General features: G+C 32.3%; 7 protein-coding genes across 7 annotated transcripts; 3 read left to right on the forward strand and 4 right to left on the reverse strand.

The window, feature by feature from the left end:
* Window positions 1-16,473: 16,473 nt before the first annotated feature.
* On the forward strand, window positions 16,474-16,806 carry LOTGIDRAFT_106384 (hypothetical protein; the record flags this gene model as incomplete). Its single annotated transcript, XM_009061770.1, has 1 exon — window positions 16,474-16,806. A coding segment is annotated over one exon (333 nt), but the record flags the coding sequence as incomplete, so codon positions are not given.
* Window positions 16,807-29,630: 12,824 nt separating this feature from the next.
* LOTGIDRAFT_228922 (hypothetical protein) lies at window positions 29,631-31,318 on the reverse strand. The gene is made up of 4 exons (XM_009061771.1): window positions 31,200-31,318; window positions 31,023-31,075; window positions 30,439-30,499; window positions 29,631-30,003 (listed from the first exon to the last, which is right to left on the reverse strand). The coding sequence occupies exons 2-4, from the start codon at window positions 31,069-31,071 to the stop codon at window positions 29,796-29,798; spliced, it is 318 nt and encodes a 105-aa protein (XP_009060019.1). The 5' UTR covers window positions 31,072-31,075; window positions 31,200-31,318; the 3' UTR covers window positions 29,631-29,795.
* A 3,602-nt stretch (window positions 31,319-34,920) lies between these two features.
* LOTGIDRAFT_106573 (hypothetical protein) lies at window positions 34,921-73,974 on the forward strand (the record flags this gene model as incomplete). The annotated part of the gene is made up of 17 exons (XM_009061772.1): window positions 34,921-34,985; window positions 35,312-35,406; window positions 38,621-38,680; window positions 51,318-51,372; window positions 51,928-51,993; window positions 53,226-53,298; window positions 59,823-59,925; window positions 60,041-60,124; window positions 60,490-60,584; window positions 60,805-60,927; window positions 61,872-61,955; window positions 62,828-62,870; window positions 68,301-68,381; window positions 70,581-70,656; window positions 70,875-70,969; window positions 73,557-73,671; window positions 73,854-73,974. The coding sequence occupies 17 exons, from the start codon at window positions 34,921-34,923 to the stop codon at window positions 73,972-73,974; spliced, it is 1,434 nt and encodes a 477-aa protein (XP_009060020.1).
* Window positions 73,975-77,271: 3,297 nt separating this feature from the next.
* Window positions 77,272-79,243, reverse strand: LOTGIDRAFT_154039 (hypothetical protein; the record flags this gene model as incomplete). Its single annotated transcript, XM_009061773.1, has 2 exons — window positions 77,272-77,799; window positions 79,220-79,243. The coding sequence occupies 2 exons, from the start codon at window positions 79,241-79,243 to the stop codon at window positions 77,272-77,274; spliced, it is 552 nt and encodes a 183-aa protein (XP_009060021.1).
* A 1,140-nt stretch (window positions 79,244-80,383) lies between these two features.
* LOTGIDRAFT_106739 (hypothetical protein) lies at window positions 80,384-86,327 on the reverse strand (the record flags this gene model as incomplete). Its single annotated transcript, XM_009061774.1, has 9 exons — window positions 80,384-80,539; window positions 80,890-81,071; window positions 81,642-81,868; window positions 82,067-82,282; window positions 82,501-82,669; window positions 83,027-83,187; window positions 84,500-84,603; window positions 84,838-85,033; window positions 86,185-86,327. The coding sequence occupies 9 exons, from the start codon at window positions 86,325-86,327 to the stop codon at window positions 80,384-80,386; spliced, it is 1,554 nt and encodes a 517-aa protein (XP_009060022.1).
* Window positions 86,328-87,999: 1,672 nt separating this feature from the next.
* On the forward strand, window positions 88,000-90,452 carry LOTGIDRAFT_154041 (hypothetical protein; the record flags this gene model as incomplete). The annotated part of the gene is made up of 3 exons (XM_009061775.1): window positions 88,000-88,032; window positions 89,335-89,647; window positions 89,923-90,452. 3 exons carry the CDS (start codon window positions 88,000-88,002, stop codon window positions 90,450-90,452), a joined length of 876 nt encoding a protein of 291 aa, XP_009060023.1.
* Window positions 90,453-135,196: 44,744 nt separating this feature from the next.
* On the reverse strand, window positions 135,197-138,717 carry LOTGIDRAFT_228923 (hypothetical protein; the record flags this gene model as incomplete). Its single annotated transcript, XM_009061776.1, has 2 exons — window positions 135,197-138,195; window positions 138,232-138,717. The coding sequence occupies 2 exons, from the start codon at window positions 138,715-138,717 to the stop codon at window positions 136,966-136,968; spliced, it is 1,716 nt and encodes a 571-aa protein (XP_009060024.1). The 3' UTR covers window positions 135,197-136,965.
* Between the last annotated feature and the right edge of the window lie 5,462 nt (window positions 138,718-144,179).

Consider the following 144,179-nt stretch of genomic DNA (forward strand, 5'->3'; position numbering starts at 1 on the left):
TGGAAATCCACTAAAACTGAGCGTTTTATAACTTTTATGAAGTTATTATGTGATGAAGCATAAAAGAACCCAGACGACACCTTTTCCGAGTTACAAAGGTATTTTATTCTATGAGCTTTCTTCGTCGTCGAAACAACTTTATCAGGTAAAATGATTTGGAAAATATCGACAAAACTGCAGACATTGAAGCATCATAGGGCTTGGTTACCAACAACAATGCTCTATACATTTCCTACTGCATGCATGAACATTTAATTTACCAATCAATGTTTATGATAATCAATATATGAAAAGCAAAGGAACAGTTTCCAATAATAGTGAGAATAAAACATTAGATAATGAGAAACAGAATTATAGTCACTATTGAGTATTTCACATATTTCGCGATTAGTGACGTCATCAAACACTTTGTTTTAGTGGAATTTCAGAAACCACAGATTGAAAATTGGAATGGTGCAAATTGATTCTATCGGTGTCCCGATACACATGAAAAGTTTAGAAAACCTCTTCACAATCCCTTTAATACATGAACAATAATATAATATAAAATCACAAAAATATACCAAGTCGTGTGAAATGCCAAAAGATCAATAGTATTTTCAAAACTCGAAATTTCTGGGGTTAAAATATAGAAAATTCGTAATTTCTGTATAAAATACAAGTTTTATGAACATTGCATAAAACGGTTAAGTCTAGGGCGTGCACGAGGTAGTTGGGAGTCTACAAGATACTTACCCCCAAGTGTATAAACAAAAGATGATTGTCGGTTATTCAAAAAGCTAGAGCTAAAATGACAACCATGTTATTTTTTTTTATCTAATTTCAGACCAGAAATGAAGAAAGGTTCCCAGGATTTCCTGGTTGTTAATTCCATTTTCTTAATGAAGTATTTTGTTCCATCCTAGGCCCGTATATTTTGGAGATGCAAACCCCTACCCCGAATTTAAATCGAAGTCCGTATAAAGAGCTAAAAAATATGCAATCTTTCGTAAAAAAAATTGTCAGTTTTTGTCTCTTCCGTTTGCCAGTAGCAATATCCTTACCTCCTGCAAACCCAATGTATAAGTCTAGGTGTAAAGTCAGCATATCATCTTGACGACCTTAAAAGACGTGATAACTGTAACAGATCAGAATTAAGCTAATGAACAATAAAAATTCCTACTTAATTCCCACTTCTCTCACTAATTTCAATCAAGGTCACTTTGACAATTTCTTGATGTCATTTTAAAATAAGCTCGTTTCCATGACTTTGAAATAGGGAGATATTATACTAAACCATGGAACATGCCTACACATTGCTGTTGGAGCTAAAGAACATTAATTAGAAAGCAGATTGTGTGTCGGTTCTACCTACGCAACTAAACTAATTAGGTAAAATATAATATGAAAAAAAAAAACTCGGGCAGGTGGAATTAAAGAAGAGTTTGTAGTAAAAAAAAAAGAATTTCACATAAGAAAACAAGTTTTTTTAATGATAATCTTAAAGCAAGCTGGTGTACCAAAGATGTAGCTCAAAACATCAATCTTATTAACTTCATGGTTTTTACAAACAGTCGCGGCAGTCAGTATACAGGGAGGGTATTTACTCCCTAGAAAAGTGATTTGCATTGTGGAAAGTATAGGCGTTTTTGATAGGGTGTGAAATATCTTCAATTCCAGACACCGAAAACAAATACATGATATCCACATTATTAACTATGCATACAATCTGAAAGTTATGCTGAATTAATAAAGCCAGTGTTATAGTAAAATGTTACACATCAGCGATTTTGACCCTCGATCCAAAACAGGAAATTTCAAAACGACATGCCTGAGAAGAATAATATTCAAACTTTTTCCGGTATATTGTTGTTGAAATAATATGGAATGAACAGGAAGTTCAAGGAAAAAATACAAAGGAAATTGAGATAAAGCACTGGAAAAGTTGACGAGTTACATTATAGTCGGTTCACTGTGTATCATAAGTGATAGTAGACTCACATATTGTTAAAATTTTTAAGTCAAATTAAGAGATAACTATTGGTATTGTGGTAGGCTATTAATGGAACTTGAGTCGGAACAGAAGGGGTGCTGATTAAAAAGGAAGTTGTTTTACTGTAATAACTTCATCAGGCTATCATAGATCACTAGTTAAGACTGAAATAACCGACATCTGAAACTTTATCAATTTCTTCATGACATGAAAATTATTCTGTCAAAGGTACACATGAACTTTAGAGCCTCAATTTTGACGGTTCTCTGTAAAGACACTGCAGTTTGTGGTCGTGGCTTTTTGAGTTTTTAGTTATGTTTGGCAAAAATGTGTATCGCATTCTTGATGAATCCTAAAAACTGAAAATAAATAAAGTGCTAACGATCCGAAGCGCAAAACAAAACCCGAAATCCATAAGAACATGTTGGCGAAACATTGGTAGCAGCCAATGAACTTTTACATGAGAAAGTATATCATTAATCAGTAAGTATTTCGAATATTGCAAACATTGACTAGATATACAAGGATAAAATATGGTTTCTGTACGCGTTAGATCTTTAAAATTAGACTTGAATTGCGAACTTCGAAAAAAATCCCGGGAGATTTTAATTAGACACTTTACTCTCGAGTCTGAAAAAATTATATGTCTTTAAGTTCAATGTCTGCGAGGACTTGTTTACATATATTTATTGAAACAGAACAAATGCTATACTTGACCAAACGTCTAAATGTCTGAAACAACACATTTATAAAGACATTTCAGATCTTACACAGGAAGGAAGGTAAAGCTTAATGGTTTCTTTTGTTCTCGCACGCATAATTATATACAAACACTGGATGCGTATACCTTAAATATAATCCTGTACTTGAAGAATGCGTGACATTTTATCCAGCTTTCCACTTAAAATGCCGACAAGTCGTTAATTTAATGAGGGGCAAATGTTCATCTGTGTTATATTTCCTTTTCAGTAAGAACTTCATTTTGTACTAGAACGGTAGCTAATTAAAATGCACAAGTTTTTACAAAGATTTCTTGTTCTTATTCAAAGATGTAATATCAACACAATATTATTGTCCACGTGAAAAGGTGTGCGTTCCAATCCCTGAATGATACTGATCCTGCATAATCGAGTGGTTCCAGTGAGAAAGTCACAGTGAGAAAGTGCGTAAACGACTGTCACCTTCAAAGCGTATTGACAGATCAGACCACGATGACAATGCTTGTCAAATAATTTGACGTTTTTCAACTGGAAAAAGAAACTGTGATGCTTCATTTAGAATCTTGTTGCTGTACTGATTAATACTATATAGCTTTGGTGGCGACTATCTGATAGCTTAAATCACGTTTGATTGTCCACTGTGTTGAACATCTGTGACCAACTATTATAAAAGGTTGAACTGATTTTGTGTTGTCTACGACATAATTTATCTTATCTTATAATTTAACTTGTCATCTACCAAAGAGCATGAACTACTTTGAGCGAGGGGGTTCAACTATTTGAATAGGCAGTTCAAACACGACATACAACAGATTTGGAAAATTCCCACAAGCTGAAGTAGAGATAACTAAAATAATTCTCTACACTTCATTAACGACATTTGAACAGCGAAAAACCCCACTCAAGTTCATGGAGTGTTCACTGTGCAGCTGTGACCGAATGTAAAGTGAACAACAGTGTAACGGAAAATGGTGGTTCCTCTTAAAGTACATGTCCATTCTAGTTTGACATTTGAAATTAATTACAAGACAAGAGTAATTAGCTTTACTTCATTTGTGTCTGTTCCTGACATAGTCTACATTTGATTAACCACTTCAAACAGCTTTTTATATTCCTTGACGACGGTTGAACCCAACATAGCATGTGTAGACCATCGACGATGGAAAACAATGCCTTAATATTTTTTTCCAGTTTGTTCACTGATAGTAACTCTTCTATTATCATTATACCATTGTGTCTAATCTTTTTCTGCTGGTTATCTGCACTTATTTCCTACTGAAAAGGTCTTGAAATGACTTGATCAGTATTAAGATTTTATCTCTTCTGTAATAGACCTAATATGACAATTTTTCTTGAATTGGTCAAAGATTAAATGTTAAATTTTAAATTCTAAACTACAAAAAGGTATCGTTGTAGTTCAAGCATTTGACACTAATATTACGTCAGAATGAAATATAATATTAAAATTTTTGAATACGTAATAATATCTTTTTTTCTTGCTTTGAAAAGAGGCGATAACAATTGTTTCTAAACCCAAAACATGTAAAAAAAAATCGGCGAAATATACAAATACTGATAATACAAACACATCATGGTAATTATTCTCTAAGATACGGACTATTCGCAACCAATCTACTCCCAACGGTTATCTGTCATAGTGACAACAGACAACTTTGACCATGTGACCAAGTTTCCCTTGATTGAAAGCTTGGACAGTGACAACTGGGTATTAAAATGTGATTTGACGAGTGGGACGTAATTATAATAGTACTATTTCATGTTGTCTAACAATTTCTGACAAAATTTGTTTGCCAGACGCATAAAAATTTATAATTACTTCATTCATATATATTTATATGTAAGCAATTTGATTAAGCCTTCTGTCTGTTCTGTATCTAAAAGTATTTGTCCATGTTTTATTAAACTAAAACTTTCATGTTCGTAAGAATATCCAGTTTATAAATAAATAATAAATATAATTTTGGACTGAAATCGGGTCTGTTCCAGGTATATAAAATATATTTCGTTTATACGAGGAAATCATTCTCGGAACATCATGTAAAATTTATGACAGGATCATTTAGTCTGGGGACGTTAACTTGTCACCTACCATCACTACGTGATTGGATATCAAAACACAAACATTGTCTGGTATTTATCTACATTAACATCAACAGAAATTAAACGCTCTCGCGAAGAGAAAAGCACTTAATTTCACAGACATACTCTTGCTTTAAGGCAATGATCAGAAACAAGATCCACATTCAAGGAAGACATGATGAGTCATCTTGATTTGTCTTGAGGTGATTTCAGATCAGGTATTCGGATTCATGTTACCGTGACAGTAAAAACGCCTAATAGGTTCAGTGTTCTTATATGGAATCTCTTTACATAACCTTTATTAAGTTTATAAAAAGTTTGAACTCTTTGAATAGTAGTGGGCACATCTGTCCAAGATCATCGACCTCTTCAAGTATCGGTTATTATCGGCTAATGCTTGGCTCTAAAATGGCTAATATATGTTCAGTTAGATAGGGTTAGAGGTAAGATAATTGCTATTTTGATTCCCAAAGAAAAGGTAATTATGTTTCATCCGTTATGATCACAAAGTAATTTTCCAAAATGCATATAGTCACGGGGGCGTATCTATGTGGTGCCGAGGTGGCTGCCCGTGGCCAGGATAATAAGGCTTACTTTTTACGCGTCTGAAGGGGTTAGGGGTATAGCCCAACAAATACAGCCTTCCTAGACTGGGGAATAGGGGACAGACTGACTCAATAGGAAGACAACTAATGAGGTTGAATTCAAATTTTGGCCGCTCTGTGGTTATAGTCGCAAGAAAAAATGAATTGATTTTGTGCATTCTGACACATATTTTGGAAAAAAAGTTAGACATTTAGATTTGTTGAATAAACAAATACCCCAACTGGCGCCGCCAATAAACAAATACCCCCATTGCATATAGCTGACTAAATGACATTGACTGAAAACGGATTTGACAAATGCATAAAGTAAGTTGATGGATGGGTTCCTTAATAAGAATATCTTCCTATAAGAAAATTAATTTTTATTTTTGGCGACTATGTACTTCTCGATTTTATTGTTTTTCCTTAATAATTATTTTCTCCAACTGACCGCATTATGATTGTCCGTCCAGGCGAGCAAGGGCATGTCACTTACTATAGAAGACCAATATTGGCTAGATTAATCCATATATAAATCTATAAAGATTAATAAACCATAACTCGATCTTGGCAACGTTAGTGGACTCATTCAATATCACTGGAATTGAGCAAGTTAAATAACCATTATAGTCTGCAAGGGTGACACTCGGATGTTTATGAGCAGAAAGTAATGACCACTCAGAGTCTGTGTACAATACCACTATTTGTCTAGCCAAGTTTCAAGGTGAAGCTCGACACCTTATCAGGAACTTAAAACCTCATAGAATGTACGCCGTGCTTCTGTGATGACCACAAGGTATCACAAGCCTTCTCACTGGGTCGCGACAGCTTCGCATGATCGGGAAAAATTTAAATGTTTGCATTGCAATTTGTGATCCATTCACGACGTTTTGTCGCCAAAAGTGCACGCATAAGGTCGTCAAATATTTGTCGGTATCTCGGCTGACCCTTTGCGACAATATTTATCTATTAACCCTTCGCCGTTATATCGGCGTCGTGACGGCGAAGTATTGCCTCGGCGACATGATAGAGATCATATTTTTGTCGCTGATATAATGGAACTGTGATTGCGCAGTCGTGCATCTTTAATACTATATGTTTATGTTTGTTTGTAAATGCTTATGTACCTTTGTATATGACAATAAAACAACATCCACCCAAACACACCAGTGGTTCGATGCCGCAAAGTTATAGCTCACTGAGTCTTGGACGATTTGTGACCTTTGTAAGTCTGTGATTAAGACGGTCTACAGGCTCATGACACAGTGCCAGGGAGAAAGAAATAAAATGAGCCTCACACATGCAACTCGAGTTTAAATACTCCATCCCCTGAAAGTCGACCAATCTTGGTCTTAATCAGCAGATCCATCGCATATTATCAGCGAACATCGCAAAACTGTCTCCTATTATGAAGCGGACCTGTGCAGAATCATCTCCGTTGCAAATTCGAATGGAACTGCTTCACTCTTTCTACAATTTTGTCGCTATCCATCTCAAGGCATCGCAAAACTCCAGATTTCCCCATCGCAGACCATCACAGTGGGACTGTGACTTTATCTAGTGAGTAATTGAAAAATATGATCAAATTGGTTATGTTGCCTAGAATTATAATAGTAAATTATATAGTATAATTGCAGCATAACGGGATTCCTTTGAAGAAAAAGCAGATTTTATGTATGATGTTTTACAACCTTATTTTCCTCACCGGATCGAGCAACCAGGTTGAAAGATCTAAAGTAAATCTCGACCTATAATGGGATATAATTCTGTAACTCTAGAGCGTTTAAAAGGAAGTGTGAACAGGCGGATCGACGGACGTGGCTTTTGACAATTCACATATATAGTCTATAAAAATAAAAGAAAAAATTGGGTCAAAAAAAATAACTCTACTTTCTATATCATTAAAATTTGTCCAAAACCATATTAAGTTTTAAGATAGGAAAATGCTCGATAAACGAAAGAGACCTAAATTAAATCATAAATTTTACTATTAAATCCTTTTAACAGCTTACAAAATTAATGGGTTATTAAAAGGGGGAAAACTTGTCGATTAAAACAATAGTGAAACAATGCCATTAAGGCCACTTCCGCAATGGATTCTCTATTCGCACTTATATACTTCCGAACCTTACAGTAGTGTATATTTATATGCCTTTACAATAACTTGCTAAAACATTGATATTTCTGAAAATAAGATCACACACAGTTTGTGGACCAAGATCAGTACTAAAATTTTTAGACCACTGAAAAACTGCATGTGCTAATCCATACGGTTGTTATGTAAGAACTGTTCTTTTTCCGAAAGATTGTTCAGAGAATTGTTCCTTACAATCCGGAACATTGTGAAGAAACTGTTCCATACCCGGAAAATTGTTCGGAGAACTGTTACCTATCCGGAACATTGTCTAGAGAATTGTTCCTTATCCGGAACATTATCCTGAGAATTGTTCCTTATCCGGATGATTGTTCAAAGGTCTATTCCTTACCCGGAACATTATTTAGAGAACAGATCCTTAACCAGAACATTGTTCAGACAACTGTTCCTTACCCGAAACAATGTTCAGAGAACCGTTCCTTAGTGTTTGGTTTGGGTATCCACTTGCAAAACCTATAAGTATAGAGTACGTATGGTATAAATTATTGTTTCAATAAGTGAGAGTATGGCTATTTTTGACAAGTCAAGCAAAACTGATTAATAGATATTAGAGAACCTGTGGCATGTTAATAAGTGCCAGTTAATGATTAATATCATTACTATTTACCTTTTACCCCAGGCAACTTCTGGAATTGAAAGGGGAGTCATTGGCAGTCTGGCTACCAGACTAATTTCAAATTTTTGCTCATATTTTATAGCCGAGACTATTACCAGCAGCTACACGGACCTGATTGGGTATTTTGCTTACAATTTTTGATGAAAATGACCTCTGTAGTATAAAAAGCTAGTGTAAACAGTAGTAATACAAACTGATTGTATGTTACCTTACCATTTTATACATTTTTTATACTGATATTTGTCGTGTAACTATGTATTATCGAAATCGTGCATGAAAATCATTTACCTTTCTTAAACGGGGAAACAGATTGACCTTGTAACTGCAGAATCTTGTAGCCATCGGATTTTGAAAACTGATTGCAACCGGTCGACCGGAGAGCAACACACGATTACCTATCGTTGTTTTCAGACTTAGATGTTCCACTTTCTACCAAAAATGGACTGAGTCGTGTACTGGCGGCGTGTGAACCTTGGAAAGTCAGGTTTTTAGTAGTTTTTTCAAATCAGTGTGCATGTCCAAGGATTCGATGATACTATAATATGCAATTCGATTTCACCAGTCGACCTGAGCCCACTTATAAGGTACTTAGCATGTAAATGCCACTCAATGACAAATGCTGACATTTTTACCGAAGAACTTAAAGAACTGTCTTGCATAAGTAGGCTTTAACCCTCGCTTGATACAAGAAGTTGCATGCAAATTCCACAATATTAATCCTTGAGAATAGGATCTTAGACCAATTTTTGTTATATTTCTGTAGAATAAAAATTGTTTTCTGAATATATGTAGTATCTAAGTATTATTTTAATAGATCACGTAAGCTTCTTAAAATGGTTCTTAAAATAGATATAACTATGTAATTATTTGCTTTTAAAGCTGTGAACCAGCAAAATTGTACATAAAGAAAATCATGCAGAGAAAAGTCTTTAATCCGATCTAATCAAATTTGTTTGCTCTGAAGCGTGTGAAAATTCCTTTATTGTAGGTTTTCCGGTGTCTCTCTCGTTTAGATTTAACTAAAAGTCACTTACCGTTATATAAATTACTAAGTAAGGTTATCGGAATACAGGCTACAGCTACTAACAATCCAGACACGGCTAAATTCATAAGAAAATAATTGATCTTTGTCACAAAACGTTTTCTTAAAGTTTGAATAATCACCAGTATATTTCCAATCAGAGCACTTAAAAATATAGCAGAATATGCCACAGAATAAATACCTATAAGATAACTAGGCTGCTTAATTACAGGTATATCGTAATCATAGTAAGATTCATTCCAATAATCTATATCATAATCATCTTCATACTCATTAGAATATGTTATGTTTGTCATTCTAGATTTATTATTCAACTGAATTCCTTAATTCACACAATACATTCCAATACGGCAATCGACGAAATATACACTAACTACCCCACGTAATTTTTCTAAAACTGATTACCTCGTCTTTGAAATGGAACAAGTAATCATTCACGATTCTCCAATAACATATTCTATTTTAGTGAAACAAAAGATAGATTAATTAATACCGATCGGTAGCGACGGAAATTAGTTCCTAATATTCCACTTCGAAAAGTCTTGTCGATTAGTTCTTCAATATCTTAGAAACTTGTTGATTGACCCTTTCGGTTATAATATCAACTTATATCTACATCCATCGATCGCACATTCATTCAAATTTACCACTGGTTTTCCAGATAATACTCACAAAACACCTTTTGAAAGAAAGCTAGTTCCGTTCAGACCCATATGATGATCACAACACGTTTCCTAAGACATTAATTGAAGTAATCGTGAAGAGCGTATAGAATGTCTGCGGCATTCTAAATGTATTTAAACAATTAATTGTAAGAAATAAGCTGAATTGTACTGACTCGGTTGTTGGTTCTTTATATCTCTACACAACATCAATAGCACTGATTCCACTTTCAATAAAAAAAGATACTGACAAATTTTGATTCATATCAGAACAAGTATTTCTATGGGCAGTGCACATTAAAAAACACTAGTTTGTTATTTATTAATCGATATCTAACAATTTCAAAGAAAACCAGTTATTCCTCATTTAATTGACAACATTCAGTATTTTTTCATCACTCACTTTGAATTATTAGCCTAACGGTTTGATTTTTCTCTTTAAACTTGCACATCAACTGTCGATCTCGTAAATAGTACATGATCTACGTTTTAATCCATGCTGAACGTTCCACGATAATTTCAACTTGTCTTGTGTACCAGACAATCAAGAAGTGTTATTCATTTAAACTAGACATTATTAAGATGAACCAGTTTAAAATTATATACGATATAGACTGTAATCGGTAGTGTGAACATTGTTGCTTTCGTAACCTATAATTGAGAAAGCTTATATAGCTTGTTAGTTTATTTCTTATGATGTGGAAAGGTTCGATTCTTCGAACCCTCTAACCTTCACATCAGAGCTCAAATCCGCCAAAAAAGAGAAATACTTTTAAAATTGGATTATTGATTAGATTATTCCTTAAGTCTCCGGGGCTATTAAAACTGCCTGTTCACTGAAACAATAAATTACGATAAAGTTGCACGATGCATTTTTTAGTCCAAAATCACTATATTATCTTGTAATATCAAAGTGTTTACCTCTCGATAGCGCTGAACATGTCAAGATCAACAATTATTTTTCTGTCCAGCGACTAACTGGATATGAAACTTCCGTCCATAAATGACCACATGATGACCATTGGTTGGAATCGATACATCTTTTCACTGGTGGTATTTATATCTTTCAATTAGATAGGTTTATTGGCAGGTCCACGGGCAGTTTTTGGTTTTACTTTACCTAGAGAATGTCCAATTAAAATAAGACAATTCTTTATTGACAGGTCAATTAACCAGGATGACCATTCTGTCAACAAAACACCAATTACTCAAAGATAAAAACCTTTTATGGAAGATTGGTTTGGGAGCAAATGATAACGCCTCCAATTAAGACATCACAAAATCTGATGATTGGAAATGGAACAAATTGCGATTGTAGTTTAAGCCTCTAGACATGGAATAAAAGCCGTTAATATATATACTTAATGTTCTCCTCGATAAATTAAGTTGAATTATAAATATCGCCATTGGTCATCCTTAGAATGGTTATTTTCAGTAGTTACCATAGTAAATGCTATACTCTCTTTCGATATGCTATATTAAAGCTACAATTGCTCAACTTGTACGGAAATTTCAATCTCAATTTACACAAACGTGTAAGGTATGCTCAGTCATCCAGAAGACCTGATGCCACTCTGCATCTGAGTTTATCAACATGACATTCATTTTGGAGTTGACATAGATAATAATGTTTATTTGATAAATTTATTGCACACCAATAAGCTAATGATTGTGCTGGTGGTAGACATGATCTTTCAGTTAGCTTTAAGCTCGAGTCCAAAAACTATATTGAATTTGAGCTTAACTATATGCACACCTTAGGCCGATGACTCTACTGCTGGACAAGATTGTCTCCGAGTTCATTCTCCAAGCTTTAAGTTGAGTTCTAAAACTTCATTGAATCTGACCTCGAGGTATTCTGGGGAATGGCGGAAGCAATTACGATCCTAATTACCTAATTACTTAACCATCGTTATGTTACAATTATTAATATCAGAAATTGAATTAGAATTCAACATTATTAATATCATCTTTATAATAGTTATGCTTTAGACAATTAACCATCAATTAGTTGTGACAATGGGGAATAAGAAACTACTTAAATTGACGAGAAGGAAATGGTGGAGTTGCTGAAATAACACAAGCTCCGGTATGTTTTGCAAAGAGTATATCAAATTAATAAACTTGCTTATAATTTTTCATCAGTTGGCAAATCGTTCAACAGATCTATATTACATTGTCTACGGTAAGACAACATAAACGTGTCTAAGGTCTAGAAAAGTAAGACGTTAAACTCATCAGTTTCTTATCACAGTTTATTTAATGCTCTTTATTTGAACATAGATTATAAAAAAAAGTTCTCTAATAACAATGTCCAGACATAAAGTATAATTTTGAAAGAATTGTAATATTCAACACGTAAAATGAGATTATATCCGTCTGAACATAATCTTATTAAAGATTTTTTAGAAATTATTAAAAATGCATCAGTGCGATGAATATATTTCTGTTAGGAGATGGGATTAACCCTATCCACCTGGTTTAAGAGAGACAATATATAAGTACAAATTTCAGACCACGTGTGGCAAAACTAGCCATACTTCTTAAACAATATATTTTCTGACCAGAAATGTACCATACTTCTGCATAAAACCTTATGGCTTAAACCAACCATATTTCTTGAAAAGTAAAACTTTCAGACTATGTGTGTCTTAAACCAACAATACTTCTGGCAAAGTACAAATATCAGACTAAGATACATAATACAATAATGAACATTTTTCAAAAGTTTCACTTCACGAGCTCATGAGCTAACATCATAGGAGGGGGCTTCCACCAAGGAAACTGTCTCGCACTGATACACGAGACAATGACGAACAATCTACGAAATGTACCGCTGGGTTAGCTAAAATATTAATCTAACTCAACTTTCTTGTAGTTTGCGGACACTGTCAAGCACAGGAAATAGCTGTGACTTACTGATCAATGCCACTAGTTATTGGGCAAGAACCTTTATTGGAACCTATCTCTCTTCACCCACCAGCGCATGCCCAGTAGGTGTCATTTCCTTTGAAGGGAATGTCAATAGTGAATACATTTAAGGATTCAACATTTTGGTTGAACTAAGATCAATAACTAAGGTCAATAAATGGTGGTCTTGTCTCGGAATTGGGTGTTTGGTTTCACCAATGCAGGTTTCAGCAAATGAAAACAAAAATATGACAACCCTACTAATCACGTACAAAAGTCGCGATGAACCAAATGAATAGTTTGTTATCCTTAAAATCTTATTTTCCAAGATTATCATAATAAGATGTTAACCTTAGACAGAAACCTTCAGCCTCGGGCATGTAGCCTACTTTATTTATCAATTAGAATTCATTAACCTTGTTGTTATGAGGTTAACCAATCGTGGATGTAGTAAATTTCATATACCAACAAGATGTTACGGTGGTTTTTCAGAGAAAACAATTAACATATGTAGAATTACGATATTGAAGAGGAAAAGAGGCCCATCAGATTCTCAAGTAAAAAAGGTCTTAGATGCCAGATCGTATAAAATCCAAGCTAGAAGTGGACATCAAGATATGTAAGTTTTCAGGCAAAAGACGACAAACCAGCAGTATCTTGTGCATTCTACAGATTTTTTTTTGTAACTTCTTGAATAAGATGAATACAACTCAATTGTCGAGTTTATAATGTTCGCTTTGTTGACACTTTTTTATACGCCCACATTAAATGTCCGTCCGTCCGTCCTTCACATTTCTTGTAGGCACGATAGAGACTACAGTTTTTATCCGATCTTCGTGAAACTTGGTTTGCATGTATGTATTGATGAGATCTCAGCCAAGTTCAAAATTGGTAATAATCAAATGAATTGATTCAGAGTTATTGCCCTTGACTTCGTAAAACCTTGTCAAATTTGGCTTGTAGGCACGATGGAGACTACAGATTTTATCTGATCTTGATGAAACTATATATTCATATAATATATTAATGAGATCTCATTCAAGTTAGAAATTGGTTATATTCGGATGATGAACAGTTTCAGAGTTATTGCCCTTGTGTGTACAGCGATGAGACATTTGAATTTGATGATAACTTGATGAACTATTTCAGGTTTTTGCCTTGACTTATAGATGATTTTAAGATTATTTGAAAATTCATTTTTTAGCCACGAAAGATTTTGTTATCATTTCTGACAGCTGATAGTGGGCGTATGTTAGCTTGCCTAGCAAGCTATCTTTACAATCTTGTTAAAAGTTAAAATGTTTGTAGAATTGACAGTGATGATACAATGAAGACATTACCTCCGGTATGTTTAGTTTGTTTGCCTTCCATTTTTCAATTAACCTACATTTATTTCTTCAGTTTCTAGAGTTATCAAAATGAAGATTTGATAAAATTATTTATTGTTCAGACTGAGAAGAGAAGCATAAATCTAAAATGAATTCCCTGAAGCCGAGATCAGATTGAAAGTTTATTCGTGTACATAAAAATTTAATGATCTCATATTGATGAGGCGTCTCATACATTCTGTCATAAAATAGTGAAAACGACTGGGAATTCAGACAAGAACAAGAGATAACTATAGAATATATCTTCCAGACTTATTTTAAGTTGAATGCATGCCTTCTTTACACTTTAAATAATGGAGGACATAATCTTCTTTGATGACCATAGAGCAAACAATTTGAGCATTATAAAAGTTAGATAAATTGTTGTTGATTTTGGAGAGAAATAGGCTGTAAAACCTGAATAAGGAGACTGCTGTGAATGTCTGATAAGATTTTATAATCGGATAACCTCTTGCTGTAATTGGAAGGGAAATATTCCTAACAACTGCTTTCATGTAATCTATATCATGTTGTTTGTGATAGGAATTCAAGGTTTCCTTACTAACTTCTGGCTCGCCACCTGTTATTAAATATAAACGGACAGGTTCCTATTCGTTTGACGAATCGTTTCTTTGTCTCAGAAACGAGAATAGTTTCCACAGCTCACCGTCGAAATTTCAGGCTTCATATCCACGTGTGTCATCGTGAATAATCCGCGTTTGAAGTTAAAATGACGACTTAAGAATCCACCATATATAGAAAAAACATATTCTATAGAAATAGAAACTTCAAGTTTGAAGCGGTTATGCGATTTTGGTGCAGTTCTGGTAATTCTGAAGACTTTTTACATATATTCAAGACGAAAATCAACCCCTGAAAATAGCGAAATATGGCCGTGAGGTGACCATTTGGGGTACACGGGAGCGAGCTAGGGCTTAATTGTGATGGCATATCGAATATATGTTGGCTGCTTAATAAAAGCCGGTCGCTTGAGCAGGATTCAATGTGGACATGAAATGGGTTATAAGGCATTGCTCAAGGAACTTAATTTTATCATCCGCCAAACACTTGAAACACGTCAACCTTCACCGATCTGATATATCATTTTATTAGTTTTATGGTCATCAATTACTTCTTTTCGATATATATTCATATTTTTCCTTTTTATGAATTCATTAACCTTTTTACTCCCATCAGAATCATTATTATTTGTTGAGATTGCAAAACAAGAATCAGAAAAACGAAGATAGATGACACCTTTTTGAAATTCAAAGTTGTTGCTCTCGTGTGCTTGAAGGTAAAGTAGGTCTAATTTTTATCTAGTAGGTCAGTTAATAATAAACAGGACATTGTGCCTTATGCACGATTAAGAGTAAGCTTGAGCTGCTGTACTGGCAAAATGTCCCTGATTGCACACTAGTTGGAGTCTTCGTTGACTCATTCATGCTCATGGACCTGTACAATGTTTTTAAGTACACGATGTTAAACTATATTATAGTTTAGTAAATAGTTGAAGGTTGGAATTTACATTCTACAATAACAAAAAATTCTCACTGATAAAATAGTGCTAAATAATCAATTATAGAACGATATAGTTATATTAAAACAGAACCTGAAAAAAAACTTGTTGATACTCAGAGTTTCACGCTATGCGATCATTAGACATATAGATTCTGTATTTTAACATGCGTTTGCAAGTCTATATTAAAGTAAAAAAATATGTATTATTAAGATAATTAATCTTATTGTATATACATATTGTTATAATGTCTAATCACCATCGTCATTTCCCTTAGGTTAGAAAAGATAGCGATGAAGAAAAGACATCAAAAAATTCTGCCTAAATCTAAAAGGATTCTTTTTCAAATATGCTTAAATTGCATGAATACCTCTACATTCAAGGACTTAAGGACCAAGTTATAATTTATACAGGTTTCCTGTGCCATTGAAAACAAAAAACGACTTGCAGCATTATTGGTATTACGTATATCCTATAATAGGATTAATGGGCATGGGTTTTGTTGTTAAATCTTGTACATTAAGATATGTCAGGTCACAGAATTTTCTATTCAGATGGGAAAATGTTATTTTAATAAGTTATCTGAAACCACATTCGTCAGTCGTGTTGACAGATTACAATTTCATGTGTATTGTAAAAATTATACATTTTAGAAACCATAAACACATTAAGACTTCAAATATATTAGATTTGAAATATCCAATGCCAGTATAATATGGCTTAAGGCGATACTTGGACTTCCCCACTTCCGTCCAAAAATATCCAATGATTTTAAGATCTAAGATAAACGGAAGCATATTAGGGCCATTCATTTATTTTTTTTTTTTTTGAATTTTCAAGTTAGTATGTTGAATTTTCAAGTTAGTACGTTGAATTTTCAAGTTAGTATGTTGAATTTTCAAGTTAGCAACTCGAATTTTCAAATTAGTTACTTGAATTTTCAAGTTAGTATCTTGAATTTTCAAGTTAGTACGTTGAATTTTCAAGTTAGTATGTTGAATTTTCAAGTTAGCAACTCGAATTTTCAAATTAGTTACTTGAATTTTCAAGTTAGTATCTTGAATTTTCAAGCTAGTATGTTGAATTTTCAAGTTAGTATGTTGAATTTTCAAGTTAGTATGTTGAATTTTCAAGTTCGTATGTTGAATTTAGTAACTTGAATTTTCCAGTTAGTATGTTGAATTTTCAAGTTAGTAACTTGAATTTTCAAGTTAGTATCTTGAATTTTCTGCCCATTAAGTTACTAACTTGAAAATTCAACGTACTAACTTGAAAATTCAAAATACTAACTTGAAAAGTCGTTGAATTTTCAAGTTACTAACATAAAAATTCAAGTTACTAACTTGAAAATTCAAGATAATAACTTGAAAATTCAACATACTAACTTGAAAATTCAACATACTAACTTGAAAATTCAAAAAAAAAACATGAATGGCCCTTATACGCTTCCGTAAAGATAAGATGAGAATACATGACCAGATATATACATACATATACACCTACTGGCAGCAAAAAATTTATTTATTTATTACGAACTTCTACAGATTGTCGATATTCAATTACCCCAAATTTCATCTAATAAAAATTGCATTCTAATACGTCTATGATAAACGATCTAGTATATAAAAGCACATCATCACACTGTCAAGCTATTACGAACTTGGTACATTACATTGACATAGGCCACCTTGTTTTAATTTCGAAAGTTTGTGAAAGCAGCGATATCATTGGAATATATCCTATATTACAGAACACGGCCAATCATAACCTTCGATAACAAGCGCAGCCAAATTGTTTAAACCTTTCTGTCGAGGGCACTGATTGGCTGTATTCGGTAGCGTACTATCTAATCAAATCGATGCATTTACAAACCTCTGTGATACAAGAAAGGCGGCTTATGCTGTCACGGTATGAGACGCAGTTCGTAATGGCTTGATCTAGAGAAGATGCGAGTCCCTAACTTTTGTTTTCTAGACTCTTTAATACAGATCTTAATCAAATTAATTTGTATTATATTGTGAGGAATCTCGGTTCATAAACGTTAAAAAAAGGACAGTACTTGTTATTTTTCCTTTTATCTCATTCAAAAACTATTTCAATTCATTTCATTTCAGAATTTAAAATACTTGTTGGCTCTCATTCAGCATTCAAGTTTTTTTTGAAATATTTGAAGTGGGCGAAAAAAGCCATTGGTTCGTTAGAATACAAACCACATGGTAAGAATGAAACTTTTTGCTATTACAGAATTCAGCTTTTGGGATTTAATACATCAAATTTGTGAACAGAAAATCGTACAAACTGTCAATCTACTTGTAAATTATACATTTTATTGGATTCTAATAACTGCAATAGAATCAAATACAAACATAAACATCAAAGTAACGTCACAGTAAAAAAAATGGTTTTGTTTTCTATCATACAACCAGGAACATTTATTGACATGTAAAATCTTAAAATGTATAACGTTTAAATTTTCAATATTACAATTTCAAGATTAAACTGTATGAAGAGAGCCGATTCAGATGAAAGAAAACTCACTAAAGTTACAACCTCTATTTTATGAATAAACCAAAACGATCCAAACCGCAAAACGAAACCCGATATCCAAACAGCAAAACATTGATAGCAGCTTATGAACTTTTCACATAAGGAAGCATATCAATGATAAGTGACTAAGTAAGTCACAATGAAAAGTGGTAGCAGGTGTCTAGAAGAGAAAGCATGCCCTGCCTGACGCCACAGGCGACTTTTTTCAAGTGTCCCAATACACTTATTCACAATCATATTTACGCGTGTGTTCAAAATTACAAAAATAAACTTATAAGTGCGTTGATTGGCTGGTTTAAAAATCATTTGACACCCAATATTATATAGCTCAAGTGATATATAATAGTTTCGGTTGGAGATGTGCAACTAATGTAGTATGTCTAAGAGAAATTAAGCCATTTTGTATTGGTGTCTTAACTTAGAATGTAGCTATCATAGTTACTATCGACCATATTGAAAACTGATCAACATCTATTCATACTTGAAACCTGATTAATCGTTCCATAGACCACGAAGACTTCAGCGTTTCATTACGTCGATCAGCTTACAATACATATGAATAAATTGTCAGATCTTAAAATGGCAAAACAACGGTTTGGTATGACCCTTGGGAGACACACCTATATAATATACTTTAAATAGCGTCGAAGCAGCCATGATAATGCAAGCTCCTCTCCATCTCAATCCGGGCGTATATAAGACTCGGGGCTGAAGATGCTATTGAAATTGTTTTAGACATCTAAATTTATCTTGCGGAAGGGCATTTGCATGTTAAACGTTGTCGAAGTTAAAACGAAGCACTGGTTTTGTCACTGTTTAGACCATAGATTTTTACATAACGGCCGAAACTTTTAAATTAGTAGAAATAATCAGTGAAATCAACATTACAGAATCATCTAACGAAGAAATATCTTCCTACTTGACTATTCTCTTAAATTCAATTATTCCCATCAGTAGTATGAAAATATGTGATCTGTAATATTAGCGATACGTATTTTACCGCACTATTAACTTCCAGTTCAGTAAACGAATATTTTAGAATCACTGTTAAATCTCTGAGGAAGTAATATATTTAAAAAGCCTTGAAATGCTATTAAAATCTCATTATTTTTACCTTATTTCAGGCTTTTCAAAGAATGTACCGATTCTGAAAGAGTTTTAGGTTTATATCTAAAAATCTTGAAGGAGGATTGAATGTCACGACATGGCTATCTCGTTTGGAATATCTAATTTGGAATATTTGCCCGTAACGACTGGATTAAATCTTTAAAACACGTTATTTACAATGGATTTCTCTATAGACCAGCGAAGCCTAATGATTCATGTCAGAACTGACGACTTTCTCTCTAGAAATTGCTTTGATAGAAAACACAAAGTAAAATTTGAAAGTCGATTAGGGTTTGAAAGCAGTTTATGTGTGAGTGTAAGCTTGTAGAGAAAGTATAACAACTATGCTAATTGACATGTGCAGAAACGTGTAGATTACAAATTAAAATATCTGGAACTATCTCAATCGAAAGACAAGAAACTGTGAGAAACAGGGGAACCTGTCATACATAATGTGTCCAATTTACTTCCATATTTTGAAATATTCATATCATATAGACGTCATGAAGGGTCTGAAATAAAGCTAATGGTGTAAAAACATATTTCAAAATGATTTTCATATAAAACAACCCATGATTGCCGACATTAATGGAAGCCGAAATGGATTTCACAATATAAACAAAAACCCCCATTTTGTTGCACACAGGGAGACAGATTTAGACACAATTCTTCTTATTTTTATTAAGCTGGCACGCACTCCGTCTATTAAATTGAATAATTTCACGAATCTAAATTTTACCTCCAAAACCTTCAACAGAAATCTAGAAATTCTATTAACATGAGTTTTTCCAAAACCCAATTTAGACGATTGTCCTTCGCGTGAGAAGTATTCCTGGAGACATATCTAATCTTATTCTTGCGGGTTTTATTTAAAACGACGCGTTCTTAGGCATGTACTTTGAAGCTTTAACATAGCTGATACCGTCATCGCACGAATTGGTTTTTTTTATTTAATGGGAAAAAAACAAGGCATGACTACCCGAGCCACAGATGGGATCAACTACAAATATCTTTAAAACACGAGAATAAGTAATATTTTGTGTGGATGGAAAACACGCGAGATACTGGTCGAAGAAATAGGTGATTTGCTGACATCAACGTGACATTCTAAAAGTCTGAAAACAAATTATGTGACATCTTCAAGCTGTTAAGCTATTACGAATTGCGTCTTATACCTCGACAGCAATACTCTCCTTTCTTGTATAACAAAGTTTCTAAATGCAGCCAATCAGAGTCCTCGACAGAAAGACCGTATACAATTTGACTGCTCCTGTAATTGGTAATTAACTTTATTCGATCGAGTGCAATCCAATCATATTGCAGTCAAGGTATTAGACAATGACATTGTGGAGAAAACTTATATGAAGACGTGTACTTTACAGATGAGAATCAATGAGTTCAATAAAAGAAGACTTAGTAAATACAATATGTCAGGCCTAAATAAGGAAATTGATATATGGCTCGATTACAAAACACGTGTACATGTAATTAGATTCTGTTCGGCAATTTCCTTGTATACTTTTATTATTTCTTACTCTGAAATGTTTAGCGGAATTTCTGCATTTGACAATGTGCATGTAGGCCATGATGCACTTGAAACATAATATGAAAATTATTATAAGAATTTAAGTTACTTAGTCGCGCGATGTCATTTAAATTTTTGGTTAGATTATTAACAATTCTGGTGGCAATACAGCGAAACCGGTTCTGGTGGATTAGTTGACGTCACGGACCCTGGGTAAATGTTAGATCATTTAATGTAACTGGCTACATGTCCTTTTATTATATCAAATATATATTTAATGTTGCTTGTTGTCACCGCCATATAACCACTGTACGGAAATGATTGATCCGAAATTCAATATCATAAAGATTGTCTTTAGTTCGTTAAATCCTCTGATAATATTTTTGTAATATCTTCTTAATATATTTTTTTTTTCAAGATTAGCATCGTTAAGGATTCTTCAGGGTTAAAACAAAGTTTATTGGCATCTGGTCCTATATACCCGGTAAATATAAGCCTTACAACATTGATTCAATCCTTCAAGAAACTACGAATAATCCTTGGATTACAATCATAGTTCACGTACATTGGGCATGGTCATGCAGTATACATGCCATTTTGGAAGGACATCGGTGGTAGCACTACCCTATGTCGATTACCAACTATCGATGGATCATTCACGTGCCCAGCTTGTAGCACATCGGTTTTCCGTTTCATACGACAGAACAGTTCCTCTAACAATTAATAATTTTTAAAAATTGCTCTCAAATGTTCACTTTGATCATAAAACACTATTTATGTCGGCAAATAAAATGTGTGAAATTACTCATCATGAAATGTAACTAACTGACGAACTTAATCACATAGTTATGTTTTATGAATAAAAATAATACGCATTAGAATTCATCTGAATAGAAGCAGAAGACTTTCCAGTTTTTCACATGAATTTGAATAACTTGATTAATGAATACTGATTGAATTGACAGAAACTGGAAGTTGATAATTTGAACAGTATTCAATCTCTATTTCAATTCCAACATAACAACTTTGTTTCTTTGATTTATTCAAACTACACAGAAATAAACTTTTTAGCGAAGATGCAGACACATTAATAAAATGGGAATTTTTTTAGTTTTGAAACCATTATCAGCTAGGGAGTGAAAGAAACATCCTGTGACAGACATTTAGTGTGGGAAGTTAAACCACGTTTCAATTGATACTTCCCTTTCTACTTCATTCCTACGAATGCTTCGAAATGTCAGCGAACCCTTTAAACATCACGACATATTCTTTACAAATGTCAATAGCAAATCAAGAAGTTAGTTCATCTGCCTGATTAATTTCAGCAATCAGATTGTTATTTGTTTGTTTTTTGGGGTTTTTTTTTTTTATCATACTTTACAATCAAGATAAGGGCATCACACAAAAACACCCAACATGTTGACATAGATTGTAATAGCATCTTTATTTGTGTGTTGATTCGATCTGGAGCAGAGATAATATGTTTTAAACCAGATGATGGATGACGGAGAGATTGACAGTATAGCTTGTAAATATACGAGTTAATTTCAAAAGTGTTAATTTTATTATTTGTATTATTATTATTATTATTATTATTATTATTATTGATATAATTATGGTCATTTCATACAATCTAATTAGGTTTTACAATTTATACATAAACTTCACAGAAAACATAGTATACAATCATATCACGTAGCATTGTTCAAAAAAAGGGTTTGATGGTATTAGATCATCTTGATATCATTAATACTCTAATAATGCCCTTGTACTTTAGCAACGATTGAATCCATTTCATAGAAAGTTTATCTCCCCTGTCTGTTATTATCAACATCATTCCATCTTTTAAAGGATATCAGTAACACTTCAACTTTGAAGACTGCCATAAAAAAAATCAGTCCATACAACATAATGCAATTAACTTGAAGAAACCAGGAAATGATTTTAAATATTTTATAAGTTTGATATTAACTCTATTGTTCGGCAGACGTACAATATAATTACACACAAATATTCTGTCACAAGGAATTACGTTTTTGATATCTTTTCAAAATATGTGTCATATCAAGGATTTTGTGAAAAAGCCAAATTTTTGTTAAAAACAGGAAATGTGTAAATCTTTGGTTAGTAATTTACTCTTAAAGAATAACAACAGACAATTATTTTTAAAAAAAAAACAAACTAAAAAACCCTGTATTAAACATTTCAAAACTTTCATGAAAATCTATCCGAGTATCAATTTAAACATCCTTTGTGCCTGCTTTAGAAAATCTAGCGCGCAGACCAAAATTTGGTTAATCTAAAAAAATAGTCGTCAGCTTAGAAAATGACGTCTATATTGAACAGACAAGAAAAAAAAGTTGCATTTAACATTTTAAAGACTTTGTCAAAACTTTCAAGGAAATGCATCACTCGGTTTCCCTTATCAATTTAAAAATCTTTTGTGCCCACTTAAGAAAATCTAGCGGGCAGACCAATATCATACATCATCAGTTGAAGCCTAGGTCAATGACGTCTAAATTGAAGAGCCAGGAGTGTCGTTTTCACATCGATATCACTTTTATTCCGTAATGAAATTGTTTTCTTGGGGAAAGAAGCGGATGACTTTACCAATATAAGCTCTATTTATTATTAGGCTCGGATGCAGATAAAAGCCACATCAAAAGTGGTGATTGGACAACAAGGTGGTCAAAACCAACCAATTACAAAAGAAGGAATTTAACGGGAAATATTTTCTCTTTCCAATTTCAATTCTAATGTTTAGCAATATTGTTTCATTTTTAACGCTTATTTTTCCTTTTTTTAAACGATGGAAAACAACACATCGTCTACAAGCATTGACGGCTCATATCATTCACGTCATGCTGATCAGGTATGGCTCAATGGCACACGTGTCATCAATTTTGTTAGAAAATTGCGAATCCATTAAGAGCTTAGATGATATTAATTTCAGAGACCATTGGTTATTTGTTCGATTGTGTCCGAATATGGAACATAATCTGAATTATGATTTTCAATTTCAATAATTGCTATAAATGTACATTGAAAAGGCTCCGATATGAGGCTAAGTCTCAGATAACATCAAATGACTTTCACAACATAAATGTAATTGTCATAAAACTTAAAAACATGTACTTACGTATTGCGTACAATTAGTTCATGAACCAAATATCTATGCAAGACATTTCCAAACAATCGACATATCATATGTCTACGCGATTCTATACATCACAATGGGCAACATAATCAAAACGTTGAAAATTAAAAAATGCACCAAAGTTAACACACAATATCAAATGGTTCACAACTTTTTCTTCGGCATTACGAAGGGCAATACCATGTCCTTATATAAGAAAATAAAACCCTATGTCAGCTATCACTGCTTATAAGGTCCCTAATACATGAAAAGGGTCTCAACTCTCTTACATCCACGGGCCCCCACTTATCAAGTTGAGCCACTATCGATAATTTGGGTGGTTGCTCAGATCAGATTCAATTTTGAAATTTGAAACAACTGACGACAACTGGTTGCAACTGCGTTTTACAGTCGTCCATCGACCCAGTTGAGCATTGTTACTGGTATAATTTAAAAGATGCCCTCCGTTCCGCGTTCAGTGACCAAAGCAGTCAAATTCACCGACCTGTGAGGCACTAAAATTTCCGTTACCCACAGGATTTCCAAAGGCTTCTTCAGTGATACAATATATACCTAAATTTATTTAGAAGTTTATGAACTACCCTTGAAGATTAGTGGAGAAATGTAATTCAATTTTCATGACATTTTAACTAAATATCTCAATTCGTCGACTTTCAGAAAAGTATCCAACCTCCACAAAAGTGTTACATAACCATATTTGTTTAAAAAGGAAATTCAGAGTATTGACCAAAATAGCACAATTATATCGTATATTTTTTTTTATTTGAAGTGCCTGCTCAGAATACAAATGAGGATGAATTGTCGCTACTTGGGGAATATTGGTTATATAAGCAAACAATGCTATGTTTCCGGAATAAAATAATAGATAATAACATTTCCGGTGAAAAAATTCTTTTATGCGTCGGTTTATCATATGTGTTTTTTTTAATCGTGCTCTATTGATGCTATCATGTATTTCCTCCGAGATTAATAGACTAGGTAATTATTTTACGATTGAGAGGGGACTGGGGGTGCTCAAGTTAACTGGCGATTCACAACATCTTACCAGATATGTGGCATATCGACAAATAAACTGCCTACGGTAAACTTCTGCAATAGTTATTGAAAAATGGATCACCAAAGAACTTCATGCATTTGAATGTCAATAAAACGTAACGTGATCAAGGTAATAAAATCAATTACTGATTGTTTATTTGTTTGTTTTTGCCTGATACCTGATACGTCTTTTCATTGTGAAATACCTACTCACTCCTGTGGAAAGTTCATTAGCTGCGACCAATGTTTTGCCATTATGTTATTTAGGATTTCAGGTTTCGTTTTGTGGTTCGGATCGTTAATACTTGGTTTATTGATAATAGCAAATGAGGAAAGATTCACATCATCCTACTAATTCTGCTAAAGAACAAGCTATTAATTGCAATAATTTCATGGATGCAGATTCGAACCGCTCGGGTCGATGGATATTTCCAATTTTGTAAGAACATGGAATATATGCAACTCTCAGTAAAATTCCCGTAGTGCGATCAGATCGACTTACTGCAGCATAGAAAATACAGTCTTCACTGTAGCCTTGTTGTATGTTGTAAAAAGTTGCCTGGACTGGAGACAAAGATGTCACCGCTAATGCAATTACCTCCTGGGGTCGTAATGGAACAAAAGGGTATAGTAGCATTTGCTATACTCTAGAATTATTTGGACAGGTCTATTGTTACCTATAAGTACTTACTATAAGATTAACATCTTGGGTATGGTTAATTGAGTACTTGGTAACAATAGAAAATAGACTAGTGTATCCAGATGTCGGCCCAAATTTGGAGGGAAATTCAAATTATTTTCTTTGTTCAGAGCGACACCTATCGGAGGATATATATAGGGCGAAAACATATTTTGGGGAACTCTGGATTTGGCAAGGAAGGAGGAAGGACATAGGATTCATTCGTTAGCAAGGGTTAGGATCACGTCGTGCTAAGAGGAAGAAGATCTCGGGTGGATTCTTCAGATTTAGTGTAGACCTCTTGTTAGTTAATTAAATATAGTGTAAATATAACTTTGTTAATATCTTAGCTGTTATCTCACGACAAACAACTCACGACAAACAAGCAGTATCAACCTAGGTATATTTTTCTTGAAACTGTCACACAAATAATTTCTGATTTCATTTAATGTAAAAATTCCTTTTTCCCTGTGGAAAGTAAACCTCATAGATCAAAGGGGCCTGAAAGCAGAACATAAAACTCTTTGTGTTACGGAGTATAAAATTTCTTTATTGAATTACATATTAATTCCCATTCGACTGCATCCTTGAACAATAATTCAAGAATTAACTGGATATGAAAAATCTTTAGAATTCAATGCAAATAAATAGGAGTGATAGTAATGGTTGGAATGTGGTCATTTAGTACGACATTAACAAAAATAGCTTGATCTATGTACGTCAGTGCAAACAGTAATAGCATGTTGTTGCTCGGCGCAGGCGGACAACAAAATAACTACTTCCATGTCATGTCACAAAATGGTATTAAATGACATTATTATACCTATTTAGAATCACATTAAATGCCAGATCTTGATATATCAATACTTTTTTAAACCGTGAACGCATTTTAGAATTAGAATATTGCCAATATCCTCATGAATTTGTCGAAGAGGGGCAAAGAGTTTCCACCTATTTTTAAAATTACATAGGTCTAATTAAAACGTCTTTTCTAGTTATCAGTGATGTGTGTTGCAATATCCTACTTTACTTAGATATAAGGCAAATGAAAAAACTGATGTCACACCAAATCGATTACCAGTTGCGAATGGTGGAGAATACATAAAAGTGGTCATAAGTTCTGAACGCAACCTACAACACAGTTGCATGATAGCTTTTGAAACTAAATTGACAGCTACGCTTATTCTTGTTAGCAACTGGTGATCGCTATGGTGCGAGGGCCACTTTAGATCTGAAAGAGATTGTGAAGAGGTTTTCTTTATTTTTTATAAGTAACGTGGACACTGATGGCATCAATTTAGACCATTCAAATTTTCAATCAGAGGCCTGTGCATGATTCCTGGTATTTCCGAATTTGTAGACGTCCGAGATCAATACGAGTAGAGGCTCAGAATGTAGGCAAATTAATTGTACTTTAATTGTTGATTTAATAATGTACTTTCTACATACATAAATCATAGTTGACATAAAAGTGTTTTGTCACCTTTAGAAGTTATACCATCAGTAATATAATCTAATAGTTTGCTTTAAGCTACATTTCATATAACGCAATTCCATTACAAATCTTTTAACTTATTGTAAATCTTTCTCAGATTTTTGTTATAAATTAATATGCGCCGTAGGGGTTGGTTAATAGATAAGATAAATAGGTAGGATGTGTCTTTCAATAACGGTTGGAAAAAATATGAAAAATGATAAAAACCTTTCTTTTGCAACCTTGAGAAACTTGAAAACAAATCACGATGTCCTTAAGTCGAATTGCAAATATTTTTTAAATATTTAAATCGAAGTTCTATCGTCTTAATGCAAAAATTATTTCACAGGGAAATTATAAACCAAAGATTTTTTCGCTTATTTTAAGGAAATGGCCACTGACGTTCCTACGACACACTGGCCCGGGTTAAAATGTAGAGACTAAAAACATTTCCCACTTTCCCGCAGAATAAGAGAACACTTAGATTTTCATCCATCATTTTCCCATGTTCTATTTTCCAGCTCATTTATTTGTTGATCGCGTATAGCAACGAATCCGAATAGCATGCTGTTAGCTCCAGTTGACATAAGCCCCATAGCTTTTTGAGGGGGGGGGGGGGGGCTCGTTGTTTTAATACTGTTATTATTTTATGATGCTCAACTTACTAGTTTTTGTCTGAGTTAAAAGTTACATGACAAGTAGATAGAATTACTGTTGTTTGGTGTATCGGTGTTTATTGGTTTGGTTACTTCCCTTCAGTCGAACAAACTGTTACAAATAAGCATATTTTAACCACTTTGTTCCTTTTAAAGTGCCAAAACGAAAGGTTTCCGGTTGTCTCGAGATCTGTGTCATTTTATTGTCGGTTTATTGCCGGATTCATTTGAAATAGACCAATCTCTCACGAACTAAAACCATCGAATTATCGCTGCTCACACGCATCATGGAGTTAAAAATTTTGATGTTCTCTATCAAAATTTACATGATCAAGCAGTACAAACAAAATTTGCTTGAACAGGGTACAGAAAAATGGCCAACAGCTTATTTTAATGCTTAACTTAACTCAAGCAATGACATCTTCTTAGTAGAAAGCTGCTATTACTCGAAAGCTGCCACAAGCGACGATAACTCTTCATATCATTTTTGCCGATTTCTCAGCACATTTTCACATAATAAGCCGAGCAATAATTCAGTAATATGTGAATGTACTATGTACCAGAAGATCAAAAATGGATCAGTGTTTTTTAAAAATAACCGAATTCTTTGTAATAACTCGCGGAAGTATGTAAATGAAAAGTCTATATTTATCTGTAAATTTGTCAGAGACTTCTCGTGATGGCTAATTGCTGGTACACCCAAGGTAGATGTATCCCGCGTTGAAATCCAGGGATCTATACGAAAATATGTCACAGGCCGGTTATTATCTGCGAAATTATTATCAAAATTGATGACATAAAATTAGTTTGCATAGATTATACATAATTCCAATCAAATTACCACTGATAACACCTAAACATTAAGTCGGTCTCTCGAATAATACAAAGTTAGTTAAATGTAGGAATCGTTTAGACAACCCTGTGCGTTTTAGAATTACCAACATTTAATTGCAAGCAATATCCGACATAAAAGGAAATCATCTTTAATTGTACCTTCAGAAGCTGTAAAGAGATCGATTATAGAAAGTACATGCCATTAATCAACACTTGAGTATGAAATACTTAAACCTGTTTGAAATTATACTGCACATACAATGATTGGAAAGCACTTCCAAATTTCCGTGAGTTCTGTACAATTACTAGAAATAAAACTGTTCTTGTTAATCACCTCTTGATTGATTATAAATCACCGCTGATGATAGAAAGTTTTGTCTGGTACAAAATACTTGGTGGAATAATCGCTTGTAATCTGATTATAGCTTCAGATTCAACTAGCAGACCATACTTTCTCTACTTTATAAATAGAGCTCAACGTTGTCTTGTACCAGCACAGATTGACGTAAACAAGAAAACCAGTTTTATAGGACAGGGTTATCTACGGATTAGTGATAAACCTTGTGCATGTGCCTGAACCCTAAACTGTCCACCAAACTTAGAACCCGTTTCTTGATTACATAGCGAAATTCAGAAATAAGCATTGTTATTGACACTAACCATCCAAGAATGACCAGACAACGAAACTATGTATGAAAACAAGTGATGACCGAATAAGGAAGTTTGGAAAACGATTTTGAATTGTTAAAGCAAAGCTCTTTGGACGAAAAACCGAGATTTAGTTCACTATCTATTGGTTAAACTGGATTACAGAAAGCCACTCTTCGTTATAACATCTTCATGTTGTGAAAACAAAAAAATGTTTATTTTTTTAGATAAAACAAACTCTTAATATACGTGTATTATTATTTCACTTTTGAGATTTTCGAGACACCATTTGCTCATTTATAAATATACAGATCATGAAAATACCTCTTATCTATTTTTATTAATACATTATCTTTTTACATCTAGTTTAATATCAATTTACAATTTTCTAAAATAAATTGGTATTTGTTTTTCTTTTTCTTTGATCGTCTATCGTCTCATAGATTTGTTATTATTAGGACGGACTCAACTCATAAAGAGGTATAGTTTATAGGCCTTGCCATCTTTGTCTCCTGGGTGACTTTGGAGTGACTAATTCAGCAAGTTCAATACGATTTGAATCATACCGTCTCTGCCACATTACATACTCATGTATCCAGTCTTCCTTGATCTTAACAGCATTTTGAAATTGCAAAACAGCTTTTCTGCGTTTTGCTATAAACTCACCCGTAAGATCTTGAAGGTGCTCGATAAAACTGAAAAGGAAAGTTAATTTTGATTTGCCTTCCCAAAGAGTAATTCACCTTTTTTGGCTAAGATCTACACTTCTGTTCAATATTTGATTGTATTCACGATTCTTTGTCTGGATGAGATTGATAACTTGTAAAAACAAACGACACTACGTGTAACACACACGAACGAAGTTCACAACTATTTTGAATCTTTTCCTCGACTTAATAAATCGAATTTTTCAAAAGGCTATATTTCAACAATTTCTTCAAAGCACATTTTGAACCCATTTCTAATCCTCTAATGTGATTTAAAGGGTTTTTTTTTAATATTATAACCCTTATAGAAATTCGACTTATTAAGTCAAATTAGTGATTCCAAATGGTTGTAAACTATATTCGTGTGTGTTATTTCCATGTAAGAACCATACGTAGTTTCGTAAGCTAGTAAATCATGAGTACCTTCTTATGTGATCTTGCGAACGTTTTTCTTCCTCTGTTACTAGCTCATTTATATTTCCCCCTGGAATTGAAAAACACATTCCGATTCATGTATATCCAAATTCCTACTTGATTGTGGCATTTCAAATTCTAAAATCCTACATAACTTTAGTTTAAATGCAATCCAAGAAAACTCTTTATCAATTTTTGTAGATTTTAAAATTGCAGCAAAAAATGTGCAAAATTTTGTTTTTAAGTTTTAAGTGGCACCTCCACTGGTTTCAGCTAGACAGACTTTTCAGGTAGGTTTTTGCCTTTGATGCAGATCGGAGGGACAGATTTAATTGAGAGAAATTTAATGAATTGAATACGTTTAAGAATATTTTTCGACAGCAAGAAATTGAAAAGAATTCGGATGACAAATATTTTAACGTTCAAAAATACAATACAAAACGAGACATCTAGATCAAAATTGTAATCAAATTAGGTAATATCACTGTTCTTGTGATGATGTCTGTTTTCAACCGTCCATTCAGGAGCAGTAGTAATTATCTGGAAACTTTTATCTGTAGGGTTTCAAGTAACAACGAACCAGGATTGCTTACCTGTGAGTGTATTTTGTGGTTCAGGCGAATCCTTCTGATTATCTTCCATATTGCTGAAAACAAACATGCTGAACTTATTATTACTTGATTGATAATCGTCTTCAAAAGCCTAATTCAAGAGGAAAAAGCAAATTGCTTTCCTACTTATATGTAAAATACTTCATTTACGAAACTTACCTTCAAAAGAAATAATTACTGGACTGTTTTTTGTTGTTGTTTCACTTAAGAAGAAAAGGTAGTTATCAAATAATATAACAGAACAACGTTATAATATCACAATGATCATTATGACGTCATAATCGACAGTGAGAATTATAACAATATTATTATGACTGTGTTAGTTTAAGAATATTTTCTTTATGACGTCATAATCGACATAATGACAATATTATTATGTGTTAGATAAAGAATATTTTCTTTATAAAAGTATAATTTAAATGTCAGAATCTAACTGACTAATTACTAGACAAATTACGATTCAATAAGTCAATGCAACACAAGCTGCGTGCTGATGACTGATATCCTGGATAAGGATGTTCTTACTGATTAGATCTAGTAGTTATCTGAGCTGGCGGGGTTTGCGACTACCCAGCTGATCACTTTTATCTATATTGTTCGCTCATGCATGTAGATATTAGTAGCGTTTCTATGGGGCCTCCACTGGTCAGAACAGAAGCCGAACCGGTTTGCCATCCCAACACATACACACTTTCAAATTTTTTATCACTTGTACATAATGAAATGATTGCAATTATGTCCCCCTGCTCAATCCCCTCACTAGAAGTGTGGTCAGTTGTATCATCATTTTCTGGACATATTGTAGAGCATCAGAATAAAGACGTTTGTGAATAAACATGCCTTTGTTTTGAGAAATTGGTGCTTGATGACTTAATCTACTTAATTGGAAACTATGAAAGACATAAGAATGCTCGCCACTGACAAGAGAAACTAGCTGAGCTGCTGCCTTAAGAGGTTTGGAGCTGAGCTGTTTCCCCCAATGTGCTCTGAATTTTTAGTGAGATTTCTGCCTCGAGAGACTTGAAGAACTATCTTGTTTTATATTTTCTGCCTAAAGAAGTTAGAAATTCACCATGTGTGGGCGTTTAAGCTGCCAGCTGAGATAGAAAATAGCTAACTAATAGAAACGCAGGCAGCTCATCCAGTTCCCCTCGACTGCAACGGGCTTTAAGTCACAATTACCGCGCAAGCGCGAAGAAATGAGGCCTCATCAACTCTTTCAACGTTCCTAGATGGATAACCAGCGCATGTGTATCATTGACCCCGAGCTTTTAAATTCAAACAGAAACTGTCTACATGTCTCTGAATATTTCGATTCCGTCATGTCGGATATAATTAGTCACATAAGATCTTCAGACCCCTTCCAATTTATATATTATACATACGTATAGTCTTTTAACCAAAGTAATCTTCCTCGTATAATTATTATAGTAGGCTACTAGTACTTTGGTCTTCTGAGGACTATCAGATTGTCATAGAACTATATGTCACTAATTAATTGGGACTAAATAGCCTTGGGATCAATCGTCTTCAGACTAATTGTCGTTGGGTTCAATTGACTTGTATCATCTGACGGGGCATATTGACTTGAGCTGAGTGTCATGTCTTCAGATATACGATGTGATATAAACCAGAAAACTATTAGGCTACGTTCTCTGGGCAAGACGACCAGCGTTTCACGTGAAACGCATTAACTAAATTGAACTTGGTTATAAAATAATTATTCTTTGTCGATCGATACTTGTGGTATTATTTGAGGTCTACTCTATATATTGAAAATGTAATCACACAGTCGTCTGGATAGATCTATTAGAGCTTCCATTGTGAATATACAGATACACAGAAATCAGTCACATCACATTCCTGCTATTTTCATCGTGGTTTTTCTATTTACTTAACCAAACAGTTAACTAGTAGTTTGAGGAGTTAAACATTGAAAATGGGGTTTCTGCTCTGTTGTGTTCTATTTTTGCAGACACATTAATGGAACTACATAAGCCTACATGAACAATTTATTATTGTATCCAACGTGTAGACACGCTAGCTTGAAGGGATGGAATATCACGAAACGTTAGGGAAGTGGTTGTCCAGCAAATCGAATTCAACAAAGTAACATATGTTTTGTATTAAAAGACACACCCTAATTAGACTTAATTATATGCAAATTAAGGTTCCTGGAAACTAATCAACTACATACCGCAGAGGGTCCTAAAGCATTTTCCTGAAGGAAATAAGTTTTTTTTTTCACTTCTTGGTGAGGGAGTGGTATCATGAGACAACCCTTTTATTGGTATCACTGTCATGAAATAAATACATATGTGTAAGTCACTTGTATGAGCTTCTGCTCCACTTAAATTGTCCCATATCAAATCAGTATAACTGGAAGACTTATAATTTGTAACACCAAATTATTTAACCTTTCTTTAACATTTTCTTTGGCCTGTATCAAAGTGGGGAAACTTCCAAGATTCTAGCTCAATCTAGCTCTTGATCTAACTCATCTCGATGCATGTAGGTATAAAGATCTATCGTGCTTGTTTTTCAGGCTGCTTTGAAACTGCTTGGATTAAAATGTTGATATTTTTGTATAATATATTTTAAAAGCATTTTGAAAACTTACTGCAATCGTTAATTTTCTTTAGCTTTGTGGTTAAGCTGACGCAGTGTAGTCTCTAGATGACGCTTCGTCTTCAAACGACACCCGCTCGTCAATTTTCGTCCGACTAGCAACTATCCATTCTACCTCGTTTATTCCTGTTTACTAAGTCTAGTTTATATCTTTGCAAACTAGAAACGCCATGTGTTCGATTTCCTCTTAGTATTTGACTCAATATAAATCAACTTGAAATAAATAGATAAACCATAGGTATAATATTTAATGGAGGTAATGTACAGTCAAAGATTAGTAGCCACAGCACGAATTATTTCCTTCCTAATTGGGATGCCCATCTTCATTATTCTGTTAAAGAATAGATCAAATATGCATCAAACTCTAGTCTTTTGCATCTACAGCATTCAGATGTTCCTTTAGTTTTATGTCCCAAAAAGAAGCTGACTGCTTACAACGGTGAGATCCAATTGTTTTGGGTTTTTTGTGAAGAGTTTTAGTCGTTGGTGGTTGATTAATCTGATTCTCCCAGAAGCCAACAGTTGCTTTCGGATGTGACTTGCAAATTTAATAAAAAAAAAAATTGGCAACGATAAATCAACAAGGGTAGTATTATGAAAATACCTATCTCAGCTTTGGTCCATTTATTTCTTGTATTTGCCAATGATATCGTGATGTCGACCATAGAGTTTTATTTTCAATTTGGAGAATAAACAACCTGTTAAGCAAATTTATAAGTTGATGATCACTTTTAGCGGAAAAGGCTAGGTCGACTAGAGCCCTCATTAGATGGGAACTGGCTAAATTTTACTGTCAAGCCTTAAATCAACATTTGATACAGTGCGAAACACAGCACCTCATAATCCACGCCTTTATCATCTAATGCAGGTGATATCTCATATTGAAACATTGTTCAACACGCGATATTTTATACATTCCTCTATAAGTAAAATTATGTATAACAATTGTAGAAATTGAGGTCGATAATTTCACTGTTAGAATTGTTCGTTTCTAACATTTACATTAGGCTTCTTTGGCAAACAAAAATCTTGATAATATATTTGTGTTGACCGCTTTTCAAAAACAGTTTAAACATGCTAGGACATTAAAATAGGAATTTTATTTATAAGTTTATGCGCTGTTTATAGCAGTTGTGTTCGAGTAATGCATTTAGTTACCGTCTGCTATCGGAAAAGTAATAGCAGCTAGTCTCGCAAAGGAAGGTCAAAAACGAGAAAGCTCGAGACTAATGTTGGTAATTTAGCATTCATCATGGCGGGCCAAACGTCGAGGGTAATGTTCAACGATATATATGAATTAAAAGAAGAGTTAGGAAAGTATGTTGTGTATATTTACATTATTATGCACTATTTATATCTAGAGATATATTTCCTAGAAGTTCTTATGATTTGAGTAAAGTATATTGGCAATTTATAGAATGTGAGCTCGAACAAGCCAGACAGTTGTCCGTCTCGGTTATATTGTCTTGCATGGGATATATAATTTTCTGTTTGCTTGATGCATTTGATATCTTGGGCTATTTCGATATCTATTTAGAGAATTACCTCAAACTATTTCACAGAGTGATTTATTCCTTGTACTGATTTGTTGGCCATGTAAACCTGCACTATGGAATATCAATTGTTGTATATCTTATTTCCAGGGGTGCATTTTCAATTGTCAGAAGATGTGTTCAGAAATCTACAGGCTTGGAATTTGCTGCAAAAATAATAAATACTAAGAAATTATCTGCAAGAGGTATGTTATTTTGAAGTAAATGTTATTGATAATCTAACTGGGAATATTAAATGAATTGAATAATGTCTGTTTTACTGTAATGGATGATGTTCGAAATGTATGAAAAGGATAAATATATAATGACATAGCATTGCTATCCTTTATCCAAGATCAGATTGATATTGCATTTTACCGCTTTGAAATTTTGTAATCTGATATTATGTTATAATATAGATCGTATAATATCTCTGTAACATCTTGGATTGACATGGAAATACAAATATCAGTGGGGAAAATGATCTGACTGAATTGTTGGCCATCACAGACTGGAAAGGAATCATCAGATTATTTTAACTCTGCATCAGGAATTTGGTCTAAGCAGCATTGAAATTTTTAACCCAGATTCGACTTGTTAATAATGGAATAAGTGCCTAGCCTGGTCAGGTCTGATTGGAAAATCAAAATGGTTCATAGTTCAATTGTATGAGGTGTTCTTAAATATATAGCGTTAATGTTTAATCATTAGAACATAGTAAATATCAATATGTAAAACAATGCATCTTTTTCTTAGATGTTTTGAATTGTGTTTCTGTGTAATATTTGTTGTTTACAGGTTTATATTTTATTCAAAACATGTTGCCATTCAATCCATAATTACAGGAAAAGAATTGGTTTTGGTCAAAAAATCTATAATGAAAATAAATTCAGAGTTCACATCTGAGTAATGAGAAAGTTGAGTTGGTGATATTTGTTAGGTTTGAAGTATGCTATTGAGTTCATCACATGATCTTACATTTTAGATATTTTTACACAGTCCTATACAAAAATAAAAATCGTTTGTTACTGGCAAGGGTTAAAAAACAACAAAAATAAGTTTAGCAATGAAAAACCCACATTCTTTAAAGACTGAGGAAGAAAATTTCAATATGAATCATTAACTTAGAATGAAGTTGAAAGTATTGTCTAGGGTTATCTTTGAGCAGAGACATTTGTTGCATATTTTACATTTCTACTTCCACTAATACTAGTACTAGTGCTCAAGAATATCTTATCTCCACTATTACTTATAAATTATTGGATTTGTGAATTTGAATTTTCAATGACAGATGGATATGTTGTCAAATCTATGGATCAGATATATTAAATTATTTATAATTTTAGTACTATGAGATAGAAAGCTGTTGATTAATCAGAGTATTTTAATTGTCCAAGTGTTGATGTTCAATGATGTGTTATATTCATGCCTCATTGATTTCAAGAATAATCACATTGGTATATAGTGTTCTTGACATTGTACTTTTAAAGGGGCAGTTGCACTATTATTTTTTTACCAATCGTACCTTAGTCTTAGAAACAGGAATCAGTAATAGTACTCACAGCTCACCTAATTTGAACATTCAAATCAATGTTTCCAGAATTATCTTCGTTTGAAAGTTAAAAAGACAAGTTATGTTTTCTTTAGACACTGCTTATATAAAAAAAATCATCAATAGAATTAGAAAAAGAAATTCCTAGATTGAGATATTTTCGGAGGAATTCTGTTATTTTCGTACATTTCTAGTACTGTTGATGACTATTTTCATATATTCAAGACTCAAATCAAGCCTCCAAATTTGCACATCTGTCCCTTTAACAGAATTGTTTTGCTTGTATGGATTTTTTTTTTTACTAAGCTTGAATAAAGACTTGATAAATTGGCCTGATCTGAAAATCTCATTTATTAGGATTGCACTCTTTTTCATGTGAATTTCAGTGAACTTGACTTCAAAAAAAGTTAATTAAACGAACTTGTAAACTAATTTTTCTTTTTAATGTTACTCAGTTTCCAAGCAAGTTGCTGCTTTGTATGTGCAATCTCTAAAACCTGGTGGCATGATATTTTGTCTTTTAACTTGGTCTTCAATTTTGAGTCTGGTAAGTGTATTTGTTTGACAGCATTACCAGAGGTGTTCATTGAACATTCCACATCTGTTTGTATGTCTAAACTTAAAAAAGGAGGCAACAAACAGTTTTGCCAAAATTTCTTTCAATGCAGAATACATGGCATTTCTGTTCTTCATTGACCCAATCTTTAGCATTTTTTTTTGAAAAAATGGTTGGTTATACTATTATATTTCCCGGTGATTGTTCAGTACCAGTAATATTAGTGTGTCATCCAGGAAAACAATCATTGTATGAATCATAATTAGCTTGTAGTTGAAAGACAGTCATATAGTATATTTACTAGTGAGCTTCACAAACGTCAATATTGGGGTTAAATAGGGTCGGAACTGGAATGATGCTTTAAGGAGAACCACTGACCTAAATAATTCCAATTTGTATTTATCATATATCCAACTGTCAATTACACTCAGAGCTTAGAGTTTTGTCAATGGATATTGTCAGATAAAGTGTGATGTCTGAGGCTTCTTAATAATCAGGTACAATCCTGATACAGCTTTAAAGTAACATGTTGAAGATTGGCTTAGTATTGATTGAAATTCAGTGTTCGTGGTACTGGGTGTTATGTTAATGTATAATGCTATATAAATATGTTGAGCGGTTATGGAAGTCACCATTTCTGAATTAGCCAATTAATACCAATTATTTTCCTATTAACTTGGCTACCAATGAAAACATAATCAATTACTCCTTGAGACAGGAAATTTGTTCATATTTAGCTCTCCAAATCTTGGCATTTGTTAGGGTCAACTTTGTAATCCATTGTGCACATTGTTAATTATTTTTTCTGATGTATCTTTCTACAATGGAGCAAGGAGAATGCTTTTTTGTTTCTCTTCCTTTTATCTGGTTTGAATTTTGCTTTAAATTAACTTATGTTGAATATGAGAATGGAATGGTTTTCGTTCAACATTTTATACAGTGAAACATGTTAAAGTTGTCATAGGGCTTGTACTCCATTGATTGACATTCTAGTCCCTTTTTAAATAATCTGCAAATAGCCTGTTAATATTTCAGTTGGGTTAGTTGGGTCGAATAAACTTGAATGAACACCTGATGCAAACATTTCAATGATTCATTGAAGAAGATTGTAAGGTCCTTATTTTACAGAATGTTACTTTTTGTGAAGAAAACAAATGTCATTAAGACCACACACCCAAATCTTCAAAATTTGTGCCAAGGACAATCATATCTCCATTTTGTCAATGAATTAATGATGTTTTTCACATCAAAGTTAGCCAAGAGGCTTCTTACTTGTATACCCTGATTTAATAAAGCTTTTCTTTAATTCCAGATCAACAGAAATTAGAAAGAGAAGCAAGGATATGTAGGCTATTAAAACATCCAAATATAGGTAAGTTTAATGTTTTATTGGTTCACTTCAAATTAGGGCCCACACATATAAATCACAATTACCAGCACTTAGCACATGCACGTAACAAGTTAAAAAATTGACCAATGTGTTAAGTATGTGCTTGTGATTAAAGAAATTTGTCACCTTGTTCTAAGATACCACCTGTCACCTTCAGATGCTGATTTAATTAATATGACTCTATATTGCAAAAGTAGAATTCAGTTCTAACTTCCTGACCTAGGCCTGTGCCTTTCATGTGAGTTTTTTAACACTTGTAAGTATCATTATGTTCAAGAAGAATTGAAGTTTGTTTTAAATGTTCTTCTAAACAAGCAGCTCAAATCTATCTGCTTATACTGATTAAAGTAATATGTCATTTTGTAATTAAACACCATTTTTATCTGATCTTCTATATATAATGCCATTTCCAGATATTTAAATGCCTTTAAACCAATACAACTTCAAAGAATTTCAAACATTTTTAAATGTAGTGAAAAAAAAGTTGACTCTTCTCCTATTTCATGAACTTATTATTGAAACCTTGAGTGGGCTGTGTTCTTTTATGTCTTAATTGCAACTCTACCCCAAGGACTGTAGGTGGCTATACATGAATAGTATCATCTTTTTTTCTAATCTGTGTTTTCTAAAAGCCAGGCTTGATTATTTATGTTGATTAAAAGCAGAATGGCTATAAGACTTATTCCAAATATTAGTAATAGTAGGAATCAATTAAGATTTTCCCAGAATTGAGCCCTAGATCTTTGGACTACATTGATTAATTGAGCTAGTATAACTCAGAAGGTTAGGTGCCCACTCACTGATTTGGATCTGAGTTAGTCAGTTATCAAAAATTATGGTACACAGTCACCATGTTAATCTTTTCTGTGCTGTAGGCCATTGGAATTGAAATGAATGGAGTTTTATGTCTAATGGACTTAGACAGGAAATGCTTTGCAGTTAGCAATGGGGGACATTTTTGGAGGACATCAAGATTAGCCTACTCTTATGAATTTCCAACTGTCGAGGGATTTTTAACGTGTACAGCTTGTGGCAGACGGGACATAGGTATGTGGTCCCAACTGCCACTATGAGCTGCATCACTGACAGGGGAAGATGGGGTTGAAAAATCAGAAGGTATAATATTGACATATACCAGAACTATAGACCTTCAAGTTAGCGTGTAGGCGACGAACTCAGAGCCACCACCGCTTCCATAGGGGCCATTAGAGCTGATGGGGTTGAAAGCATAGGATTTATAACTTAATACTACATAATTCAGGTATGCATTCATTTGCATGTTGAACCATATTTAAACATAGATAAAAAACCATTGGCTAGGTTTGGGTATTGTGAGTGATAAAGTAGAGCAATATAATACGAGGTTTAGGGTTATTTAGTTGACACTATATATAATTGGTATTTGATAACAGTATTTTATATATCAACTATCACCAATAGACCTCATGTCAGTATTATTTATTGAAACATTTGTCAATTACTGTCACTGTAATCTCAACCTGTCTCTGTCCCAGGTTTAACACCAGTCCAAAACCATTACCAAGAATTTATAAAGGTCATGTCTATTTGTTAAAGTCATGGTGTTTCCAGAAGTCCATCTCAGTGGATTAGATTTGAAAGATCTGTAATCTGTAGTATTCTAGTCATGCTGAAATTGGTATTTTTTGTTGTTTACTATCTGTATTTTCATTTGTCTCCATTCTATTAAAATAATATCCATGTTGGAAACTTTCCATTTGGATGTAATCCATATAAGACACTTCCATTTGGATTTAATACTTTTATTTGTATTATATCAATGTAAGACACTTCGATTAGGATTATAACCATTTAATACATTTCCATTAGGATTAGATTATATCTGTGAGACATTTCAATTTCAAGTATGAATGATGTCAATTATTCTTCTTAACTTTTTTATTAGACAAATATGTGATACATAAGTGTGCAATCTTAAATCCCAGTAGTAAAAGCAAATCTAAGATTTTGAGAAAATAACGGTTTGATTTCTTATCTTGAGAAAAGGGAAGATATTCTTATTATTTTGAGGAAAGAGCTAAATTACTACATCCCAATGTCACCATGATTTGCTTGGCATATTTTAATATGAATAGATAGTAAGATTAAGAAGATATTGTCATTTAATGATAAAAAGATGGTAAATGAGTGATTAGCATGTTAAATAGCAGGCAGAGATCAAATGAAGGTGAAAAAATCGGGGGATTGAATTCCTAGTCATTTGACATTTTTAAATTCTAATGGAAATATCAGTATTTCTTTGAGCTAGATATAGAAAGGTAATATTGTCGTCAGGTTCAAGCCAGATTATTACTTGACAGTGATAGATAGCTGTGAAGAAGGAGAAAGTTGGACTGTCAATCGAGGCTTTCTTTGAGACGATTTGATAGTAACTGAAATTAGAATAGGTTAAGAATAGAATGTTGATGGAATCTTAGAATTTGATTGCTAACATAAAACTCTAATGCTTTTCTTCAACTTGTTAAGATCAATACTTTTATTCCAGCACTGAGCTATATATCTCTTTTAATAGAAATTATCTAGGGTTATATTCACAGTTGCTCATTCTACTTCTCTTACTATGGTTATGGTAACACTAACAGGAATTTACTCTTAGAGTGTCGAACTGAAGAGAAAACAATCGTGATATTAAGCTTTAGAAAACATTTTTGGTAATGGAAATATATTAGATAGTCAGAAAAAGTCATAGATTTCAGTGATTTTACTTTGGTTGTAGTTGAGTCTTACATATTGAATTATTTTGTCGCTCTTCCCTAAAAAAATGTAGAACACATATTATTAGTTATAATGAAGATGGTATATGAGTATATTGTTTTACTTCCTTATTCTTCTTGACCATAGTACTGTAGTATTTGATACCTTTTTGTAGTTCTATTATATGATTTGTTAGTTTATATTTGGTACAAATGGTTTTGATCATAACCTATACATATTTCTATCTTGCCATAATTTCCAAATGTATAAAAATTTATTATAATTATGGTAGACGATTCTAATTATTGGAAGTCAAAATTATATTAATCCTGAGTTAGTGGTGCTACATAGTACTTTAATAAGTACCGTTACTGACAACTTATAAAAATGTGGAACATGTGTGAAGTTGCAACTCGTTTATATATTTGAGTTTTTCTCTATTCCTGTGGGCGACTTCATAATACTATAGATCTGACAGCACTTTTAGATTCCCTCTACAGCATACTGTATTTGACCCAATGTCACATGAACATCATCATTTTTAATTAAATGCATTTGACTCCATGTGGTAAATCTCGCATCAGACCATTGTCCATTAAGATATTAAACTATTGTTTGTTTCATAATATTTAGAAAATGTAGAACATATCAACCTAATTTGTTGACTGTAAAGAAATGGAAATAAGTTTGTCTGGCCTCACTTTATAGAGATTATAACAGATCAACTGGTAGAAATATCTGTTAAAATATATGTTTATTAGAGATATTTAGTTAGATGCTTTGACACTCTAATTGATTTTTCTAGCCATGTATAATATTCTTGTGGAAAAATCTTTGACTCCAAGCTGTTTGTAAAATCAATATTAGGGTAGAGCTAGAGTGAAATCAGACAAGATTATACAGGAAGTTTTTTTCCTCTTAGATATGGAGTGTATTTGGCAAGCACTGTTTAATCTAATACATGTTTCCCTTTATCATCTTACAGAGCTTCTCATGGACAATTATTGAGCTAATTTTAGTATTGCTAAAGCAATCTCAACATCAATTAATTTCATTTCCATCTATTTCATGAAAATTCTCTCAATTTTTTTTATGAAAATAAAAGATTTATCTTACTTTACATTATAATATTTTTTAGACAAGTGAATCAATCATTTAAATTCCACTTGAGAAGAGAGCTGTCTTTAAATCAATAGCTCATACTTACAGATCTTATTCTGGCTTAATGTGTGATTGCACTTTTTACACTACTCATGATAAGGTCGACATAATGTCTTTGACCATGTCATCTTTCCAAAACTGGCTTGTAAATGGGGTAGAGGCTACTGTTTTTATCTGGTTTGAATAAAATTTGGTATGAGATGAGATTGATCTACACTAGCTTTTGATGAATGACTTATTGGCCTTGACCGCATAAGATTACATCAGAATTGATGTTTTGATCAGATTTTGACAAAATTTAATATTAGATCTTGAATGATTTCACTATCATGTTCTTTTATCTATCATAATGGGTTTGTGAACACAGCAGAGACTTCAGTTTTGATCAGATTGTGTACATAACGAAACATGGTATGCCTTTATGTATATGATGAGATTGTGGATGAGTGTGATATACATGACTTTTGGATTAACGGTTTTTGGGTTATTGCCCTTGGCTTTTGTTTAACTCTTGATGAAACTTGGTTTGGGAACAACCAGTTATTACACTGGCAGTTATGCATCATGTAATATATACATATGCCAGGTCCTTGAGTCTAGAATCTAACTTGTCTTTTTCTCTTGACTATATGTAAATGAATACCAATAGAAAAATTTGTTAGACAAGAAAAGAGAAATATAATATCATTATTATAATATTATGTTATTTCCCATTGTGTTTTCTGTATATTCACTGTTAGCCTAGTCTAGTTTGAAATATATTAGTCGTATAACTACTATTATTATATATCCATTTTCTTTCTAACATAACAATATATTCATCTTATGATACTACATATTTGTCCAATAACTGTTGACAGGTAATGAATGATAGATTATGATACATGTAAACAAGAGTTATCTGCAATTTAGATAATATTCCCCTCATCAGGACACTTGGCTTAGAAGTGAGGGGTTGAACATCAGCAATGCTACATATTTTATGGACCACCCCACATAAGATAAATTTTCAATGAAAAAAAAAGACAACCCAACAAAAATTGTAAGTTCAGTATGATAATTAATTGTAATCCAATTATGTATAGAATTAAAATTATACTTCACAATTAAAAAAAAATATCAAATTGATCAAAGTAAGACTGTTCATATGTATATTTTGTATGATATAAACACATATCTTTGCATACCTATAGTTATATTTATTGTGCCAGACATCATTCCCTTAATACTGCCTTGGTTTTTACTATGGATTAAAAATAGTAAACCAGTTTATGAGTATGTTAATGTTTCTGTGCTCTGGTTTATGAGGTCTATTTGAGATTGCCTGTTACTGTTTATCTGATAACACAGTTATGCAGTGTTGTATTATACATGTCAAATAAATTAATATAATACATTGGCTACCTGATACCGTTCATATCAGCCTACATCAGCCTACGTATTCGGTCACAGATGTCATCTTTACATATATTGCTACTGGTGTTTTAATTGATTTTTTATTTTCGATACAATGATTTGAAATCTATTTAATAATGTTGTTATTGTTTAAAATAATTGAAAGTCAAAATACTGTATTTTAATCTTTGCGAACAATGGATCTAGTGATGCACTTTATAGATATGCTCTTTTAATGACCTTTTCGTAATCTTCATCCATTTCTTTTGATAAAAATGCTTTAGAAACCAATAGTGGTGCCTTTGATGATAACTAACAAATTAATCTATGTATGTAGATGTTAATGTTATACTTGCAATTTTTTTTGTCAAGGATGAGCATTGTTTTTATTCCAGAAATATACATTGGGAATCATATCTTAGATTGTGTTTTGAAAATCTTCATGGAACAAAATACCTCATAAAGACAATGGTATAGGCTGTTACAGCAAACATAGCCTCATATACCTGAACAATTTAAACTAATAACATTCCACAAAACGGTTATGTGCTTTTATTTCCTGTATACTGTATCTACATAGATAAATATATCACAGCTTTCATTAGCCTAGATCAGAGCTAACTATCTGTCAATAATTCTCTTCTCAGATGTGTAACTGGTATTGACATTTTGAAAATAGATAAGATAAAAATATTTACAGTTTAAACAATTGTATTAAGATGAGAAATAAGAAATATAAAAAAGCTAAGTTGATCTGATTGAGTTGATGTGAATGTCAGTAGAGAGAAAGATAAAGTAATATGATTGTTTGAGAATGTAGTCTCTCAGGTATTAGAATGAGATTTATTAATCTATTGGAATGATATTAAAAATGTATGTGAGAATAATGGCTGATATATCAACTATTTAATTACACATACACACTGATTATTGATCAAAATAACACCATTTTACCCTAATCAATATTAATATCTCCTTTATTCTTCATATAACTATTACATTCTCTCTGACTCTGCCTAGTTCTACTCTTTATCTTCTACACGTATCTTAACTACTTATAGTAATTCTCATACCTTTTACATAATTACTTTTTCACAATAGTCATTGGTATTTTGACTTAGGGTGAATTATTTTCTGAAGTATGTCGAAACTCAATGTTCATTATGTGGTTAATATTGAAGTAAACACTAACATTCAAAATTATAGTCATCATTTGTGGTTTATTTGTTGGTTTGAAGAATTACTAGCACAGTTAGGTTCCTGTTATAATGTTCTTGTAATACTTGTGGGTGGTTATCAAAAGAAGAATCCCATGTAATGGTAAGAAATTTGGTCACCAAAGACTGGTTTGTAGGAAGGATCTCAGCTATGGTTGTTTCTTTTGTTGCTGCTGTTTATGTTTACAAGAATAGACTATATTGAATATGTTTATTTGGTAGATCAAGATCTCTGGAATGATAACATTGTACAATATAAGGGAATAGGTGATCACCAAAAAAACCAATAACGATTGTGTGACTTGTCATTAAAGAAGTTTTAGCCTTGAAACATGTCAATCTTTTCAAATTACACAGCAATTGTTGGCATATTTCAAAGCCAATGTGTAGAACCCAGGGGTATAAATCTCCATTTTCTTTCATACTGGAGTTTGTTTACAGATTAGTTAGCAGATGAGATAAGGGTGAAATTTGAAATACATGTTACAAGCCTGTGATATCTTATTTTCAAACCATTCATATTGATAGTAGAATGTCTATATAAATATTATTAGATACCAACAGTATTATAGTCTTCTTCTTATTCTATTATTTACTATACAATATACTAACTACTATTGTCTGTATACCAGTATACTAGTACTTATTTATTTATTCACTCTTACCTCTTAGTAATCTCCAAATTTTTCTTACACATCTGTGTATACAGAAATCATTGAGAACCATATAGTTCTGAGTAGCAAAGATGACAAGAACGCTGAATTAAGCTTTACTTTGAATATCACTGTTCCAAAAATCAAAAGGCCTAGGGGTCAACTGATTGGAAACTCAGGGACTGTTAGCCGAGGTTCAGTATATAACAGGCTGTGTATGTGCTAACATCAATCTCACAGCACTATAAAACTCTTGCAGATTTATCATATATTACCTGGCCTTGTTGCTTTTTAAAGCTAAAACTCAAAGCTTACTTTCAAATATAAACCACTGAATAATCACTATAAACATGATTGAATGCTTACAGCCATATGATATGGTTGAAAGCTCTAATGTCATTTTATTTAAAAGCATTAGTTTTAATGATTCAGGTCCATCCATTAAGCAAAAAAATTAGTAGAATTTTTTAATATCTATCTTTAATATCTACTGTCACTATCTGAGTGATAAGTCTAATAAAAACATTATTGTATTTTACCTTTATAATATCTCAAATGCTGACTGTGTATAATTTGAAGAGAGGAATTTTGCCATATGTCATTTTAAATTTGCTAAAAAAATTGTTTTTAGAAAATGTAGAGATGCAGGGCAAACTTTTTTTTCAATCTACTACAACTATCTGAATAAAATTTTGTTTATGTACATGGTTCCACATTTGTACCTTTCAGTCTCTTAAACATTTCTTACCTCATACCTGTTTAAAAAAAGAGTTTTTGATTCCCTGAAATTTTTAGAACAAAATACAAAGAATTAAATATCAATATGTGACACACTGTTAAATATGGTTAAAGACAAGTGGTAAATTGATCAAAAATGTATTTTTTAAGTGATAGATTTGATAGATGACATATAAAGTTCTTGTAAAATTAAACTTGTTGAATTTCACAGTTAACTCAGTTGAAATACTATGTGTATTCACATATTGAAAATTATGCTGTCAAGGAATACAAATAGTTTGAGAAAGATTATGGATTATGATTTATCATGATTTGTACTTCATTGAGAAGTGTCCATAATCTTAGGACTGAATTAATTTTTATCAATTATTAGATAAAACTTTTAGCCGTTGGGCTTCATTTTAAGAAATATGATCAGAATAAATTTTTTTCCTGTACTTCCGAACATTGACAATTGCAGAAATCAATGGTTTTACCAATATTTGGAGACAGAAAAAATGAAACATCCAAAGCTGCCTTTTGGTGAAAATATTTTCAGATCATTGAATGAATTATCTTCAGTTTGATGGTCATGTCATTCATGTAATGGACAAATAGTATCACATGACACATTCAGACAGATGAATTTTAAAGAAGAGTTTGCTGATTCATTAGACCTTTCTTAATGCATTAAGGAGTAAAACTTCAATTAATCTGTCCATTATATCTCCTCACTAATCATCAAGGGATAGTAAGAGCTGTAATTAGTGGGTTGATTGTAAAGAAAATGTCCAGTGACTATTCTGAGTTAACAAATCATTCAGTTTAACTAAGATAATACATCAGTGCTGTCTTCAGCTTAGTTGAAGTAGTTAGTAAAATATATCCAAGTGTTACCAAGCCCAAGGCCTTAAATGGCTATATTGATAGACTGTCAGATTTCAGACAGACATTGAATGGATGAGTCTGAAAGTTCTATAAAGTTTTAGAGAGCATTAATTATAATATTCCGCTTGACTTTACCATGATGAGTATCTGTAACAAATAGATTGTGTTTACTTACGATATAATACTAGTGTATGTAATCAGTTGGTATGTGATATCTTAAAAAGAAAACTCTTAAGTCCACCAATCTGATCAATACCAACTAAATCAAGATATTTAAAGAAGAAATAAGATAGTAATTCATTGATGTGAGACTGGCTGTAGATTCAAACGATTTGCTTCAAGTCTATTTAATGAGATCAATATCCTATATAGGAAATGTATCCTGTTTTTTGTCAAATGATTGCAGGAATGTAGAAGATATTTCTGGTATCAAATCTTACCGATATAGATCGGATAATCAAAGGCTATTGTTGTCTTTAGAATACATTCGACAAACAAGACTTAATATAAATGAAGAAAAGTTTTACCTCCCACTTTTCTGAATCTGGAAGAAATAAGGAAACGGGCAATCGCGACTCAATGGACATAGGACAGTAGCATAAGTCTATTCTTTATCATTTCCTTTCATATTTTCAAGTAACCTTTAATGTACAGACTATTGCACATTATGCCATAGTTTATTGTAACATTAGATGTTTTGAATATAGTACATTAGTTATGTATTAAACATCTATCAACCCTTATTGATTTACAATGTCATAAACATGCATTTATCGATGCAAATCATATTGTCATGCATGTTTGTAGTAAATATGGTTGTAGAACTTGGTAATGCCTTAGTTGTTTGTTTTGTGGAAAATTCTTTTCATTTAAATCAATCTTGATCAAACCATGGACATCTGAAACAGCCTTTGTAAAAGAAAAATATTAATTCAAGCAATTTATTGTTGTATTTAATGTGACTCAAGATGCAACACTCCTTTGATATTTCCTTTACCTAATGTTTGTTTTCTGTAGGTATATCTGCCTTTACCTTGACAAATAAAACAATTAAGACCTATCAAGTCAATGGTCAATTAACTTAGTTGAAATCTCTTTATTCTTGTTGTCATGATTTACTTATAACCTAGACTCAAAAAATGAAATGAATAGAGTTTTACTTTTTACTCTTCTGCACCCAATTGGGATAATGCAAATAGGCCATGTAGTGTGCAATGAGGGAAATTTTGGCATTAGCTTACTATGTTTTGATTTCTTACTGTCAAAAGAGTTTAACGTGCACAGCCTGTAGCACACAGGACTAATATGAACTTAAAGATAAGTTAATAAAATATTCATTGGTGAAACTATTAACACGATGCAGTTTACTGAATAATTTCATTATGATATTCCATAACAATAGTATGGTTCCATAAGCTTTATACTAGATATTCTAAGCATTATTATAAATGGTATAATGTGGGTCAAAAAACATATTTCAAAGTTTTTGCATTCATTTATATTTTGAAAAGAACACAATAACTTGAGTTCTATGTCTCAGTTTTCTGACATTTTCTTCCCCATGATTAATGACTATGACATCAATTTAACAAAACAAAGAGAAAGTGATTTTTTATATTTTCCTTCAAATTTTATCCTGTGTGTCTGTAAATTGAAAACCTAGAATCAAAGAAAGAAAATATGATACATTGATCTATGGAACTTGATACTTGTCTTCTGTTTTAAGATGATAAAGATTCCAGTCAAACTGTAGATGTTGTATCTCCAGAGATCCATTAATCTAGAGTTTTATTGATATTGGTACCACGGAAACCATGGTTGTTCCAGGAATAATTCAGATGTAAATCAAGACAATCTAACTTCATCAGTGATCAGTAATTTCAACACGATTCTTAATAGTTATTACCATTGTATGAACATCAGTAGATCTGCTGCTACTGCTGGTATTTTTCTTGTAAACTGATCACTCTGTTACCAGAACCTCTTGATTGATTACCAAACCACTGTTTTTATCAACTCTTCTTGTTTATGGACCACTGGGAATTTTAAATGTTGAGACATCAAACTTTATATTTGTCTTGTGTCTTAGTATTTATGTTTGAGAAGAAAAAGAAATGAATTGATTTTCAATCCAAGTATAAACTTACCCTAAAAAGAAATTAGATAATGGAATTGTCTGAATCAAGTCAGAGATCTTTATCAGATGTCAACATGACTTGACTTCTTGCACTTTTAGCAATTTCTGGTTTCTTTTGACCATACCACTTCCACATCTACATGTCCCAATATAGTCCTTGGAGTTACACAATTATTGAAATACTTCCGTCAATGGTATAATTCTAACAGTTTCAAACTCATATACCTATGAATATACTTTCTAGGTATAAACTATGAAATTTGGTCACAAAACACAGTTTTGACCAGGAGCCTTATTGACAAAACTTAACAAAGATGAAATCCATATTTCAAGAAATGCTATTACAATGGATTCGATAATAATTTGAGCTTAGAAAATATGATATTATAACACTAAAAATATAATACTTAACTATAACTGCAAGGAATAAGAGAAGATTATGTTAAAATTTGTCCTTAAAACTTATTAGGTTTAATCGATTAGTTTGTAAAATATTATTTGTATTTATATTACATGTCTTAAGAGCCTGATAGTTTTGCATCAGTGTTAGAAATTGAGTCTGTCACGTGTCAGTGTTATTTTAAGAGTGCTAATTTATTGTGACAAGAAATGATAATAACCAGACTAAAATAGAAGCAATGTTAATCTAAATTTATCATCATTTGGTTAGAAATAGACTGATTGAAATCTAAATATAAACAGTGGTTATAAATAACTCCTTAAATAATTTATATTTAAAATAACCAAGTTAGTTCAGATTCTAGTTATAATAAACAACTCACATTTATTGAGCTTTCTTTTATTTATATAAAGTCACTGTCCTTATTTGCTATATTGACTAATTTGATATGTTTCCACTCAAGGTTACTTTTAGGAGTTAAATCCACAAATGGTGCATTATTTTAAAAACATTTTAATCTTTGATAATGTCAGAGAAGGGAGTAGTGTTGGCAACTAATGAGCAGACCATGCTAGGGTTGGTTTACAGTATCCAGAAACCCTTGCAGAAAAAAGTTTGATTATTACCATTTTGCAAGGAATAAAAGTAGAAATAGTGTGATTGCTCGCATTGAGAAAGTTTTCAATTGGGTTATATTTATAATAACAGATTTATCTGATTTTAATGAAATTGACTTGATCATTTATATTGATGAGATCTTGGATAAGTTCAGATTTGACAACGTTCAATGAACGGTTTTTCAGTTATTGCCCTTGGCTTAGGAAATACCTGTCGAAATTTATTTTTGTGAAAACAATAGAGAATACAGTTTTCAGCCTATTTAAATCAAATCTTTTACAATGAGATCTGGGTCAAGTTTGAATTTGACGGTTTTTCAATGAATGGAATTTGAGTTATTGCCTTTGACTTAGTAAAAATGCATGAAAATGTGTTTGCAGTTTATGTCAAAGAAATTTTGTGTGTTTAATTAAATAAACAATATCTTGTACAGATTTTTGGTATGATTTGATACAGATTGGCGACTGCCATTGATATACTGAAAATTCTTCAGGGAAGTGGGCGTATCTTGCTAGACAACCACTTGTTCAATATTTTAGAACTGTTCTTTTGCTACTAAATAGATGCAGAAATGGCAAAATTGACACTTAATGATCAGAAGTTGAAGAATTTTTCGTTTTTTTATGAAAAAATAGATTAAATAATATTTATTATTTATGTTGCTTGTGTGCTTAAAGTGTATTATGTTTATATTTTACAGTTAGATTACATGATAATATACAAGATGAAGGTTTCCATTATCTAGTGTTTGATCTGTAAGTATATTTATATCATGGTATATTTTCTCTATTGATTTGATCATAACTTCACATCAAGTGCAACCTTGATGTGCTTTTAGTTAGAAGTTCAATTGCTAAATTCTCATACCTGAAGTAGTGATTAGGGCATAGTGACCCTTATGATCAAACTCATTGATATTGGCAACTCAGCAGTACAAAGCTGTCTCGAATATTAATGTTTATTTAGCTTTATTCTGTTTAGAGTGATTTCAAATTGTATGCGGACAAAACTTTAAGCTCATGTTACAGACCAATACGGAAAATTAAGAAAATGTTAATGTAATAATAACTTTTCAGAGAAGAGATTCAAGTTGGAAAGTTTCAGGAACAACTTGATGGTTTTGGTCTTTGGTGTTAACCCATTTTTAGAATGCCATATTGTTATTTTTTTTAATGAACATATTTTTTTGACATATTTGAATACACACAAATCTTTTCTGCTTGGTGTCTTAATTTTGCCTGTGGTTCAAGTCAAAAAAGGGTTGTTCTTTATAAATGATATTACAATGTTGTAAACTTGTTATATTGTAGAGTCACTGGGGGTGAATTATTTGAAGATATTGTAGCTAGAGAATTTTATAGTGAAGCAGATGCCAGGTAAGACTTGTAAATCTTAAGATCTAGTCATTTTAGACTGAAATATTCTCTCTTTATTTATTACAGACTGGTATTTGAAGTCAATTATTTTCAATTACATATTATTTTTAGATTAAAAGATTCACTTCAATTTCCAGCTAGACAAATGATGTATGCGAAATCAATGATCTAATTCGTGTTGTTTTTATATATAAGACTACAGTCAGAAGAAAGATATTATAAAGAATTTGTAATTGTAGAAGGATTATTGATTGAGTTCAACTCTGCCTTATATTCCAGTAATAATACAATTTATTTCAACTTATCAGCTGTAAACGGATACTTCATATTTTTTACCTAGTTCTATACATTATATCAAGAAATGTGAACATGTTAGAGTGCTCTTCCTAGATATTTTACAAATAATGTCAAACATTCATTATCTCCATATAGCCCCCAGATAGATTTCAATACAAAAAAGCCACCATTATTCCACATGATTTGCTTGGAAATTATTTCTTCTGGAGAACTTATTGTCAAAAATGTCTCATTAATTTACGGTTTTGGTAGGTAAAGAAAAAACTGGACTTAACTCTGAATTTGTAAAATATCATTTTTGAAGTTCCATAGGAAGTAATGTCTTTCGGCCGTGCAATTCCTGTACATGTGCTTAGCGCTAATATATTTTTTTTCAAAAATGATCATAGTCGTTACATAGATAGAAAACAAATCGCTGAAAATAAGCCCCCAAAATCCTCTTGTTGAGCGACAGCTCTAAAAATGTTTGTACAATGGCGATTTCATTGCATTATTTCTGTCATACAATCTTTTAGCTTCAAAATAACCCAGTTATATGATTTAGTGGCTATATGTCTAAAACATCAACCTTGGCCAGTGCTTTATATAAAGGTCTTCGTAACATTTCATTCATAATACAAGCATTACATTTAAAAGCTTTACACTGTACACCTAATTTTAAATTATCTTCTAGTTCTGCACCAAATTGAACTATAAATCCTCTTTATCTTATCTTGCCAGGTAACTACTGCAATATATAGATTTCAGAAAATTGATTTAAACCATTAAAAATTTATCACAAGAACCCAAATAACTTCTTTTTTTTTTATCAGATTTTGAAATCAAGATTTTAATTTCAGACCAGATTGTTGGACAAACTAACGTTAAAACTTTTCACTTTCAGAGTAGAATTAAATTTTACCCCATTATTCCCTTACACTAATTGCCCATTTCAGTCACTGTATACAACAAATATTAGAAGGGGTAAATCATTGCCATCAAAATGTTGTCATACACAGAGATTTAAAGGTGGGTTCTTGGATGCTAAAATGTTTTTAGCTCAGTGGCTCAAGTTGCTCTGATTTCTAACTCCTATTAACATTATTTCTGTCTGCCTTCCTGTTATATATATATAGTATAATTGATTTTATTTATTGTGAAAATCACTTCACAAGTCATATATAGAATTTTCATGTATATTTTAGTCTAGAATTCAGTCTTGACATCAGAATTTCTGATTATAGAAGGTTCTAGATAAATAATCAACAACATTAGGAGGACAGAAGTAATTGTTTCTTAAAACAGAACTAAGCTGCATGTTGTTTTGTTATGTTCATGTATTTTCTTGCCTTGTCCTCTTTAAATAGTTTGTATTTAAAAATTGTGACACGCTTCTTATATACAGCTGGATATTTCATAGAAATTGTCACATTGAGAACAAAAATTGTAATTTCATTTGTAAATGTGACTTAACAAACTGCTAACATTGATTAGAAGATAAAAACTTCTCAGGAAAATCTACCATGATATTATTCTCTATCTTAAATAGTCAACACATACTTTAAAGGGACTTGTGAACGAAATACATGTTATATTAACACTGCAAATCATTACTAATATTATACTTAACTAAACAAAATGCAGCTTAAAATTGAGATAGAAATCACAGCATTGTTATGAGAGCAGCATCCTTCTAATTCCTAGCTCAGCATACTAGTGCACGATAATCAGGCGCAATATCATTATGGGCTCTTGTTTTGTTGTTGAGTTGTGTAGCCTACAATCAGCTTTGCTCATGTGCAGTTCTATCTGTTACTTTTCAGTCATTGCATGCAGCAAATATTAGAGAGTGTTAGTTATTGTCATCAACATGGTATTGTTCATAGAGATCTTAAGGTAAGAAGATGTAACCTTCAGGTCACTCGATTGGTGACCTCTGAACCCTCTGGATTTATTGAACCAACAGAATGCTCAAAATAGTTCAGAGTTCAAAACGTGTTCTATTTGTGCCCAAAAAATAGCAGGTGCAGACAGAAATCAAAAAGGAAAAAGATGGGAAAATTTTGAATGTGACATATTAGCTTTCATACTATTTGTTTGGGGCCAGAATTGGACAAACAGACGGAATCTGTTCAGAATTATCCAATCGAGTGCCAACCTTGTAGTTTGTGATAACATTCTAGCTTTATGCCTCTGCCATTCCACTGAATCGAATTCCCTGATTTTACATGATTCTCTTTAATGTGGGATGTATGACAATACTTGCAATACTTCTAAAATAGCAGACAGTCATTCTAGAAAATTGTGTGTCAGTTGATTTTGATAGTAGAATAATAATTAAGACTTATATAAAGGCTACCTTTTTATTTTAGAATATAGGTTAGATTTTAGGTTTATAGGTACATGTATGTAAAATAAGAACATATATTTTTAATTTTTAATTAGCTTATAATTAAGATTTTAATTTGTGATGCATAATTATTATTATAGGTAATAACATTATGATTGCATGTTATATTAGTATTATTGATTAATCCCAGCTATAATCAATTGTTAGCTTAGTGAAGACTTACAATTTCGAAATTAATATTGTAAATTGCTGTATCATCCCAGTAAACAGTAACTCATTGTTATCTAATGAAAATGCAGCTTATATTTTTAGTGCAAGTCGTTTGCTATGTGTCTTTGACATAACTTGCCTTCAACTTACATTCAGTTTTTATTGTGATAGGGGTTAAAAGCAGACTTGCAGAATCCACAGCACCTAATAGCTTGTGTACGAACTATTCTTATATTGTCTGAGTGTGCTGAAAAAGTTTATTTTAACCTGGACAGAAATTATAACCAAAATGTGTCTAACAATGCTTACATTTCCATATTTTAACTGGTATTGCTCAGTAGTGTAGGTAAACCTACTTTATATATGAAGTATATTTTTTTGAAACTGGTAGTTAGAGTTTACAGCAATTTCACCTGGTTTTCCTTTGTTTGTTATGCAAGTCTCTTTGAATAGGATAACATACTGAAGTCCTATATGGACAATATAACTCCATCTCTCCAACAAGTGCAGAAAATTGGAATATGGAGTATATCATATTCTCTTAACTTTTCTACATGCATGAACCTTGGAATCATTATTTGAATAAGTGGAGCAAAAAATATATCTGTAAAAGCTTGTGACTTGAATTAAGACAATAATTGAAGACTGACTATGCACTTACTATATTATGAACATGAATATTTCAGCAAATGGTTGTAGTTACTGCATCATATGGTTGTCATAGCAAGGGTTAGGGGTGCAATAATTAATGCCTGTACCTACATGAGTTCATGATATTCACATGACAAAAGTCAAAACCATTATGATTAACTAGGGTTCCTGGAGTTTAATTTGGTTTTATTATTTTTGAAAGTGCAGAGTGTGCTTGTGAGATTCTGAAATTTGACATTCAAGATTCAAGATAGTTCAATAGATTATTGTTTGCACGTGTAATTTTTGGGCTTTCAACAGTTTCAGATCAAGTATTTCAATTCAATATCATTGTTCAATCTTAAAGAAGACACATTTTAGTTCTTGTTTTAATGGATGACTTTAATCAGTTTGTATTAAATGATATACAAACTGTTGTTCAAATTCTATATACAGAAATCAGGAAAGAAAGTATAACTATCTAGTAGAAGAGACAAGTTGTACTCTATATTATATATCTCATGTAATATTTATATTATAAGAATACATGGTGACAGTAGTAGTATATTATTGATTTTGTCCTCTACTGGCTGACCATACCACCAGGTCAACATCTGCTAATAATAACACTCTTTATGTCACCAGCTCCATTTATTTTTCAACGTTAAGGACAATTGATTTTGCTTTTGTCAGATACTACTCAAGAAAGCTGGACTTGTGTACAATCAATAAGTTGAAAAAGACAGCTGAGTAGTAGTAGGCTACATTAAAAATTAATGACGTCGTTCTTTCATGACATACATTTCTTGATTTGAAAGTCAATTCTTCATCAGTCCATTATCAGTCTCATCAGTCGTGTCAAACACATTGATAGTTGTGATTTTTCACCATCAGTCAAAAGATTAAATCTGTATTGTGTTTTATATCAGTGTATAGTAGCTCTTCCTGGAAGTGGTGATGTTATGCTAGGGGCAGACAGGCATAGTTTTTAGCCGGTTTTTTTTTTCACTTCCAATCATAAGATAGGCATCTTAGAAAATTTTTGAGAGCGTAAGAGGGCAAATATTTGCATTGATTATTTTGATCAGTAGGCCTACAAAATGTCAGATGCTCGTGTGGCCCCTACTTTTAGTGTATATTATTGTACTGATAATAATTGATGTTGCTTGAGAACTGTTACAGGCTAAGGTTCTCCACACTAATTCAATGAGCTATTATAAGTATTGACGTTTATCTTGATTGTTTTGTCTTATTTGAATATAAATTAATATTTAATACAGAATTGAGAATGTGCTGAAAATATTGCTGTACGAAACAGTGTTGTCTTCTCTCTTTCATAATTCTGATGTGACCAATATGACCAGGAATACACTTGGGTCTGCTATTAAATCATCAACTAATAGCTACCAAGTCAAGATTGTAGACCAGAAGACATGTTACTTGTGAGAATTTTGCGATCAATGATACAAGAATTACCAACATTGAAAGTAATCGGTTTAGATCTTCTTCTCCTAGATTGTCTAGACAAGACCTGTTCAAATGTGATTTGAGCATGCTTCATTAATTAAGTATAGGTTAAACTCATATAGATGTGTGACAAGAATCTTTGATATCCATTTCAAATCTTTCTAAGTCATTTTGAGAAATAAACCAGAGAAAGAAAACATTATTTACATCCTTCATTCAAGTTCTCACATTAAATAGCAGTAAATTATTTCTTAATTCTTGGGAAACGTCAGCAGAAGGAGGAAGAAAATGTCACTCTTAGCTATGTGAAGAAAACATGTTTGAAAGGAAGTGTCCATTGATATAGTGCTTTCCATTTAAAGAAAAAAACAGGCTTTGATTGGCACCTCTCAATTGAGCATCACAAGTCTAGTGACTTGTCTGGAAAACTCAGAATTTCAGAAAAACTTTCAATGGTAATAAAATGCAGATCTAGATGATTCGTTATGTGTATTTTCTGCAGGAAAAGTATTTATCTTTGAGAAGACAAAATTCTTCTTTAAATCTTATAGTAAGAATTTATGTAGAATTTTACATTGAGAAATACCATACTTATGACCAATTTTATGGTAAGAGTTTTTATAAAACGGGACCCATGTTTGTAGTCTAGCTCTATATTGTAAATAGAGTGATGTAATTAGTTAAGTAAAGCTAAGAATATTAGTACTAACTAAAGACTCAAGAATACCCTAGGCCTGTCTAGGTTATAGCGAACAGAATGTTGAACATAGATAGAAGATAATACACTGATACATGTCTTTACACTATCATTCATTAACAACGGGGAAAAAACAAGTTTACATTCATTAGGGTCTATATTGATTATTGGAAATCTCTGTTTGTTCTTCTAAATACACTCTAATAAATCATGAATGGTGCTTTATAAACAATTGTATTCAAAAAGAAACTCTTATAGTTCACATCTCATTCCTCTGCCATAACAACAAACATATCTTTATCTAATTCTTAATGGCAAATATAATAACTATTGTATGGTTGTACCATTAAAAGATATTATTCAGTAATTGGTATTGTATGGTATCTCGTGAATGGAATGAATTTAGTCTGATTCTCCCAAGGTTGAAGATAATAATGTTGATATATTTTGATTGATCGACTAGTACAGCACAAGACATAACTCAAGAATCGTGTATGAGTAAGAGCAGCCTCTTTTTTTTAAGTTAAAATTTCATTGAACTATTTCAATCAAGTGAACCATGGTCATCTCTGTATTGATAAAGAAATTATGCTATGTCACTGCAAACAATTATACCTTGTATTGGTCTTATTCCTGTGTATTGTTAAAACAACAATTCTGCAATGGTCAAGTAACGCAAATCTATATCAAATAATTTTGTTTTATTGCATGAAATGCTGCTTGAAGGTTAAAAGGGGGGCCAGTTTCAAACTGTACTGATTTTTATGAGTGTGAGTTTTATCAATGAAAAAGTCATTATTGTTTTGTAAATGAAATGATATAGTATATAAATTTCATTAAGATATGAGATATGATGATTAATATCAGTAGAATCAAATTTCATTGCTAATTGTTTGTTGAAAAAATAATTCATATCATTGTGTGACTACCAGCTCTTCTTACTGTAGTGTAGGAGTACTTCTGTTACACCTGATTTGACTCTGCTGATTTTTAGTGAAATTGTTCTGATTTTACAGATTATTTACATATTTAAGCACTGTATTATTTGTTCAGAAGCTTAGATCTGCTGAAATTGCTATTTAGTTGTTTTTTGCAGTTATTATAGGCTTAAAGGGATTGTAATGAGGTTTTCTAAATTGTTTTATGTGTGTCAGGGACACGCATCAAATTGGCACCATTCCATTTTCAATCAGATATCTGTAGTTCCTGCAATTCCAATGAAACTACGGTAAGTAGATTATGATGTCACTAATCTTACAATATGCTTTATATTTCGGGATTAGTGAGATCATCAAACACTTAGTTTTAGTGGAATTGCAGGAACCAGAGATGTTTGATTAAAGATCAGAATGATGCAAATTGATGCTAATAATGTCCCCGGTATACACCTCTTTATTATCCGTTTGATCTTGTATTATGTCGTATGACAAATCTTACTCTTAAGCCAGTATTGAAGTTTTGGTATTCAGGAATATGTAAACTAATACAGTGTCATAAAATTTAACATTCAGTGAACTTTACTTGTAAACTCAGATAAGAGTTAAATATAAACTTTAATTTTATGACATTTGGCATGTTTACATCTGATATTGCGCTAATCACCTTCCAAGTCGAAAATAAAAGTTGCAATTACACTTGTAATAAATGTAAAAGAAGTTGTCAGTATGTGTTAAGGGGGAAACAGTATGATTGTTGATAATTGATTGACTGGATTTATGAAGTATTGATGTTTGAAAAAGTCAACAAATTTGTTAAAACTGCTGCCAACTATATAGACCATAATAATCAAAATAGTATACAATTGATTAAAGCTAATTTCTAAGTTTGTTTATGTTAATGAAAATATATTTGATGCGATTAAGTAAAGTAAGCAATATCACCGAATAGGAATGGCTTTCTTATTTCTCAAAAAGGTATATTTCAATTCCCATGCATTTAAAATTTGGAAACTTTGGAAAATTCCTTTTAATTTAGAAGTCTAATCATTAGATATCTTGTATCAATAACATCAATTATTATGACTCTCATCATCAATTATTATGATAATAACTTGACACAACTGTCTTTATTTTCAATGAAATTCAAGATCTAATATCAAGGAAATATACAATATGATATTGATAATTTGTTTTTTAAAATTCAAGATAATTTCTACAGAATTTAGAAATATTTTTATTAAAATTAGTTTTTTATTTACAGCCAGAGAATCTATTATTAGCTAGTAAGGCTAAGGGTGCTGCTGTTAAACTTGCTGACTTTGGTTTAGCTATTGAAGTACAAGGAGATCAACATGCATGGTTTGGTAAGTTTTTGCTTGCACAAATTTTCATGATATATTTCACAATAATGATAATATTTCAAGTACAAGAAATTGATAAATATGTCTATTATACTATGAATTCTGATTTATTTTTCAGGCTTTGCTGGTACACCAGGTTATTTATCACCTGAAGTTATTAGAAAAGATCCCTATGGTAAACCTGTAGATATTTGGGCTTGTGGTAGGTACCGAATAATTGAAGGGACATAACTTGTGTAGTAATGATTTTATATCAGTTTTAACAGAAAGGTCATTAACTTTCCTTTGCTCATAATTCAGGAGGTCTTTCACATTTTTAATGCCTGAACACATTTACACACAGTTTTTTAAGATTTCCATGACTGAACATTCAATTATGTAAATTTAGATATAACAATTGGTCATGGATATATTAAAAATATAAAAAAACATTATTGACTATGAGAAAAGAATTACCAACATTCATTTGAAATATTTATGATTGATATGATTTAATATTGCTATAGTATTCATCTCTTGCTATATAATTTATGTGATTGTTAATGATAATATTGTTCTATATTTCAGGTGTTATATTGTATATTCTACTAGTAGGATATCCACCTTTCTGGGATGAAGATCAACACAGACTCTACGCTCAGATCAAATCAGGGGCTTATGATGTAAGTTTTGCATATAATATGATATTAAATTGTTGCCAGCTTTGATTGTTCTTCCAAGTACTTTTCAAATTTAGCATATAATAAGGATTTTGTTTAGGGCTGACAGCATTAACTGAGCTCAGATACAAGAGGAGTAACTTAATCTTACAAACCTTCACAAACTATTTCCACAATAGAATATTTATTGAATTGAAAATTATAATCCAGTATTTTATTTCAGTATCCTTCCCCAGAATGGGATACAGTCACACCAGAAGCTAAAAATCTCATCAATAGTATGCTCACAGTTAATCCTGCAAAACGAATTAATGCATCAGAAGCACTTAAACATCCGTGGATTTGTGTAAGTGTGAAATTGATTCATTTTCTTTTCTACAATAGTTATTTAGGAATACTATTTCTTAAAATGAACATAAAAGAAATTCTCAAACTTTCCAATAAAATTATTTCAATAATTTTCAATTATTACTATTATTGGCCAAGTTTGAGAATCCAAATTTTATGTTCATTTAAAGAGGTAGTATACCTTTAACAACTATTTGAATTTGAGAAGTACACCGGTTTCATGCAAAAGATTTAAAACCTTGTCTTTTGATAAGTATATTGGAAGGAAATGATCAGTTGTGTCTTCTTCATATTAACTTCTTGGCCAAATATTGTGACCTCTTCAGTCAGATTAGTTTGCAATGCAAAATTTTTTATTAGGAACAGAACAGAATCTAAATGCAAGAAACTCATATTAAAGAGGTGGTCTAAACTTATATGTATCGGGGACTCCAATTGGCACCATTCCAATTTGAAATTGGAATGATACATTAGAAACCATAAATGGCCCTGATACATATAGAATGTTTAGAAAATCTCTTTACAATCCCTTTCATACTGTGTTTTTTTTGTATAATTGAAATTTATAATCTAATATTTTGTTATTTACATTCTGTCAGAAAAGATCAGAAAATTGAAAAAATTCATAAAAACAAACTAAATGATATTGCGTGTCACATACTCCATGCAGACTATTTGAAGTATCAAATAGAATTAAATGATGTCAGATTAAAGATGAAATAAGATTGTTTTTAATCTGAAATTGTTTATCTCAATACAGATATAAAATACGTAAAATAGTATTCTGTGTCTATGAATTGTAAATTATAACTTTATGTATCCAGTACATATTACTGGCTTTATATTACAGGTTATTAATCTTATGTTTGAAATCTCGGTCTTTGTGTTGTGTACAAGACCCTTGTTTTGAACTGAACAATGTTTCAATTGTTTATGTTACAGCAGCGTGAAAGAGTTGCTGCTGCAGTACACCGCCAAGAAACAGTTGATTGTTTGAAGAAGTTTAATGCCAGACGAAAACTTAAGGTGAGTTTTAAAATTAATTAGTATTAGATAGAAGAATAATGAAGACCGTTTGAAGGTCTAAATTTAGTTCACAGTCATAGACTAGTTCCATTGACTGAAATCATTTTGAATCTCAATCCAATGAACCAATGAAACCCTCTGGTAAATGAGATAGGGCTCTTTCTAGGGACATCAATATAAATGTTCATGGTTAACTGTGAAAGAGCTTGAAGATGATAGAAATTAATAACTAATGCCAAATTATAGAACACTCAAATAGATATAAATGTTACACAATGGAAATTGACATTTACAGCTGATATATTCAATATAATTTTTGTTTGTTTGAACATGATAAATGTACAGTACTTAAGATTAGATTATAAATTTATTGATAACAATGTGAAACAATGACATATTGTTACCAGTTATAACCTTCAAATTTCACATAGGTAAGGATACAATTATCATTGATACTACATGTTTCATTGTTTTATTCATAAAAATATCATTTTCTACAAGTTTTTAAGTACTAAAACTTAGTAATTAGAAGTATGCTGTATGAGTGTAATTCTAACTTATAATATAATATATTTTAATACAATGGTTTGTTATCAAATAAAAAGCTGTTTTCAGATAAAATGATGTGTTAATGCACAGTGATAATGAATATGTACATTACCAAGTACATGTAATTGATAATATAATCCAATTGGGTAACTCTCTGATCAAGAGCTTCCACTCTACAAATGAAATTAAATTGAATCTAAGTATAAGCTTTAACATCATCTACGTCACATGTTTTCTTTGGCCATGGTGATGTAGCTCTTGACAGTCAATGGTGGAAATATTTTGAATTTTGTTTAATGATACATTTTGTTTAATTTTTTCAGGGTGCCATATTAACCACCATGTTGGCAACTAGGAATTTTTCAAGTAAGTAGAATGTTTTGTTCTATTTTTCCCTGTATATCCATAACTGTTAAAACATGTGATTACATTAAAAGCCATTATCACTAACAAAAATTATTATTTGACTTATTATTGCCATGGTTACTGATGCTCAAACAAAACACACTCAAATTTTATTGAAGATTTTATTAAACACAGTTCTAGTAGTTTTGATTAAATAATGGAGTTATATAATTACACTAACCTAGTTCACTAGGTTGATCAACCTGAAATCTTAAAATTGAGTGATGATGGCTTGCTAAAAACCATTAAAAAAGAGATAACTTTTCTAAATTCCTAATATTTGTTGTATTCCCATCAGAATATACATTGTATATTTTTACCATGATTGTGATCATGATGTACAATAAGAATCATGCCTGTTTCATTATCATCATGCTGAGTGTGTTTTTGTGGCTTGGGGTTATTCTAATTAAGTGTGTGATACCTTGATCTTTTTTTGTCCAAGTTTAAGCTTAGAATATTATTATGTATTGTTCCCAATTGGCATGATTTTTTGATTCATTGAAATGTTACTAGTTGCTATTGATATACTGATTAGATTGTGTATTTCTATTAAAAGATATAATGGATATTGAAATAAGGAATTAGTTGTCTACGTGGGATATACCCCTTAAGATAGAGAGCTAATTACACGTCTATCATTAAGGATTGCTTACATTTGTTAAATTACTTGAATTCTTAATTTGAAAGAGAAATTGTATTGAAATATGAATGATTAAATCAAAACAATGAAATATTGCAAGGTTCCCTTTTAATGTTTTAAATTCGGTTGGATATTAATATGTTGATATTCGTTGATATGTTTTTTATTTTTAAATACAATAATTAGAATTATATGCCTGATAAAAGGTTTTAATGTCATTTGAAATAATGACAGTGAAAAATATGATGTGAATTGATTATAGATATAAATTCCAATTTCACTTTTTTAACTAAACCAGGATAAAAATATATAATCAGAGCTGACATATATCATTTGTATATTGTGTTTTTTGTTTTATCTTTTTGTAAGCTCTTCAATGTTTTTCGTTTATTTCTATTATTTCATGTATATGCACTTGGCAGCTATTTTTTTTTTTTATCATTCTGAACCCTTTCATTATGTGGCAAAATCATATTCCTCCTTTCAAGATTTTATTTTCATGGTTTCCTTTTGAGAAAAATACCTAATGTAGTATTGCAAAAATTAGTGAACTTTTTATTTCCCCAGACACACACAAGTTTCCAAAAATCAACTTAAATTTATCTTTTGGATAAAAAAGGATTTGGCATACTTGATCACAATTTCTGACAGTGGCCTCCCAAGACTGGGGGTACAAATAAGGGCTGGCAGACTTAATGGAGGGACAATGGGGAGACTGAATACAAAATGTGGAGGCGTCATGGTTTCAAGCCTCTCGTGGAGTGTCTAAGAGGGTTCCCCTGAGAAAATTTCGTAAAAATTGAATTGATTTGGTGAATTTGGGGCAAAAACGTATAAAAATCAAATTTTAAAAAAAGTAGGGGTACAATAATCGGTGCAAACTATTTTTCTGTACCTCTCTATCCCCACTAGAGCAGCAACTGATTCTAGACAAATATTGGAATAGTATACTAAGATTTGGGGTCACCATAGTCTATGTCAAAAACATTAAACTGCTCGTGTTAAAGTTCTCAAGATGTCAACAAATTGAACTTGATTACAAAAAAAAAAAAAATAATGTTAATTCTTCTAATTTTATTTTAATTTAAACTTCTCCTTTCATTTGTATCTCACTATTTCCTAGCACGTCAACTGTAGTCAATTTGTTTACATGTTTATGTTGTTTCTCTTTTGTGCCCTCTGTGTGCTGTAGTCAACAAAGGTAAGAGTGTCATCTTTCACTGTTTATTTATTTATCTTTATAAATTGTTTATTATCTCTTGCATGTTTTTGAACTTCTTTTAAACTAACAGCCTGATTAATATTTTTTTGAATAAATTTTTTATAAAGTTTCTATTTTGAAATAGATATAGATTTTTCTATTTTGATCTTCTATTTGATTATTGAAAATTAATATTTTCTATTCCCAGAATAGAGAATACATCTTCCTTAAATCTATTCATTCATGAGATAATATCATATCATATTTGTAGAAATTCTATGTTATACATAAAATAGATTTATTTGCTGTTAAAATAGATTCATTTGCTGGTGCCTAAAGTGATGATATTTTTCATAAAAATCCCTCAATTTAACAATATGAATTTCTTGATTATTATAATTTAAGAGCTCAAAGAATGCAGCTGACATGATTATGATATACATGAGATATATCTTATATTGTATATAGATATAAAGAAGATGTAACTTTACCATGTAATAAAATGTAAAACATGTAGATTGATATAAATGTAGATAATTTTGAAATTTTCTCTTTAAGATATTTTTAAATAGTAGAAGTGCTTGCTTTTTTTACAAGTCAATGTGCATTTTATGCATGACAAAATAATTTTCAAATTTAATTGGTAAACAAATGAAATTTAACTGGTAATTCTGCTGCTTTTGTTCAGGTCCAGGCTCACCAGCAGGTGGAAATGGGATGCAATCAGTGGCAGGTACAGGATGCAAGTTATTGGGCTTTGGTTGAAGGGTGCCTACCTTATAACATCCCATGTAGTAATAGTTATTGAGGGATATGTGTTACTGCTTTAGAATATATTCGCTTACAGACAATGTTTATGATTTATGTAAAGTGATACTTTAAAAGTGCACAGTCGTCTTATAATTACTTGTAGTTTCTTAAAATTATTCATTACTTAACAAAACTAAATGACCAGAAGGTCATTTTTATACGCCCACATGTAAGATAGGAGTATATTGTAATTACCCCGTTGGTCGGTCCGTCCGTCCGTTCACATTTGGCTCGTGCTCACTCTACAGGCTACAGTTCTTTATGGATTCTTTTGATTTTTATTTTGTATGTCAATGTTGTTATGAAGATGATTCCTATTGATTTTCGTGATGATCGGATAATTTTTCAACGAAATATCGTGTCTGATTTGACGTTTTTCTCTATTAGCTATATTGTGCAACTCGTGCTCACTCTACAGGCTACAATTTTTTACAGATTCTTTTGATTTTTATTTTGTGTGTCAATGTCATTATGAAGATGATCCCTATTGATTTTCGTGATGATCGGATAATATTTCACCGAAATATCGTGTCTGACTTGACGTTTCACTCTATTAGCTATATTGTGCAACCCTGTAGTCACTAAAGACTGTTTAATCATTTCTGACAGCTGCCAGTGGGCGTATGTTACCTTGCCTGGCAAGCTATCTTTGGTTATTGAATATAATTTGATATGATCTGTTCCATTTGGTTACTGGAAATGAGAACTGACTTTAGTTTAACATTTCTGAAGGAATAAAAAGAAGACTGTGACCTTTTAATATGAAGGATACTTTAAGATACAATTGCTTTCATTTCTCTCTTGGTAATCTTTATCTATATAAACCCATTATAATGTGGAACTATATTGTCATCATACTGTCCGTCAGGTCACATGTTTTTATCTCTCAACATGTCATTGCTCTAGATCTCACTAAAATAAGCTGTGAGCATGACATGGTCTAAATTATTTTAAACATACTGGAAAGAATCAGAATTGTTTGGTATTTGATATGTAAATATTTTGAAGAATTCTTCTGCTGTGTGGGTGTAGAATATTGGGCAGTCAATGTCTATCTATATTTACCAGTGATAATAATATCTATTTTACATAAAGTATAACTTATAACTTGAATGTGACTCTGAAACATTATTTCTCATCTGTAAGAAAATATGTAAAATATAACTGAACGTGTATTCTGAAGTGGGTTTTTGTAAGGTATAGATAGTTGTTCAGTTCTTAGGTTCCTTTTTTTATGGTAGCTTTCTGTGTTTCTCAAATCCTTGTGATGGTGTGTGAAATTTTATAATTTTGTAGTTATATGGAGACAGCATTATGTTCATTTTTTGGTTTGGAATTTATAAATTGTTTTGACTCCCACCAAATTTGATTAGAGTTTGTTAATGAAAATAGATAGGAATGGTCTAGTGTGTGTTGTGTTGATTAGTTTTATTGTTATGATGGTGTACATGATATAATTAGAAGTTTTTTGCCATTTCCGTGTGTGTTTTATGATTATTGTTATTTGATTTGATTTTACAATTATGAAATGCAATATGCACTTGACAATTTTTGCAGTTTTTGGTTGTTCTACTGTGTTTTACTTGATGAGATAGGTTGCCTTGATAAATTTTACAGTTATATTTAACTGTGAATTACTGTGATGCACTTGATCAATTTTGCCTTCCATGCTATTCTTGTGTGTTTTGTTTGATGATAATTGGTAACCTTAATAAATTTGATAGTTATTTATGTATAGGCTAGTATGTAGATATATCTAGATAAATAGTTATTTGGTCAAGGATATGAAATGATTTGTGCTGAAAATAAATCTTGTGTATAGTTTTGATAATAATTTTTCAATGATAATTGGATGTGATGAATTCTGTGTGATAGTTATGATACTAGTTTATATTTATGATGTTACAGTGGGTTTAATCTTGTGTTATTATGTGATGCAATTTTGAGTGTAGTTTAGGTTTAAATTTTATGTCTTGTGAGGTCTTTTAGTTAGTATAATTTGATCAGATTTAATGATAGGTCCAATTGCTTTGATATAGTTGAGAAGGTTTACTGATATTTCAATATTTCAACTCTGGCATATATTACTAATTAATTTAAAAAACAATACTAAAGTATTTATTATTTTTTTCCTATACTCTATGCATAAAGCTATGCTTATATATATAGAGAGCACTATATGTATATATTCACTGCTAAGTTATGATAATAATGACGACTAGTGTCAGATACTGATAATAGCACTCACTGATGTGATATTGATTGGTGCACAAATAATAGTACTATTCCTATTACTATTCATTAGTATTAATTCTAAACACCTTTACCGGAAATTCTATTATCTCTGCTATTCTCTTGACTTGGACATGGTCAAAATATGCTGCCAAAAGAAAATCGAATGGATTATAAAGTGTTAACTACTAAGCAAAATGCAAATATTAGACCTATTTTACATGTGTATTACAATAAAAAGGGTAAATATTTTTCTATTGTAATTGTGTTCATTATGGACTTATAATTTTTATGAAATTTATATAAAAATCATAGATTATGTTGGGTAAATATCATGTATAATGCTTTCTTTCAGATTTGTGATTGTGAACTTAATTTTATGTTATTAAAGTTTTGAAAGTTGTTACACTTGTTTTAGCTTTTATCCTGTTAAGTAAGTTAGATGTATTTTTTCTTGACTATTTGAACAGTTTTTGATTTATTTAAATTGTTTAATGATTTGTAGGTCGAAGTTTAAATGTTAAAAAGAATGATGCTATAAAGGAATCTACAGATAGCAGTACTATAGAAGATGAGGATAGTAAAAGTAAGTACAATTAGTATTAATACTTAGGATCTGAAATCAATACTTTATGAAGTGACTTACAAACAGGAAATTAGTCGAAGGCAGAATTAGTTCAATAATTATTGTACAGATGTCTCAAGTATTAAACAAAGCATCCAAATCTAACACCTATTTCCATATATTGTTTACAAAATGCTAATAAGGGATTCAAAAATATTTTGTATTCATATGAATATAAAAAGACAGGCTCATTTCATGCTATTCCCTAACTGGGTATATCAACTAGACATGCCTTTAGGAGGGTCCACATAGCTTATAATGTTATTTGGTATTTTTAATTTCATTAGTAGCTATTTTGAATAAACCAGAAACCGATTGTGAGTATTGAGTTCAAGTGTGACGTCAAAAACAAACTCTCCCCCATTGTTCACATCACATTAGTTAAACTAACATCACTTGTTCTTCAAATATACTAACATCTCTATCTCAATCCATGTACCATGTTTTCTAAGGTGTTAACCATTGTATTGTTTGATTCTGAGTGTTCTATACAAAATAGCTACTGTCTTGTAATATTCAGTCCTGCTAGATGTTACCTACTGTTTCATGGTATTCAAGTAGCTTCTCAGTGCTAGATGTTTTAAAGCTTTTTGTCCAAAAAAAATTGAAAATTTGAACAATGTCATTTATTATGGCCATAATTGTTTGACTATTGAACACAAGTCATGGAAAATGGAAAACTTCCTTGATAATAACAGGTGCTTCCAAAAACTATACAAAGCAATAGAGTGACCGTGACCCTTGTTTCAACATACTGTTAATTGGTTTGGTTTTTAAAATAGTAATATAGTCATCTTCATTCAACTGAAGTTGGGTTTGCAGTTTAGAATTTCTTATTGCTTTAATAAGGGAACAATGGAAAATAAGCATCTAGTTTTGTTGTGGTATTTTGGGATTACTAATAGTACTATTGATTGGTATTGACCATACACTTAAGGAATATCTTCACGACGTTGTAAGCTATTTATCATTAGTCTTAACTTGTAAAGTCAATGAGAAGAAAAATAGGTTATTAAGATTATACCTGTTATAATCTGTGTAGATTGACTGATCTCTAAATTTATCTCCTGTCTTGACCTTGACAAGATACAGCTGATTTCTTATGGACATTGTAAACAAATCTGTCATTTATCCTGAAAAACTTGTGGTACTGGTACCATTGATAGAGACACATGTAGGCATATCTGTACGTAGGATTTCCTGATAAATTGAATTAGAATGTAGGCCTACTGCATCAACAATGAGCCAAAATTGAAGTTATTGATATTTGACACATACCTTAATAAATGTAGTTGTATTGACATTTGACACACTCACTTCAAACAATGTGATGTGTACTGACATTTGATACCCTCTAAAAAAATGTAGGTGTACTTAAGAAATGTAACACACACTTTAATAAATATAGTTGTACTGAAATTAGACACACCTCATAGTTAATGTAGTTGTACTGACATTTGACACACACACCTTCAAAAATGTAGTTTTACTGATTATATATAAACCTTCATAACTAATTTAGTTGTATTGACATTGACACACATCTTCATAAATTTAGTTGTATACACACTTTGATAACGGTAGTTGTACCGACATTTGACACACAACTATATACATGTAGTAGTGCCCACACTTGTCACACAACTTGACGAGTCTGGTTGTACTGACATTTGTCTCGCACATTCATAAAAGGAGTTGTTTACATGTGGCAGTTAAATCCAAATTTCAATAGCAACTTGATTGTATGAATTTCTTATTATATTATCAAAACAACTCTCATCCATTTGTGTACTTTTTTGAGCAGGCATCAGTTCTTTAAATGCTGTGTTATACAATTAGTTACACCAACTAGTTTTAGTTAAAAGCATTAGCCTACATCAAGTTAGTTGTACTTGTATCCAGATTTTGGATTTTGTGCAAGACTTGACTCAAGAGCATGTAATATCTTTTGCTTTACTTGCTCTTGAAGTTTCTCAAAATTCTGTTGAAATCATTCCATGGTAACAAAGTCATTTTTGTGCCATATATTAGCAGTGCAGTGACTTTTCATTGATTTTTTTCTACCACTTACAATACCACCACCAACAATTTCTCAATTGCATAAAATATAATGCAAAGAAGAGTATCTCTGTATCGCTAAATGTCTATTTGTATTACCAGGTCGAAAGCAAGAAGTGATTAAACTAACAGAACAGTTATTACAAGCTATAACTAGTGGAGATTTTGATACTTACACGTAAGTTATTAAGAATTGAAATTTGTGTTATAACATAAAGCAAGAATATTTTGTTCAAATATATAAGGCTTATTAGTAGCCTTCTTAAGCGATCATAGAAGCCTCCCTATCCATTTCTGTTATGATTAAAATATTGAAAAAAATGAGTTATTTTGTATTGAAAATTTTGTCCTGTGACTGACTCTGACTCATTGCATTGATCTATTGATTTATTTTAGGAAATTGATAGATCCTAATTTGACCAGTTTTGAACCAGAAGCTCTAGGAAATCTTATAGTTGGTATGGACTTCCATAAATTTTATTTTGATCATGGTGAGTGTTCCTAAAATATTTTCTATTAAAAGAAAAATTTTTGTATTTTTTTTTTTTTTTTTATTATAAGACTTTTATATCCACAATTCCATTAATGTGACCTTAATCTTTTTTCTTTACTGCATCTATTTTGGCAAATATTGAAAGTCAAACATGGAGTAGGCCTAGTTGTCTTGTGTTACTTAATTAATTCAATCTAATATCTACTGGTAGTTAGTAATTTAAAGGACTGTCAGTCATTTGAAATATATATTGGCATATTTGTATCCTATACTAATAATAAGCATTGTTCTTAGATTATATTCTCTTGTATAACGGGAATATTTTATATTATTGTTTTAAACAAACTTAGACTAGATGAAATTTTATTACTTATTTATACTCCAGTCAACTTTCAGATACTTTGTACATGTTCTTAAACCCATTGGCAAACACTATTGAATCTTAATTTATCAAAAGCCAAGGCTGTTTCAGGATCTGTAGCATATATCACATTCCCCAAACCTCACATTAATAAGATATCATACTCAATTCATACTTTCTCATATCTTCACATCGTATTGGTGCATAATTTTGTCACACTTTCTTTACTTCAACTTGTCTTTTGGTCCATCTATCCATAAGGTTCTTGTATACCAGCATTGTCAAAGCTTATCATAGGGATTGTATAGAGGTTGTCTAAATATTTTGTAGAACAGGGCACTGATAGCACCAATTTACAATATTCCAATTTTTTGTAAGATGTCTGTAGTTCTTGCGATTAGTGACATCATCAAACACTTAGTTTTAGGAATTGCAGGAACCATAGATGTCTGATTGAAAATTGGCATGGATTCTTATTGATGCTATCTGTGTCCACATACAAAATTTAGAAAGCCTCTTTACAATCCATTTAACTGCCATGTGAGTGTATTCCTTGCTATGTCTTGCAATCATTTATTAATATCCCTTAAGCTTGCCCTATTCTGACTATCTTTATCTTTATAAGCATACTTTGTAATCATCTAATGTTCAGCATTGTGCTTGATTCTTTTTTCCTTATGCTTAAAGTATTTGTAATGGAAAACCGTTCTCAGACACTTTTGTGTTGATTTAGGTTGATTATTCCTTATTTTCTCATAATTTTTCTTTATTTCATTTTCTTTCCTGATTTCTGTATAGATTACTAATAGTTGTGTGCTATTAATTTGTGTTTGTGTAGTTCATTAATATTTTTATTGAATAGAACAAGACTAAATGGTTCACCTTGTTTTATCCCTTGTAGATGATGTATTCATATTAACCAGCATATTATCATACCATTGCATTATTCATATTAGAATTATAATAAGATTGTTAACAAAACAAACTTGCTTTTTCCCTTTGCTAGGAGCTTGTACTGCTGGAGTGGCTCAGTACCTCCCGAAGAGTGACAACACTTTCTCTCGTCATGCTACGGGTATAACTTTAAACTATTTATAACCCTGTCTGTACAGTGTAGATACCAGATATACTTAGATCATGTTTTAAATGTAGTGTCTGAGAACAATGTTTCCTCTTTTGTTTATTGTGTTTACAATGTGCATTTTGTTCTTCTTCTGTATTAGTACCACTCTGCATGTTAAGATGTATTGAAATATATAATAGCATGATCTGTATAAATTTACACATTTTTTTCTAACCACATGTATATACTAGCTCTTAGTGATGAGATAAATCATGACATGAATTTAACAAAAAAATATGTACATACACAAACAAGTTACAAATACAAGTTTGCATCTTTTGATGTAATTGACATTGAACATGATAGAGATTGCATAAAGCACCTAAATTGGCATGTGGCTGCAGTTTAAGTCCAGTTGTGATTGGCTATAATTATTTTCAGCATTGGCCAGAAGGGAAATCCTAGCATCTTCTATGAAAGCTTTTTAAACTATTGAACACATATATAACTTTTTATTTAGTCCAATACACTCAATCGCTAACTTTTCTTTCAGCTAACTCTTCTTTCATTGTTAATCAGTATCACTTGATGTTTCTGTGGCTAATTAAATGTTTACCTATAAATGTTATGAATGTTGTTAATTTACTGTAATTGTGGAAAGATTAAGCAATTGGATATATTTATTTGTTTGTTTAAAGTACCAACAGTGGTAGCATTTTTACATTACTCTCACAGGAATTATAATTCTATTCCACATGCTGCAAAACCAGAGGGATTTTAAACATTAACAGCTTGTTGAGCATAGCTTTGGTTTATTATCAATAGAAAGAAATTCATCCACCCTTCCCAAATAGAACAGAGAAGTGAAGAAAATTGTTAATATTTGGTTAAATGAGGGAATCATCTTATTATAAGCTTATATACTATATTAAAGTGCATTTTCAGCCAGTCAATTATAATTGACAAAACATTTCAAGTTTTAGTGTAAAAGTGGTAGGATTTAAATATGTAATATCTATATTAATGAAGAATGATGTTTATTCATTATTCCATATTATAAAATATAGTTTTGCTTTTATTCATATGCCAGATTCTGTGTGAAGTAGCCAGTTTGGATGGAAATCTTTCAGATATTTAATAAATAATGGTTTTTATTTTCAGTCTTGTCAAAAAATAATAAGGCTGTGAACACAAGCATCATAAGTCCTCATGTACATTTACTAGGTGAAGATTCTGCATGTATTGCTTATGTTAGACTTACACAATACATTGACAGGTAGGTGCCAAATTTAGCCTGAAAGTGTAGTTATTTTGTTTGACATAAAAGCAATATGTCAGTTGTATGGATTTGTTTTCAGTGTTAATACACAGCTCAGTTTTAATTCAAGTTTTTGAAATTTAATAAGTTTTCTAATTTTCTGAATGAATTTTAATAACATAAGTATTTGTATTTCCTAGAAATGGCCTTCCTGTCACAATGCAATCAGAAGAGACAAGAGTTTGGCAAAGGAAAGAAAACAAATGGCAGAATGTCCATTTTCATCGTTCAGGAAGTGCTTCAACACCACATTCTAAATAGAATTTTTAGCCAATATTTTATTTAATGATTTTCTTAGCTTTATAGGCATTTTGCCTTTAGCTGTTTACAGCTGACCTCTTCTGCATCGTTTGTTGTAAACACAATTTTATTCCAACTTATAAACAACTCCCATGCCTAATGGCACTTTATGATCCCTACATTTGTGGGACTTTGAGAATTTGATGCAGGAGAGGTTCAGTTCATTTCATATTCTTTATGAATTAAAAACATTAAAGCTGAAAACTTTATACTACAAAAGATTGGGTAACAGTAGGCACTATATTCAATTTGGAATGAAAAAATGTTGACATACTTTACTTGAGAATGGTTTTTGAGATGATTCCTTTTTATGATGCACTATTTCTTATCTTGTATAAAGTGTTCACTTGAAGAATATGTTAACTGGGCACAAGGATATTTTGTGCCGCTTTAAATTTTTTTTTTCTTTTTTTTTGTACTTTTCCGCTGTTTCATAACTGTAGGTGTTGTACCCTTCTCAAAAATATTTGAAATCCTTTAATCTTTTATTATCAATTTTAGACCTGTGCAATATTGATGGATTTCATAATTAAGCTATATTTGATATTACCCTTTTTAAACAACCACTAAACGTCTATAGTGCTTTTACTTCATTCACTCACCTTTATCAAGTCTTTTTTTTAATCCGACCTGAATCACTCTAGTAAGCTAGTCAAATTATATATTCATTATAATAAGAAATATATTTCCGTAATATATATACATTACTTGTATATGTATAACAAATTCAAAGCTCATATATTAAGTATTTGGGCAGCAATTTGCTAGCATTACCGTCTTTTTGTTTTCATTTGATCATATTCATTCCTTCTGAGTGCTAACCTTAATTTATAGATAAGTATATATTTCAATATTGAGTGTAAAGAATATTTATATTTGTCAAAAGCCACTCTAGACCTTGTAGAAGTACACACAAATCAGAATTTTCAAAGCATAATACTGATGTGGGATTGAAATAGTTTGAATTATTTGCTCAGAGACATCACAAGTGTGGTTTAATTCTGATTTTGAAAGCTTTAGTTATAATCTTATTTAGCACTAGTGGTATACACTTTTTTTTATAATAATTATATTTTGTAATTTCAATGCAGGGTCTTGCACATTGATAAAATTTAGTAGAAATCTTGGCTTGATGTAGAATTTTAAAGATGTATAATTATGACTATTTTAATAATATTCTAAACTGGAATATAATCTTCTTAATATTTATTATGCATGTATATAGATAAACATTTATTATTTAAAGATAAATCAATTTTACATAATAATAATTATAATCTATTTTTTCCCATCTACCTTCATATTTTGTTGTTAATTGAGGCTGTGTTCAGAATTTTCTGGAATGTTTTTAACCCATTGTGGACTTTCAGTCATCCAGTATTTTGGATGTTTTTTCTTGTGATCATATAACAGGGTTATTCAAATTGTTAGGCATTTGCACTATTGCAACTGGCCTTAATTCAATATATTTAGAAAGAAATTAATCCTTTCTGGGTATTGTTTTCGCCTGTCATACACAACTGGCTAATTAAAATTCTATACAATCCAATATTTATGAATTACATAGTCACTGTTTGAGAACACAGCCATTAGTTGTTTGAAAAACTAAGATCTGTATTTGTATTGGCTTTAAGATTTGAGAATTTAATGTACTTTATCTGTATGTTTTTATGTTAATTTCTAAGGTATTTGTCCTTATCACATATTATTGCAGTATTATACCTAATTATGTTAATGATACAAATTATACATGCATAATCTCCATATAATCTGTGTACTTAAAAACACTGGTTAGTTGACGATTGTTTGAAGAAATAGATCATTTTTGGGCATGTTATATTTATGCAGATTTTCATAAATTATCTGCGAAAAATCATATAATATTTTTTAAGATCACTTCACTTGTTATTCTAAGCAAATCTGTGTAAATGTGAATTTTCAGAGCTTTCATAGTCTTCTCATTGGCTTATTAACACAGCTTAACTAATAAATGATGATGCTCTTGCACCAATTATCATAAATATCACCACTCTGTTCTAATGTGAAATCTTGATCTTTCTAAATTATTCACCAGTTCATTCATGAAGCCTATTTTTACTTTCTGTAAACATTTTGAGATTAGATTGTATAATGCATAAAGAAATTAAACACATAACAGGGATTGATATAACTGCCATCATTAATGTTGTGAGCTTGCAAAAAAAATATTTCAAAAATTTTACCATTTACACCATTTCTTTATCTAAGTACACAATTCTTAATTCTTACAAATATTATAGAAATATGAAAAAGCATTAATATCCAATCTGTGCAGGCTTAATGCTTATAGTTTTTTCATTGAAGAGCAACATCTTTTTGATAGTGAGAATTCACTAAAATGTTTACCAAAATAACTGAAACTCAGTGTAAACTGTTTATTGACATTCCTGGAATCTTTCTCTGAAGCATAATACAGTTCCTAATGGCATTAGCATTATTTAGAAAAACTTGATGACTCTTCTCCAATCTCTGAATGTTACTAATTAACATTGGCAAGTTCATTGACTTCAACCCTGTTGTAAGAAATGGTAACTGGCTTTTTTCCTTCACTAAACAAATTTTCACAGTAACTTAACTTGAGATGAGTCAGTCAGTTTTGAATTTTTTTGATAATAATGAGGGTTGGCATTTAAATTAGAACACAATTGTATGTACTGAAAAATATTGAGCAAAACTTAATTTTTTGCGTTAGAACTATTGCTCTTCTGCATGGGAAATATTTTAATACTTTCTTAGAATTATCTTTAGTTTTTACACTTAAAAATTAAGATTTAAATTGTGTTCAGTTGTAGTTTTAAGATAAAAGCCTGCTACTGTAAAATAATTATTAATATATTTTGACATATTAGACTATTGCAGTCAATGTTAAATGTGCACATAATCACAACTGTTTAATAGCCCAATTTAACTTTTTTCTTTCTTTTATTATATCTATAAATGTCTATTTTAAATTTTGTCTATTTTTCATTTATTTCCTTTTTTTAACAGTGTAATTTTTTTTGTAAATGTAATGTTACTTTTTCTTCTAGCACTGATTTGATATGTCCACTTTTTGACCATCTGTTGTTGTGAATTGTTTATTGTCAAAATGATGTCCAACCAAAGTTCTCTGAACAAATCTTAAACCTTGAGAGAAAAAAACAAATAAAAGATGTCTATTAAATTTTTTGCCTTTTATCAGTATGAAAAATGTCTTCGTCTCTTAATTGCTTCTGACGTTTATAAACTATTATCAGATATCAGATGATGACCAATTTCCACTCGGCGGTGACAAGATCTTCTATTTCGAATTTTCTTCCAAGCATAGTCATATTTCTTTAAAATGTTCACAATATTTCTCTCCATTTTGGCATCCGTAAGTGGAAGTCGACGTAAATAAAATGAAAATCCTCGTTGCGCGACTTTGTCAACTTGTTTTCTAATGTTCCTCTGTGCGAATAGCCGGCGTTCCCACGTTTTCCCGGTAATGCATCTTGATATGTGATTATATACAACGTGTCGTTTTGATCCTGGTTGTATTTGTATCGCCAGTTCAAATAATGAAGGATTATTATCCTCTAGCATTTCTATGTTCTTTTTAACGTAAAAGGATTTATATTGGTACCAATCTGTCTTTTTGGAGTAATTGATATTGCTGGTTAAAATCAACTGCCAAGGTGACCACTTCCTGTCTTTTAAACTAAAATCATACTCCGGTACCATTTCCCTTTCTAACATTGTGAAATTTTTCTTGGCTCTGACGGGCTTCTGAAATAAATGTTATTGTTTTACAAAGATCTTATCGTTCGGGAAGGCTTTTTACGCTAAAGATTCATTAACAACTGAAAGTTGAGAAAGAGTACATGTCCATCATTGCAAACCATATGGCGTTGAATCTTTATTGGTTTATACGGGACGATGGAAATAACGGAAAACTACATAAAATTTCTGGATTGTGATTTGCAGCAGAGTTGCGCTGAATACTTGTAGCCAACCTATTACCTTTGCATATTATTGAAGCAGGAGCGGAAAATTTGTATGGAAATGTTTTGCCTGTTCGGCAGAAGGTCGGCAAGAAAATCAATTTCGTTGACAGTGGCGGGTTAGTGATGTCAGCTTCCTAGAACTTGCTACAAACCAAATTCCATGGGTTGCAAATGTCCCTCTGCAACCCTATTGGCACCTAAACTGGACTGGGAGTATAAAGTTCACACAAAATTATCAAAACTTGCTGACCACATCTAGGCCAAAGTAAAGTTATCATAGAATATCTAGGTTGTTTATTTGACCTTATTGTGTTCCAATTGATTGATGAGAGATAACTACTAGTTAAAGATTTTGAACCTTAAAGGGACAGTGGTGACATTTCCGGGAGTTAATCATACCTGAGTCTCAGAAACGTGAATGGTACCGCTAAACTAATCGTAATAATGTTCACAGCTTACCGTCGAAATTTGAGACTTCAAATCCAAACATATCTTTTTGAAGGAATTATGTACAGTTTTGAAGACTATTCAAACCCCCGAAAATCTCCCACCTGTCCCTTTTTAACGTGTGTGCCTCGGTGATCTGAAATTAAGTGTTTTGGATGTCCAGGTCCGGTATCTTTGCGTGCTACTTAAGATTTGAAAGAAAGCGGAAGCGCCAAATCCCTTAGAAGTGCGGATTTTCTCAATGCGGACAAATGGTACTGCTAAATGACTGAATGTATATTCATAGATCAAAAATTCAATCTGACCGAATATGTAAGAAAAATAAATATACCCACCTAATATAATTTTATTTTCCCTGTATAGTTTTAATACTGATTATACTTTTATCTCTTTCTGTCCATTATATATTTCATAGTATCACATAATATATTATATTTTAACATCTTTGTAACGGGGCATGCCTTTATACTGGTGTTTGATTGCGAAATACACAAACCAACCAATAGAAGACAAGCTTCGCGGAAATAGTTACTTCGCGGAAAAACATTCGTATGGACATGTTTTATCCATTCAGAAATTTAGCTGGCATATCGCCATGAAGGTTGATACACGAAGAAATAACCTCGAAGTTGTACAGTTGAAAAAGCCATCATACATGTACTTGCGAAACCATTGTTTTACAATGATAGATTTTGGAAGGATTTTTTTTAGCGTACATGGAACTGTACATCGCAGTCAACAAGACTTTGACTTACAAGGGTATTACATTGGGTGGTCATTTTGACTTCTCTGGTCGATGACAGGTAGTCGTTGAATTCAATTCTATAAAATCCAGCAATAGATCGGATTCTCAAAGACATTACCTGTTAACAGTTGGTAACATGAATCAAGAGCTGCAAGGTCCTGAGAAGGGTCCACAGAATCGTCAAAGGGGGCTCAGTTAAGAACTCATCGACAACAATATAGAAACTGAAAGGGGGGAAGACAGGGCAACCTTTTTTTTATGAAACCTTCAGAAACTGTTTATTTAAAGGACAGATGAACTCAGATTTTGTCTGGGTCAGTTTTCCCGAGTTCATGGAAGAATTTTTGACAGCTTCGAGATTGGTCCAAGGAGCTGTGCTTAAAACTATTTTCATGAAAACAATTTGTTCAAGTGTATTCAGAATTTTATAATCCTGTTCTAAAGACATGTTAAAAGTTAATTGTTGGCCAATGTTAATCAGTTGAGATATAAGCTAAATTTGAAAAAAAACAGTTCATTCTTTATTAACCAATGCAGTCATGGTAAACAAAATGCTTGAACAGAAAAATTCAGTTTATTAATTCGCAGCATTAAATCTTGTAACATCTTTGACATAATTTAAAAAGCGAACATGACGCCCATTACTTGGAAGCTGAAAACATTTTGTATTTCTTTGGAAACTGTGTTTTACATTATATCAATGCTATAAGACAGTATTTAATACTTTAAGTTCTTCTTTTACTTCTCTATTTAAAACAGTGCTCGGTTTTCTGAAAAAAAAGATATCATTGGGAATAAAAAAACAAAGGCATCAGTTGCGCTACTCAAGTACAGATATAAGTTGAGTTCAGTCTCAACATACACGCTGATATATTATAAAATTGATAAGAAGGTTCACTTTTTCAAAATCGAAGACATCAAACGACCGTCGGAGAATAAGAAGCTACGACATAAATTAAAAACAATCAGTCAAAAGACATCGAATTCGCACAAGATCTACCGATATCAACCAGCTTGACGATTGTTTTCTTAAAACCAAAGGAGCGTTGGTACTCTCAACGATTAAACTTTGGATTTTCAGCTTAACAAAATTCTCTCATAGTGTCGCTCGTGTTCAATAATGAAGAAAGGTAAGACGTAAAAATCGATTTAATCTAGAAGAGAAGTTGACTGCTTACTGAGTAAACTGTTCCGCGTCTTCAACTGTTTCTGGTAATCGTTTACCTTTAGTTTCTGGTAAAAATAACATTAATAAACCTGCTAATACTGAAGCTAACCCGAATATTATCAACGGAGCCACTTTACCAATGTCTCCATCAAGAAATGTTTGCTGAAAATAAAAATTGATTGACTGTTGTTTGAAGTAACAAGAATTCAGGAAGGTAATTCTAAAACTTTTATATTCATGTCTTTAGCGATTATTTCCTAAATAAAATCTTACAGAGGGATGAAATCGCGGTATTTTCCCCTTTCATGGGATAATTATTTAAACAACAATATAAAAATAAAGTGTACGCAAAACTTCTAAGTTTCTTAACCTTTAGCTTGCAGCTCATTTTATTATAAATATTTGACCAGTGCTTTTATAAGACTATGTTCTCATCACCATCTAACAAAAGTAAATTATTTTCAGATTAACATGGCATAGAAAGAACGCATGGATGAAATAAAGTATGTTACCAGGTTAGCTATATAAGGCGAGATAGCACCAGCAATTCTAGCCATCAGATTACTCGATCCTACACCAGAATTCCTTAAAACAGTAGGGTATAATTCTGTTGTATATATCCATATTATAGCAAATGCAGCTGTGACACCCATTTTACCAATTACAGCTAATAATGTAGTGATCCATTCTAAAGCTGAGAAAGTGAAATATAATGAAGATTATTGGAAAATTGGAAAAATATGTTAGTTTAAATCAGTTTCTGCTTGACTGATCTAAAAAACTTTCCGAAAGCATATTATAAAAAAATTATCAGATTGTAACAGAGTGTCCTTTACTATTTTCATCAGACAGTATCAGATTGTAACAGAGTGTTCTTTGTTATGTTTCACCAGATTGTATCAGAGTGTATTTTACTATTTTCATCAGACAGTAACAGAGTGTCCTTTGCTATATTCATCAGATTGTAACAGAGTGTCCTTTGTTATATTCATCAGATTGTAACAGAGTGTTCTTTGTTATGTTTCATCAGATTGCAACAGAGTGTTCTTTGTTATGTTTCGTCAGATTGCAACAGAGTGTTCTTTGTTATGTTTCATTAGATTGTATCAGAGTGTATTTTACGGTTTTCATCAGACTGTCCTTTCTTATATTCCTCAGATTGTGACAGTGTTCTTTGTTATGTTTCATCAGACTGCAACAGAGTGTCCTTTTCTATGATATAGATTTCAACACTTCACCTAGATAAATAAAATTTAAAACTTACATTTATCGGTATATAATACAGTAAATACTGATAATAATAAACAAGTACCACTAAGTAACAATGAACCACACTGTAAAAATCGCCGACCAATACGATCCAATAATACAATACATATTATATACGCTGGGATTTCAATTACCGACAATAGGAAAAAATTCAGATGCACACTGCCACTTAAACTACCAGCATTTAAAGATAGTCCATAAAAGGTTAAACTGCATACGGCCCTGGAAAAATTTAAAAAAATATTTTTATTGGAAAAGGAATATCAAGAAAACTTTTTGTTATTTTGCATCACCAGGGACTTAAGGATTTGGATGTGTTTCAGATTCAGAATGAGATTCAGCTGCATACCTAATACCTAAGTACATTTTTAGATACTGAAACTCTGTACCAGTCATCCACGAAAATAATAGATATCTTACCAAATGAAATATAAAACTAATGTTCTGGATAAAAGAATCTTTGAAGAAAATATTTTCAAAATGGACATTTGTTTGACATCTTTAGATCTGGAACGACCTCTAAATATTCTTTCTGGAAGAACAACTTTATTGACTCTAGCTGCTTCACGGATTATCTTTTCAGCTTCTCTGTATCGACCTTTATTTATCAGCCATCTTGGTGATTCCGTAACAAACCTGAAAACATGAGACAAGTTCATCAAATATTCATGTTAATTCACGCTTATTTATCCGAAACTTTGGGCGTTCCCTTTATTGGCAAAATATGGCTCTCCTTGACAGGTTCAGCAAAGTCCATTACACTTCGTTTTCCGTGACCACATTATTCCACTACAGAGCACATCACCATCTTGTGCTTAGGGAGATAGAAAGGCTCAAAATTGAGCTTGTCTTACCAGAAAAAAGAAATCAAAGTTAAACTAGGAACTGATATAACTAATTGAAGATATTGGGTGTTTTTAATCCAGTAGGCTACCCCGGATAATATAACTAAACCAGCAGACCAAAATAGTTCTGTTATTATTCCGGTGAATACTCTCTTAGATGGCCCCACCAATTCTAAACCTGAAATTAATAACCAGTAAATAATCCAAAAATGAACTTCATGTTTGAATTGGAGCAGTTTGTAACGATTTGGAATTAGAGTTATCACCCTTGTATTTATTACTTGGTTTCAAATGTTGTACTTCCTTTAGCCTTCCAACAATTTCCATTGAACTTGATACGAATGTATTATTATCTTAAAAGAAAGGCCATGTTCTAATTTTGTTAGTTTCGTTATTTGCATGTGTCCAAGTGAATGAGGAAAAAAAAATATTATTTGTGTTTTTATATATAATGAAAATATATATTATTATGGAATTTATTAATATTAGTTGACTTCGATCAAAGTTTATAAAATATTAATTAAAAAAAAAATACCTATAACAAACGCTGGAGTGAAACTTCCTGATATACTCGTTCCAATAAAGAAATAAAATGCCAAGGTTAAATGTAAGCCTATCATTGGTGTCCACGTTACAGCAATGGAGGATATGATCAGAATGATAAGAAATGTCATCAACATTGATCTTCTTCCAAATCTGTGAATTAAATGTCAATGGTGTAAATGTTTAGATGATAGGTAACAGTTGATCAGGAACTGTTTAGATGATCATCAACAACTGTTTAGATTTAGATAGATGATAGGCAATGGATGATCAGGAAATGTTTAGATGATAGGCAATGGATGATCAGGAACTGTTTAGATGATAGGCAATGGATGATCAGGAACTATTTAGATGATCATCAACAACTGTTTAGATTTAGATAGATGATAGGCAATGGATGATCAGGAACTATTTAGATGATCATCAAGAACTGTTTAGATTTAGATAGATGATAGGCAACGGATGATCAGGAACTGTTTAGATGATCATCAACAACTGTTTAGATTTAGATAGATGATAGGCAATGGATGATCAGGAACTATTTAGATGATCATAAACAACTGTTTAGATTTAGATAGATGATAGGCAATGGATGATCAGGAACTGTTTAGATGATAGGCAATGGATGATCAGGAACTGTTTAGATGATCATCAACAACTGTTTAGATTTAGATAGATGATAGGCAATGGATGATCAGGAACTGTTTAGATGATCATCAACAACTGTTTAGATTTAGATAGATGATAGGCAATGGATGATCAGGAACTGATTAGATGATCATCAACAACTGTTTAGATTTAGATAGAAGATAGGCAATGGATGATCAGGAACTGTTTAGATGATAGGCAATGGATGATCAGGAACTATTTAGATGATCATCAACAACTGTTTAGATTTAGATAGATGATAGGCAAATGATGATCAGGAACTGTTTAGATGATCATCAACAACTGTTTAGATTTAGATAGATGATAGGCAATGGATGATCAGGAACTGTTTAGATGATCATCAACAACTGTTTAGATTTAGACAGAAGATAGGCAATGGATGATCAGGAACTGTTTAGATGATCATCAACAACTGTTTAGATTTAGATAGAAGATAGGCAATGGATGATCAGGAACTGTTTAGATGATAGGCATTGGATGATCAGGAACTGATTAGATGATCATCAACAACTGTTTAGATTTAGATGATCATCAGCAATTGTTTAGATGATAGGCAATGGATAATCATCAACTGTATAGATGATCATCAACAAAATGTTTAGATGATTATTTGTACAATTGCTGATAACTATGACAGTGTTGAAATTAATCTGGTTATGATAATTTGGATCTTTAATTAGAGATTAAAGTCAAAAAGCTATTAAATGACAATTTCCAATCATCAATATGCCCACCTTTTTGACAGACTTTGAATTAAACCCTCGTGTGAAAACTATCTAAATGTTTACATACTTACAGGTCTGATAATGGACCAACCAGTACACAACCAGTAACTTGTCCCAACATAATCAGCATCTGAGCATGAGATTTACCTAACTTTTTATCACACACTAGATCCATCTAAAACACGAAAAATCATTGTATATCCCAAGGTCAAAAACATATGTTTATAAGTTGGTGTTCTTGCGCAAAGAAGTATATTGCTTAGTCGGACAGTTAATCTGTACGTTAGACAGGACCAACAAATATTCATTATAAGGAGATTCTGAGTCTCGCCGTTGTTGTAGGCTAATTAGATATGAGAGCTGTGAGTTAGTTATTTTATTTTCCAATAGTGTCCTTTCATATACTTACATCTGATACTATGGTCGATTCGAACACTGACTTATCATAAACCCATTGGTGACAGACATTTGGATTAGTTGATGTTGTATTATCAGAAGCTTCTGTTATTGTACATTCTCTGTAAATGCTATTATTATAATGATATTCCTGAGAGGAAAAGCTCCCTGTATTATAAGTATCATTCTCTACACCTGGTATACTGCATCTGAAAGATATATATTTCATTTGCGTTCATGTAAGAAAACAGTGCACTGTTTCAAACGAGTATGCCACAAACATGGGAAACTGAACTCATAAACTTTTGTTCGAAAACTATTATATCGGACAATTGAACGCAAAACCTTGGTTGTAACAGTTCTTGCAGTGCCATATTCCGACAACTATTAATGATGTTTCGTGGATAAGTCATGAGGCCACACATTGGTTCAACTAGATGAATTGGGGCCCATGGATTTAAGTGGGTTGAGGCCACTTCCCGGGTAATTTGTGTTTTAACACACGCTCTTCTTCATTTTCCCTGAAGGCGGGGCTCTCTTAGGGATGGGGGGGGGGGGGGGGAGGGGGGGGGGGGGCCGAGGAGATGGTTCAACCAGTCCATGTGGTAGTTGAGCCACTAAGGCGACAATAATATGTAATGTTCTAATACGATACATATATTACGTGCTCACCCAGTTTGTACAAAGCCAACCTTGGTTTTTGACCTTATTGACTATCCATTGATTATTTCCCTAGCAGATCCCTCTATTTTATGCAATGGACGTTTACAAATGAAGTTGGCGTACTGTCACACATGTTCAGTGCACACGGCATTTATTATTGAAAGTTGAATACTGGGTTAAACCTGATCAAAGATAAGCGTGTTTGGCAGGTAATATAGGTCAGAACCTGGATCAGATAAACTTCTATGTATAGACATTTGTTTACTGAATTTATATAGGCTACCAAATTTGCAATCTGGAATAAGAGTCTAGAAGCGTTCTACCTATGGTTTTTAGGTGAATCAAACAGAATACAAACATATTATATGAAACCACTCATCATCAGAATTTGGAATCATTATTTACACTCTGTAACAATGCTTGCAGTTTAGATGCATTTCAAAACAGTATTATGGATAGTTTAGATTTTTTAAACCGTACTGGAAGTATGTTTTCTAGGTTTAACTTTGATTTAAAAATTTAATTTAAGTTCCTTAATTAACAATTAACATAATTGTCCAAATCATATGAAAATACATGTGGCGATAAATTCATTTTCCTTACTAAATATGACAGTAAAATTAGTATTCGTACAAGGAGTGTACTAGAGAAAAACGTTGTACTCTTATCGCAGTCTAGAGCAAATGAAATGGTCTACCTGTGATCAGGAACACCAAAGGTGAAGACAGTTGCCATGACTTGAACAGCTGTGAACGTTGAAGTTAAGCACATAAGGAAATAAACACGTTTTTGATAAGGTCCAAAATCGCCTAGTGCTTTAATTATCTCTTCAAAGTCCATTCTGAAAATAAATATTCATTGCATATGTACCATTATCATCCACCAAAACATACTTGATGCCAGTAATCGCTTTACAGAAACGGATTCTTTCTCGCACACCCTTACCTTCTAGCTTATGTGCTGCCTTATCCAGTTGGATGAACAATCTAGCGTTATTCTATTCGTTTTAAACCATTACTTGCATCAGCCATAATAGCAATTTGAAGAATAATAACACTTCAAATACATGTGATAAGGTTAATCCATATCTATCATGGAATTCAACAGATATAGATACAGTATCTACTGATTAGCGTTATAAGTTACGCTACAACTACATGGTCGTTTCGTTTCGTTTCGTTTCGGCTGACGACGGCTATTAAGAGGTCGTTGATGAAACTCGAAGAGAGGAATCATTGAAATGTCCAACCAAAACCAGTCATAGATTGTCTGTGTTCCTCCTATGCCACATTAGGCCCGGTCGATTCGTAGGCATGTTAAGATCAAACTGATTGACTTGCCTCTTTTGATTCCTGCTACGACTGAATGTGTGCTCAAATTGTGCTTGCAACTGATGGAGTCTGAGAGCAATTGGCATTACATCTGGGAAGAATCCATTGCTGGAAGTCCACTTGAGTGCAATGAGGACTGGAAATTTTCTACTGTCGTCAGCTGTTCGTGTTCAACTTTCTATTTAAAGTTTATTAGCAATAAATGTGCCACGTAATATAACACGTGGTAGTCGACTCCGGACACATTCATTTTTTTATCAAGCGCTTAATATTTAGAATACATTTATGAAGATAAAGCTGTTTCGCAAAGTAGAGCAAAGCATGGAGTCACTAGTACCTAGTAGATTATTTCAGTAGCTGAATTTCCCCGACTTCAGAATAGGAGAATACAAAATAAAACATTTATTCTTTGTTGTACCTCCAAGTTAGTCATTTACAAACAGAGCCTCGTATTAACCGAATGTCAGTGGAGGCGAAAGCAAAAAGGCTTCAGAAACTGACCTATTTTAGAAAACTGGACTTGTTTTCAAAGCAATCCAAATGTACACCGTAATCTTCGTCTTCGTAAATTTTAAATGCTGAAAGTTGGCCAATACGAAAATATATTAATTAGTGAACTAGTATAACATAAACCTTATATAATCTGATAAATCTATAATACAGTTATTGCTGTTGTACAGTTATGCCACACCAGGTAGATGAATGTATACGCTAATTAGCCAAGTTTGATAATTTAAATTATATTGTAATTTTAAGAGGTAGCGTTACTTTAAGTAAGATTATCGGTGTCCATTTCGTAAATCAATGTATTGTGTTGACTGAATGAATTTTGCCTCATGGTTCATCTTAATTCTGTACAGACTACCTAAAACACTATATATGTCCTATTAGAGGCAAACAACGCACACCAATTTCATAGGTAAATCCAATACATGCGTCAGGTGAGAGAAGCAGAGATCATGAGATTTCAAACTCTACCCGAATATAATCAGCTATTTATGTCCTAGTGTAAACATAAATAAACGGAAATCGACCTTTTGAGTGTGTAATAAAATATTCAATAAACGTTGGTAGCATGGTGGACTCTAAGGGTTTCGGTGGTCAATGTTTACGATATATTTATCATATACTATACTAACCAATCTGACCACAGCCTTGACTTATTTTACCTTATCAACCAGATGCCATATTCGACATACATTCTACCAGTGCAAGTGAGTCAATAAGGTATTGTTTACGAAACAAAAGCTTACACTCACTGATTATGTATGCTTGCAGCTATACCTGTAATGTATGTTTGTTCATATTTCAGAATTCTGCACAAGGAAAAAATAACCATTGAGCCAGCGCATAAGGTATATATAGTCCACACGTGTCTAGTCTCAGAAAAAAGCTAAAAAAAATAATCTAAGAACAAAGTCAATATCCTTGACTTATTTGTGAAAAATTATCGATTGAATGTGTTTGAAAAGTAAAACTGTTACTTACTTGAAGTTGTATATCTCCTAATATTTTTTATATTTTTTATATTACAAGGTTAGTGCCTGAGGTAATCTTGAACTAAGTTATGCATCATTATATTTACATTTGTGATTTACTATATAGTATGTGACTGTTTATGAGGGGAAAATTACAAACTATTCCATAGAAGAAATGTAGAGTAAATAACGTTAGCTAGTAGTACACAATATAACTGTTTTCAGTTATACTATAAAAGTGAAAACTTTTATTGTGAATGGATTGAATTCTATTTGTTGAAATGGTTGTTGATAATATTTATATTCTGTAATTATAATTGTAGAATATTGTATTTAGAATATAATTTCAGTATCTTTTTTTAATGTAATTGATAACATGTAATCATTAATTGAATCTTATAATAGTGACATAGTAAGTAAGTAATTTTATTAAAGTCTCACTAGTTATACATAAAGAATATATACAAATAAAACACAATTCAACTGCCATTCTGTTAAGAATTATGAGAGACATGTCATCATTATTAAAACATTGTTATCACAGGTCCGGAAATTTAAAATATAATAAAACTCAATAAAACTCAACAAAAACAAATATAAATACAAATATTAACGTAAAAATAGTTCTATTAATTTTACATATAAAAGTTTCAATTTTACTTTGAATTCAGGTTGACCGATAAAGGGTACATTTTCTATGTTTTAAAATATCACAGCAAGTTTTGGCGGTTAATTGGTACATTTCAGGGTGGGATAAAAGGATACACATTTTGTCTTGGTCGGTTAATGAATCAAAAGTAAGTAAGGAAGTAAGTAAGTAATTTATTTCCCCAAATCGACCCCTTACTGGTTACAAGAGAAAAACAATTTATACCAATAAACATGACAACAGCAAAAAGTGACAGTGCAGACACAAAACAAACACATAAATATACTAATAAATAACTGATTATTACTGTAGTATAATCATCCGTTTATACTCTGTTGGATGTCGATTATTTTGATATATTAGAGCAGTTATATATTATCTATTCACAGCGAGGTAAAACATTTGTTTGTGGTAATTTGAATGCGAGATGCTCAACAGATCCTGACTATATTTCATGTGATAATTTGAGTGAGTATGTGAATCAAATTGAATCTGACAATGATCCCAGTTCACCTCCTTTACCTAGAAATACAAGTGATAAAAATTCAAATTCTTTTGGATCTAAACTTCTTTCATTTTGTAAATCTACATCTTGTTTAATAGCAAATGGTCGTTTAGGTTTAGATGCATCAGACGGTAGAATAACCTTCTGTAACAAAAAGGGTGAATCTCTCATTGATTATTTACTTGTCCCACGACATTGTATGTCGACTATAGTCGACTTTAGTGTATTAGAAATGAACGAGTTTTCTGATCATGCACCCATTGAGTTCAAAATTAGTTGTCAGAAGAGTAAAGCCCAGAAAGAGCAACTATCTGGCAATCAAAATGTTCGAGTTATCAATTGACTAAAAATTGTAAAATAGAATTATTTCATCTTGTTAATAATTGTCTCCCAACCTTTAATACCCATCTTGAAAACTTGTGAAATCCAAACCAGACCACTATTGATGAAGTAATTGAGTTTATAAGTACAGCATTACATGATGTTATTGATAATGTCTATGGTAAAACTATTAGTAAAAATAAGAATAAATGTAATTATGCCATACAAAACAAATGGTTTAGTAAAGATTGTAGAAAATCAAAGAACGACTTTAAGAAATATAGAAATGAATATTATCGAGGTAGATCTCATATAGCTAGAATTAATTATGTTAATGCAAGAAATAAGTATAATGGTGTGATCAGAAACGCAAAGTCAGAATATCAGATTTTACAAGCTGATGAATTATGTAACCTTTCTAATTCGGAGCCAAAGAGTTTCTGGAAACGTATTAAGGCATCTAGAAATGGTATTTCTATTGACAGCAGTCTTTCAATCAATGATTTTGTTTCTCACTTCCATGAAGTGTATGGTGAATATCCGAAGGATGATAGTTCGAATGAATTTACCTACTCGACTGAGGAACTTCCCAACATTTCAGAACTAGATAAAGATTTTACCATAGTAGAGGTTGTGAATGCTCTCAGTTCTGAGACGAGTGAAAAGCTCGGGTTTAGATAAATTACCATGTGAATTATTTTTAGATTGTTCTGATATATTGGCTCCCATATTAGTTAGACTTTATAATACTATTTTTACCAGTGGTATTTATCCAACTCAATGGACTGAGTGTTTATTGGTTCCTGTACCCAAAAAGGGTGATCTGAATCTAGTTGATAACTTCAGAGGCATAACTATTATTTCAAACTTTGCAAAGATATTTTCGCTACTATTAAATAAAAGGTTAACCAAATGGGTTGAATCTTCTTGTTTGCTACCAGAATGCCAGTTTGGATTCCGTAATAACCACAGTACCACTGATGCTATATTCATATTGCATAGCCTTATCAATAAAACATTAGAGAACCGTGGCAAGTTATATGCCTCTTTCATTGATCTTCGCAAATGTTTTGATAAAATCGATAGATGTTATTTGTTATATAAGTTGTATTGTCTGAATATTAGCTGTAAATTTGTTAACATTATTAAATCTTTGTATAGTAAAATAAGTCTAGCAATCAAGTTTAAAGGTAATATATCTGATTTCTTCCAATGTTACTTTGGTGTCAAGCAAGGTGCGCCTTTGTCTCCTATTCTTTTTCTCCTTTTTGTGCAAGATTTAGAAACATATCTGGTTGACAATAGCCTAAATGATGAAAATTGTTATTCAATTAACGGTCGATTATTATTCATGTTGCTCTTTGCCGATGATACTGTCCTTTTTAGTAAAAAAAACCCGAAATTTTGAAATTGTTGTTAAATAAATTTTATGAATATTATGGAAATTAATGAAAATAAGTCTAAGATAGTTATATTCAGGGAGGGGAGACAACCAGCAGGTCTAAAGTGGTTTATAAATGATAAGGAACTTGAGATTGTTGACTCATATGTATATTTAGGTATCCTTTTATATAGTAATGGTAGTTTAACCAAAACGCAAAAGCGAATATGTGATCAGGGTAGGAAGACAATCTATGGTTTGTATAAAATATTTAACGATTATAATTTCAATGTACATCACATATTAAAATTATTTGATTCATTAGTAGCCTCTATTTTAAACTATAGTTGTGAGGTTTGGGGTTTTAATGCAGGGAAAGATGTCGAAAAATTACACAATGAATTTCTTAGGCGAATATTAAGTGTTCGCAATAATACAAATATTAGTGTTTTACGAGGGGAATTGGGTAGATATCCATTAAATATTATAAGAAAATTTCGTATCAGGGTAGGAAGGCAATCTATGGTTTGTATAAAATATTTAACGATTATAATTTCAATGTACATTACATATTAAAATTATTTGATTCATTAGTAGCCTCTATTTTAAACTATAGTGAGGTTTGGGGTTTTAATGCAGGGAAAGATTACACAATGAATTTCTTAGGCGAATATTAAGTGTTCGCAATAATACAAATATTAGTGTTTTACGAGGGGAATTGGGTAGATATCCATTAAATATTATAAGAAAATTTCGTATATTTAAATATTGGTTTGATGTTATATCTAAGCGTAACTTGTTGTTATATGATGTTTATATTAATTTAAAAACCGACTGTGATAATGGTAAGAAAAACTGGGCATATTTTGTTAAAGTTGAATTAGAAAATCTAGGACTTTCTGATATATGGAATAATCAATGTTATCTCAATGAATCATGTATTGTCATTAAAATATTAAAAAAACGTATTATTGATAATTTTGTACAAAGTTGGTTTGCTGAAATGTCCTCTTCATCTAAACTTATATATTATAATGAATTTAAGGAGTGTTTTAATTTTGAACCTTAATTGACATTTGTTAAAAACAAGAAGTATGTTGAAATATTAAGTCTTTTTCGCAGTGGAAGTATGAAACTTGAAATTGAAACAGGTCGATTTAATAAAACACCCAGAGAGTTAGAATATGTAAATTTTGTGAGTTATCTTGTGTAGAAGATGAGTTTCATTTCCTTCTCGTATGTCCTTGTTTTAATCAATATAGATATAATTTTATTCCACAATACTATTATCAGCATCCTGATAAGAGAAAATTTATAGAACTAATGAAATGCTGTGATAAAAATTTAACGTACAAAATATGTCAGTATCTTTATTTCTCATGGGAACACTGATGTTCACTATTGTAAATAATTTGTGTTTCCTGGATATTTATGCAATTGTATATATTATGTATATATGTTTCATAATTATTGTAAATGTATTCATTATTGGGCTAAAGCAATGTTGCTACAGCTGTAATAAAGTTCAAGATTAACCCTCATCATATTGACATTTAATTATAAATCTCATTAGAGATGAACCATTCACCTTGAAAGTGAAGGCAGGGGATTATCGTTAATTAAGCTCATTTGTTGAATAGAGGGATTTGGCTATGGTTGTAATTACTATACTGGGTTGACACAAACAAACTGTTAAGACTATAGATACAGCGTCCTACAACAAGCTATATAACCCAGCCTCTACTAAATTCTTCAATTAGGGGATGAAATTTCCTCATATTTGAGTATCCCCAGCCCTTTTTCGGGGAAGGCGAGGACTAAACTTGTGCTCGGCGACCACTTTTCCAGTCGAAATCACCGTGCTCGCGGCCGGGGAAGAGATTTCCTCGCATTTGTGTAGGCCTATGGAGTGAAGATGAGACATACCTACCTTTTTGAGACTCCCAACTTCACCCCGCACCCTGACCGAATGAAGAAACAAAACAGAATTTTTTTTTTTCGTATCCCCTGCCCTTTCCTGGGGAAGGCGAGGACGAAACTGGTGTTCGCCGACCGCTTTTAGTCGATATGCACCGTGCTCGCGGCGGGGATGATATTTCCTCGTCTTTGTGTATGGAGCTAAGTTGAGACTCCAACTTCACCCCGTACCAAATGTCTCTGACCCCGAATGAAGAAACAGACAATTAAAAAAAAAAAAAATTTTTTTTCCCTATTCCCTGCCCTTTCTCGGGAAAGGCGAGGACGAAACTGGTGCTCGGGGAAGGCGAGGACGAAACTGGTGCTCGCCGACCACTTTTAGTCGAAATTGCCGAGGTGTCGAGCGAAAATTGGGGTATATCTACTTTTCATAAATTTTCCCTTACTGTGGGCGAGGCAGTTGTCATTTCGATGGTGAGTGCGAGTCGGATTTCTGCGCGTGCAGTAAATTACCTTCTACGTATCTCTCCTACAACAGGCTATATAACCCAGCCTCCACTAAATTCAATTAACAACTGAAGTAAAACAATTCATTAAACTTAACCCTGCCTTCTATCATTTCAAGTTGAGATATATTTTATGAATATTTATTTCATTATATGAAAGCAATGGTAGTCACAGCATGTTATGGAATCAATAAAAGCAATTGATCAAACGTTATTATACTTTGAGCCTTAGATTCCATACGTGTCTGTTGTCTGCATTAAGACTGAATGCAAAGGATATTGATTAGCAAGTAGTGCCTCTCGACAAAGCAAGCGAGTAAACTCCCCCAAACAATGTAATATATTTATTATATTATTACATTTTATATAAACACCCCCAACTTTATATATTATGTATTTTAGTATATCATTTGTATTTTAATGTATAGATTTATATTGTATTATTATTATTGTCATGTATTAAATTAACAACTGAAGTAAAACAATTGATTCAACTTAACCGCGCCTTCTATCATTTCAAGAAACAACAGTAACGTAACAACAGGAGCATAAGAGCTGACAATAAGATAACAACAAGAACACATAAGAGCTTATCGGTAATAACATTTACATAAGACAGAAACGACAACTGTTATAATACTGTAAGTTATCGTCAGACGGAATTGAAATGAGACATAATTGCTTTAACCATTTTGGACAATTGCTCCTGTTGTTTTTTACTCGTTACGTTCATTAATTGACACATTTTCAAACAATTTGGACGTATGCGGTAAAATTCTCTTTCAGTATCTAGAATAGGACATTTGAATAGGTAATGGAATTCATCACCTTTATCAAGGCTGTGGCATAAGGGACAAGTTTCATCATCTATCTATTATTCGAGACGATTAATACCTCACCTAAATTTACACAAGTTTATTCTATCTTTAATATTAAAATTGTTTAGGTATTTTTCAAAGTGAAAATTTTCTTTAAAATTTCGATAATTTGTACGAGTTCTGTTATTGTTTACTTCAGCGTGCCAATTTTGTATATATATATATCGTGTAGGCGCAGCTCAATAGATTTTGATAACCAAGAGGGTTTACGTTGTCTGAGGTGTCCCATACTGATGACATACCCAATTGTCTAAGATACTTTTAATTTTGGTAATCCAATTTGGTTTGTAGGTATTTGTATTATACATTTTCATTAGTAGCGAGGACGAAACTGGTGCAAGCCGACCACTTTTAGTCGAAATCACCGTGCTCGCGACTGGGGATGAAATTTCCTCATATTTGAGTATGGAGCGAAGTTGAGACATACCTACCTGACCGACCGAATGAAGGAACGAAACAGGAAAAAAACAGATTTTTTTTCGTATGCCCTGCCCTTTTTCGGGGAAGGCGAGGACAAAACTGGTGTTCGCCGACCACTTTTAGTCGATATGAACCGTGCTCGCGGCGGGAATGAAATTTCCTCGTCTTGTATTTCCTCGTGTGTATGGAGCGAAGTTGAGACTCCAACTTCACCCCGTACCAAATGTCTCTGACCCCGAATGAAGAAACGGACAATTAAAAAAAAATAAATAAAAATTTTCCTATTCCCTGCCCTTTCTCGGGGAAGGCGAGGACGAAACTGGTGCTCGCCTACATCTTTTAGTCGAAATTGCCGAGGAAGATGTTTGGTGTCAAGCTAAAATTGGGGTATATCTACTTTTCATAAAATTTCCCTTGCTATAGGAAGGACAGATGGAAGGTGTCAAGCGAACGTTTAGGTATACCCACTTTTCATAAATTTTCCCTTACTATGGGCGAGACAGTTGGCTGGTCCTCAGTCAATAGAGGTAGAGTGTCATTTCGATGGTGCGTGCGAGTCGGATTTCTGCGCGTGCAGTTAATTACCTCCTACGTATCTCTCGGTCGTCTTCCCTTCCTCTGGGTCTCTTGGTCGTGGGTACATTGCAGACACATTATTTGGAATAAAGTAAAGGCATCCTTATTCCCTGGTGTACTAAAAATACATTTGCGGTAAACGTTTTGGACAAAAATCTCCAAACGGAAAAATATGAAATTCGTATTGGATCATTTATTTTTATTTCCTGACCGTTAATGTCATTTGTAATTTCGAGGTCGTGAAATGAAATTTGGACAAAGCTGAATTTTGGAAAGAAGAATTATTGCAAAACAAGGACCGATGGAAATTTTTAGGTATAAATTTGTGCATGATTTTGCAAGATTCCATATTTTGTAAAAGAAAAGAATGATAACTGTAATGGAAAGAATTATAGTAATTGTAGCCAAATAATCATTATATGAAAGGTCGATATTAATTTGTGGTACAGAAGTTGTCGTTATTTGATTTTTGAAGTAATCTAAAGATGGAAGAATTTCTCCTAGGTTTGATTTAATGGGATTGGTAAGGAAATAACTTCATAAAGATTAAGTAATGGTGTTTCACTATTAATAGGCATTTTCAGTGAGATAAAGATTTTATGATAATGGCGTGCGATATAGAAGGTAGAATGTTGATATTAGTAATTGATGTCGTTATGTAAAAGTTTAAACTTCAGTAAGTAAGGTTTCATTATTATTGGAGTGGTGATCAATGTAGAAAGTAAACCACTTGTCATAGATGATGTGTAATTTAGTTATGATAAAGCTTCATTCTATTGAAATAAGATTTTATCATTTATTTTACAAAGTGTTGAAGGACTTGTTCCTCGCCTTGCTGTCGACCTTAACGATTATTTCATAGATGAAATAACTGAGCCTAATCAAGCAGCATGTAATTCTCAATGCAGTGATAACTGGGCCGTGACTGCATAACACCCTGGACTGAAAACCTCCCGTCATAGAGTTCCAGATTCAAAACACTGACTTCAATTCTTGCATCCAATGGTGTGATGTCAAAAAGATTGTGTCTTGGTTATTTTATAGAGCAGGTTAACAAAGCATTTTGTCTTTGTTTGTTACACCTGTGCGTTACCACAGAATCTCATTAACCAGAAGCCCAAATTACTATGGAGAAAAGCGTTGTCTTCAAAATTGTACATATTCGGTGAGCCCTCGGGGTGTTTATTTGGACATCCAGAAATATAAGTTATCTAGCAGTGACGAAGTTTTCCAAGAAAAATGTCAAGGCAAGTGCTAATATCCATGTGTAGCTGCTGGATTTCAATCGACAGGGAAATGTAGAGCATAACGGCGACTTTAAGTCCTGTCTAAGAGCATGTTCCACAGAACAGAAGTTCGGTGCATCACCGTGTTGAATTACTTGTATGACGGAGGTTATTGTATGATTAACATTCCAAAAAAATCCATTAAATTTTTGAAAACGTCCAGTCAAGTTCCAAATAAAAACGCTGAAAAAATATGTAATTAAATTAGATGTATCTGTATATCTTATGTATCAAAATAAAGTTTTCAAGATGCAGATTGAATTTAGCAACATTTCCTTATTGGTTCAATCCGACTATGATATGGTTCAGGGACATGTTTAGCACAAACGAAATCTCGTTAGTATGATTGATATTCATCACTGTAAACTGTATGCATAAAGTTCTTAAGTGTTAACCTTTCTATTTCCTTAAGTATGGCTCCATCTTTTTAACTCATACTTTATTTTGTATATTTATAAACATTTTTAGCATGTTGCTTAGTTGAGCAGAATGAATACATAAGTATACGCTTATTTTCCATGGTCTCACATGAGTAAATTCCACTTAATGACGTCATGTCAATATATAAGCAGGGGAAATGGGTTTTATAGCATGAGAAAGAGTCTACTGCTATAACAAATTGTCTTTGGTATGGCTTCCATTGCCATTAATCAGTCATATCACCTTCGGAACTAGAATGATGCTATTTACCCTTGAATATTAACTAGAGATCGTATTTTGTTTCAAATGACGCAATATCTACTTTTAGTAGATGGAATATGTCAGAGATACTATAACAAAGTGTGTCATCCAGTTCACGTTTCTTTATTTATTAAGTGGTTAATAATGTTATATTTTACAAGTGGTATTATTCGATATTATTGTAGTCTTCTATAAAAGAAAGTTGTTACCTCCCCTTAAATGTCCACTATAATGATCAGTAATTTCCAAGTGTAACAGTTTAATGTGCTTTACAACACATTCTGAGTAATTTTCAAACCATCTTACTGGATAAAGATGGTAAAGGCGCTTACATGTATTAGAACATTATTTGATATCTAGCTCAATCGAACACCACAGATCCTAGTTCGACACGTTGACTCTAAATATTTTAGAGACAGGCCAACAAAGAGAAATATATATATATGTTTTGTTGAATTTTGTTGTTGGCTCCTAATGGAGGGATTCGTCATCCTGTTGTAAAAGTCCCCCCTCCCCCACACACCTATCAGCAGTATTTCTTTAACAGAGGAATTGATACTAAGCCAATGAAATTTAAAGATCGATCCCATGAGAGTAATTTAATTATCTATTAGGTATCCAACTGCAACTGTGTATTCGTATTTCTTTCAAAAACAAACATTCCTGAGGATGTGTAAAAAGCACGGAGTTGACATCACGTTAAAAAGCAAAACGTACTCTTTACATTCATATTATATAACATAGAAAGCAATAGGATATCGTAGATGCGAGATTCTCGTTTCTTACATCCGAACAGAAAGCGTGCTAAAAATGTCTTTAATTTATTATTTCAGTTGCACCACAAATGTAAATCTGTAAAATCAAAAGCCAATTTTTATTTCTTGGTTATTTTTTACATTTTCTTCTTTCTCGTCTGGTTTTCTGACGTAAGATGATTCGTGGTAGATGATCCGTTGAAAATAACAGACGTGTTTCTTCCTTTCAGTCTCCTTACAGCCCTCGAGTGGTTTCCATACACTAAGAACGGTTCCACCTGTAAGACACATGAAACACAGATGTTAAAAGGAAAGAATAAAGGGTATTATGTTGATAGAGAAGTATCTATATCCGACTGTTGAATATTGTTAAGGTGTGAACAGTATAACTTACACATTATTCTCTTTAATCTCAATATCTTATAATATCTTAAGGCCAATTACATAGCTTTCTTTTCTTTACTTGAACATCGTCCTCATTTTTATCTACATCTGGTTAGCTGTCAGCTCACTAGAATAACAGGAAAGTTGAAAAATGCTTGAAGCTTGCAATTTAATGTTAACTTTGAGTCAGTTACAAAATGAATAGCATAATACTTTCTACACACGCTTGAACTTATGAAGATAGAAAACTCCATTCAGTATGAAGACAGTATACACAGACGGCCAGGACAGCGGTATTAGCCTACTCTTTTTCGATTTCCATCTCCGAGGAATCTTTAACGTAGGCTACCATTGCGGTACTGGAAAGACTTGTATAATGGTATAAGAACCACCTAAATACATGGTCACATCATATAATGCCCATAACAATTAAGGAATAAAATGGATACAGTCTGTAAGATAGTTTGGTATTCAGAACCTTCAAGAGTTAAACGCACTCTCTTAATTCTACTGGCTTATAAATGAGAGTCGAAGAGATTGGAAACTCATATAAATTGTAGACTGATTAGAAAAAGAACAATGTCAATTAGAATGTAATGTCAAGGAATCAGGTTTTATGTTGTCTCCAATGTGAACTTATTTCTATACAGACTAAGGTTTATCGTTTCTCTGTATAAAGTAAAGACCAATAAAGATGTAAAAGCGACGAGTATTCTATGACTATTAGTATAATGTTATCATATAAATTAGGAATGATAAGTGTCTATCACTACCAGTCTCATGTATCTCCGTTCATCAATAGATTGGGTTTGTTTCTTCACGAGGTGCCAATTCCAGCTTAATTTGTGTATTTGCCCTATTTTCCGAACATTCACATTCACTGATAATATAATCTGTTTGTTAGAAGCAAAGATGCCCATAATCGACTCAAACGGAGACTTTTAATCCATTTTCAAGAAATAAAGTGCCCTTTCTTTGAATCTTTAGGTTGATGGGCCAAGGAGGGGCCATATAATTGTAAAGAGAGCAAAACAGCACCAAGCATTAAAAAACTTAATGATAAGAAATTTGAAATTTTGCAAATCCGATTCATTTCTAGAAACGCCACTGAATATCTCACCTATGGGTATGATTGTAACCGGAAGTTAACAACCGTGCCAACAAGCAATGAATCATGCTTCAGATCTGAAAACGACGACTGTGTACAATCTGTGAATAGCTGACTTATTCGCTAATCTGTTTTTTTTAAATTGTTATTTCGGCTTGTGATGCAACACCACCTTTGGATATTTCAACCCAGTTCTCATTGTCATTGACACAGGTTTGAGTGGTTGAAATAGAAAATCGAAAACCTTCATTTTTCTTCTGATTAGACAAAACACTTAGACTATGGCATCCAATAAGGAAAACTTAGCAAAAGAAGTTGCACCTCGTGTATCTTACAAAACAAGTGAACAGCATTGAAGTTTGAGCTAAATGTCAACCAAAGAATGTTCAGAGAGATATATTCCAAAGCATTATATAACATGAAAGCAACAGAGTGGTTATATCAGTTTATACTGTCACTGAGCTTTGTGGCATCAACTTAATGTGAACACCTCAAATATACGACTTATACAGCTGCTTGTAGAAATGGACAAATAGGATATTAAAATTTGAAGATACATTTACGAAAAAAAATAAGGTCTCTTATTCTTCAATGAAAGAGTTTTAAAGAAAATATTAATCATTAATCATGTAAGTCAATTCTACTTAAACTGTCATGAGTTTTTGTATTTGGAGGTCTCTTCTCTTCACATCATAAATATAATTTCTTCTAAACAATGAAGTTCTTTTTCTATGTCAAATCTTCTGTTTTCTCGCCCATATTGTTATAAATCTTGACATTAGTCATCTGGTAAAGCCAAGGCTTAACTTTCTTGTGGGAAGATGACAGATGTACAAACTATGGTTATTATAAATGATCATTGTGTGGTCTTCTTGTCTGAATGGTCAATGTCATTTCTTAGGACAAACAAATAACTGCTAATGACTCTTTGTATGACAAAAGATACCTCATCCTATTCGGAGACCAATCTGGCCTCCCAGTTACTTAGGCGTGATATACGGATGTGTTTCCTTTCACACCGTGACGAAATCTCATCCGTATATCACGTTTGAGGAACTGGTAGAGGCAGAATTGTTACTTTTGGGATTCCCTAAAGGAAAATTAGCCGTCGTTGATCTTTTACAAGCTGAATTATTTTAAGCACTTGGTGAATACATCGCCTTTTCAGTCATAAATTTTTTTTATGGTCGAACGAAATGATGATTTGGAATAATTCGAAAGTTACATTTCTCATTAAAATAGCATGTAAAAATGTGAGAGAAAACATTACTTTATGACTGATCAACTGTTGATGTCCATCAATTCAATGATTTTCTGTATATCAAAACAGCAATTAATCATTCAACAGAAATATATTAGCATGTAGCCTATCCTTATGATTTGACAGGTTCTGCGTCAGGTGTCATTGAAATGCCCAAGGCTGAATGAATTAGTAGGCTTTTGCTCGGCAATCCAGGTTCGATGCCGGGATAGGTCGAAATAGTATTGTTCAACCCGTTTTCCCCCCGTCAGTGATCCAGATCTAAGGTACTGTCATGGAAAAAGTTACTAATTGTATGGACGGTAAAATACACCTAGACTCCTTGTACCAGAGGTTATGTAAGTAATAGATTTATTTCTGATTGCATTGACAAAATTTCCTCATTTATACTGCAATGCGGTACTGTCTTCGTTGGCCACGGACCATAAAATTTAATATTCTTTACTATATTATGCACCCACTTATTTTGTTCAGAAACATTTCGAGTCATTTTTCAGCATCGACATTAATGGGATGTTAATCAGTTCAGGGTAGACTTTCTGCATGTGACCAGCTACTCCCCCCTTCCCCCTTTGCAATTTCTATTCTGAGTCAATTTTGTGGTGGTGTGCAAAAGAGATAACAGTGTCAGTATCAATTAAGAATGTGCTGGTAAAACATAGCAGGGCCGTTGGTTCCAGCAATAAAACAGGAGGATCTGAAAGATCAAAAAGAAATTTGAACATCAGACTGATCAATGATATAAAATATGAAATTAAGACTTTATATCTCGTGTTTTTTTATGCCAGCCATCATTAAGTAATAAAATATCCGGCTTCTATTGCAGGTGTCGAAATTAATGATTTTTATAATGTCACATTTACATATAATTGAACGATTCGAATGATATCGTATTTAATTATCATTTTATAGTTCTGATCATTGATCAAACGAATGTTCATGAACAGGAAAATTGCCTTCATTATTTTCTGTAGATTTTTTTCTTCACACCAAGTGAAGTGAATGAAAAACGTTGATATGAACTTTTCAGCTTTTAATTGGAGTGGCAATGCGTTGTGCCAAGAAAATGCAATCAGTCATATGCGTACCCCTTTTTTATTTAAAGCGAAACTGTGAAGGGACACACTCGGTTGCGCAAAGAGATGAAATCAGTTGAAGCTTTACAAGCTCGGTATCATTATCTAGTCCTCAGATCTTATATTTTGTTGAGAAAGCTGTACTACGATATCCTTCCAGGGTCCTTCTATTTGGTCACATATAGGACCAGAGTGTTCACGATGCTTTAGGTGTTAACATATATTCAGTAACCTTATACCATGCTAATATATTGTATATTATTATTATTCCAAAATGTCAGACTCAATAGAATAAATATTGCTTCTCATAAACTGTTCTTTACTCGGGCTATTCATTTTAATGACCGAGTTATGGTCTAAAGTACACTATCATCAAAGTGATACCAAATTGCTGATTTTGATAACATTTACGCCCAAACGATCATTATGCACATTTGTTCTGGCAATCTAAAGATTTTATTGGTCCTGAGGCAGATTATTACTTCCAATATCTTGCAATACCGAATTCTGGCATTATGATTTCTATCAATTACTATAGCAACAAAATCGACACATAAAAGAGGAAAATAACGGCGCCAAAGATGGAGGATATCAGGGATATCAATATTCCTAAAGCTTTACTATCTGACGTCTTGAAGAAGTAGTGAGTATTTATGGTGTGTTTATATCTAGGTATGAATGGTGTAACGGGACTTGATGGTAAATAATTCTCCTGCCATATTCTTTTATGATGATGAATATTTCTTTAAGTTCATTTCACGGTGGGTTTTTATGGTATATATTTATTATTCGACTTAAAAGTACTATTTATAAGTTAATATTTTACATGAGTAGGGAAACACACAACTTCTTCTATTATCATCGACAACTGTATCCTAAGATTGTAGAACTTAAATTTTCTTTATTTTCATATCAAGTTTGAAATGCATGTGACATACTTTCAGAATAACAATGGATAATCTGAGACGTTTTTGCCTTTTTATTTGTAACGGAAGTATTTTAGATTCTTTTGGCATCAATCCTATTCAAAGCCAAATAGCACTCGTAAGTCCACCATTGTTTTTTTTTTTTTTTTTTTTTTTGAAATTTCAGAAACCCCGTGCAAATGGCGAAAAAGAAGGTCTATGCGTCTCCGACACAATACCAAAACTAGTCAAAGTCTTTTAAACGCTTTAAATATATATCTTCACCACCCGACATGCTATACGGATGTTTTAGAAAACGGTTATCAAGGTCTATCTCTACGTTTTATTGTTTTCATTTTTTGTAGAGAAAGAACTCTAGTGATAATTATGGTTTACAACAAATACAATACACATAAATAAACTGTATGATTCCCTTTCATTACCAGTTTGTTTTCTTTCTTTTCTGTGGTAAATGGCCAATACCAGATGACTTTTCCAAATGTTCCATGGTTCGTTACCAAGTAAAGCCATTGAAAACCATCACGGGAGGGAACACGGTGCTATAACGGTATTAAATGATATTCCAGTTTAACAGAATTCTTGTCTAAATAGGATGGAAATTAGCAGAGTTTGATGCCAAATTACAACATAAATTACTGTCACTATTGTTAATGTATTCTAAACTAACGATTACCCACCATCGGCTGTATAATCCTGTGAAATATAATTAACGATAACTACAGATTTAACTCAATTTGTTCTTATTTTTATTTCTGTAAAATTTTGGGCATTTGAGAGATTTACTAAAACTTGGCCATCTTGAAGGCTTTCTAAGTGGTACCTAATTCTGAATGAAACTGTTACAAATGCCCAACCAATTGGTGTTTCGACACTTGTTATCTGGAATTGAAGGAACATATCGGACGTGAAAGCATAGTGGTCCAAACAGAAGCTACTAGTTTTTCCTTTTCATATACAAAGACTAGAAAATCTCTTCAATAACTCTAAGAGTATTGTTAATATTTACTAAAATTAATATTCTTGCTTTCTTTCTTACCACAAAAGGTATGGGGAGTGTATACCAAGCTCCGACTTCTGAACATTAACAAATTTTACAGGCCATATCTTCATCCTTACAATCGAAATTAGAGAAAACAGGCATGTCGGTTTAAGTTTTTTAATAAAATGTTGAAATGTAAGAATATTAGTATGAAAAATAAGATGTATTATAATGTAACTAATAAAGGGCAGGTGAGAAGGTTTATGTTTATAGTTGTAGAAGGTGTAAATCTTTCTATCATCATTTCACCTATTCTAATTACTTCTATTTGTATACACTAGAGTACGCTACATTATACCCATTATTCTAATATTCAACTCGACTACTTTTTCTCAGACCAGTCAAAGTAATAAAATAGTTTCTCTCTTGTTTGCTTTTCATACATTCTTTAGAAGGCAGAAAATTTTATGAGCGCGGCTGGTTTTAACGACCTTGCTTAAAACATTCCTAGCACCTTCTTGCCCATTTCCTATTCTATAAAGGCACACAACTGAAGCGTAATGTATAAATCTTGTTCGCATCGATGATTTTATTACCTCGTTCAGAATTGGAGAGAGAAAAAGACTAATATAGTTGATTTCTCATTGCTACAAAATCTAACTCTATAATATCAAGTCTTATCTCTCTATTTCCTCTATCTGTCTTGCATGAGGTTTTTACCATTTTGGCTGTTGGTAAAACGGATACCCAAATATTTTCGACAAAAAATTCACGAAATAAGGGAGTTCATAAGCAACACTGTAAAAAATAGAATTTGGCGCTTTTTCTACATTTCGCCAAAATCTTGTTTTGGGTTTTATTTTTCGGTTCGAATCGTTAGTACATGGTTTATTTATTTTATTCCGAGATGTTCAATACTGAGTCAGAGAGACATTTTACTGGAATTTCAATTCAGACCTGTCAGTGGCAGTTAAAGGCGAAGATCGCTGAAATGCAAAAAAAATTTAACTTGTAAATGAAAGGTCTAAAGCATTCCTTGTTGTGTGCTATCTTGACCCATTTGATAACAAATTTTGAACTGGATTCTAGATAAATTCATTTGATGCCTATTGTCTTTTCACAAGCATTTTACCACTTTCAAGTCTTTGAAGGACTTATTATGTTAAGTTGAAATTTTCTTATAGAGAAATCGTGTAAAGATATGATCTATAATCTCTTCTAGTTGTTAATGTAAACATTGGTCTAATGTCCAGCTTAATGTTCCCTCATTAGATCCGATTCGTTGCCTTGTTCACGTAGATAAAAGTAAGCCCCTCTAGTATTGTTATCAAATCTAATTTATAGCCATCTTTACATTGCCTATTATTTCTACAGATGCTCAATATTTTGGTTGAGGTCATCTGGGGTCAAAAATATGAATTATTTGAACTTCTCATGAGATCTATGAATATAAACAGTGGATTATATTTCATTCATTCATCAATCTATTGTATCTAAGTATGATCAGTAAATAGATGGTCCCAGTTTTATCACGAACCCAGATTTAACAATGGTTGCCCATCTGAAAGGCAAAGGCCGAGTTTGTGTGTATGAACGGTGGGCCGGATTATCACACATATGTTTTATTTAATACAATACTTTTAATACAATACTTTTGTTTAGTTGCCAATTACAATTCTAAAAATTGATGTGGGAGTCTGAAAACAAGCTAGTCTAATATTTCGGATGTATCAAAAATTCACATTTGATTATGTACAGTGAATTTACATGAAGTATCTATCCATAAAATTGTCTTAGTTATCTATAGTGAATTTGAAATTTATATTCATTTAATGAAAAATAATTAACCCTGTAATGTACTGATATCTATATACAATGTTGTCTATTCATAACGTAATATTGGTCACCTAAAAGCACATGATCATTCAGTACAAGGTCACAAGGTCACCTTAGTTTGTCAACACTCGAAGCCTTCAAACCTCTGTTTTGTTTATTCAGCAACTTCTCATATAAAAGTAAGTAAAATTTATTACAAATAGCAATTTTCAATTCATAAGAAGTCAGAGTCAATAAATACCATTTCATTTTCCATGGGTCAATACACAATTAGTCAATATTTGAATGTTTAACATAACGTTGCATATTGGCAACATTGGACTTAAGTTGAACATAGTCCACAATGAATCCAACATTGTATAACGACACAAATTCAAAGCTCGATTGATCTTGATTCAAAATAAAGTAATAGAAGTTAATTATTGAATGTTAAAATTCAAAATTGCCTTATAATACCATAACCACCCACACCCCTCCCCTTTTTATTTTGCACATGAACCTAATTTTTACACATAATTCTATACGATTACATATTTCATTGTATATAAATCCTGAACAGATATTATTGGGGGTTAAAGATTTGTTGGAAGTTCTTGACGCCAATAATAGCGATTAAGAAGAATCAGACTCTGATGACGGAGATGATCTCATAGTTGAAAACGACCTTCAACCTAAAGATGCAATAGATATTGATGACGATTCCAGTGATGAGGATGCAGCTACTGGTGGTGAAAACCTTGCCACCCAATCAAAAATTAACTTTACATGGCGGAGAAGTGCCTTTGAACCAACAGACGCTCTACTTCTAATTAATTGCGTCAGCAGCCAATTACTTGATGTAATCAAATGTTATCATTTTCATCGAATTTTATCGTATTTCTAAATTTTATGTTAATATTTTCTATATGTTGAACTTATCAATATTAAAACATTATTATTTAATTACAAAGCATCACTGAGTTTTTGTTTTTACCATTGGTTGCAATTTTATGGAGATAGCTGATTTTGTCATTTTCGTTTGTGGGTTTTCTCTTTCTGGTATAACTGTCAGTATTTTTTTTTCCATGAGGCAAGTTGGTCAGGGCCAAGTTTCAGTTCCAACATATCCAGGTGTGATAAAGTCAACATCTACCGATGACAATCAAAATGCGCCTTTATATTATTAAATTAAAGCGTATTAGGTTAACGACAAAGCATTCTATAATTTTGCAACACTTTTGACCCGATGTTGCATATTTGCAACGTTATAGAGATTAGTTATTTTGGTCCAAAATCAGAATTTTTTGTTCATTGTAGTTCCAAATCTAAAATTTCACTAACAAAGTCGAGTGACGTCAACTTGAGGAACACAATTTCAGATATGGTGGACGGCAGAAAATCACCACCTACGAAGTATTACTACAGTGTTCATGAAAACGAAAACGCTTAATGGTGAATTTGAATTGTGTTATGGACACCGAATGAACATAGCAATACATAGCATACATAAAATGACCGTGGTATGTCTAATCCCATGAGATAATTTTTTTAAAAAGACGATAGCTTTATGTACCACTAGCTTTGTGATAATTGCCAATAAATTGTCTGCCTTTTTACCGTCTTGTCTTTGAATTGTTCTTTGAACGCAATGCATAAAACATTCAATTAAGATGATTAAAAGCACATATAATTAGACTATTTAATCATCGTCTAGCATAAAAGAGAATCTGGTTGTTTTTGTTCCGCGCTAGTCCAGACTATGTTCAGATGAAGAAATTGGTAAACAGTTTACTTAACATATTGGTTTTACAATTTTCAATATCTGCAATATACAGTATCCACATTCTAAAGTGTGGCACAGACAAACTGAAAATCCTTTGCAAGAACTAGCGGAAATGGCGAGGGAATACCAATACCAAACTCCCAGGGAAAGAAAAAAGCTCAGGCAGATTTCACGAAGTGAAGACCTCGGATTATAGGGCTCTTTTTTTATGAAAATCAGTTTTAAACAATGTAACGTCCTGCTTAGACTTGATCCACTGACGCTTTATAACAAGATTCAGTATTTAAACCTTTGAGTATACTGGTAACGATGTCTTGATACTTGTCAGTGCTTCTCTCTAAGTTTTTTTTAAAAATATTTTTTGAATATTTACTTATTTAAACAAATTTAACCAATTCTTGGTCTCTCTTAAACTTTCTTTTAACTTTAAAGTTCAAGATGTGTTTCACGTGCAGAATGTAATGGTGGTCTATGTCTACCAGTTTGGGTAACTCCGAGAACATCTCAATAATGTCAATGTCTGTTCTATTTAAGGCTATTTTATGTTGAACACAAAGAAGTAATGTAGTTGATACACAAACCTCTCTCTTAAACCTTCAATCTCACGGACATTCTTTTCAGGCCATGTTGACTGCTGTTTGAAACCTTCATGACCTCTTGTAACCTCTCGCATAGAACTGTATTTACTCTCGAGATTATCCGTTAATCCCGAGAGAGAAAATATCACCTGAATCTACAGATATCACGTGATTTATGCTGGCATAGAGAACAATGACCATGAAAAAAAATCATATGATATTCAATAGAAATTTCTTAGAAACACACAAGGAACACTGAAGGAAAACCTAATGGGCATGTCAACTTATTGCTAATACACTATTTATATTTTGTTACTTAAAATGATAGATCTGATTTTATGGGTTTCGCCAAATTTCTCTTACGATTTGGTGCGGTGTACAACGCAAAAAGACATTTGACAAGCAGTTTAGTTGGACTCTGACACATTGAAGTAGGATAGAATTTGAGTTTTTGTGGTTAACTGTCGGTCACTTTATTTCTTAAACTCTACATTCCACAGATAAAGAAAAAATAAAGGGATTGTAATCATTAAAGACTTACATTCAATTCGTTCCGATCACTCAATGCTTACCTAATGGTATACTTATCAAATACTCGGGCAAACGTTAGTGGTAGATTTGTTTTATGTAGATAGAATACTTCACATTTACATTGGGTTTATACTTTCTATTCCTTGTCGTTTACATAAAAAACCTGTTTTGCTGCTTGAAGAATTTTCATCCGATGTGTATTGTTTCGCCAATATCTCTAAAATCTGGAATCCCCCGATCAATGATAAAAATAAAGATGAAAGAAAAACCAACAATGCACACCTGAGGTATTTTGATCGAACATGAAATCAATACGTTTATATGCACCCAATGGCCTCGTTGCAAAAAAAAAAGTTTTTTTTTTAAATTCGTAGGTATGGATTTGACGTTAAAATCTTTCTAGATAAAATTTAAGATACTTTTCGCGGAAATTCATGATACACTAAATGCTCTTTTGCTGTATTGAATCAATTCGCGGAATCCGAATTTCAATACAGGCAAGTAAGATTTAATGCGGAAATGTTGAACATTTCATGTGGTCGCCATTCTGAGTTTGGAACCGTCAATATTTATAGATGTAACTAATCACATGGATGTGACCTGTCGATCCTTCTGCTTCAAATGTCTTATAACACTACAAATATATGAAAAATATAATATATATGGCTAATATCAGCAATAATACAAATATATTTTGCTGTCTGGTGAATAGGGCTAACGTGACATCATAAATTCTCACTGACGACATTCTATATTGGCTCGGATAACTAAGTATCATTAAGTCTTGATCAAATTGTCTCTTTTTAACACCCTTCTTCCTTTAACATCACACAAAAACTTCTTTAATGTCTTTACATTCTTCAAAGAAATACATTGAGCAATAAAATGGAAATCGGCCATAACAGCTTTCGTTCAGGGAGAAAAAATTAAAACTGGATTCATAAATTAGGTTGCCGTGTCTAAATTACAAAGAATAATAGCTAGTTTCACTGGTCTCGTTGGATTGAAAAAAACGACGTTATGGGTATTTGTAGCTATAAAACTGTAGTATCAAACGATCGCAAGCGTTGGCAATTTGTCTGTTTTACTCAAACTTAGTTCCAATCGTGAGATAATAGAGAAAGTCAATCCACCACTTCAAAGGCATTAATCTGTATGAAAGAAGAAATTTAAACAATATTCCAGCCAGCCTTACAAAGCAACTACAATTATTACACAGTGATCAATAGCTTTGATTCCATTATGTAACTTTGATCAATTTTTCTGCCAGTTTCATGTTTGATTTTTTATTCTTTCAATTAAACAGCTAGTTTAGAAAGGCAATATGGTGTTAGCAACAGCCCATGGCTTTCTCTTTGATGTTTAATCCAACAGCAATGATATCAAACAATACATCATCCTTTATATCAGTATTTATGATCTGTCTAAAGGGCACATGACACGAGTTGTCAGGCCCTGATTTTACAAAATAACCTTCATAACTTCACAAATTATATTTATGGGACTAAATCATTCAGTTTTGTAACTAAGAAGTAAATCATTTTATCTACTCCTGCATATCTATAGTTATTGAACCGTGGAGAACTCTTACCAAAGGTGGATACTCGTTTGCAGGATATGATGGTAAGAGTACAAGTACTTGCAAGTACTGGAATAAAGATAATGATAAATGAGAATAAGTTGTACAACATAACTGTGTAGTGGTATACAACTAGTATTTATGAGACGAGATTATGAATGAGACGAGGTACAACAGAATTGTTGGTTGTGGAATAAAGGTAGTATAAATGAGTGAAAATTATGATGTATACTGTTAGTATTAATGAGATTAGGTTATGTTGTACAACAAAAATGTTAGTATAAATGAGACGAGGTTATGTTGTACAACAGAACTGTTAGTATTAATGAGACGAGGTTATGATAAGATCAAGATGACACAATCTGTTTGTATTTGTTAGATTGTCAACCCAATATCCTTCTTTTTACCTGCAGTAAATCTTGATTATTTCAGTGTCTCGTTGTTTTATTGTGTTGTTTTTAGCCATTTACTTTCACGTCAATAAACTAAATTTAAAGAAAAACTCAAAATCTTGGCTCGGTTTTACAGTTTAAACTTGTGAGCAATTCTAAAAGCAGAGCCCAGACGAGATAGTTACATCCACAAGTAAGCTTTTTCAAATAGTGAAAACCTTTCTTGAATGAGAGGTTAAACAATAGAAAATGTTTACTTGCCTTATTGGAACGTGCTCTGATATCAACAAGTTGGGTATTCAAGTGAATGTTAGTTTGGGCGAATGTTATCTAACTTAGAATTGTAAAATATTTGAAGGTCGTCTTAGGTGCATGTATTTAACAATAATACAAAATGTTTTTCAGAAATTTAACATGTAGTATTTTTTTCTATTGTGACATCTCTTGTCTACTTGAGGAAATGCAATATGCTTTGCATCGTCTAAACTAACTACACCCTTCCTCCTTTCAGCGAAGGTTAACGTGATATTGAATATTTTCTATAAAATATAATTTCTTATTCCAAAAGAAGTTACTTTAAGAAGTTCCAGTGTTTCAGTGTTAAGTGTTCGGCCCTTTAATAATAAAATCTATGAATACCTAAGCAATTTCAACGCTGTAGTTTTTGTCAGGAGTATTCACCTTTCTGGCACGCCTAATGGCAATCTGTAACAGGTTTGGTAACTTGCACCTACTTCGGAGGTGGCTTAAAACCTGGCTTGGAAAGTTAAGCCATCTTAGTTTTGCCGTCTGAACCCTACTGGTTGGTTGGTAGATGACAAGTTAACGTTCGCTTCCGGCGGATGCTGATTTTGCAAACTAGGTAGCTGTTGGTAGTCGTAGTAGTTGGTGGCTGGATTGGTTCTAATTGGATGATTCTGTGTTGTTGGTTTGGTTGTCGATACTTCGTGAGATCTGGCTGGGTCGAATAACATGGCGGTGAAAATCGGCCCTAGTTGTCTTCAAGATCGAATTCCCGCCATTATTAGCTATGTCGTAATGCGCATGCGTAATGCTATTATGACATCTGAACTTCCGAGGTAAATAGCGAAGCTGGTTTAACTTTTATGTCCGTCTGAACTCGCACCAAAAAAACAGTAAACTAGACTCGAAGAACGGTTGGTAGTTAAGCTGCTTTAACTTTTGTCGTCTGAACACACTAACATATCGTTGGTTTAATTTATTTGAGAGCAACGATTGCTTATTGTTAAAAATAGTTCGATTTTCAAAAATATTCTCATTATAATGTTTATTATAAGACTTATATATAGATATTTCAATATATACCAAAGAATCTTTACCTTCAATTACTTGTAATAGAGGATCTTGAAGTTCAACCAACATTCATACTTAAGAAATTGTGTTTACCGTAAAATATTAACTTTCATTTGAACATGGATGCGGTATAGATGAAGATGAAGCCCCCGTGTAAATCATGAATAGAAAGAGTCACATAAAATATAATTAATGTATAGGCAACTGACATATTACAGAAGAATAGAAAAGAACCAATTGTACAGAAAATTTGATTCATTTAGCCACTATTCAATAATTTGCACATTAGCTTCATACACAACTTGATCGACAAACGAAAACCAGACGCAGTTTCTAGTTAAACGAATTAGGAATAAATTTCTCTTTGATGTTGCAGGAACATCAAACGAATCTTTTTTATGGTTCCATATCGATCAGTATAATTTCTCTGTTTATGAGTTAATGATTATAATGAGGGATACTTTGTATATAAACATGTAGACATTTCATCATTTTTTCTTCACTTTCATAAAAAAAAAATACTTAATGACAAAGAGAATATAAGATAGGAATATTTATTAAGAGTCTTATCAAACATGTAATTATAATTTCTTTTCGATCAGTCTCTTTCATCTTTCTTAAATCATTACTTATCAATTCAACACTAACAAATGAATATAATAGATAAGAGTACTTTTAAAGATTCTCTTTGATTGCAGTAACAATAGTTCGCAAAGTGCATTCGTTTGAATATTGCAGTTAAGAGATAAAGTAGTTTCTGTAGTTTGTAAGCAATGGAGTAGGTCCTTGCTCCATATTATTTTGCACTACTATAACCTCTTACTGCTCTACACTTTCTATGTAGATTTAATATAAATTATCACACTAGATTTATGTGTATTAAGGACTCCTAGGTAGATCTTGTGGATGCATCTGGGTGTAACTTGGTAGTCTAGGTTGGTAACCAAAGCAGTAGAGCAAATTCCCTTTTCTAGCAAACATTTATCTACAGTCTCCGATAAGAAAGATTTGAAATTCTCATTACTCTTGATCGGAAACGCCAGGACCAGGACCGACCGTAAAACTGAGAAAACGAAAACTGTGGAGATGAGATAACATGGTTAACATATAACTCACGCATTGATTTACCATTTCAAACTGTTTCAAGTTGCCCAAACTCACCATCAAACGTTTTTTGTAAACTTGAAAACAGGTCAATACCGAATGAGGTAAAAGATAAAAGTTTATTTTGTGGCTAGTCTAAATTGTTTACTCCTTACTCTCTCTTTAACAAATATTAACAAAATAGCAACTTGTAACGTAACCAGTTCATTGATGACAACAATTTCTTCTCTCGCCCTACATCACTAGTGTTTGAGAAGAGAAACGATTGTACAGCTCCGACAAAGGGATTAGGACTAAAGTTTGTGGAGATTTACGAGGTTCCTTACACAAAGCCTTCTAAACATTGTTTCACTAGAATATGAACTAACAATAGAGATAATCGTGGCATTGTTGTCGTCCTTGCACTATCTTTACTTTCAACCAAGGATGGCTGCACTTTCACGTATGTTTTGTAGAATTCGAAGCACGAACTTAAGAACGGATGGAATAATCACAATAGCAGACAAATTGACCAAATAAAAGTAGTGAGGGAAGATTAGAATAAGTCATATCAGAGTGGATTGTAGTACTTCCGCCCCATTTCCCTCTGACTATAATGACTGTTTTCACACTATTGTAATGAGACAATAATTAGGAAAAATGATTGATTGATAACTGTCGATCGAAATGTAATTACTAAAAAGAAATATTAGATGTTATTAGATCGCCTTGAAAATGTGTGCATACAACAAACAGATGCTTAAAGCAGCATTGCAATATTTGATTGCTGCCATATTCCCGAGATATTTGAAATCATTTGTTTGCCTACTGAATATTTTCTATCAATGCAAAGGCGTTGTACATATCACATGTTGGTGGCATTGGAAGTGTTTTTTTTTCACAGCACAACTTGGTCTTATGTCAGTCATGCCAAGTTTAAAACCCCGAACTGATCACAGTTACTGAGCTTTGATCATATAGCTGACCAAATAGAGTTTTATTTATTGATAATATTTCATAATTTTAAGGGAGTGACTTAATTGTGTTTTCTCTCTAGAATTTTTGTACAGGTTGAAAAGAACCCTCTGTCAGGAATGCAGGTTGTAGAAGTGTTTAGATAGAATATATGGAATAAATAGATATTTCTTATCCCTCTAACACACGAAGAGTAACTGCCTTTTACGATGCAAAATTTCCAATAAATTTTCCCAATTCTAACAGAAAGTCGGCACGTAAATGCCCATCCATTTATATCAAACAAACTGGGCCATGATACAAAGTTGAAAGGAAGTATTAATACTATGTCCTATATTCTAGATATCAAGAGACTGTTAGAAAGTCTTGTGATTGTTTATAGATTACTAGATTGGTGAGATCAACAGAACAAAACATTGATAAAAGAACTAGTTAATCTTTTCACACAAACATAGTAAATAAAACTCTTCTATCAAACATTCAAACGTCTTCAAACAGTTTTCCACGTCCATTACATAGACACTAGGATTTACATTGTTTCTGTAAGACCAGATGAAAGAGAAATGTTCAGATTGACTGAATGATTTATTGGTCAGCAATGTTTTGAACAGCATATGTGATATGGATTGTCTTTCCCAGATTATCTATAAATTTACAATGCGGTTGGACATTCATATGTGATATGGATAATTTGGGTTCCTAAGATTCTGATTTCGAATTGGTCCTGATCAAGACATTATGCTCATTGTCTTTCCCACATGATTCATATATGTGACAATAATTGAGACAAACTGTATGAAAATAATCATAAAACACATAATATGAAGCTTGGTTGATAATATGCATAGTGCGGAAAAACTAGAGTAGACACTTATAATAACGATTCTACGATTATTTTGAGTTTCCAGTCGGTATAATGTCAGCATATTGAAATGTGTTCGACCTGGGGTGCATAATTTTATTCAACACAAAACTATATATGAATACGAGGTTTCAATACTTTAAATATTAGAGGAAAGTCGGACGTCTTTTGACATCTTTCATCGATCCACCGAGCAACAAGAAGATTTCGCAGTTTATATTCAGCGAATGTGTGGTTTGTATTCATACGGCAACATTCGGCAGTTTCCATGGAGCTGAAGCTGGAAAAAGAATGGCTGCCAATAATGATCTTTGTATGTTGCAGAACGCTTGTGGATCTTTCAAGGTAGACCGTTTAGGTTTTATATATTCAAACAATTAAACAACCTTGGCGTTGGAAATGAAGTAAACTGACTGAGAACGCCACCTGTAATATAAGTTGTTGTCAATTGAAATGAACTATTAAGTGTTATAGTATACCTTTAATTATTAGATATGTACTGTTAAATACAGACGTAAAGTAATATATCTATGATGTATGAAATAGTTCAAGATAATGAAACTACACATCTACTTCTGACAAACTCGCTCAATTTCCCTTCTACATGACGATTTATTACAAATGCAGAAGTTATTTTCAATTCCACGCTTTACCAATCAGCCAGAAAATACTTGTAGCTTATTAGTTCTGGTGAACGACAAACCGTTGTTTGGGGCAATTATTGACGTGGCCCTAGACGATTCCTCGGTATTTAAAAGCTCAGCCAGGTGGAAAACAAATCCTCATACTGTAAAATCTTTCAGTAGAAAACACAATACTTTACAAATGCATCATCCCTATAAAGTCCAAATGACGTTAATGAAATAAACTCTGTTCTGACACAATATTAAAGTAGCAGTATATTTATTAGTATGGTATATTATGAAATTTTATATCGTAGTCGTAATAAAAAAAAAATAGAAATAGAGCTATTGCGAAAATATTTCAAAATATTTTTGAACAATTTATAACCAAAGGCAGTTCATGAAATAAGGATCACTTTCTCGAAAGTTGGACATTAATCGGAAAACAAAAAAATTGAATTCACGATACAAAAACTCACTCACTGATGAACACTGGGAAAAATGATTTTCACAAATTCCGGTTTTCATCACGCACGGCCCTTCATAAATTTTTAAAGAAGGTTGTGCAACAGCATATTGTATTTGAGTCGATATGGAGTCTGTTCCACTATGGTTTTTGATAACAGATGATGGTCATGGCAGTTTATTATTTAGTAAGATGATATCAAAATATCACCTGTATCTTAAGAGATATTCTTCTCTTATTTACAACCAGTACATTGGTCAATTAGAAACAATTAATTCCTTAGTGAATTCTGGATATTTCTTGCACAGAACTCAAAAATTAATTGGCCGCCTGGGATGATAACCATTGCCGAAATACATTACCAATTAGATATACTAATGGACTGGTTGCATTCGTCATAAAATATATCAGAGCTGGTTGAACATGAACCAAAGCCTAAAATCTATTGGAACTGTCTACTCATCTTCACAATGTCAAGCTTTTACGAACTTAGTAGTTCTAATTTGACTGCAAAAGTCACTTTTTGTATCATGTTTTCTGATGGGCTGTATTCGATCGTTGTATTCCATACCATTGATTATTACCGTCAAAGTATAAGTACGAATATCGTAATAGCTTGACATTGTGAAGATGTTGTCTATTAGGCATCGACTTTTACCGTAGACATTACACGAAATGTAATCAGCATTGAACAATGCTCTCAAATGTTATTCTAATTTGATTTCTCAAATTTAGCATGGTCTTTGTCTATAGAAAATTCTTACTTTTATTATCAATCGACAGACGCATTGTAACAATAATTAAATTAAACACATTCCAAACAGTTCACTTTATAACATGACAATAGTCATTTGGAACCACAAACAATAAAAATTGATCTTGACTTATCATGACATTAATGAAATGAAGTTTTCGCCCTACTTTTCTGCACCTGATTTTCGAGTGAAGGCGGGCATTATTATATATTGTACAATGAGGGATGATTTGTCAGAACAGTGGAATTGGCGCACTCGGGGGTCTGTAATGCACACAGGGTACAGCATACGGATCCACGTTATATTTAAGTATTAATAGTAATATACGGATTTCAAAATGACATAAAAGATATTTCTTCCATCTGATTCAAATAATGTTTTGCACGACAAGTATAATTTTATTAGCAAAGTTGACCTGATGTGTATCGAAATGTATTCGAGATGTTTGACCAGTCGTACCTTAGTCTCAGATTAGTTAAGCTAATCAGTAAATCAATGTCTGTCCGGAATTATCGGCGCTTGAAAGTTAAAAAGACGACTCGTCTTTTTTTGAGATAATGTCATGTATAGAAAAGACTCTCCTCATATATTCAAGAAATAATACACCCGAAACAACAAATCTGTCCCTTTTTATGTTTCGCGAATTTTCGATTGAATCTTTTCTCTACAGGTTATTTGAATGAACGTTCAGGATAATTTAGATAAAAGTGGGGATACACTAAATGCATAAACCAAGTTACTAATTCATCTATATACACCTTGTTCGTAGGAATGTAAGTATTGCAAAATTCTGAACTTTCCCACGAACATCAGTGGAAAATCAAGTTGATTAAAAACATAGAGTTAATGGGTACAACAAATTAAAATTAAAAAATCGAAGCTTGACAAAGTGAATTTAAATCATGTGTAAAAAAAACAGTCTTTAATTTTATCATGTGAACGGTATTGTGTGGAGTCAATTTCATACTGTTTAACAGTTTTGCAACACTACATTACAACAAAACAATGTACAGTATAGGCTACGAAAGAGAAGCTTAACAGTACCACTTTTTTCAAGACTTTTTATAAGCTTTACTGTTGACTGAAACACCCTTTTTTAAATTAAAGTCTGCTATCTTCCATTTGTAAAAAAAAGGAATTTTAGTCTTTAAAGTGTTTTACCAATTGGTTCCATTTCAAATTAGTTGCTACTGCAATAACCGTGTCCTAAAATATTCCATCATTCTGGTTCTTCTGCAACTTGGTGGTTGCTGGGACATTAATGGTCCCACAATATCCCATCAATTTGTTTGTACTACAATACGATCACAGAAAAACTTTAGTGTCCCAAAATATTAGGCTGTATTAATTAATACTGCAATTATGTCCGAAATATGTCATCATTTTGATCCTACTACAATAATATCAGTGAGTATCCTGTCATTTTCAATATTCTAATGCAAATTCATCAAACAAAATTATTCTTTCTACTGTCTGATATTTGATAATAATTAATAATATTAGATTTTACTGCGAATATATGTAGATACAAAATATACACTAGCTTCAATTCCACTGCAATCAATCACAAAAACATATATATGTTACAGCTGCTTTGCAACTGCAATACTGCATATAAATCCAAAAGATTTCATACGCTAGTTTTCACTGCTAAAACCGCCCAGAAACCAGCCTGCCAATATTTAGTAGTAAATCAAGCAATTTATTTTCTCCTGCAATTATTTCAACAAAAAAATTGTTCAATTTTTAACCTGATTTGTTTTGATAACATGCATGTTAAATTTGATGCGAAGACATATTAAAAATTGATTATTTAAAAGCAGATGAAAATTTTCCTCAGATGTGGTATTTAATTGCTAGAGATGAAAGCCAAGTTTTGATTATATCAGAGATGCATTTTAATCAAATTTTCTCGAGCATAATTAACACCGGTTCTTCATTAGAGAAAACGTCGTTAAATGTTGATGATTTATTAAAATATAAGAAACTAGGTAGAATATAATAATGCGATGAAAAAAGACTAATAATGTAAAGCGATTAGTTTTGCGTATAGAAATAGTAGATTTAATTATACACAATACCAGAGAACAGTTGTCAGTAATTAAATTGTCATGAAATGTTTTCTGGCACTTACTAAAAGAACTCTTCCAAAACGAGTTGAAATGAAGAGTGAAATTGTCTGTAATTGTTCCTGTGTTTATACTATTGTTTTGGTCTAATGAATTAAAAGAATTTGGAACATTGAGTTAATAAATTTCGTCAGATCATTATACACCTGCGTTCCTGTCTTAACGCGCGTATTTGTGGAACTCTTCTTAAAGAAGTTGACATTAGTCCTTGAAGTCACCCATGTGTAAACAATACATAAAACGACAAAATACACTGGAAAATAAAATTAATGTAGATGTCACATAATATAATGTGTGGACAGTAACCGTTCTGAGAACGAAGAAGAAAATATTGTGAAATACTCCGAAGACTCTACCAATACTAAGTCAATAACATTTTCTCAACATACCATATCCATAGTATCAAATTTTAGGCTATAACTAGCGCTAGGATTGTCAGGGACTGAGGTATCTATAATAGTGTTGTAGAGAGTATCGAGTATCAATTGTAAGATGTGACAAATGATTAAACAATGTACCTATCAACAAACAATAAATACTGTTGATTAGACAATAAACAAGATAAAAGGTTGATATCTAGTAAGTAAAAGATAGGTATTTGTAGTACATACTAGCTCTAGACCATATGTCTTAACTATCATTAATATAACGAGCGAAACATCTGGTACCGGAGTGTGGCTAACTTCAAATATTTCTAATTGATATATTAATCATCAATCTTATTTAGTACAATATAGATGTATGTTCTTCAGATTATATACCATTTCTATGGACTGACCTTCCAAAAGCCCCGTGATTCCCATAAAACATCTTCAAATAAAGTTTCGTCCTAGAAAAATAGTTCTACGTCCTACCTTCCCCTCCTTGTTGAGCTAATGAACACGTATTTTTCTTCCAGAGAATATGTTCTCATATATTGCTGTCATATTATTGACCTATCAATATGAAACAAATTTAAATTCCAACTTCAATAACTCTGTTCTTAAGACGAGATTTGCGTTCGTCGTTGGGGGGTGGGGGGGGGGGGGGGGGGTAAAACTGAAAATCGAGAGATGGTCAGCACTGTTGATATAATATTTTGAAATACCAGATGCTGACATGCAGTTGCTTCAATATTTCCCCTTTTGTACAAGTCATATGCAATGAGTTGCTCTTTAGAGACACACTTATATAGCATGAGTTTGAAACCCCAAATGATTAGGGCCGACCTACTTCCAGGAATTTTTCGCCAATGAGAACCAAATTTAAACCAATGACCTTCGAAAGAAATTTGCTATTTTCTCAGCATGTCGCAAGTATACAAATGTTGCGATCTTGGCAACTGTACTAACGGTCTTATAAGTCAAGGTTAAGACATATGTTGTATGATTTGATAGGTTCATTTGTCCAGTTTTTATTTTTCAAATAATTGACGATACAAGCCTAATGATCTTCCACATTTATTTTTGCGTTCAACCCGAAGCATTCTAACATATCTATGGGTAATTTACCTATATTTCGTAGAAGAGGCGGAACGAAAATGGCTCATTTCATTTCTACATTTGTTTCTTTGACAGAAGTTTTAAAAATACAAGCAGAAAAACAAGAGAGGAAACAATATATCTTTATAAATAATGAGGAGAGGAATAATACGATTAAACATACCAACTTACTCTTTAACAAAAAACTATAATAGAATAATTGAACTGTTAGCCTTTTAATAGATGGATTAAGATACATGGTTAATGGAAATTAATGTATGGTGTTTCAAGAGTGACGTGTGATTTTCTTTTATGTACCTAACCCATCTTCATTATCCCAATATAAAGAGACACCTTACATTTAGTTTTTACCTCGATTCATTCTGATTGCCTGTAATTGTATTCAAGTGTTCACGTATTTTTCTCTTTCTTGTTCAATAACAATATATAAGGCGAGGATTAGAAGAAAACACAATGTGAACTTCACCCATTCAAAGTAAAAACCTCAACCAATCTCTATATTAAAGTTAGAAAAGTGTTACATTCAACACTAAAGGTTGATCGCTTAGCACTTTTCTGTAACTTTTTCTAATCTTTGGCAACAAAAGACGTTTTCTTTCTTAACTAAATAGAGGTGTATTTATTCAGGAAAAAGAGATTATAATTCTTAAAACATTCATCATCATGTTATCCCATCACTGTTTCTCGTTCTCGAAAAGTGTTTATTATACCAACATGGACAAGTTTCCATATGGGCATACAATATTCGTTCATGAAACAGCAAATCAAAACTTTCAAATCATTCTAATGAACACGGGCAACGCCATGCACTGTGCAATTGGAAATTTTCTAAGCACAACATGATCCTTTGATTTCCAAATATTGAGAGATCCTTAACATGCACGACAAGTAGAACATAGGCATTCGTTTTTTGTAGTTTTATATGTCCGGCACCTATTCGCTTAACCAAAGTCAAGATTATCAGATATACTTGTAGGCATACATAGTCGATCCATTATAAAATGATATGAAGTTTTTCGGTATAGATTATTATTATTCCCATAGTTTTCACTCGAAATGTAACACAAAGAACAAACAATAATGAACATCTGCATCTGCAAATTGTTGTTTTGTTGAAATTTAACGTCCTCTCTAATTGCCCAACTTCAGAAAGAAAGGGAAGCTAAAGGCCTGGTAAAGTCGTTCAAGAAAAACATGCCAATACCATAAAATAACCATAAAAGTATTTTATTGCTTTTATTCCACCAGAGAAAATTTTCTTCCCTTTCTTAAATCGTTTATCAGAAAGCGAAAAAGTGCGGCGAAACGATTACGACTTACAAATTGTGCCAGAGAAAATTGGCAACTTGGCTTTCATTTGACAATTTTAGTAGGCCATTAACTATAAAACAAATAACTTCTTATAAACAACACAGAATATGTGCACTAAATGTAAACTTGAAAATAATCGTAAAATATATATTATCATAATGCAGTATATGGGACGCCTAGAATTTGGTACAGAGACAGTTAAAGAATCCTGATACACCAATGGACTTATGAAGTCGGGAAACGCCATGCAGTATAGTATTTAGAAATGTAGAAAGTCCCACGCGAACGATCTGACGATTGTACAATGTCAGCTTGTCCGAGTCGCATCACCGATATTGGAAAATCTCTATGAAATCCGAAGAAGTCACCCCAACTTATATCCAGACCCAACCTCGTACAACGAGATAGCGAGATTCTTGACTCGGTAGCCACCCCACTTACCCGTGTTGGGGTCAAGAATACCGAAAACTAAAAGTGAACTATACCTGTATGAACGCCACACAGCTGCATACATAACATATAAAATATCGTAGTTTAGAATTTGGTATTGTGTTTTATTGCTGTCGAGAAGAAAAACAGAGATATCATGATAAACAATGAAATGCATTTTCTAGATATCCTAGAATTTTGACATAACTTTTAAATTTCAACAAAAGTGTGCAATACCAAAAAAGAAAATGCATTAATGTTGAAGTATAAATAATAAATATTTCTATTGATTATTCTGGTTTGTATTCCCTGGTGTCTGCAAAGTTATTCTTACATACGATATCTTTGTTTTGACATCAAACCTTTTAACCATGTATTATAGAAGCATTTAATTCTTGTTATGCAACTTTTGTAGTTTCATTGGTTGAACAAATGTCTTTTGTTCTTGCTTATCTAATATAACAATATCCCACCTGGAATTTGAATAATGCAAAACGATGAAATGTATATCAAGAGATAAATAGGCATATCGTACATATCTTACATTAAGATTATCAATCAATTTTATTGCACGCACTGCTTACTGCTTTACTGCTTACCGTTCTTTTAGAAGTGGTGCACGGCGTTTGTTAGATGTGATAAAGGTCATACACCGAATCTTCACAATGCCAAGCTATGACAAACTTTGTAGTTATGCCTTGACTGCAATAGTCGCCTTTCTTGTATCATGGAAGTTTGTAAATGAAGCTATTTGATTGAATTGTACGCTGGCGAATACAGCCAATCTGAGGCCTAGACAGAAACTTTTACCGAATTCCTGTCGAAGACTTTGATTGACTGTATTCGCTGGCGTACAATCCATTCAAATCTCTGCATTCCGTGTTACAAGAATAGTTGCCATTATAGTCAAGGTACGAAATTCGTAATAGCTTGACATTGTGAAGATGCATACATACCAAGTAACATGCTACTTTTGCTATACATTTTTGCTGTGCCAGAAAAAATTTAACTTTTCTCAAGGTGGATTCAGATAGAGCAATCTGATTTGAAAATATTTGAATGTTCAATTGCAAACACTTGTAATTACATTGATCATTAAGTCCTCGTAAATCATTATGCTCCAGGTTAACAAGACGCTAATTGCAAGTTATATATATTGTATTATATATATTTTATTATATATATTGTATCGCATGTCTTCATCGACAACGGACACTACTTATCAAACTGGTTTTTATTTCCTTTAAGACTAGACCTTTCTTGATATTTGAAAAATTAGCCCTTTTAGCAGATATATCATTTGCCTCTTCAAAAGTTGACTCTATGAAGTAGGCTTAATATTTGACCTGTTAGATCAAAGGGAGGCTAATTAGATGGGTGATGTTCACTTTATTACCCCCGAGCCAAAGATTAGAATAGAAAGCCTTCCAGATTATTTTCTCTCGTCTAGAATATGATTAATTTATTTAGGTTTATTATTTAAATATTGTACTAAGTCAATACAGTCTTCACTTTTTAATAAGCCACCGCCTTATGATTTATGTCAAATCTAAAAATCGTAGTCAAATAGAGAATGTCAACAAAAATGTTCAATATATAATTTTGACCGTGTGTATGCCCCTTGGCTAGATGAAAGCAATAAATCAGATAATATGAAGGTAATTCTTTGATTTACTCTCTCCAATCAATACCACTTCTATTTATCTAGAACTTTTATATACAATACGCGGTGCGGTTAGAGTATGTTCACAACTAACACGTATAATTTATAAATGTAATAAAAGTAAGAGTAGATACATACACTCATCTCCTTTGATGTGTTCGGTCTCACCAAGTTAAAGGTAGAGACTACTACCTGTATATAATCTTAAACACTTTCTGTACGGTTACTATTTAATCTAGGATAACAGTTAATTCGTGGTTAAATATATACACTTACTTTGAAATATACCACTTTGACCAAATAGTATAGCCCTTTAATCGTATACATGTATGACTGTCAAAGTACAGGTACTTCAGTTACCACTAGTCTATAGTTTGACTCGTGTGGATGCTCGGTGTGCATGCGTATGTTGTGGCCCCTATTGAGATTAGTTTCAAAATCTAGCCACACAAGAAATGAGCATCAAAGGGGAACCACAAGGTCATGTGAAGAACCCCCTTTTCAAAAACCGGATATTGAAAATTGAAAAACTTGAAAATTACTACATAATACTATACAATTATAGGTTACTAAAACAGAAGATTACATTGATACATGCATATATTGTCCTTATTGTCTAGTTGCCGTTCTTATGATGTACAAACAAAGTTTTATCTGCCACATTCATCATTAACCATCATAAACATCCCATGGAAGACGAAATAATGTCTTTGAAATCTTCAAACATAATGTATATTTCAAACTGTTTCGATTTAATATATGGTATGTTCATTTTAAACACGTGTGAATAGCGATAGACATCAGAGTTCAGTAATCATTCCTTTTATGTCGCGGAAGACATAAACTTACAGTAGAAAAAGGCGTAATAAAAAGTTAGAGTACGTTTTGTAATGGGCAATTTAACGAAACGACTTTGCAATCTTGCGTAACTTAGATTTAAAGGTCATGTGAAAATTATTCTACAAGAATTTCAAATCTGCAGTGCACAGACTTTTCATTTGTGTTAAAAATTTGTGAAATTAAAAACTGCATTGCCAGAAGTTGTTGTCAATGAACTTGCTTTACATGTTTTCTTTACTTCAGATATCTTTAGTTATATGTGAATAAAAATCTTAAAAATATAACCTAGCCTTAGGGAACATGGCGTTATCACTCTAGCATTAATGATATTAGTTATTTTAAATATATATACATCTTATCAAATTTATTGACAAATTTTATGTTATTTATAAAGGAATCATCTTATCTTTTTCTCTCTTTTCTTAACTTTGGTGATTTTAACAGATTGGAGTCTTAAATTTAAATACAAAATTTTTATCATCTCCCGTAGGGAAGTTAGCTATTTTTTAGATACCAATATTTGAAACATTTAACCGACATATTAGCTATTAAAGTGCTTTTTTTAAGAACAAAATAACACTACTGTGCATCTGAATGAATCCTTTTTTATATGTAGAACGTTGACTGTCATTTCTTGGATTGCGCTCCATCGCGATGTATATAATTTAAACCGGTTCATGCAGACTTGTGCATCTTTTGTTATAACTGTCATGTTACTTACATACTTAAAGGCATACTACCTCTTAGGATGACCAAAAATTGAAATTTTTCAACTTGGCCAAAATGACTCTGTTCATCAGTGGGCTTAACTGGTGTCCATACAACAGAATCCATCTATAATCAAATAAATCCATAAAACAAAGTAAAAGGTCAGTAATTTTGAAGCATTCTTAGAATAATAATTTCAATAATTATGTAATGGATATGTCGTGTTATATAGAGATTCTATTCTTTAGTCATAGTACCTGGTAACTCGAACTGGTGAAAATATACACTTGTTGACCAAGTTTTACGATTTATGTCCATTCTGTTAGCTAGTATAATATAGCTCAAATGTGAATTGCAGATAAATGAAACTGTGCTCAGACAGTGTCAACGATATTCAAATGCAACATGAAACCCACATTTAATCCAATCAGCATGAGCTAAATGTTTTTATTAGATGGATACTTATTCATAAGAATCTCTCCATCAAGTGATATTTTGACTGACAGCTAGCGTTGGGTTAATAAGTTCCTTTTAGTAACGTCTTATCAACAACGAACATTTTACTTAGTATGATCTAACTATTATTGAAAATATTCCTTTCCCTATTCATTATGAGGCAGCAAACAGCAATGCCAGTCAAGAAAAGAATATCAGCTGACAAAAAAGGAATTCCAATATGTGGATTTTATTGTCAGTTTACGACATATAACATAAACACTGAACTTGAAATAGTTGAAATGAGCCTTTGAGGATCGTAGATAAGTACTTGAAGATTTAATAAGAAGTCGAGTTGAAGAGAGGATTTGTTTAGATCTAACCCACTTACTTTAGAGAATCATCACCACTCAACATTGGTTTTTATGTCCTTTTCTGCCCTGGTTAAACTTCTACTACCTACAGTCAATATGTTTTCAAAGCTATAGTCTTTGATTTTTGATTAATTTTAGTAAATGAAATGAATAGACTTGTATGAAGAGGCTAATGAAGACGAGTAACGCCATGCAGTGCTCAATGAGGAAATTGGCATTAGCCTACTATTTTTCGAATTCGAATTGTCGAGGGCGCTTAACGTGAACAGCCTGTATCACACGATTAATTGTCCCATCCGAACGACTAAAGGCCTTTTCCATGTCAGCCCCATGGACCTTCAGGTTAACGGGCTAGCGTCTAACTTATGGAGCCACCGAGGCTCCTCAAAACTGAGATACACAATATTGATTTAATATGGATATAAACATAAAATCGCTAGACAATGCCTTATCCTGTGTATTCTTTGAATATTAATAATTTGTATATATGCGATACAGGTGTTTTACATATGAAAAAATATTGAATGTAAGATGGAAACCTGACAAAGATTCTATAACAGGCAAACAAAGAGCAAGTCATCCATTGTCACAACAGTTGTCATGCGCAGCTCTTCGATATGACTGGTAGTCGCTGGTCTCTGATATTGCATGACTGCATTGCCTTTTTTCAGCAGCCACTGTTCGTGACTGTTTTTTTATCAGTTGTCAGATGTTTTTCAATCAATTATTCAACTGGTGAGAGTATTATTAAATAAACGTGAGTATATGTAATAATATGTCCCCACCTGTTAACTATTATCTGTATTTTATCAATATATACCTGTATAAAAGACTACTATTAAACGTGGTAGATCGACTGATATCAAATGATTGTCAAGATCAATGATATTAAAGGGATTGTAAAGAGGTTTTCTAAATAAAATAAAAAATATGTGCATCGGGGACACTGATAAAATTAATTTGCAGCAATTCAATTTTCAGATGTGTGTGGTTCCTTAAATCCCATTAAAACAAAAATAAAGTGTTTAATGACGTCACTGACCGCAAATTATGCTTTATCTCATAAGACCCTTCGCAATTAGTGACGTCATCGCATTGCAGGAACCACAGACATCTGATTGAAAATTGGAATGGCACAATTCAGTGTCCCCGTTAACGGTACATTTCTTTTTAGAAAGCCTCTTTACAATCCCTTTGAACTAGTTTGAAGTTATGTACGATACTTCTGACTCGGTGGTGCAAATTTTACAGATAACGTAGTGATTCGGCCATCGGAGGATGTGCATGGTTTAAAAATAGTTTACAGTTTAAAAACAACTCGACTGTTCAATAGTATTACGGATACAATAATTAAAATAAATTTATAAAACAATATAAAAGCGCCGACATTCTTTAATATCCGACTGCACAAGACGATGATCATAAGTAGTGAGAAATAGAAAAGTATATCAATAAGAAATATGTTTAATTAATTTAAATTCCAAATTGAGAAAAAAATGTTAAAATGTATTTGTAGTTGTTTTAAGATCTACAAATGAGGCTAGAGCAGCTGGGTTGACTGTTATTCTCGACTACATTAAACATTCAAGTAAAAGCGGTAACATCAAAGAAAATATAATAGCTTCATATAATTACAGTATAAATTAACATTCGGGCTGTTTTCAACATTTACACAAAGACTCAAGTGGTTATAATTTATATACAAACTTTTCTCACAAAACGACCTTATTCAATTTTAATAGATGCTACTAAATTATCATTGCAAATAAAAATCAAAGACGAGTATAAAGACTGGATATGCAAATTTAATCATATTTTCTTGTTTTAGCAATGACCCATAACATTATTGATGCCGAATCACATGGCCTTTGTCATTTTTATCGTCATTACAGTATGTTACTACGATACACTGTCATAAATAGCCTGAGGGTGGTGATACATAACGAAAAAAATATATGTTAATTACATTCAAATACGGTCTAGTGAGTTCTATAGATTGCTACTAAAGACTTTTCCGATAACGTTTAGCTTGAAAAACTTGTAACGATTTCAACATTAATGTAACTTTTAAATCAGTTTTTAGGAGGGAAAATATCTGCTTTCTATTAACCAGCCGTAGTGAGTCGACCACTTATCTTAACTCAATATCTCTTTAACGCAACGCTCTAAAAACTGTAGTTGAAGATATGAATCAAAAATCACCCATTTTAATTATCTTGAAATATAACACATTAATATTTGATAATTAAATTGATATCACAAGTTATAATGTGGTAAAAACATCAAATATACCTGCTGAAAATGTTCTGCTCCGTATATTCCGTGATTAATTTACAAATGAAACTAAGATAATATCAGTGGTAAACATGATAAAGTTGCTATTATATAACATTTATTAATACGTGTATAACTATTCCATAGCATTTCATTGGCATTTTATTGTAGATGTGATTGTAGTATAATGATATTGGTGTTGGACTGACTATTATATAACATTTTATAATATCACTAGAACCATTCTGTATTGTAATTCTGATGATAGTATGATAATGTGGATATTGGAATTATCATGTAACATTTATTAAGATCACTTCTAGCATTTTGTGTGTGAAGTATGAACATTTTTTAACTACTATCATTCTGTATTGTAGTTCTGATGGTAGTATGATAATGTTGGAATATTATATATCATTTTTTAACGTCACTACTATCATTATGTATTTTAGTTCTGATGATAGTATGATAATTTTGGAATATTATATAACATTTTTTAACATCACTACTATCATTCTGTATTTTAGTTCTGATGATAGTATGATAATTTTGGAATATTATATAACATTTTTTAACATCACTACTATCATTCTGTATTGTAGTTCTGATAGTAGTATGATAATTTTGGAATATTATATAACATTTTTTAACATCACTATCATTCTGTATTTTAGTTCTGATAGTAGTATGATAATTTTGGAATATTATATAACATTTTTTAACATCACTACTATCATTCTGTATTGTAGTTCTGATGGTAGTATGATAATGTTGGAATATTATATAACATTTATTAACGTCACTACTATCATTCTGTATTGTAGTTCTGATGGAAGTATGATAATGTTGGGGTTGAAAATATTATATATCATTTATTAACATCACTTCTACAATTTTGTATTGTAGTTCTGATAGCAGTATGATGATGTAGGTGTTGGGACTATGATATAACATTTATTAATATCACTATTACCATTTTGTATTATAGATCTGGTAAAATACGATAAAGTTTGTACTCAAAAGATCGAGGCCAAATTAAATTGTTTTTTGGGATACAGAACACCACAGATGACAGATGGGAAAGTGGAATTATCCACATAGAAGTTATAAGTGCCACCGATTCACTTACAAAAGCTAGAAAAACTCATTGAATCTCACATCACACTTGTTAAATATCACAATAACTATTTGGTTCAGTAGTTTGTTCGTGTGCAAGTGTGGTGATTACATGTATGTTGTTGGAGCTTACTATATATCTATATATTACATATATGATAATAATATAACACTGACATCAATTCAATGCATACAATGATTGAATAATGTTATTAGTATGATATTATGAACTTAAGTAAACGTATATCTCACTGGTTATATGTGGCAGTTTAACACAGGTAAAAATAAACTAAAGGGGGTGTGCAGAGGATTCTGCGTCTCTTTTTTTCCAAAGAATACAATTTCACCATATACCAACAAATACAAGACGTTATGAATATCACGTAAGCTTACATCAACAAATACATGACTTCTTGTCCCATAGATACCATGCAAGTTTCTACCAACAACCGTGGATACCATGTAATCTTCCAATAACAACTACACGAATACCATGCAAGCTTCCATCAATATATACACGACTTCTTGTATAAACTATGCAAGCTTCCATCAACAAATACACGACCTCTTGCCTCATGGATACCATGCAATCGTACATCAATTTATACATGACCTCTTGCCTCATAGGTAACAATCCAGCTGCCAATAACAACTACACAAATACTTGTCTTATGAATACCACGTAAGCTTCCATCAACAAATACATGACTTCTTGCCCCATAGATACCATGCAAGCTTCCACCAACAAAACAATACAAGACTTCTTGTCGCATGGACATTGGATACCATGTAAGCTTCCAATAACAACTACACGAATTCTTGCCTCATGGATAACATGTAAGCTTCCATCAAAAATACATGACTTCTTGCCCCATAGATACCATGCAAGCTTCCACCAACAAATACATGACTTATTGTCGCATGGACATTGGACACCATTGTAAGCTTCCAATAACAACTACACGAATTCTTGCCTCATGGATAACATGTAAGGTTCCATCAAAAATACATGATTTCTTGCCTCATAAACAATGCAAGCTTCCATCAAAAATACATGACTTCTTGCCTCATGAATACCATGCAAGCTTCCATCAATAAATACATGACTTCATGAATAACCTGTAAGCTGTCATCAACAAATACATGACTTCTTGACTCATGAATAACCTGTAAGTCGCCATCAACAAATACATGACTTCTTGCCTCATGAATAACCTGTAAGCCGCCATCAACAAATACATGACTTCTTGTCTCATATGTACTATGCAAGCTTTCATCAATCAATACATGACTTCTTGCATCATGGATACCATTTAAGCTTTCATCAATAAATACATAACTCCTTACCCCGTGGATACTATGTAACCTTTCATCAACAAATACACGAATTTGGGAGAGCCTCTAAAAGTAATAAGAAGCGGAACTAATAAACAAAACAATATGCTGAAGCTTGTAATCTATTATCTACTATTTGGTGTGCTATAAACTTAAATCGTGGTGATGTAGGCGTCAAAATATTCGAAGTCGTCCATACAGGTTATTTATCAACATGTTCAAGCACACGAGTAATGAGACGTAACGGAAAATATTCAGCTTTTTTGCATGGTGTCTTTGAACTTCAGTCACAGGTACATGTAATTAAGATGCGGAGTTTATACTGCACCTAAACACGTTATGGTGACTTCAATAAAACTAGAAAGTTAGACAGATTTACGGGGTAGTCGTTTTAATTAAATACGTGAGGTATATAGTTAAAAGTATACTTTTATATAAGTTTACTCTTTCCCTCATTAACTTTCTTCTCTATCTCGTTTAATTAAAAGGTATTCTCCGCACGTCTTTCTAACCTTAGTAAAACTCTATTGAAGTTGTCGCCCTCCACATTAATAACTTTGCCTAGAAAAGATAGAGGTTCTTGATTTGTCATTAACTCTAGATTTAGCTATAAATTGTGGTAGATGTAAGCTATTATTCACGTTATGATGCCGTTAACACCTTTTATGTCCGTATAAAATCTACTTTTTATATCTCAAGGTATACTTCTGTAAAGAATGGAAAAGAAATGAGGTTAATAGACTTTTCTGTTGCCAATGGACGCTGTCAGAAACAGTGCAAATTTAGAGTCGGACTTCGGACTCCGACTCAAAGCATAAAGATGGTAATGTCATATTTCTGAGAGCTCTTAGAACAACATTTTTCATACCTTCAAACCAATAGAAATGGTCACATGGATCTGATATAATATGTAGAATAACTTTATGGATATAATATGATTGTGAAATTTACAAAGTAATCATGTCACTGTGTATGATTTCCTTTTCATACTGGACCATTTGCTCTTCATCAATGCTTGCGACCCGACACATGCTATACATTTGGTGAAACATGCTTAATTAAAATATATACAACCCCATAATGTGTTATATAGCATTAGACTGTGATTACGTATCATATTTTCAATTTGGTTAGAGGTTATTCTAGTACTCATTGACACGAGAATCAAGTTGCTTAGAGCTTTGAAGTGTTTCCTGCGAAGTTTCAAGTTGTTTCTAGGTTCAATTTCCAGCTGAAGGTGGGGATAACATAAGATATTTTAATGAAGAATTTGATATATCTCCTCTAAAAATTAAAATTATTTCACGATTCGGGCAATTAACATGATATTTGAATGGTAATTAGACAAGTTTGCAAAAAATGGCTTTCGGTGTCAAATGGTTAGTGCTTCAATCGAAATGACAACTCGCGTTGCTCAGCACAATTATTACACATTTTCCCGTGCAATGTTTTAAGAAAATTGTCACTGTCCTTTTGCTTACACCAGCATATGCCTTAATTCCACTGAAAAAAATGCTGCCATGTAGAAAGCCTGCCTCAAATTTTCAGAGCTGGCTAACGTGTACACAGTGTGCACAACCTAACGTAGTAAACATAAAAAAATGTAATTTCCATCTGTACCCGTTGACAGTTCATCTTTATTTATGGGAAAGTATTTGTTGAGTGCTTCCCTGATATGTTTTGTAGGTAAAATGAAACAAGATGTATCTATTTAGGTGGTAAAGAGAAACCATATTAAATATTGCTTGGTGTTTTACAGAACCAGAATGTTCTTAATTTCATATTGGTAACCTTAATCTTGTTTCTACCAGACAACTATGTAGCTCTATTAGAATCCTGGGATTTACTCTTAACATAAATATGTTATGCTTAATGTTGCAGTTCAATACAAAACAAAGCCTGAGAGTATTGATTTGCAAAATATTCATGCATAACTTATTTTGGTTGATTTGAAACGGTTCTACTTTCTATAACAACAATAATCGCAATATGGATTTCATTAACATATAACTTATAGATTTCTATACTAAGCGTAGATCATGATCAAAATAATTATATATTCATAAGCTAAATATCGTCTTTGAATTTTAAATCCATAAGCAGTTCTGCTTTTGAAAAATTCTTTTCGTTTCTCCCTTGACACTTTATAACAATTCATGTAAAATTAGTTTATCATGTTGACATATACCAATAAAGGAATCCGATTATAGCTTTTCATGCGAAGCTGCCTCTATTCTTTATTCAGATTTATAATCTACCTCTGACTAGTTCTTCGTAAACTGTATTATCTTACCTCCAGTAATAATATATCGAAGGCCAAATTTAGAATCAACAAGATTTGGACTGAATAAAAATGACAGCACAATTACGCTAGCCGTCAATTGCATAATAATTGGTTTGTTACATAGCAAGTGTTTGTATATGTTTTAAATTTTATTTTAAGATAAATTAATTTTTCGATATAGCTGTCCACTACAGATAAAAGAAAATTCATCAAGTATCTATTATTGTACTTAACCTTAATTAAAGAAAGAAACGTGACGATTTGCATATGTTCATATAATTTTACTTTATATCTTAATAGCCTGTTTCCCTCTTTAATTGTTGGCGAATCAAAATTATTTACAATTTCTAATCAAGTTACATACAGTGACATAAAAAAAAAATATAGTGTCAAGTGACAGCGGTTGGTGCAAAATTTAATTTTTGGAAATGTGATTTACAATTAACTAACCCTAATTAATTTCGTTATTTATAGAATGTCCATTTTCAGTCAAATTCGATGGTTGAAACAGATCATAATATAATGCATATCTCCGCACAGAATTCATACAGATAAAAACAAATAGTCTAAGTTTAGTAGGAGTATAGTTATCTACTAATATTAACTATAATATTTAAAATAATAGGTCGGCGGTCGTGATTACTGTCTGAAAGAATTCTCCTACATGCTGTTTTATTACTCTCAAATATTTTACAGTTTTATCTTATAAATATACAAATTAACATAAAAACTTATTATGACTCCAAGTGTTTCTTTAGATTTTTTTTTTATCTTATTTTACAATTGCAACGGTATAAATATTTGATGCAAACGCCATCCACATTTTTGATACCATGCATACATTTTCTTTGTTGTTATATAACAAGTTTTCCCGATATTTTTTATAAGTTGTATGTATTGAATTAATAAAAAATACTTTGATATTTAATTTTTTTCTCCATTGGAGTAGCCTACTGCGGTGTGATTTATTTGTGTAATATGCACAGAGAGAAGAGTGTGTCGATACTTAAATTTGAAAGCATCAAAATATGAATTGTTATGGAACGTTGGTCAGATGAAAATTCTCTCCGCCAATAGTTTTTCCCAGACCTGTTTGAAATGTGTGCATCAGTGTCAATGTTGCATTATGTCGGATTATACATTCCACGATACAGAAATGAGACATGACACTTTATTTATAGTACCATTTATGGCACATTTAGCATACGGAATATCGATATTATATAACATGGAGGCATGGGTGTTCTTGGAACTCCTCAAACGAGCACTCTTATAGTTTCTAAAGTTACTGAGATCATGGTTTTTGGGTATGACCTGCTGTACTGCTACATTTGGAAATAATACTGGGATAGAGATAAAATGATCTTATGAAACTAGCACAGAAATAATGGGATATGAATAATATGCCTGATGCTGTTTCTTTTACATGAAACATACAAGGAAAAGTTTAATGGTATAATTTAGGCCCTGTATGTATATAATATGTACGTGATTCTGAACAGACTTAAAAGGAAACTGTGACGGTATTTAAAGGAAGTTGCTATCCTATGTTAATGTATTAGGTTATCAATGATGTTTCGCCTTCTTCCCTGATGAGAGAGTTGCTAGTGTTTTCTTTCTATAATAAAGGTCAGGATCTTTCCTAATTTTCAAATCACAGATGAATTTTGGCAATCCCAGGATGAATCTCATAAAAAGAATTCCATAATTTATATTGGCCACTTTTGGAAATCTTGAAAATAGTCTGGTCTGATATTAAAGTAGCCTATAGAAGAAATAAGACTAAGATTTTAAAATTACCTCAAAATTCAACAGAAGCCTTATCATTTGTATGTGTATGACCTACATGATGCTGCCAATTTCCTTCAAAAAAAGTTAAGTCTAGAATTCGTCAAAATTCAATAGAAATAAAATTGAATTACGTTACGCATATTGATTTCAAATCAGTCATGTGTTCAAAGCAAGAACATAAAATGGTAAAATAAATTGGCTTATTAATGATTTATAGGTCATATAACCTGCAATATGAACCAGAAACTCGTATATTGGACCATCCTTATATATAATATAATCAGAACGCTTGTCATATTATTCATAATGAACCCAAGAACCAGTTCAATAGCCTACAGGCTAGGAAAAAAACATAACTAATTCTTCATTTAATATGACAACAAACACTTTATTTACTTAGTCAAAAATAGAAAGGCCAAACAAAATATGAAATTTTAATACAAACATAAAATACGTTTTCAATCTGAAACATGAAAGGTTTTCTTTCAAAATTATATAAAATAGCTCTTATTCAAAGATTCTTATTTCAATTTAACAAAATTAACAATTTGGTTAAAAATTAGCATTCAGTTTTCTTCAGAAATTTGATATTTGACAAAGTTGCGACTCTTTTTATGTCGGTTAAAAATATCAAATAGAAATTCAACAGTTGATAACAATATTATATATAAAAACAGAACATATTTTAACAAGAAGAAAACAAGAGGGCTAATTTTCTTCATAACAAATACCATGTTACTCAATACACAACTTTTCTTGATGGTAAAAAAGATTTGTTCAAGTTTGTAAGATCTAAGTCGATATTTAGCACATGTTATATCGTCAGATTCTCTCTTTCAACCAGACACAAATAAACACATCAGATTCTCACTTACAATTCATTTTCTTACAAGTATTCATCTCTTTCAACTCCAAATCTCCCTTGGCAATTGGGCGTAACAGACCTAACTCATCTGGCTAGCTTCAAATTTCCAAATCATTCTATGAATAATTTCAACAACGGTTAATAACAGCAATGATTTAATATCCCTGAATTCTATTTGATAAAAGTCTTAATGTTCACCGTTAGAATACGCCATTATACAAGTCATTTTTTATTACCTTCCGCCCCACTACTCCCAAATAATATTACTTTTATACGTATAGTAGTTACTGAAAGACATCGATATCAACCAACACGACCTCAAATATTCAACACAGACACGATATCTAGTCCTAAACATTTATTTTCTCTGTATGAATAAGATGGAAGCATAGAGCATTAATGCAAATAAATGTTCGAGGGGCATTCTCACTCGATAGTTTTGTATTGTACAATTACATTGTTATATTCACAATTCACAGATCAAAGGCAAATCACTTCCAATAGAAGCATTTCCACTCGATTGACCGACTATTTTGGAAAGATCAAGAAAGAAATAGTTTTATTTGAGCATAACAAGATGCATTAAATATGATATTTCTGTTACTAGTTGCACGATATTGAAAAATGAAATGAAATTGAGTGTTACGTCCTTCTGTTCTGAATCCAACACTGGATTATTTCAGAAGTGAAAATACCTAAGCTTTTGATTATCAATTGTCAATGGATCTTTAAAGTGCTCAGGTTGCAGATCTTTAAGCATGCCGAATAGAAGTGCAATGTAAAAATTCAATAAGAAAAAGTAGCCTATCATTAAATGAAAATTAGATAAATTTTATGAAAATCGAGTGAAAATTTCCCTGTAAGGCCTAAACTCATAATGAATAAAAATTATATATTGCATCAGTACATATTTTGAATACATGCAATGAGTCTATAAAATGGTGTTTCATATATAATACATTGACATAGTTGATGTAAGGGTAGACTGCAGGTGTGACAGAAAGTCAATGATAATTATATTATAATATGTAGTAATTGTTTGTAACATATTTATCATACTTCATCCATAGCTTCAATCATATCATACTCTCTCGTCTTATTTAATCATCCTTCTCCTAATAACTCACAAGTCTATTGACCCGAATTTCTCTCCATTGAGAATCTCAGTTTAAATTAGGTTTGTAAACGGTTAAGTCGCGACTCAATATCATACTAAGAAGGGTTGGGGCGTTAAACAAACAAGCCACTTTTCTGACGGTTAAACTAGTGTCACACACGAGAGCCTGTAACTTTAGGCAAATATTTCTGTCCATGTTGTGACTTCATCATGATGACAGGGGCTTGTTGGTAGCCCCCAGAATAGTTTGACTTTCTCCTCGAGAATCGATTAGAGAAGAATTGTTTCCAGGAAGCGGCTGTTTTGGAACTCCAGATCCACATACCACTTGTGATACCTACTACTAGAGACATAAAAATCTTTAACATATAAACTTCCACTGTAGGTATTGAATACTCTAAATGACAATCCGTACGACTTGCACAAGGCCTAGCCATAGCCTGTTGTCGCCAATTATCATAGTTAATACGTTCATAAAAATAACATCCTATCACACATGTTGCAGGCACTGTATATAACACAGAAAATATACCAATCTTAGCCATGAGTTTTTCTAGTTTACGGATATTTGTACCGTCATGTTTAAGATTGTTTCTAATACGAAGTAATGCCGCAAATCCCGATAATAAAAACACTGAACCAATAAATAAATATACTATTAGAGGACTTAATACAAATCCTGTTAATGCACCGATATCCTGATTTCCTACATAACACAATCCAGTTAATTCATCGCCATCAACTCTTCGCATTGTCAATATAATTATAGTTTTAATGGCAGGTATTGCCCACGCTGCTAAATGAAAATAACTACTCAAGGCATCAATAGCCTCTTGTCCCCACTTGCGGGCAGCAGCTAAAAACCACGTAACAGTTAGGATGACCCACCAAATAGAACTGGCCATTCCAAAGAAGTATAAAATAAGAAACACAATAATGCACCATGTACTTTCTAATCCCTCTTGAATTAAGAATTCCTTGCCATCACGGGCCTGATCGCACGAGATAACTTGTGGTCCCGTTACAGCCCTAATGATGTAAGCAATTGAGTATATGGCGTAACACATAGAGAGAAAAATAATGGGTCTTTCGGGGTATTTAAATCGGGTAGAATCAATAGCAAAGGTTAAAACAGTAATCGTAGTTGATAAACAACACAGTGAAGCCCATACTATCATCCACATTTGAGCAAAATCTTTATCTCCTTGTCGAAAATAAACATCCACATCACACCTGGGGGCACATGAACTATTGCCTTGTATCGTATCAATATGAACAAATCTCTGAGGACATTTATCCTTCTCTGGTTTCTTTTGCTTTTTATTAATAGTTGGTTTGGTTGAAGGCTTTTCTTTCACTTCATTGAATAATTTCTTCCAGTCCTCTTCATGGAAATGACCAATCTTAGTAGATCCTACTCCAGAATTCCCTTGATAAGGTTCATCATCTTCCTCCGGAGCTTCCATACACAAGGTTTCTTTTGGGTTGCTCTTTTCAGGAAGATTGTCACAAGACAACATTTTTGGCCAAGGAAAGGCAAATTTTGTCAGTACAGGTTCACATTTCGCTTTAACTTTCAAACACATCGATCTGCAAGCAGGTATTATGATTGTCCCGTCCACCAATTCAGTACACATTGGAGCGTACAGAGAACACAGAAAAAACTTTAATAATCGTGAACATCCAAACTGCACTAATGGTAAAAACTCGTGTACTTGAATAGCAGCATCCTTTTGATTTTCATGTCCCACAAGATTTGGCATTCTAGTTGTATTATATTTCATATCTTTACACATTGGTATGGTTATCGGCTCACATCGCGGTGGGTGAGGGCCGTCAATAGATAGTCCATAACAGCCCGTCCCACACAACAGGAGGGCTAACCCCACAAGGTGAGATATCATTCTTCCCTCGGACGCCCACATCGGAGTTAATAAGGGGTCTTCACTTCCGTAAACCACTATCCGTTACACTGTCGAACGTATTTACTACAAGAGCTCCATGTGTTGACTGCTGTGAAGTGATTGTATCGCTGACTTGTATTGCCACTTGAGATGAGTTCAAAGAGAATATGTCCGCCAGTATTGTATGGTATAGTTTATAAAAATGATCACTGGTTTGAACGTGATGATAGTATATCCACTGTAAAAAAGTACAGAACTTCTATAGACTAAATTGTATACAAGTAACACATCGTATGACAACTGGTACACACCAGAGCACTTTCAACTTTTAAAACGATCTATATGTGTGTCGGAGTATTAATGTAAAGTTTAGTGAAACGGCCGACAAGAGGCGGGACAGTTATGATCTCTGAACACACCACTCAGTTATGTACGGCTGTCAATCACACAGCAAGCCAGTGAAAGAGATACGATACGGTATGTGGTTTGGGTACCGCCCACTTCGATACTGGGTTACCCATCAGAAATCGTTATATTTAGCCGTTAAGCACATGTTGTTGAAATACAAAAATAAATACAGGTTTCTTTTTTAAAAGTGTTTATTATTATCTTCAAATAGTTTAAATAAATACTTAGATTATATTATATGACTATCAGTCAAATACTATATAGGACTGGTATATGATATCTACCACACAACACAAAAGTAAATGAAGCCTAACGTGATGTAATGTGCTGTCAATCCTGCTGAGGTCATTCCGGGACACACAGAGACAACTAGATGATTATTCTACTACATGTTGTTGCATAATTTGTTATATCCTTTATCTAATGATTACGAATGAATAATATTAATGTTGAATAGTCTAGACGTTATGATAATTACAGACCTGCGTATAATATTGAGGACATAGATATTTAAATATACCAATACATTTACTTCATGGTCGTAATCTATTTATGCCATTATTTGTGATTATCTGTACTGCACATCAAAGCTTCATACAGAAAAAATGTAGTAGCCATGCCGAATAGGATAACGTAAAACTCCATATCATTTCTGTATCTGCTAGTCTACTAAGCTCATACCCTCATCTGTACAATGCTTTCCTTTGGTCAACTTGAGCATTTTGCTTAAGAAAGCCTCTTAGTCCAACCTTTGTGCCAATTTAAAGTCATCTTTTGATATGGCCGACACTAACAAGAATTCCAAGGTACATGTACCGATATGTATATAAAGGTAAACAAGATAAGTAAATATTTGTACCCGTAACGGCTACTGTCTCAAATGTGACAAATATCATAAGCGTTTTAAATCTGTTTTTAAATATGTTTAAAGTCGAAAGATAAACACAAGTAACAAAACTGATAGACACAATGGTTACAGATTAACAGCAAAAAAAACTATAATAACGTGAATATACCTCAAAACTCGTGCCTTATTCATATTTAAGAGATGGGATTTTTTGTTTAAAAATGGTCTTTATACCCTTACCTTTAGCATACTATTATTATTATTATTCAACTATCGAATATAGTTTATAAATACTCTGAAAAGAATGTTCTAATATATGTTGAATATGGAAGAAATCAGATATCAAGAGAGGACACGGGATCAGACGTCAGCTGAATAGAACATCTGAAGCAGATATAAGCGGAAAATAAGATCTGAATCAGATATAAGCTCAAAATAAGATCTAAAGCAGATATCAGCGAAAAATAAGATCTGAATCAGATATAAGATGAAAATAAGATCTGAAGCAGATTTAAGCTGAATAGATCTGAATCAGATATCAGCTGAATAGATTTGAATCAGATATCATCTGAAAAGATCTAAATCAGATAACATCTGAATTGATCGAAATCAGATAACATCTGAATAGATCTGAATCAGATATAATTTGAAAATAATATCTGAAGCGGTTTAAGCTGAATCGATCTGAACCAAATATGAGCTGAATAGATCTGAATAGTTCTGAATCAGATCTCATCTGTATAGTTCTGCATCAGAATCAGATATTATTTGAATAGATAATAAAGAGTGTCATTTGAAAAGATCTGAAGCAAATTTAAAGCTTAATAAGCTCTGAATTTGATATCATCGGAATATATCTTAATCGGATATCATTTGAATGAGTCAGAATCAAGTATGCAATGCTGTTTACTTTGATGAATGTTCTGTACATGCGCTTTTCACAGATATGAATTTAATGATTTACTAGCTTAGGAATTAAAAAAAAACAATGATTTCAGAAATGGGTTTAATAGATGAAGATTTTTTTTATTGTGACCTGTGAAACAAAAGGAAACTTTGTATTGCATATACTAATAACATTAAGTTTTCTTAATTGTGGGTTAATGCCTCAAGCAGATTCAGAAAGATGACACAACCAGTTGATATCTCTTTATACACACTTCAGGAAGGTCAGGTGACAACATAGAATAGAACATTAAAACATTATGTAAAACATAATATTCATTAACCACTGACAACATGTCATTTAATTTCAATCATGATATCCTGTACATTATAAAGATGTCATAATAAATTTAATGCTGAAATGACATTAACATAGCGTGGAAGGCACTTTTCATGAAGTACCGAAATTTCCTCTAAACTATAAGGCGTATCAGAAATCACAACACTTATTTTGCAATCCATTCTCATCATATCTTCTTGTCACAATACCTTATTTGGATATACTTGAACGATATTAACATGGCCACTCTGGAAGGTACTTATGATAAAGTACCAAACTGTGTGAGTCATAATACCAATCTATAGACCTTTCGGTGCACTAGAAATCACAACACATTTTTGTAGCCCATTCTTACAAGTTATGCATTGTTTTAAAAACACATAAAGATGATAAAAACATTATATAGTAGTTATTTATCAAGTATACGAGTGACATATATGTCACAATATGACTTTAAAAGTTCGGAAACACCTTGATGTTTATACTGGCATGTGTCAGTCTTGTATGCCTCAGTTAGTACACTAACCCTAAATAATACAGGCAAAGTCATTAACATACAAAATGTCGACTGTATCTTCTCATTATTTTACCTTTCCTTTTATTTATTAATAATTCAAAATGGCCTCTGAAAATGGACAGATTGACTCAGATTAGAACATTGTTTTTTGTTATGATTTTTTTTAACATTCCGATAGTCCTTAATAAAATAACCTTAACCGTTGGAAAAATTAAAAAGTTTCAAGGCCACCTCCGGGCCGCTATTACCAACACCATGAAGTCATAATACTAATATTTCCATTACAGACACACCTTAAATAAGATTCTGTTCTTAAAAGGTGAAACGAAAAATTGAAATTATGATATATCAGATGGAAAAGGCATAAAAATTGTTAAAATATTAAAACAGTGTTTTTCCTGGCTGAGACATTTTTCTAAATTCAACAATGGCATCTCTGATAGGATTAAGCTTTAATTTCGTACATGATCGAACATCAAAATACATTACACAAACAAATCATAGTCAGACAATAGTTATCAGTATCATGATAGATAATAATAGTTTAAAATCAAACAGTAAACTGTGGTGTTAAAACATGGATCATTGCGTGTTAATTTTATCTCGTTATTTCAAAATGACAAAATCCCTGAAGCTTATTACACGATATATACCTAATAATATTACCAACTGTGCAATAATTGTTAACAAAAAGAGCGGACATTTTAGCACTCTGATAGTAATTAGCCTTTTGGTCCGACTGAATGCCCGCCAAAAATTAGATGTTTATGTATACCATTTAAACCTTACTTTTGAAGAGCGCTTATGTAAATCTTGAATTGTATGACCAATATTGTTAGTCTATTAACGATACTTTTGGAATAGATTTCTTGCACGTCTATGACAGCTTGATTGTCTATTGAATTCTATTTGCAATAAAAGTGACAACATTCTTTGTTTTTCTTTTTTGGTCATTTCACATGCCATTTGAAAAACAACAATTGTGTAAGATAGTATGTTCAAAAAGACTGATGAAATAACATTGAGTTTAAAAGCTGACACTTTGGTCCTTTTCCTATTCATGAGAACGACAAATTCTAGAAAAAAAGGGATGATGAAAAATTAAATTTTATTTAAATGTATAAGATAATAATCAAAAATCTTCAAATTGAATCCAGTGGATGAATTCGCTCATCATGACGTCACCCAACTTGATGCTTTGGTTTACATTATACTTGTTGTATTCTTTAACTATTATACATTTCCTTGATGAACCTTCACACAAAACTCATATTTCAGAAGAACAGTGATATTGCGTTCTAAAAGGTACATTTTAAGGACAGCAAATGTTGATTATTCCAGCATATTTCTGTTATGGATTATATCGATGTAGAGCCAACAGTTAACCTCGATTTCACCTGATTAAAGAGTACTTCCGGAATAACGAGTGTGTGGTGATGATAGATTGTCAGATTTATGGGGTATTTTAGTCAATATGATGTCCTCACCTTAACACAATTTAACTGAAAGATTTATCTTTCAACACATATCACAGTGACATGCATACACTTCATCAACGCTCTGACGTAAAATCTACATAATGACATAATTTTTTATATTACATGTATATGAAATTGGAATCACGATTTTTGTTTGAATTATTATTTGACAATCTAGGCAGAGGAATGGCTCAGTCGGTAGAGAGATGGATTAACGTCTGTCGTATCGTGGACTATAATCTCTATTGAGAAAAGAAAAAAATTCTGATGCAATGGTAAATGCTTTCAGAGAGGGTCCGGCTTTTAACCCCTATCACCAATTTCTTAGATGTCATTGCAACACAAAAACAACCATTTTCTGGTTTTGTGACTTCTAATGTTTATATTCCTATGTTGAAAACGCCAAAGAGCCATTTTGGGAATTTACTTTAGCTAATTTGCCGGAAATTGGCAAGTGTTCGAAAGAAGGTCGTAATTTTCAAAGCGCCATTATTTATGGCATTATGGTTTTCTCCTTGACTATAATGAAATTAATATATTCTGTTTTCTAAATCAACTTGTGGGATTTTCAATCTTTTTATTTTATGGTTCCCTAGAAACTCTTTACTGGAAGGTAGTTAAAGTAGAAAGCTTCAAAACCGATTGATTATTTGATAAAGAATTAACAATAAGATTATGTGATTTTTACGATATCGTTAAATTTTCAAATAATATTAAATACGTTTTTTTATTTCTTTGATTTTCTATGGCATAATAATTTTCTCTTTAATGGTTGTTTTTCTTTGATCACCATTCTATTATAGCTTGTTCTATCAACTATTTTGGTTATGAGTTTTTTACTACCGGAATTTAACGCACAAACCCCGCCATTATGCCTCAAGCTTAATTGAATTTCTTGATTTTGATGTAAAAGAAAATCAAGGTGCTAAAGTTGGTGTCAGGCTGGTTACATTGACAAGTGAAGTTGTAGATCATTTTCTTTGACAG

The sequence above is a fragment of the Lottia gigantea genome, assembly GCF_000327385.1.
Source record: "Lottia gigantea unplaced genomic scaffold LOTGIsca_5, whole genome shotgun sequence".
NCBI lineage: Eukaryota > Metazoa > Mollusca > Gastropoda > Lottiidae > Lottia > Lottia gigantea.

What these genes read in the sequence shown, in the direction of transcription:
- LOTGIDRAFT_228922 (XM_009061771.1), bottom strand. Translation starts at nt 31,071, where the DNA reads ATGGAAGATAATCAGAAGGATTCGCCTGAACCACAAAATACACTCACA. An exon ending in ACCACAAAATACACTCACAG is followed by an intron (nt 30,500 to 31,022) that starts GTAAGCAATCCT and finishes TTTCAATTCCAG; the next exon opens with GGGGAAATATAAATGAGCTA. An exon ending in TCGCAAGATCACATAAGAAG is followed by an intron (nt 30,004 to 30,438) that starts GTACTCATGATT and finishes TTTCCTTTTCAG; the next exon opens with TTTTATCGAGCACCTTCAAG.